This window comes from Lemur catta, chromosome 12 (genome assembly GCF_020740605.2).
Source record: "Lemur catta isolate mLemCat1 chromosome 12, mLemCat1.pri, whole genome shotgun sequence".
NCBI classification, from domain to species: Eukaryota; Metazoa; Chordata; class Mammalia; order Primates; family Lemuridae; genus Lemur; species Lemur catta.
This window is the reverse complement of record NC_059139.1, coordinates 62,655,509-62,799,687: the sequence shown is the minus strand read 5'-3', so window position 1 is coordinate 62,799,687 and position 144,179 is coordinate 62,655,509. Positions and strand designations below refer to the sequence as shown.

Below are 144,179 nucleotides of genomic sequence, written 5' to 3'. Positions count from 1 at the left end.
TTTCTTCATTGGGATAGAAATCTCATTTTGAACTGAAACTCTTCCTTTATGTGAAATAAGATAAAGCCATTTAAGAGTGTTTAAATAAAGAAAACATTAAATAGTAGAGTTTCAATACTTGAATATTTCAATTATAATCTACATTTAGGATATGTGAGAAATCAAAGTTTAAAGCTCTTGCCTGAGCAGTCACTGTTTGACATTTGGAAAAATCAGTTAATATTTTCATAAAGCACTCTGTAGTTAGTTTGTAAATGAACATTTGGGCCCCTAATTTCAGTTTCACTCTTTTCTTCTGAGTTTTACTTTGTCACTAATAGTCTCACCATTATCATCATTTTAAATGATGCTATGGAGTTGGAAGGCAAGATGGCTGACCAGAGACACCAGCTCCCAGAGTGTCTCAGTAAGGAGTTGTTTTAGATGAAAAAGAAAAAATGAACAAACGGACAAACATAGATTGGATGTAGGTCTAAAGGAAGGGTGCCATAACCTTCAGGAGACTCCACAGAAGAAGTTACAGAGCAAAGAAAGAGCAATGTATTGGCAAAGATCAACACCCAAGAGGCTTGGAGTCCAGCAAGAAGAGCAGGTGGAGTGGCTTGTTTCTCCCTCCCTTGCATCTCTGACAGTCGGTGGGTTCCTGAGCTGCTGGAGAGACTTTCTGCCCAAATGAACCCAAGGGCTGCTACCACCAGTGAGCTGGGAGCTTCTTGTGGACAGGACACCAGGGAGTGCTTCCTGTCCCACAGACCCAAACAGGGATGGCAGGCACCATATTGCTTTTCTACCCACCATCACCTTTGTCCTCCCCAGGGGGCTTCAGCTCCTCAGGCTTTGTCTTGCTCATTCCCACACAGGCATTTCCCAAACTCTGGCCCAGGATGCAGAAGCCACAGGGGTCAAGTGGGTCCTGGGTGATCTGTGTGACTTCAGAGTCTGGACGTTCCAGGTGGACTGCCTCCTGGAGAAAAGAGTTGGAGACAACCAGAGAGCTAGCTTCCCTACATCCAGACTTTTTCCCCTCCTTACCCTCCCCCACCCATGGCTGCTGAGCTAGACAATTGAGCCACGGTGCTGAGGCTTCCACAGAAAGTAGGACTCAGGCCTTTCCTCTCGGGGTCCTGTAGCAGACTGAGGGGTGCTCAGTCTGTGACCTCCCTGCTTGCCAACCCTCTCTGGTGCTACTTGCCTGGTGGCTCTATCAGAGTGGGGCATGCCCCAAGGCGGAGGGACATGGATCCTGCTTGGACACCCTGTGGGCAACTCGGGACCAGCGCGCTTCTCCTGGCATGCTCAGGGATTGGATCTTCTTGGTCTCATGAGGCAAGGGAGCCCACATGGGCAGATCTGGCAGGGAGAGTGCAATGTGGGTCCTATCTGCACAAGCTCGCAGGGGACCCTTTCCCCCATGGGAGGACCAAACTCTCAGCTCAGTCTCGGGTGGATCCTGGGCAGAGAACCTCCAGACCCACAGCACAGTCATGGGGGAACTCGGCTTGCTTGAGCTCCTGCCTGCCTGCAGATGCCGGGCATACAGTGTGGAGTAGAGGAGGGAGAAGAGGAGCAAGGCCCACTCCAGACTGCCAGTTGTGAATCTCAGACAGCCCTGGCTCCACAAGCAGACTTACTGGTTGGGTGGAGCCGCCTTCACCCCTCCCTGGTGGCTTTGCCCAGTAGCTGGGAGCAGACCTGCCAAAACAGCTACCTTGCCAGCTTTTATAAAGCCTGAGGGCAAACTCATCCAACCTAGCCCTGCCCAGCTGCACTCACCCACCCACCTCTTCTGTGACTCCCAGAAGTTCCACCTGGGGCATTCAAGTGCTTCTCCTGAGGGACAAGAGCCGGTGTCACAAGACCCAAAAATAGCATTGCAGCTTGTTCCTTCCAGGAAGTGCATCCTGCTGACAGGGAGGTCAGTTTGCAGGCCCTTTGCAGCATTGACTGACTCAATTTTACAGGATGTGTGGGCGACCAAGGAGTGGCCATTTGGGGGAGTGTCTACACGTCCCCACAGAAAACCTGTGCTACTGAATAAGGGTGGAAAGATCTCAGCCCAGGGCCTTAGCATGTAAGTATTTAGGACCCTCCCCTGAAAACAGCCCTCCCAGTTTGGAGAGCTTGTCCTGACCCTCCTACCAGCAGCTCCCTGCAGTGGCCAGTAAAACAACTTCTGAGTGCTGCCAAGGCTTTCCAACGCCTTTCAGACTTCCGCAATCCAGCCACAAACTGCCTTGCTTGCTCCTTCCCTACTTCAGTGGTCATGGAGATCAAGAAACCACCCAGTAGCTACAGGGTCCCTCCTAAAGTTTGGGGCATTCAAGCACTCTAACTGGGGGGACCAGCATCTACCACAGGCACAAAAGAACATCTCAGCAGCTGTCTCATTCATACAAACATCATCCAGTGACAAGGAGAATAGCTATATAGCTCATCATGGCATCTTCCAACTCAAATAAACAGGGTTGGCTGATTCATACACACAAGTACCACCCACCATATCAGAGATTAAGCTGGGGGACCCAACACAATTCACACTGATGGGAAGAGGTGAAGACAGCAGGACAGAGGCAAACCAAGAGGATCATCAAGCCTGCAACTTGACACCAGCACTCTTCTCCCTGGCACAGTCAGGGATTGATCTTTAGGGTCCCGGGAACAGGTTCCCAAGCCAGATTCAGTACCCCCAGGACTAGATTGAGAGGCCAGATGAGAAGGAATCAGCAAAAGAACTCTGAAAATATGAAAAATCAGAGAAAAAGGACTCCCACAAAAGGAAACAGCAACTCTTTACCAATGGATACCAACCAAAACAAAAAAAAGAATGAAATGACAGATAAAGAATTTCAAGTAAGAATTATTAAGGAATTTCAAAGAAATACAAGAGAAAATTGAAACCCAACACAAAGAAACCACAAAAACAATACAGGAAATAAATGAAAAATGTACTAAAGAAATCAAATTATTTAAAAAACCAAACAGAACTTCTGAATGAAAAATTCATTCAAAGAAATACAAAACACAGTGGAAAACTTTAAGAATAGGCTAGAACAGGCAGAAGAAAGAATCTCAGAGCTTGAAGACATCACCTTTGAATTAAACAAGTCAGTCAAAGATGAAGAACAGAGGAATAAGAGGAGTGAACAAAGCCTACAAGAAATATGTAATTATGTAAAGAGGCCTAACATAAGAATCATAGGCATCCCTGAAAGTGAAGAAGAAAATGCCCAAGGGTTGGAAAACCTATTTGAGGGACTAATTGAAGAAAACTTCCCTGGTGTTACTAGAAATTTAGATGTCCAGGTACAGGAAGCTCACCGGACACCTTGGAGATTCATCTCAAAGAGGAAATCACCATGACACACAGTCATGAGACTGGTCAAAGTTAACATGAAGGAGGAACTCCTACAAACTGAGGCCAAAACATCAGGTAACTTATAAAGGAAAACCCATCAGACTAACTGCAGACTTCTCAGCTGAGACTTTACAAGCCAGAATGGATTGGGCCCCATTCTCAGCCTTCTCAAACAGAATAATGGTCAGCCTAGAATTTTATATCCTGCAAAACTAAGTTCTGTATATGAGGGAGAACTAAAAACTTTCTCAGACAAGCAAACACTGAGGAAATTTGTCAAGACCAGACCTGCACTGCAGGAAGTACTCAGATCTGCATTATGCATTGATCAGCACAATAGACACACCCCAGTGTAAAATCACACAAAAGCTAAAGCTCAGAGCCCATATACCATAATGGCTCAAGAGATAAAAGAGAAGAATAAGGTTCTACCCAATAGGATGAACAGAAATCCACTCCACTTATCAGTTCTTTCAATACATGTGAACGGCTCGAATACCCCACTCAAGAGACATAGGCTGGCTGAATGGATAAAATAAATATAAGCCAAATATCTGCTGTCTCCAGGAAACACATCTAACCCACAAGGACTCATTGACACTCTAGGTGAAGGAATGGAAAACAATATTCCATGGAAATGGAAACCAAAAGAAAGCTGGTATAGCCATTCTCATATCAGATAACAAAGACTTCAAATCAACAATAGTAAAGAAAGACAAAGATGGCCATTATATAATATAATGGTAAAGGGAACAGTTCAACAAGAAAACATAACAATGCTAAATATTTATGTACCTAACACAGGTGCACCCAGATTCATAAAGCAGACCCTACTATATCTAAACAAAATGATAAAAAGCAGCATTGTAATAGCCAGGGTGTTCAACACCCCACTGTCAGAACTGGACAGATCCTCCAAGCAGAAAATAAACAAAGAAACACTGAACTTAAATGGGACTCTAGAACAAATGGGCTGAACAGATATTTACAGACCATTGTACTTAAAAAGTACTGAATATATGTTCTTCTCATCAGCACATGGAACATTCTTTAAGACTGATCGCATCTTAGGCCACAAAACATGTCTCAACAAATTCAAAAAAATAGAAATTGTACCATATATCTTCTCAGACTACAGTGGAATAAAATTAGAAATCAATTACAACAGAAACACTCAACTCTACACAGAGTCATGGGAATTAAACAACGTACTGCTGAATGATTATTGGGTCAAGGAGCAAATTAAGGTGGAAATCAAAAGATTCCTCGAACTAAATGACAAAGGGGACACAAGTTATCAAAATCTGTGAGATTCAGCAAAAGCAGTCCTAAGAGAAAAATTCATAGCCTTAAATTCCTGCATCAAAAAGAAAGATCACAAATCAGTAATCTAATGAATAATCTCAAGGAATTAGAAAAAGAAGAGCAAATCAATCCCAAACCCAGCAGAAGAAAATAAATAACGAAGGTCAGATCAGAACTAAATGAAATAGATAACAAAAGAATTATACAGGAGATTAATGAAACAAAAAGTTTATTTTTGAAAAGATAAACAAAATCAATAGACCTCTTGCTAGATTAACCAGAAACAGAAAAGAAAGGACCCTAATAAACTCAATCAGAAATGAAAAAGGAAATATTACAACTGATACCACAAAATGTCATCTCTGAATACTAATAAAAATCTCTATGCACATAAATGTGAAAACACTGAAGAAATGGACACATTCTTGGAAATGCACAAACTCCCTAGGTTCAATCAGGAAGAAATAGGACTCCTTAACAGACCAATATCGAGCAGTGAAATTGAAGCAGCAATAAAAAAACCTTCCAGCAAAAAGAAGTCCTACACCAGATGGTTTCACAGCCAAATTTTACCAGATCTACGAAGAAGAATTGGTACCCATATGGCAGAAAGTATTTCATAACATCAATGAGGAAGAAATCCTCCCCAACTCATTCTACAAAGCCATTATCACCTTGATATGAAAGCCAGGAAAGGGCAACAAAAAAGAAAACTGCAGACCAATATCTCTTATGAATATAGATGCAAAAATTCTCAATAAAATTCTAGCAAACCATATCCAGCTGCACATCCACCATGACCAAGTGGGCTTTCATCCCAGGGACACAAGGATGGTTCGACATACATAAATCCATAAATGGGATTCACCACATCAACAGAAGCAAAACAAAGAACATATTATCATCTCAATAGATGCAGAAAAAGCACTAGACAAATGCTTTTATGATAAGAACTCTCAAAAAAATAGGCATAGATGGAATATACCTCAAAATTATAAAAGCCATATATGACAAACCTACAGTGAACATCATACTGAATGGGGAAAAATTGAAAGTATTCCTACTTAGAACTAGAACTAGACAAGGTTGCCCATTGTCACCACTTTTATTCAACATAGTACTGAAAATCCTTGCCAGAGTAGTCAGGCAAGAGAAGGAAATCAAGGGTATCCAGATGGGGAAAGAAGAGGTCAAACTATCGCTCTTTGGTGATAATATGATCTTATATCTAGAAAACCCCAAAGACTGCCAAAAGAGTACTTCAAGTGATAAATAAATTCAACAAAGTCTCAGGTTATAAAATCAATGTACAGTAGCATTTCTATATACCAACAGCAGTCAAGCTGGGAATCAAATCAAAGACTCAACACCTTTCACAATAGCAACAAAGAAAATAAAATACTTAGGAATATATTTAACCAAGGAGGTGAAAGACCTCTAAAGGGAGAATTATGAAACACTAAGGAAGGAAATCACAAAAGATGTAAACAAATGGAAAAACATATCATGCGCATGGATCGGCAGAATCAGCATTGTTAAAATGTCCATACTACCCAAAGTGATTTACAGATACATTGCAGTCTCCATAAAAATACCAATGTCATTTTTTGCAGATCTAGAAAAAAATAATTCTATGCTTCATTTGAAACAAGAAAAGAACCAAATAGCCAAAGCAATCTTAAGCGAAAGGTATAAATCTAGAGGCATTACTCTACCAGACTTTAAGCTATAGTGCAATGCTATAGTAACCAAAACAGCATGATACTGGCACAAAAATAGAGACATAGACCAATAGAACAGAACAGAGAACCCAGATATAAAACTATCCACATATTGCCATCTGATCTTTGACAAAGCAGACAAGAATATACACTGTTGAAAGGAATCCCTATTCAATAAATGGTGCTGGGAAAATTGCATAGCCACATGGAGAAGATTGAAACAGGATCCTTATCTCTCACTATTCACTAAAATTAATTCAAGATAGATTACAGACTTAAACTGAAGATATGAAACCATAAGAATTCTAGAAAAAAATGTTGGAAAAACTTTTATAGATATCAGCCTAGGCAAAGAATTTATGAGGAAGACCCCAATGGCAATCACAAAAGCAACAAAAATAAATAAATGGGACTTGATTAAATTTAAAGGTTCTGCACAGCCAAGGAAACAATCAACAGAGTGAATAGATAACCTACAGAATGGGAGAAAATATTTGCATGCTATACATCTAATAAAGGGCTAATAACCAGAATCTACAAAGAACTCAAGCAAATCAGCAAGGAAAAATCAAAAAAAACCCATTAAAAAGCGGGCAAAAAATATGAACAGAAGCTTTTCAAAAGAAGATAGACAAATGGCTTATAAACATATGAAAAAATGCTCAACATCACTAATCAGGGAAATGCAAATCAAAACCACAATGAGATATCACCTAACCCCAATGAGAATGGCTTTTATCAAAAAGTCCCATAACAATAGATGTGTGGATGAGGAGAGAAAGGAACACCTATACACTGTTGGTGGGACTGCAAACTAGTACAATCTCTATGGAAAATAGTATTGAGATTCCTCAAAGAACTAAAAGTATTCCTATCATTTGATCCAGCAATCCCACTACTGCGGGGAAAAGTCATTTTATCAAAAAGGCACTTATACTCGAATGTTTATTGCAGCATAATTCACAATCACTAAGATGTGGAATCAACCCAAGTGCCCATCAGTTTATGAGTGGATTAATAAAATGTGGTACATGTATACCATGGAGTACTACTGAGCCATAAAAAAATGAATTAATACCTTTTGTAATAATCTGGATAGAGCAGGAGACCATTCTCCTAAGTGACGTATCACAAGAATGGAAAAAAAAAAAAAAAACACCACATGTACTCACTGTTAAATTGGAACTAGCTGAACAACAATCCTTCACAATAGCAAGTAAAACTCAATGGAAATCAAACAGATGGGAGGTGGGTGGAGGCAGATGGGTGAAATCATACCTAATGGATACAATGTATACTATCTGGGATATGGGCACTTATAACTTTGTTTCAAGCAATACAAAAGCAATCCACGTAACCAAAACTTTTGTACCCCCATAATATTCTGAAATAAAATTTTAAAAATAAATTGATGCTACTAAATACAAAAGAATGTGCTAAATTTTGGGATGCAAGGCCTGTGCCTGGCCTCAGTAAACTTATACAATGTAGCCAAAAGTGGCAGAAAAATATATATTTAAAAGAAAAGTACCAATAAAAAATAACACTGTAACAATTTTTTAAAATGTGGCTCAGGTAACTAGTTAGAGGTTACACACTGTGTTATTTTATTGGCATGCTAGAACCTGAACTGAGTTTTATCAGAGAAGTAACAGGTAATTTTGTGGAGAGGAGAAGGCATTCTAGGCAAAGAGTAGTAGGATCCAAGGCAGGCAGAACATGGTAAATTCAGTGGCATTTGGCTGGAGTTTGTTTAAGGAAATTGTGAGAGAAAAAATTAAAGAGAAATTTACAAACAGCATCTAGAGGGTCTAAAGAGTTTGAATTTTAGTATATAGGCCACAGAGAGTTGCTGGAGGGTTTTGAACAGGGAAATATGATGAAAGCAACTTTTTAGGGGGATTGTCTATCCAGGGCATGTGTAGGATGGGTTGGTTGAGAAGACCAGTTAGAATATAGTAGGAGTCTGGGGCTAGCATTTCCCAAACTATTCTTGGAATAGTAATTGTCTGAGAGCTAGAGATAGTAATAAAAGCTCCTCTTTGGGGGATTTTTTTCTTGATAAAAAAGGAAACATTGCATATTAAATCTTCCTGTTGGAGTTACAGTGCACGTTAACACATTAAAGACCTATACCAAAGAAGCCCATAATTTCACAACTCATTTGCAAATAAAAGGCTTTGTTCATTGCATACTTATTCACACACCACTGTTTCACTGAAATCTCTAGAAATTTTGGTCTTTTCAATTACCTACTTCTTTATAAGACCATATAAGAAATAATAATGTTTGAGGAAAAGATAAAATTCTAATTTTTTTAGAAAGGAACTGAGACATCATTTAGTCTCAAATATCACCTTTGACTTTGGTACCTTTGTAGTCAAATAACTAGTGTCTTTAATGATATTTATTTGCCAGTAATGTTCCCCTCACAAGACCATAAAATACCCAAGAATAAGAGTAACCCGTATCTTACCACCTTTGTAATATCTAACTCTGGCTTATAGTAAGTGGTGGAAAATATCTGTTGAGTTGAAAGCGACGTGAAAACTAAAGAATTTTTGACTTGACTATGGTCACACAGGCGGTAGCAGGATACATTGAAAATAAGTGAATTCCAAGAATTATGTATAAAGTTTTAACTATGGGAGTGGTAATGAAACTTGGAGACATGCTACTTGGTATATTTTAGACATAACTATAAAACTAAACTAACTAGTCATATGATTGTGAGCAAGTCACTTAACCTCTCTGGAACTCTTTTTCTTCATCAAAGTTCCAGCTCCAAAATATTGGGAGATCAAAAATTAACTGGATGTTGTGATTTCTTTTACATAGGAAATGTATTCTTATAAGGGGCCACCTTTAAATATTAAATATTAAATTCTTTGATGTGTACAAATTTCTTCATATTTGTACTTATATAATATAATATTCCTGAACTTCACAACTTTTTCTGTTTTATTTTCTCGTCTTTCCAGGCCTGTTAAAGATAATGGAATCTTTAAAAGTATACCAATGTGTATGCTTATGTAATATTAGGACTGAAAATTTAAAATCTCAAAATGTGAAAGCTCCAGTTGTCAGAAGATCATAAAGTCTTTACTTTTAAGGACTGTTAAAAATCACCTTCTGTGAGATCTCAGCTTTGGGATTTTTTTGTGACATTTCAAGACTTAAATTTGAAAGTGTAGAGTCTCTATAAATACAACATTACCACAAGCCCAAAAAAGTCAAGAAATGCAAAAGGTTAGATTCTTACTAACTCCTCTCCCACATTATGCTCTAAATTGAGTTATGTATCTTAGAGTTAAATACGTAATCAGGAATACTTGATATGAAATACAGTTTAAATTATGACATATTAGGTTTTTCTCTTTGAATTTTGGGGAATAAAATTGTATATGTAAAGCATGCAATATCACATTTTTTGCATGTGCCCTTAAGGCTTTTTTATGTTTTCTTCACATAGTCCCCTCATTTACAACTTTATCTTGCTGTGGACTAACCATATGGGAAATCCACTATTTTAAACTTAAGCTATTTTTGTGGTGTTACTGCATAAGAAAATGCCTTTAGAGTAGAAAAATCATATATTTTTTAACCAGATTATATAAACAAAAATTAATTTTTTTCTAGTGGTCATTTCTTGGTTCAATTTAAAAGTACATAATTTTTAATTCCTAAATATTTCTAGAAAGTCTCCATTGCCATGGCCAAATGAAAATGGAAGATAATAAAGGAGAAGTGCCATGAGACCTGGCCATTTTCAATGTGTTGAAGATTTAAAATTATGTGTAATTTACATGAGACATATAAATGAAAGGATAGACTTCACTAGGATTTTTTTTTTTTTTTGCTTTAAAAATAGGGTATTTCTCTCCTGCAGCAGCATCTCACATCTCATACATATGTGCATATTTAGTTTTCTATGTAGCATTCAGTCTCAAGAACACTAATTATAATTTTAAATTATCAATAAGATATAGGCTTAAAGTACAGTAGATGTTTAATTTCATATCTCTTGTAAGATTCCCTATCTAAAGAAAGCGACCACTTTATGCCTTTATTTTCATTTTTTAACAATTCTTATGAACTTTATAGTCACTTATGTTTCACCTTTTAAGTTAAATCCATTCTTTGAATTTGTACTGTGCAAATAGGTATATTGTTTTTATGTCTAAGGAAAACATTGCTGATGGTAATTCATCTGTGTATCAGGGAACAAGTGAAAAACCAACACATGGCTCTCAGTTCATTTTGGACCACCTCACAGTGCTTCTCTGAAGCCCCTGCTGTTGGTACTTACAGATGGTTTGCCACTGACTTGTTGATGTGCCTGGTACTATTGTTTACTAAAAAACCTTGGTTACACTGCATTTAGGTTTTTGTTTATTTGTTTGTTGTCTTTGAAATAGTTCTTCTGCCCACCTGGATTATGGTTGGCCCAGCAAAAGTTTACCAAGCAGTAGTTCCTTAGGAGTCCTGCTATTGTCCTCAGAAATCTGATTTTCATATTTCTCTTCTAATGAAAGGCTAACTAAATTCTATGATTTTGTTGTCTTTTGTATTTGATACAACACAGACAACCATGTTGAAACTTCTCAGAAACTAAAATGTGATTTCTATAGCAGGTCCAGCTTTGGGAACCTTATAAAAAAAGCTATCACTTCTCCATAGAATAATAGAACTGTCTGGGGTTTGGTGCCATATTAGAGCCGTCCTGTATCAGCCAGCTTCCCAAGGAATATGCTGCTCTTTTTGCACAATGGGATTATTTCTAGGAATGGCTTGCTTGGCCCAAGATGTGCTATCCTCTTAAAACACATTTGGGTTCTTTAAGCATTTTCAGTGTGTTCTGCAGACATGCTCACTCATTATCCACTAAGTTGTTCCATTGTTACTCTCTGATATACACAGACATTCGGCTACACAGTGGGTAAGAGGTAGAAGTAGGACTGAGAACCCCAGGATAGGGACCAAGGCCCAGTTTGGTCTCTCCTTGGCTAAATTCCATTTTGGATAGCTCACTGTTTTTCTTTGATGTGTAGGGTTTAATTGCTTATCTCTAAACATAAGGCTCAATTGGTGGGAGCCTATGCAGGGAGAGCCATTTGCCCTTTCCTGAATTAAAAAACTGAACATCATTAACAGTTTATTTTCCACGGAGAACCACACTGTAAGTGGGATACAAAAATGTTGTTTTTGACTGCCTGGTTTTGCCCAGGCTAGTCCCTGATTTATCTCATGACCTCACAATAGCCTCTCATGCCTGCCTGGCCACAGAGCTTGATTATTTTGTAATTTGATCTTAGTGGGGATTCCAGCCGTGCTTCCCTGCTCGTGGGCAGCAGAATGTGGCAGCATGCCTGCTCACTTGCCTGACCTGCTATGATCAGATTACGCCTTCTCAGCATTTTTTATATTGGCTGCCTACGAAGTTCAGAGAAGCTTGAAGTCAGGCCACTTGAGTTTTACAGCCCTTAACAGAGGGAGACAGAGTAGGAGCTATTAGAGAACTCAGGAATCTTGGTCTCACGTGTGTCTTCTGTTAAGGGAGTCAGAAAGTCATTCGACGCTGAATATCTTTATCTTTAAAATTTTTTTTAAGTGAACTTTTTTGCATCATGCAGTTTCCAAAAACCACTTTTCCAATTTTAATGTTATTTTTAGAGCTATCAGTTGTGTTTTAACTTTTAGCTTTTAGACATTTCCATAATATGTTAAGGATCTTCTTAAAAGATGGAGAAATTCTACTTTTTAATTTTGTTGTAACAGCAGATAATTATAGGTCATCATAATTAGCAAAGCACCTTTCTCTTCATACTATTCTTTCAGCCCAATATTTACAGAATGATGATATTTGTCAACATCTTTATGAGATAATATGACTGCATCCTGTTGAGGTTACAGAAGGGAAACACAGTGTCAACCTGGCACTGTGACATGACATGGAAAATTGCAAACACACACTGCTTTCATTTCCTTCATCCAACAAATAATCATTGAGCACCAAGAATGTGCAGGCCCTCTGTGAGGCACTGGTGATCCAGTGGTGAGCTCCATAACACAGTCCAGCTCTCCTGGAGCTTAAAATTTAGTCTTGGAAATCAAAGTTCTTACATAGTAAATTTATTTAAAATCTTTTTAAAATTATATTAGAATTATTCCAAATTTTATAAAATGTGAACAAGAGAAATTGAGAGTTGGAAAGAACTTAGGAGTTCATTCTGCAGAGCCTCCTTCCTCATACAATGAGGAATCCCCTCCATGGTATTTGTTCATATGAGTGAACAAAATATGCAATTCATGTTTCATTGTTCAAAATGCAGAAATCATGATTATAGGTTAAGATATAATTTAAAATTCAGCCAAAGCTCGATTAAAACATATTTGTTTTCTGACATTATCATTCATACGTTCAGTGGACCAGCAAGAAAGCTTGGAAAATGAAGCATAAACAATGTGGTGCCAGTTTGCTTTAAAATCCCTAATATATGTTTTGTAAACAAAGCTTATAAAACTTAGGACTCTACTAATTAAATAACAAGAAAGATTTTATGAATACATGAAAAGCCAGAATTTAAAATGCCTTTAGGGGAACAGGTGCTGTAATGACATCACTGTGTGTCACACAGCTTTTTTTTTTTTTTTCTTGATACTTGTATTTGGTCAAAATGGAAAGAAATTGATTCCAAATGTGTTTTCTTGACCCTCTTCTCCATTCATGTTAGTGCCTAACCTTAAATGATGTTTCTACAATCTTGGTTGTATTTACAGTAATTATATGCATAATGTAGCATATTATTGTCCGGACTTCCTGTTTAATCAGTACAGAGCTTCTTACAAGTGCAGCTGAAAAGGGCAAACAAAATTAAAGCTTTATATACCAAAACAAGTTTGATTTGCTAAGCTCCCAGCATTCCAAAGTACACAAATTTGTTCCACTAAGTTTTCCGATGGCTTGCAGATGGGCAATGATTAATCAGAGAGCTAACTGTGAAGTAGTTTGCAATTAAACTGGAAAGCTCTGAAGCATGCTAATTGAATCAGAAAATTAGAGACACTGAACAGTAATTGGCTATTTCTCATGCAGCAGGTGCCAGGCCACTCATCTGTGGAACAAGGTATTTAAGGCACATTAGCACTAGTAAAAATACTTCTTGATATGGAACAGTTAGATTTTCTGCTCATTTTCACCATGGATGTCAAAACATACAGCTGTGCTATCTGGTACTTGCAATTCATGTTTGAAGAATTTGAGTTAGGTAAACATATGGGAGAAAAGTGGTGGGCAACGTCTAGGCGCTCAGGAAACATTTTAGAAGTGAAACCAAAAATGAGGGGCTGAGGTTTTGTTTTTTCAACTCAATCACTTTTGCTTTCTTATCGTACATATTTAGAAGTTGAATTTTCTGTTTAGTGTTAGTTTAAAGTAACAACAGTATAAATCTAGGACTGCTGTGAGCTTAGGAGATACATAAAGCCAATTCATATCATGTCTCAGCATGAGTTTATATCTTCTAATTAGTACCACCATTTTATAGAGTGAGCACATGCTATGAAAGTTTGTTTGCCATGCCAACAGGGACCAGGACATGTAGTTTTTCTTTAGTGGAACGATCTGCCGTAGGATCGTGAACAACTGTAACCTAGCCAGTGGGTAATCAGGCAAGTATGGGATTTAATAAGTTCAATTGTGGAGGTTTTTTTTAATAATAATCATTTTCATATTATCAAGGGTGGGACATATGACTTTTGGTTCCCATTGCTTTAATTAGAGCTCAGTATTGTTATTAGAAAGTGAAAAGTACAAATGAAAATAAAAATATACTAAGCTATACTGTATTGGGAAGCAGAATATTACAGTATTCACATGCTAATCATATTACTTAGCAGATGACTACAGAAAATAGTGAGCTTGAACCAAGAGACATAAATTATAAATTATAAATTGTAAACAGTGCATAGGGGATATGTTATAACTGTGTCTCATTTAAATTAAGACAGGGAGTTTTCTCTGCACAAATAATGTTCCTTCATTAAGTTTTAAAGTCTCCTTTATAATGTTTTATTAAGAAGATTCAGCAACACGTCACCAAAAAAGGTTTTAAGTTGCACACAGTTTTTTAAATGTATAACACACTACAAACATAATACTTTATGTCTTCAAGATATACCTTTTTTTAAAGTTAAAGCAAAAGCTCCTCTTTGGCAGGCCTCCTTCCCTACCCCCAATAAATCCAAGTGCATTTTGCATTCTTTAGTTTGAAAGCAGTTCTGAAACATTTACATGATCAATGTCTTTTGCTTGAGGGATAAAGTTTGCTCCTCCATGGACAAGTGAGAACATATTGATCATTTTATTCTATTTGCTATTTCTAAATTCAATATACCTCTTGAGTCGATAAGCAAGATCGAGAGCATATTCTTTTTTGTGTGTGCCTGGTTGTAGCTTGTTCTCAAGATCCAAGATACATTTTTGATTAATCACGAATGCTCTGAGGTCATGGAGAGCAAATGTGTTTGTGGAGTGTCAGCTGATGCTGTCAGATAAATGTCTTAAGCTTAGCCAGGGTTCATGCCCCAGCTTTAGGCTGTGCCAAATGTCTCCCCTTGTTGAGGAAGATAACAGCTACACTGGAGGCGACTGAGCTGTTTGTTCACTGAAAGGGCTGACCTTGCCATATGGGGCTACAATCAGGTGAAAGAAAGAGTGTAGATGTTTTAATTGAAACTTTGCAAATTAAAACTTTTCATTTGATTCAGATGATCTTGGTATCCACTAACTTACATTTTAGGCCTTATGTCTAGTCTGATTATAACTGTCTCTTAAGTGTTTCCAATTAGACTCCTTAGGATAAATAATTTCTCCGATATTGTTCTTGGTGCATTCTGAGAGTATATGGGCACCATTGGTGTATTATTAAAATACTGCAAAGACATGAAAATCTTTATTAGAATAGAAAGGATACATGTCTCTTTGGGTATGTGCAGTAGAGATTATTCTTGCTTTCCAGTTTTTTCAAATCCACTAAATAAAAATATGGTCTGGGCAAAGAAAGGTCATTTGTGTTAATGACCCTTGTCCAATGTACCCTCTTATCTTCAGAGGACTCATTTAATCACATTTACCCCCACTTACAGTAATTTGTCTTCTTTTACTGGACAGAGTCTATAAATAGGAAATAATGACAAACCTAAACTAACACCTGGAGAATGCTTTGTATCAAGGCTTTCTCTGTTTGAGACTAGGCAATTGGATTGATCATATGGTGATGCATAAATAAGTGAACTTGCTATGGACTGTTTGTGGGCATTTGCTGCAAAATACATTTTTTTTAAGTGCCTTTCTTCCATCTTATCACAGTTTGTTCTTTTCTCCAAAGAAGCTGGTCTACTTTTTTTTCTTCTCAAGAAGTTCATACTGCCATGGGTAAATCATCAGTGCTAATTAGACACAATAATGCTGTTAAAAAAAAAAAAAAGAAAGAAAGAAAGAAATAACACATCTGTCATGAACTCCCACCAGATCTCTTGAAAATGAGACATTTTAAATATTTTATGCTGAACACAAAATATCTTGAGGAAATGGTTTTATATTCTCTATCCCAAAACAAAACCATCAGTGTCAGTGAGCAGTGCTGCTTAAAAACATTCCATTAAAAATTATTTCATTTAAAATTCCCTCACACTTAAAATGTAGATTCCACTGGCTATGTATAAAATCCACATTGTAAAGTAGAAAAACTTGATGGAACTAGAAGAAAGTGAAAAGTATTTTATCAATTTTGGAAACCTTTCCTTTATCAAGTGATACTAGAAAACATTTTATATTTCATTATCTAGAGACAGCTATGTTTCGTGTGTATTGGTATTAGTGAACACAATGACTTTTGGTTTGGTTTGGATAGAGAGATCTGGAGATAATTCTCAATATAGCTGAGACCCACCTGTGGAAGGAAGTAGTAAAATAAACTGATCTTAAGCGAGACTCACTCAACTGTTCCTCAAAGTTACTATCTCTTTACCCAGTATTTACTGCTGTACCTACATACTTACCAGTTCTTTCCATTGAAATGAATGAGCTTTAGTATATCCGTAACATTTCTATTTTTTTTCGTACCATGATCTACCTTTATCCTTTTCCAAGCTACTTCTTTTTTCCTTCCCATTTAAAGTTTACATCTAAATGATCATTTATATCAGTGACCAACCAGTCTAAAAATTAAAAAAGAGTCAGTACATTAAAGTGGTATTTTTCCTAAGCTTTGAGCCTCTTTTTCAGTATAAGAGCCTGTTAGAAAATTTGAGAAGTCATCTCAAAAATTCTGGAAAGAAATAAGTACTGCATATCCAAAATTTTTTTATAAATCCAATTTTGCTTCATTTTTAATGACATAAAATCTGATGGTATTTTCAGTTTCTGATTAGAGTTGTAAATCCTACTTTTTATTAATCCAATGTTGGGGATGATTTCGATTATACATAAAGGGTTTTTAAGGACATGAATCCTCAGTTCTTATTATTTGACATTTAGAACAAGTTCTCAAGTACATTGTAATTCTATGTTAGTTCAGTTTATCATCCAAAATGACTTTTTTACATTTGGATTTTTATCTTTATTCTTTACTTCACATATGAAAAAAAAATTTAATGCTGGGTTTTTTACAGTGCTTCTTTCTGTTCTATACTTTTTAGTTGATTACAAAATGGATAGTAAAATCATTATTGACAATTATTACCCAGTAACAGTGATGTAACAGTAATGATGACAGTCTATATTTATTTTCTTAGACTAATTTGGCTTCTTCAAGATTCTGGAGAGTCTGAAATTACCAGTGCCCTGTCGGATAAAATCTATGCAAAATATCTTGTTTTAAGGGTTTATAATGCTTTCCATACTAATGAGGAAAACAATTCATCATTTTCAAGTGTATAATCAGTGTCAGCGTTTTGTATATCACAATGAAAGTCCTGAAATAGTGGCATTCCGGATGCTCCTGTGAGGAGCCAAACTAATCTGTTATAAGAAAATCACTTTCCTCTTTTACAAAAACCCAAGTAAGAAAAAAAAAAATTAGAGAATTATTTTAAATAGTACAATTGTAAATGAAAGTAATTTGGAACTTCTCAGCATTGTAAAGTGTACAATCACCATCGCATTTTTATACATAAACAGCAGACTGACTATAGCCTTTGAGAAAGTCTGTCCCTTTCTAGACTCATAATTTTTCCATATTCAGAAATGTACAAGAAATACTGTTTGTAGTCTCCCATTACTCATTAGGCATAACTGAACACAATATACAAAGAACAAAATTGTGCTTTTAATTGTTCCTGTGTGAATATTCATTTTGTGGAAATTTAATCTGCTGGGTTTTCCCTAGACTTAATGACAACCAGGGCCTTTCTAAGTGAAACTGACAAACATGGGAGGTGGCCCTGAATTATGCTGAGTATGTTGCCTTCGCCCTCAGAAAAGGCTACTGCGTTTACTTCAGACTTGATGATCCATTGATTCACTCTAGACAGACCAAAGAGGAAGTGAGCTGCTCCTGTTGAAGGAACAGGAGGCAGTCAAGTGTGCCTGAAGCATGTAGAGCAAGGAGAGATAGGCAAGGGCCACATTGTTCAGGGCCTTGGAGACTTGGAGGCCAAGTCTTGATTTTGTTCAAAGTACAGTGGGACGCCACTGGAAGGTCGGGGGTTGGATAGTGATAGTGTATCTATTTTATAGAGTGAAAATGGATTGGTCGGGGAGCAAGAATGTAATCAGCCAACCACTTGAGAAGCTGTCACGGTAGCCTAGGCAGGCAAGTACAGTGGCTTGGATTATGGTGGTGGGAGTGGAGATGGAAAGAAGTGTCCAGCATAATCATTTAGATATGGGGAGTGAGGGAATAGGAAGGATGAAGGATGACTCCTAGATTTTTTGGCTTGAACATCTGAGTGGTGTCATTTACTAAGATAAGGAAGTGTAGGAGAGGAATAGGTTTGGGAGGGAAAATTGCAAGTAAAATTTTGGCATTTAACCATGCTCTCTTTTTATGTTTAAACTTTTATTTAAGGAAATAAGTGTAGAGATCAGAGAGAGGTTTCAGGGTAAGAAACAAAAACTAGAAAATGCATGACTTTAAAATTTCTCTTTTACCAACATGTGAAACTTCTAACATGACCTAGAAGTGACTTGACTACAACGTAAGGATCTAACATTAGCGTGTATCATCAGGTGTAAAACTCACTGTTAATTAACATGGGTTGTATACACCCTCAAACGTAGCCACTTCACCACTGCAGATTTCATTCGAAGTATGTAGATGAGCTGTTCGGCAGTTTGCCACTGCAGTGAGAAAAGGTTTTCCATGGCCCCAACGTGGCAATGAGCACGTGCCTTACAAGGATCACATACCTTGAAAAGCAAGCTCTCTTTCCCTTATTCTCCATGAAAGAATTGTGATAACATTTTATAAAGTATCCACAACTTAATGTTGCCTTTCAAATTTAAACTCTCTTTTATACTTTTTTTTTTATGGCTGACTAACCCTTTGCAAATGGGTTTTCTCTAGTCAGCCCCATTCAAACTTGAAAACAGTGCCTTTCATACCTTGCCTTGTCAGTCAGATATGAAGAAGACATGTTCCCACATGTTAAGTAGTTCTTCCTATTTCCGTGATAGTAGTTTTACCATTTTAGTGGTATGATACAATTGTCTGAAAACCATACCTTTAATTGTTGCATTGTAACTTTTTGGTATAACTGCTTGGTTATTTTGCTCATTTGTTCAGAACTGTAAGGAGCAAGTTTGTCTGCTTTGGCAAACTGGTTTTTATTTTTATTTTGTATATGGTGGGAATTACAGCAGTAGTGAGAAAAAAAATAGAATTGGGAAGGAACAAATTTGGTATTTTACTTCAAAAATGCAAATTAGGATGACTTTTAAAGTTATAATCCCATGAACTTAATTTAGACACTTTAGAAAGTTCCAAAATCATTATTCAAACATTTGAGGATCACAGATTTCTGTGTAATTATCCGCTTGCTCCTGTGAACATCAAATTATAGGCCCATCCAGCTTCACCCATGGCAGATCGGCAGACCTGGTAGATTGAGTAGCTGCGATGTCTGCATTATATATTGACTCTGGTAGAGCTATCCATTGTCTCTTTCATGGTCTGATGATCAATAAGGAGGGAACTGGATGAATGATAAGACAAGGACAGAAGGCTTTGATAAGAAACTATTCTTATCAAAGTGTAGTGGTAGAGAAGATCAAAATATATAGTGAAATGAAGTTGGGGGATATCTCTAGGTTTATATACTCATGCTGTCCCCTGTTCCTAAAATGCAAAAAAATAATAATAACAATAATAATTAAATGCCATCTTAAATGCATTGAATTAAATGGACTCAAATTTGCATTTTCTTCTCTGTCTGCCTGTTTGGTATTGGAAGCAGGCAAACAGGAAAGTAACTGGAAGGGTTGAAAAAAAAAAACCTCATAGTATAAAGGTAGAGAGAAATAATTAAGGAATATCAGAAACCTGTTTACCGCCAGAACTTTTGATATATGTACCTCATCACCAATAACTAATAAGACTTAAATCCTATAACTCTTATTATTTTTGGCATTTTCTCAGAGTATAGATATGATGTAGAGTTTACAGATTCATTTCTTGACTCCAAGAGAATAAGAATTCAAAATTTCCTTTTATGAACCACAAATTATACCATATTTCTTATATTTACAACTCATGAATAAAATTTATTTTTACTATTTTTGGGCTATAATTATGTGTTGAGAGTCCACGTACATGGTTAGCAGCATTTACTGATGGTCTTCTGTATCTAAGTACCACACCAAAACTAGGTCTTTAAAGGAAAGGTTCTAGAACAGTGAGTTTTGAACCAACCTTGAAGGAAGTCAGGACTATACATTATTGAGTAGGCAGGTAGGCATTCCAGGGGGCAGATGGAATGTGGCCTGCAAAAAGCTGTGGAAATAGTAATAAGGGAATAAAATTAATTCTATTGATTTGGCTAGTACCTGTCATTGTTTAGAAGGTTGCAGGATTATCTTTGGAATGCCCTGTTAACACAAATTTAATAATAAATCTCCTTTTCTCTGTTAAATGAGCCAGGACAAGTATCATTCATTTCATGTTCATATAAAAAAAGGCTATAGCAATATTTTGATATTTGATGAATTTATAAAAATTGACCTAAGTACCAAGGGAGGCTGGGTTGAATAAAAGTACAGTACATACATTTTTTTTTCCTTTACAAATTCCATGGTATAAAATGTATACCCAATTTTTCATGCACAAGCCTTTTTTTAAAAAATCATTCTAACTGATTTATTTCTCATTTTCAAAGTAGGCAATATACCTTCCATATGTCATTCATGTGAAATAACGGTGTGTACTCCGAATAAGATATAAATGAAAGGATCCATGAGTCTACGTTTATTAAAATGAAGGTTGAAGTCTTTAAAGATACCTACCCAGGTATCTTGTGTAATCTTCTATCAGGATTGTATCTCCGTTTCAGTTTGTATGACACTACCTGTTTTGAATAGGATAAAGACTCATTGTTACTGTCAGGCCTGTTTTCAAACTAAATATTCATCTAGTCCTTTGTGGCTGCCATTTTTATCAGGCATTCAGAACAGCTTCCCTTTGCTGATCTGCCATTTTCCTGCAAATCACTGTTTCACTTGTATGATTTCTAGTGAGACAAGCTTAGATCTGGCTGCCTTTCTCTCAGTAACAGAGAAAAGAAACGTCTCTGGTGCCTATGCTGCAGAGAAAGTTGATTCATGTGTAAATTATCATTTGGCCTTTATTTGCTTGGCCTGTGGAGAGTACACATGCAGATAAAAGACTCGGTAGGTCAGGGCTCAGTACGTGCAGGTTTCTCCAGTGGCCACAATGACAGCGTTAGCATTGTTGTCACAGATTATCAGACACACTATGATGTCTTATCATTATTTATTTGCAGTTTTCTGTATAAAATAAACTCTAACACGGAAAATGCATCTATAGCAATAGAACGCCATGTACCTGACCCCTGTTTGTTTTATCATCTCACATTTTAAATAATAAAAATTGGTTTGGGTTTTCTTGATGTTAGAGCTGACATCTTTATGTTTCTGCTATCAGTGTTTCTGTCTCTAGCCTGTCTCCGTCTCTGTCTTCTATGGTATGTTTTAGTTTCTTCAAACTTGATTATTGTCCAAGTTTGTTGTGAGCCCTGAGTACTATCTTAGTGACATATCCTATTAATCAAAGTGCATGTAAACTGTTGTTTGGGATATGTGAAGCAGCTTCTAGGCACTATGTGGACATTAGATACTTACATAAGCTGCAGGATCTGTTATCTGTGACTCAGTTGGTTTTCTTGAAAGTAAAATCATTTAGCATAGACTCATTAACTTCACTCTTAAAGGAAGTAAATGGTGATTTAGGGGTTTTTTTTAGTACATCAATTCTCTAGGTGTAATAGTTAAATCTGAATTTATAAGGTAAATTCCTATATATAACGTGACACCAAGAAATGCATTAATAAATCTCAAAATGATATGATACCTTCAGTCTGCTTTTATTTTTAAGATTTTATAATGTCTTTCATAAGGACAGAGGGAATATATTTGTGCAACTTTTATTTATTTGTATAATTCATATTATATATATTTATTGTCACATTATGATCGATGCTATTTTTTTAAGTATGTTAGAAACTAAGGGGGTATATTTTATAACACCTGCCTTCCTAAATTGATGTTTATCAGAACACTGTTGATACATGACCCCTTTGGAAAGCTTTCTTCTTATTATAAGAAAATTAAATGTGTTTTAAATAATAAAGTTGTTATCATAAAATACTACCTTCATTTCTTTCAAAAATCTGTTTCTCATTGTTGGAAAATTTATGTCTGGAAACAAATTCCTTTTACTTGGCCAAAAAGGCATAATTTTTCATTATAACTTTTGATATTCCATTAGGAAAACAGCCCATTATTTATTTAGAGTACACTTGTAATTGTAATTAACCATATAGAAATAACTTTTAGCTAATTATCACCAGGTCCTTAACAGTAGATTGATCTCTCCCTTCTTTCTCCTTTCACTCTCTGCTCTACCTCCCACTACAGAAGCCCAGCTGAGACCTAAAAGGGGGATGATCCCACTCTATTGTTATAAATGCTCTTAGACAAGTCTTTCCCTGTGCAGTCTATTCCATAGCCTTCTTTTATATTCCACGTAGAACAAGGGAGAGATTGGTATATATTCAACCTACTCATCCCTCTCCCTGACCAGTTAAAATAGCTTCTTTCCTCATTTTCATCTCATTTTTTTACTCAACACCTCCTAGGCTGAAACATGAAGTTTAGTGCAAGCGCAAAGAGAAATACCAGAAGGAAACTTCTAGCTTTCCTTCAGGGGAAGAGAAACACTAGCTCAGTTACCTTACCCTTTAGTCCCAAATAAGTATTTGTATAGAAAATTTCATATTTTAGCCTGTTTTTACAGTTTGGCACAGATAACCTAATTGTTTGACCACTTGATTGCAGTTTGTACAGTTTAGTTTCAACCAGAAGAGGGACTGGAGGAAAATAGAGATAGGCTGGCAGAATAAGAGTGAGTGCTATGATTTGAATGTGTCCCTTCCAGTATTCAGGTGATACCAGTGTGATGGTATTGAGAGGTGAGGCTTTGGAGAGGTGATTTCTATGGTGAGGGTGGGGCCCTAGTGAATGCAATTAGGTGCCATTATAAAAGGGCTTGACAGGGAAGAGTTTGTTTCTCTTGCCCTTCCACCAAGTGAGGACACAGCATTCTCCCCCCTCTAGAAGATGCAGCTCTCAGCAGACAGCTGAACCTGCTGGCACCTTGGTCTTGGACTTCCCAGCCTCCAGAACTATGACAAATAAATGTCTTTTTTAAATAAATTACCCAACCTCAGGTATTTTGTTGTAGCAGCACAAAGCAAACTAAGACAGTGGGGAGTGAAACTCAAAAAGATGAAGTTATCAAAGAGCAAACTTGCTTAACCCCCTCTACCGTCTACGTGGGGATCAGCACTAAGGAGTTAGGGGGGTGACAATAATTATAATGGGGATTATCATCTCAGAGCTCCTGGCACGCATGAGGAGTTGTGAGGAAGTCACAGTGTACAATTCTCTTTGTACATTGGTGTAATTGATGTCTTACTAAAGACAGGTGTGTGGGTGTGTATAAATATATTTTGTGTATATGTGTATGGTATATAGCATAGGAATATATTATTTAAGTTGTAAGTATCAACAGTTGTGGCAATTTTCCTAAGAATATATCTTATGCATCTGTGTTGAAATAGGCATACTATAATTATGACAATTAAAGACATTTAAAAGTAGCAAACAGATTTGTTTTTATGTATAATAATTTATTTACCCTGGTAGCTGAACTCAATACAGTATCTCCTTTTTAGTTTACTTTTATCCAATGTGAGATGACCTGTTCTAATTGAACCCTTTTGTCTACAAGGAACAGAGACCCACTCAGCTGACTTAACCCCTAATACTAGGAATGAAATTTATAGTTTGTCTCCTAAAGAAGATTCTTATAGAAAATATATAAGAACTAGATTTTATACTGTATTTTTAATTTAAGCCAGTTAGACTTTATAATGTTGCTCTAACATGAAATGAATTTGGAGTGGGTTAATGTGAGGGTACTCCTCGTCTTGTGATTAGAAAGTCATTGAAAATTGATATTGCTCTACAAAACAGCTACTCTTGCCACCTAGATCACTTGAGACCCATGGTATTTCTCTTGAGAGATCTGTTTCTCTCTTTGATTCTTCTGGCCATTACCTACTGACCAGCTTCTGCTTACTTACTCTTTTTGTCCACTCAGAGCTTTGGCAAATGCATGGCCTTCAGGTCTCTCCAATTCTGACTTAACTTCCTGACTTTTCAACTGCAATCCGCCACCAATCTCTTGGTTTCTTCCATTCTAATTCTTAAGAAAAATTTTTTTTCTCATCTTTTTGCTCTAGACCATAGATGATTGCCTTATGAATTGACTGTACTTAGTTCACAATCCTTCCCTGCTTCAATCAGCTATGGATAGGAAGTGTAGGGTCATGTGATGTCCCCTTATTGCTCTCCCTGAAACAGGTCTATAAGCAATGTAGTTTCACTAGAAGGGGTGATTGCTGAAAGGTTGTACCAGATTGATACCTCTAGTATGTAACCTGCCATAAACAAACTACTATCCCTGCTTTGGGGCACCAAACTATTAACATGATCCATTGCTTAAATGTCATTCCCTCAAGGAAGTCCCAGACTACATTCTATATACTCTCCTAGCATATGCCCCCATAATACTCTATATTTCCACTATCATAAAATTCATCAGTGTTACCATTATTACTTATATAATGCCTCACTTTTCTCTAAGGTCTATGAAAACAGGGACCATATCTTTACTGCTCACCATTCTGTCACTAGTACCTGGCCTAGTGCCTGGCTCATCATCAGTGTTCAAATGTTTGTTAAGTCATTTAGTTAATAAATGCCTTAAACCCATAGGAATCGAGTGTTTTTAATTATATGCTTAATAATCTTCTAAAAACCAACTCTCCTTCTAGATCATTCCCATTTCTGACAGTAACATTATCAGTATCTGTCACACAGGATAGACTCTGACTAATCTCTCTCTCCAACATCAGGGTAGTCATTGTGTTGTGTTGGATCTTTCTCTTTTACCTGTAATTTCTTCTTCATTCCCACTGCCACCACCTCAATGCTATCTTCTTCATCTCCACTTCACTGGTCTCCCTGTCTGTAATCTCTTGCCTGCTATTAAATTCTATATTTCTTACTAGAAAGCACACCTCTTTCTCTATTAAAAACTTCATTTGTTCCCCTTCTGCCTAAAGAATGAAATCCAAACTTTTATATCCTTCACACTCTTGTTCCTGATAAATCTCTAATTAGGTTTTCTACTACTGTCCTGCATGAACTCCCATCCTATTCAAACAAGTCTAACTCTGTTCTCTGAAGAATTATGAGCATTTCTATCCACTCCTTTGTTAACTTATGCTCTTGCTTCCTCAGTACTTAACTATCCCTACTCTTCTTTCAAAACTCACCTCAAGCTCCACTTTATTCATAAAACTGTTCCCACTACCCAGTCCTCAGTAATCATTTCTTCTCCTAAAGTTAGAGGACTTATTACCTCTGTCATTCCGCTGGGCTTTAATATATGCTCCTTTACAATATTGTTTATGTTTTTTATATGCACAGTATGATGCTGAAGAGTATAAACTGCAGTCAGACTGCTAGGTTCAAATCCTGCCTCCACAAGTTACCATCTGGGTAACAAAACAAGTTACTTAACTCCTGTAAACTTTATATCATCTCTAAAAAGCAGCAATAATAGCACTTACATATTGTGAGAATTGAATGTAGTAATGCATCTAAAGCATTGTGATTACTCAGTAAATGTTTTCTATAAAATTTTTATACATTATTGATTAATCAACTATTTTTGAATACCTGTTATATACTAGACACTGTACTAGATAGAAACAGTATAAACAGGTTAAGATTAAAAACCTCTGCTAGCAAAGAAGTCACCTCTGTCCTATCTCCCAATTAGATTGTAAGATCCTTACAGTCCATTCATTCAATCCATACATATCATCAAATATCTGCCATCTTCTAAACCCTGTGTCAGGCACAAGAAATTACAGGGAGGCAACTTAGAACTTGAGATGGGGTTGAAAAAAGAGTAGGTGTAGGTAAGTACTGAGGAAGCAAGAAGATAAGTGAACAAATGAGCGGATAGACATGCTTAGAAGGTATTTGGAGAAAGAGTTCAACTTTGTTGTATAGAATAAGAGTCCTCGACCTTTAAGACTAACGTAACTAAGGCCTCTGTTGTTGTGCTTTGCACATGGTAAGAACTGAATAAGAGTTCATTGAAATCAATGAGCATGATGATGACGATGAAGACTTTAGAGCACCACAATTCCCAGCCTCTCTTTGAAGCTGTTAACTTTACTTAGCTTCTCTGTTTCTTCATTTTCCACTGAATGAATGCCAGAAAGTCTTTTTTGAAACTTTTTCCTGTCTGATCAAGACTTAGATAATGTCTGCTTCTTTTGGTAGCTAAACATCCCCTAAACTCAGTTTCATGCTTCAGTGAGAAGATACTGTATTATGGTATTGCCAATGGAAACCACTTCACATTTGGGCAACATCATGATATCTAAGTGGCTCAGATTCAAGTTTCAGTATAGATTCTGGTTCCTGCACATTTGCTGTCAAAAACCACTTTATAGGAGCCAAACTGTGGAATTCTTCCAAGTGTTAGGCACTATTAGAAGTACCATTAAAGTACGACAGAGTTTCAAAAGATTATGAAATTCTGATTTTTTTAACATAATATGTCTTATGGTACTTCCATCCAATTTTAATCAGACCTTTTTTTTTGTCATGGGGCTAAAGGTAATTGAAATCCTGTTTTCATATAGCATCACAGGTTTTCAAAAGAACTCCAAGTTGGAACTTGTATGAAAATTGTATACCGTTTTATACAAGAGTGAATATATAGAACAATTCTGGTTTTCAAATGTAACTTTGAAATAAAACTTCAAGAAGACCTAATTATTGTTGTTTTTTATACTGTATTTGTTAGTTCCCTCCCCAGCCCTCCCAGTGCCCTGTCCCTCTTTGCTTCCCTTGGTCAGCCTGCAGGAAATAAGACATAATGTAATATATTGTATTTAAAATAAAAATTTTTGTAAGATCAGATATGATTAGAGATAAAAATAATTGGTCATCAGCCTATGATATGACAATTATATTAATTTAGCATAAAATTTATCTTCAAGCTTCTTTATAGTCAAGGCAAATAAGAAAATAATGGCTGACAATATCTTCCTCACTTGAAAAACAAAAACATATAAGCTCATCTGAAAAGATATTTTTCTTACAATAACTACCAAAGAAATCATCACGTATTGTTTACTTATAAACAATTATTTGTGAAATGATTTATTTAGTGTCTATTTCCCTCATTAGAAGATTAACTCCTTGAAGGCAGTGACCATGTTTGTTTTGTTAACCAACATAATCCCCAGATCCTAGAAAAGAAATTTTTTTTTTAATTTCTGGTAGAGATAGGGTCTTGCTATATTACCCAGGCTGGTCTCTAATTTCTGGCCTGAAGTGATCTTCCTGCCTCAGCCTCCCAAAGTGCTGGGATTACAGGCATGAGCCAGCACACCCAGCCTAAAAAATGTTGCTGACATGAAAATGAAGGGAAATCACATATGGGCTAAAATAATTGGCCATGCTATATCGTCCACCAAAGTATTATTAAATTGCAGTTATCATTCTTTGTATTATTAATTTTTTTATATTGATGATCAATAAGAGCCTATAACATAACATTAAATATGACTCAGTGATAAGACTCATAGGGGAGACCACATTAATTTTTATTATAACTTACTATAACTTTACTGTGACCAAAGGTGGAAAATCTAGCAAATGGATAATTTAAATGTGCCTTAATCTTCTCTCTTAAATATCATTGTCTTAACCACATTTTTGGCAGAGTTGAATGTTAGAGAATTCAAGGCTAAGACCTATGATGAGAGTCTTAGGTGACCATATCTTATGTTTAGACTAACAGAGATATCAGACAAGCTGATAGTACAGTTGGTATTCCATTAGAAATATTAAGAAGCCTAACTTAAAAATGAATGGAAGGCCATTCAACCTTCACAGAAGAAAAAGTTGTAAGTATCCTTGTACTTGTCTACTATAAATAATAGCCATTCATTAACCAAAGATATATCAAAATATAGGAAGCATTGTTTAAAAAAAAAAAACAGTGCATATTAGATAGCAAATGGTGATTAGTATTGTTTTTAGCAGAAGGATTTCTCTATTAGTTTACTAATAGAGAGGGTACTGTATGGTAGAAATGCAGTTTGGATGTTAAATCAGAAAGTTTGTAATGCAATATCATTTTCATTATACAGAATTTATGTATATAAATATAGCTTCTCATATTACTTATTCAAAGTTCATTTTAATGCCATTTGCCATAAAGTAAAATTTGGAATAAGGCAGGTTTGTCTTGGGGTCCTTCCAAGGGGCATTAGTGCTATAATCTTCTCAAGGATGAAACCTATGTCTTTTTTTTCTTTACATGCCCACGGCCTAACAGTGTCTAGCATATGCAAAGCACTCAAGAAATGTTTGGACTAAAATGAATTCACCTCTTTTAAGGTTATCACACAACCTGTATTCTTTAGGACAGTTTCATACTTAGACTACAAGGTACTGATTTTTTTTTATTAAACATCTCTATATTGGGATGTAATCATCTTATCCATTTTTATATTTTTTCTGTTTATTGCTGACAAAGTATAGGACGTGTCATGAAAGATCAAATATGACAGATTTAGAGGAAAGACGAGAAGGTCTAATAGAATTTACTATCCAGCTTCTTTCTACTGCTACTGATCTTGCCAACAGTAACTGTATCCCAGTTTTCTCACTTCTTATTCAGTCTTTCAGAGAACAGTAGCAGATGCCTAACAAATTCAAAAGGATGCAAATTGGTTGGGAGTTTGCTACTATTAGCTTTGGTCTGAGAGAGGCCACAGTCTCTATGGTATTGATATGCCATTCATCTCATCTCAGATCTACAGATATTGGAGAGTGTTAAGTTACTCCTATGTACAATTCTCGGTCTTCTCTCTGACATATGGAAGTCGCACTTTTTACCAGAGGCTCCTCTTCCATATCCGCAGTTCACACTGATGCATGCTAGGCAACTAACTTCTGGAGGGGAGGGAGGGAAGCATGAAAAAATGTAAGAGACATGGATGGTCCCTGACCTTTAGAAGTTCTAGATAAGCATAGGCCTCAGTAATTCCTAACTGAATTAAGAATTTTTTTAACCATATAAATGATTGTGCAAGGGCCTAAACCTGCATCCTGAACAAATTTCAAAACTTCCATACAGTGTTATAGGTAGTGTTGGTCTTTGTTTAGGGAAACAAAAGAAAGATGTGTAGAGTGTTGTATTTGTTTCTTTTAAAGATCTATTTAAATGTGAAGATATGTTAAAAATCAAAATAATGAGTAGTATCTTATTTCTTCCTTTTACTGTACTTTTCCAAAATAAATGTGAGTAGTGCATGAATCCTTAAAATTATTTCCATGGAATATAAATAGCTCTTTTTAGTGAGAATCCTATTAATACAAAAGCCAGAAAGCAGCATTGAATTGAATTTTTAACCAAATACGGAGTTAAAATTATGTTACCTGTATTTCTAGAAGCTTTTAACAATCATGTTTTTTATGATCATTTTACTCAAATGATCGGGTTACTGAGAATAAGAGACTTATCAGCAGGTTAGAAGCAAAACATGCATTATCTTGTCATTTTTAGTATTTAGAACTTAGCACCTACATTTTTTGGAAAGCATTTAAAGAATTTTGAAAATTTTTTATTTTTTCATAATAGTATATTCTTTTCTCTGAAAAATACAACATTTGAAGTTTAGTACGTATGTCAGAAAATGTCTGTAATTCATTTTTAACTCAGTTCAACTGAGCTCCCACTATTTCGGAATACTTTACCAGGCGGTCGGTCAACCAGTGTCTGTTGCATGCCCACTCCGTGCAAGGCACTGTCCCAGGCACTGGGAGGGTACAACAGCAGGCATAGCAACCTTCCTGCCCCGAAGGAGCTTACGTTTTAGTCAGAGGAGGCAAGATACAAGCTATTAAATTAATACTCAAACAAATAAATGATTTCATATATTATTAACAGTAAGTGTTGTGACAAACATTTAATAGGATAATGGGATAAAGTGTAACTGAGGCAGGAAGTGAGGGAGTGGAATGGTGTTCTCCTTTAGCAAAGGGCATCATATGTGGCCCTTCCATTTTTTTCACACTTTGAAGCTGTCTGGTCCTGCTACTGCTACTGTGCTTCATTTAACTCGCTTGAAAACAATGTGCTCCCTTTGTACTGAAGAGCGGTATCACTGACTAAGTTGTTTTTGCAGGAGAATTGATGGAAATACACTAGTCCAACCAAATTTCTTGCCACTTCCCTTGTGCATTACTAACTGGTTTTAAAAAGTGAAACACACTCCCCCTCCCTCATTTGTCACCACCGCTTACACACTACTATTCTCTAAGCCATGGAAGGGAAATGAGATGCTTGGCAGTGAAAAAGAAAATCACAGGTGCCTAATATAAGCCCAAAATAGAGAAATTTTTTTTAAGATGGAGTCTCACTATGTTGCCCAGGTGAAAAGATCCTCCCACCTCAGCCTCCTTAAGTAGCTGGAATAGAGAAAATCTGAAAGTGGCACAAGGATTAAGGACTCAAATATTTAATAATAGAGTCACTGAACATCGTGAGAAAGTGAGGAAAATGGCTGGATACTAGGCCAAGCATAAAGTTTCCCATTACTGGCATATTATAACTGTAAAACTGTCCTGTAAATTGGTTCAAGCTAGTTTCTGGTTTATATATAAATATATATATAAATATATTTACACACGTAGTCATTTATGTACAAATAATAATATTAACTAAAGATACAAGCTCTTAGAGATAAGATATCTAGAGAATTAAGAACACAAGAGTCCCATATATCTGAAACTGACAATATTTCTATTTGGATTGTGCTTTAGAATGTATAAAATACACACATATATATATAATCCCAGAGAGCTCAAGAACAATGATGTGAAATGGTACTATTACCTCAATTTTATATATGAACAAACAGAGGCTTAGCAAAGTGATTTGTACAGAATCATAAAGCTAGAAAGTATTAGAACTAGATGTCTCACCCAGGGGTTGTGTTTACAAGTCCAGTGTGCTTCTACTACATTACAACTACAAATAGATACCTTCAAGGGGAACCAGACACAAAAAGTAGTAGCCAGTGTGGTAACAGGATTGTGAATTTGAAGCTGTGGCTAACATGTCAGTGAGAAAGTGATTGGCAATGTCTTTTGGCAACAAAAGACTGCAGGGATAAGAAGGGGAAAATGGTTCTCAGATTCAATCAGAAAACTAATCGATTTTTTAAAAGAAAGTTTCTAAACAGCAAAGTGGTGATGATAGAAGTTTCACAGGTGCTGAGGAGGAAAGGAAAAATGGAGGGGTCTTATGCCAAGAGTGTATTCAAATGATTTTATGAACAAACACACATTAGCAATTAAATAGGTAGTCAAGGTAAGTAATAAGGTTGGAAAAACATGAGCAGGCTAAAAAGAATGAGGACAATATCATGAAAATATAATGATATCAAAGAGAAAAAAAGACTTTCTTACGTGATGTTCCCACAACTAGGCATTCTAAAGTAGAAAGAACATTTCTGTGATCTGTTAAAGCATGGACACAAATAAGGGTAGATATTTCAGGCTGAAGAAAGAAAGTTTTTAGAAAACTAATTAATATTTCCATTTCTCCATTTCTGTGTGGCATAACATTAGCTACTATAAAACAAAGATAGAAAGGACCACAGGCTTCATCATAATGGAAGTTCTTCAAATTTTAACTCTTACATAAAGCCCTTGTTTACAGTTACCACAAATACTCTTCTGGGGGCCACTGGAGAACTAGATGCCATTAAGCATTTCCAGAAGGTGATTGTCATAGAAAACAACTCAGAATCACCAGTTTTCTTGTTTCCTTTCTGCTTCCTGATTTACTGAATACCACTAGATTTTAAGCTTTTTAAGGACAGACCATTCTCATTCATTTTTGCATCTTCACAGGTAGCACAGTAACCAGCATACAAGAGCAACTCAACAAATGTTTATTGAACTGAACCAAATTATTTTAAAATGCAAATACTAACCCTAGAGCCAAAAACATGGGTACGAGTCCAGTCACTGACACTTGGCAATTTTATGACCTTTGGCAGATCATTTAGGTGCTCTGGGCCTCAGTTTTTATGTTTATAATTTAAAGATAATAGTTTCTGCCATACCAACCTAATGGGTTTGTTATAAGGGTAGACTCTGATAATATATGTGAAGATAACCAGAAACTATCAAGTGCCATACAAATAACTGCATTTTTCTATGGAAGCAATAGTGCCATGATGCCCTAATAATAAATAGGCTTCTTGGCCAAATGCTGGGTTCGATAAGGTAAGCGGGCTTCTTATGAGCAGCTCTTCTCAGAATCTTTCACTTGGAAATTAATATTGTGAAAGTACAAGAATGAGTTAGAGTAAGAATGAATGCCTTCTTTTTATAGATGACCAAAAGAAAACATCTGGTTCATATAATTTGTATCAAAATATTCAAATAATAATTATCACTCTCATTTTTCAAGCAGAATCATGTACCAGGCACTATACTTGCACTTTACATACATCAACTTTAACTCACTACAAACCCTGCAATATCAGTATTGTTACTAATTAGTCCCATTTTTACAGATTAAAAAAGAGATTAGAAATTTGTACAAGATTAAAAGCCAGTAAGGGACATTTTACATTTAAGGAGGCTAGCACTGAGAAATGTGACCTAAACAATATTTGTTCATTCTCACTTTTGTCCTTTCCTTTTTTTCACCCTGCTACAACTCTAGTGCATGTCTGCATTACCACTAGACCAAAATTTGCCAAAGTGTGTTTTTTGTAAAATCAAAGTCCACAAACCTGTCCCAAGAGAAATTGATTAGTCAAATATGTTTGAGAGATAGTACCCGGTAAGGAGCTTTCCTAAACTGTGATGCAGAACCTTCAATCAACAGCTGTTAACATGCCGCAAAGCCAGAGTTCCATGCAATAAACCTCAGGAAATGTTGACTATTGGATAAGTCAAGCAGTAAATGCGATAATTGTTATGCCACCTCACTGCCAACAGATATACAGCACCATCTTCACCATAAACTATATGTAAAATTGTTGGAAATGTATAATTCATCTGATAATTTTGCTAAATGTATTCAACCAATTTCCTAAAGATTCTCCAAGGTAATTTCTTCCCAACTCTGACAGCAACTAATATAGTAAAAGATGGCAGAAATCCAGATCATTTTTTCATCTCAGAAATAGTACTTTAATAGATGGTTCAATTTCTTTTTTTTTTAGACAGGGTTTCACTTTGTCACCCAAGCTGGAGTGCAGTGACATGATCCTTGTTCACTGTAGCCTTGAACTCCTGGGCTTAAGCCATTCTCCTGCCTCAGCCTCCCAAGTAGCTGGGACTACAGGTGCGCACCATGATGCCCAGCTAATTTTTTATTTTTAGTAGAGACAGGGTCTCACTATGTTGCCCAGGCTGGTCTCGAACTCCTCACCTCAAGCAATCCTTTCACCTTGGCTTCCCAAAGTACTGAGATTATAGGCGTGAGCCACCTTGCCTAGCTGGATGGTTGAATTTATTTTACTTTATTTAAAATTATTATTATGATTATTAAAACTTATTTAATAGTTTAAATCAGTGATTTTAAACCAATATGAGCATTGGAGGGGAGGCCAATGATGATAAGAACTACTTCTTCCCATTAACTTTTGTAAAATCAGGAGAAAATTGAAGATTAATTTATTCAGCCCTACCACACCAGGATCCCCCAATTACTCAAGAGTTATTTAAAACTTGAGTGAGGTCAGTTTAGTACCAAACTATATTTGAACTTAAAGTACTTTTTGCATCAACTCAAATAAAAAATATTATATTGTCTTCTTTTATTCTTGGAAAACATTAGGTATTTTGCCTGTTTTTGTTACTTCATTGTCTTGTTAAAATGTCATAGAGCTTAAATTATTATTATGTGCCCATTAGTTCTGCTGCCATGAGATGTAATGATTCATATTAGTAGTCTATATAATAAAAAAGGTTGATGAATTTTTATTGGACTGTCCTTTTGGGACTATAATTTTCAACATTTTCTGGAAGCTTTGCCAATCCTTTAGTGATACAGTGCTTGTAAGCCATCTTTATCATTGACAAGTTCACAATATCCCAACTGTCTGTGTTACCTGTAAATGTTGAACCTAACACTATATTGATCTGACAAGTTCTTTACTTGAAGAGTCACCAAGAATACCTAATTAGAATCTCACCATCTTGTAAGCAAATACGGTGATTTTTGTAATCTTGTTAGCATTGATTTTAGATTGGTCTCTGCAAATTAGTAGATGAGTCCATCTTTTTAAAGTAGAGTATCAAATACCATCCAATTATTGTAGACATTCTTTTGCTAAATTTTAAATCATTGAGGACTAGAGAAGAAAAAATAAATTGGTATAGGCTGATTAGCTCAATTTCTAGTACTTGCAGGAGGTTTAATCCTGGGTAGGCCAACAATTTTGCATGAAGATAAAAAACTATGTCCTAGAGCAGTAAGTTTCATTCAAAAATATAAATCAAATATTATATTAATATTTGTATATGAAGCATAGGACACTTATCATTATATTTGTATATAAAGTATAATACCTTTTTAATTTTTATTTTGATTTATTTTTGATATAAATTTTATATAGAATGAAATGATCAGATCTTCAGTACACATTGTTGAGATTTGAAAATCCATATATCCATTGTATCTGCTATCCTCATATAGATTTAGAACATTTCCACCACTCCAAAAATTTTCTTCTTACTTCCTTCCAGTCAGTTCCATTTCCACTCCCCACCCCACTCTGCAGCCTCTGTTCTAATTTCTATCTCCACAGATTTTTTTTGCTTGTTCTTAAATTTCACATAAATTGTATGTATAGCATATACTCTTATCCAAGCTGTTACATATTTTACTACTTCATTCTTTTTATTACTAAGCAGAGTTTATTTTGTGAATATGTCATAATTTGTTTATGCATTATTCTGTTGATGGACAGACATTTGGACTATATACAGTTTTTGGCTTTCATGAATAAAGCTTCTATGAGCATTTTCCTACACCCCTTTTTGTAGACATTTGTTTTCTATTGGAACAATAGCTATAATGGGAATGCTGAGTCATGGGGTAGATAGATATGTGTCATTTTATTAAAAACTGCCAAATAGTTTTCCAAAGTGATTATACCATTTTACACTCCTATGAATAATATATGAAAGTTATGACTGAGTTGCTCTATGTCCGTACCAACATTTGGTGTTGTAGGCTTTTTAATTTTAGTTTTAATTGGGATGACTAGTCCATTTAAATTTCCTGTAATTATTGTTATGGTTAGGTTTATATCTACCATTATGCTATTTGTTTTCTATTTTTTCAGGGTTTTTGGTTCTCCTCTTTCTCCTTTTCTGCCTTCTTTTGAGTTAAATTTTTTTTGTATTTTATTTTAATTGCTCTGAGGTCATTTTAGCTATGCTTTTTTGTATTTTTTAATGATTGCTCTAGGGATTTAGGATTGGTCTATGTATCCTTATCTTATAGTCTAACTTAGAGATAATATTATACAATTTCATCTAAAATATAAGAGCCTTACAACAGTTTAATTACATTGATCTTGCTGTCCTTTATGTTGTTATCATATATTTCACATCCATATACATTAAAACCACATGATACATTGTCATAACTTTTGCACTGAAGATTCAGTTATATTTTTAAACAAACTAACACAAGAAAAAAGTAGTCTTTATTTTTGCACTTACGTTTACCATTTCCAGTGCTGGGCATTCCTTCTTGTAGATTCAAGTTTTATCTGGTGTCATTTTCCTTCAGCCTAAAGAACTTCCTCTGTCATATCTCTTAGTGTCAGTCTGTTTGCAACAAATTATCTCAGTTTTTATTTATCTGAAAACGTCTTTATTTTATCTGAATTTTGAAAAGCACTTTCCTGGTTTAAAATAGTATTATTGAGTTGATGAATTTTTTGAGGTCCCCCACACCCCTTCCCCGCAGTTTAAGTTGTCATTTCATTGCCTTCTGTCCTTCATTGTTTCTAATGAGAAGTCAGCTGTCATTGCTACATTGTTATGCTATATGTCATGTGTCCTTTTTTAGATAGCTACTTTCAAGGTTTTTTCTTTTTTAATCATTGGTTGTTCATAGTTTTACTATGATATACCTAGTTGTGGTTTTTCTTTGTATTTATCCCATTCAGTATTTGCTGGGCTTCTTTGATTCAATTAATGATTTTTACTAAACTTGGGATTCAGGAATATAATTTCTTCAATTTTTTTTCTGTCCTGTTCTCTGTTTCCTCTACTTCTGGGACTGGAGTCCTAGAAACAGAGAAAGGTTTATATTGTCTCACAGGTCACTTATGCTTTGTTTATTTTTTCCCCCAATCTTTTTTTCTCTGTTCATTAGCTTGGATGATTCACATTGTTTAGTTTTCAGGTTCACTGAGGCCTTCTTCTGCCTTTTCCAGTCTACTATTAAGTCTATTCAGTGAATTTTCTTTTCAGATACCATACTTTATAGTTGTAGACTTTGTTTTTTTTTTTAAGGCTTCAACTTGTGTGTTAAAATACTCTATCTTTTGCTGATTATGGCCATCTCTTTAATTCCTTGAATATAATGTATATAATAGTTGCTTTAAAGCCTTTGTTTTCTAATTTCAATATCTGGGTCATCTTTGAGTCTGTTCCTGTTGTTTTCTTTCTTTTCTCCTCTTGACTGTGGATCACATTTTCCTTTTTCTTTGCATACTTAGTAAGTTTTTATTATAGGTTGGCCATTGTGAATGAGAGTTGTTGAGTCTCTGGATTCTGTCATCTTCTGCTGACGAGAGTTGGGTTTTGTTTTAGTGGGCATTTCCATTACTGGCTGATGACTTGGACTTTGTTCAGGCTTGATTTTATAACTTGTTATGGTGAGTTTTGCCCTTAGTTTTAGGGTAAACACTTAGACTTGGGATATCATCTTTATTCCTAAGGAATGGTCCTTATAGGTTTCAGTGGAAATCCCAAAGTGTTTATCAGACCTGTCAAATTTGGCAAGATTCCAAGTCTAAACTGTCTCTTCCTGTGGTGGGCAGCAGCCTAAATACATCTCTATTCACATTCTTCAGCTTTCCATCTGTAGCCTTCTACCAGCTCCTTGGAGTCCCCCTCATGCAAACACAGTTCAAAAAAACTGAGAAGAATTTATACACAGATTCAGAATTATTCTCCTCTGTGGTTGACTCCTTTTTGTGTGGAATTTCCCTTCCTACTCTCCAGCTGTTCTGGCATCCCGAAACTTTGACGCCTTAAGCCAATAAAACTTCAGCCTTGTGCTTGGGTTTTAGCCACCCCACCACATGCAGAAAGGCATGTTCTCTCAGGTGAAGGGCCACTTAGTGCAGACCCCTTCTTTGAAGGGTTTAATCTTCAGTTTCTGTCTGCTTTTGGTTCCTCTCCAGTGCCATCAAATGGCTATATTTTATATTTTGTCCAGAGTTTTTCGTTGTCACCAAACAACCCTCAGTATGTGTCTTTTTAAAAATGCATTTGTATTGAAATATGGCTAATTTTCATTATTAAAATGTATTTTTATAAGCAAAAATAATAATAAAGTTTATGTTTATTTGTAGGAAAAAGAGTCTGAAAGCATATATTCCAGATTGTTATTTCTTAGTGGTAGGATTATTGGTGATTTCAGTTTTTTTCTTTTTACTTATCTGTGTTTTCTACTTTTTTCTATAACAAGTGTAGGTAGAGTAGTAAAGTCCCTTCTTTGTTCTCCTGGGCAAATAATTTGTTTGTGATGACTCTTTATAATAAGATATGCTTGTACTTCTTTGCTATATTTCATATTACAATTTCAGTAGGTTAACTATCTAAAATCCTAACAGTCTACCTGTTAGGATTTACAGTCTACCTGTTAGGAATAGAGAAAATGGAACAAATCAAAGTTAAATGGCTTATTCTGAATTTCAAGCATATTGATAGAGTAGCCAGAAATCGATCTTAAATTTTAAGTCCCTCAGTTCAGCTTTGTACACTATTTCTCAGCCCTCAACATCAGTGTATGCAGTCAATTCTATGTTTGGTAATGGGTATGGAAGAAAATTATCATATTAATAGTTAAATATAATCCTCAAATATTTGGGAAACTTCAGTCACTGATTTTAATTGCCTCTCCATCAAATCTTTTACTAGAACTCCTCACAAGTGAAAAATTTGACGGATTTTAATTTTATTACAGTTAACCATCCAAGAGCTAACAGAAAAATGGCAGGAAGGCATGCATTGAGATAGCAGAGAATTTCCCTCTTTCCTGGCTTGTAAGCTTCTTTATAAAATAAAGTCAAAGGATGAGTATTTACTATAGTCATTCAGTGGCAGATATGTAAACTTATCCAGGCATATTTTAATCATATTCTTATGTTTTTACTAAGATAGTTTACTAAAAATGTCATAAAAATTAGTGATAGAATTAGTGTTGTCATTCTGAAGTTTCAGACTAAAATAAAACTATCTTATAAAAGATACCAAATAAAACTATCTTTCAAAGCCCATAGAAATAGGTGAAAATAAAAGGAAATAATTATTAAATCTTAATAGTTTTCAATATGTGATCCTGGACTGGATTCTGTACTAGAGAATAAAAAGTGGAATAAGGACAACTGTCAAAATTGACATACAAATGATAGAGTAAAAAGAATCCTATCAATGTAAAATCTTCTGAATTTGATTACTGTGGCTAGATAAGACAATTTCCTTCTTTTTAGGAAATATATACCAAAGGGCATGATATTTGTAACCTACTCTCAAATAATTCAGAAAAAAAATGTGTGTATATACATACATGTGTGTACACAAAGTGAAATAGTGAATGATAAAACAAGTGTGACAAATGTCTTTAAACAACCCAAGTGCCCATCAATACATGAGTGGATTAACAAAATGTGGTCTAATGTATACCATGGAGTACTACTCAGCCATATAAAAAAAATGGTGAGCTACCTCTTGTATTATCCTGGATGGAGCTGGCTGGAGCCTGTTCTTCTAAGTGAAATATCACAAGAATGTAAAAAACACACCACATGTACTCACCATTAAATTGGTACTTACTAATAGATCAACATTTTTGTGCACACATAGAAGTAACACTCGTCGGGTATCCGTAGGTGGGGGGCAAGGAGGGGATGGATAATTTACACCTAGGGGGAGCAATGCATGCTGTCCAGGGGATGGGCATGCTTGTAGCTCTGACTTGCCGGTGCAAAGACAAATTATATAACCAAAGCATTTATACCCCCGTGATATTCTGAAATTAAAAAAAAAATAGTTAATCTGGATAAAAGATAATTTGGGGTTAACTGTAATATTCTTGCAACGTTTTATAAGTTTGAAATTATTTTAAAAATAAACTTTATTTTTAAATTTAATACTTGTGGGTTCATTTTCTTAGAATATTATTATATATATTTAAATCACATTTTTTCCATATCTCAATCTGAAACATCAGAATCCCATCACTGTACACAATGTTTCACTAAATTTTATGATATTTTTTAAAAGAGAACCTTTAGGACTTGAGAGTCTAATCCAAAGAAAATCTTTGTGTTTGAATATATTTGCAAAAATTAGACAATTTATTGTAATGAACTTAGGTAAGGAGAAATATGGAAAAATATTGGCTGAACAGAGCAATTTTATTAAGACTGACACAGTTACAAATTAATTTTAATTCTAAAGTTGTTTAAAATGAGAATTGCTTATAAAAATATCTACTTACATTGTGTGTGTTTGGCACCATATGTAACACTGTAATTAAGCATCTGTCTACATTTCTAGGAGTTTTTAATTTGTAGAATCTTGCTCTGGGGCCTAAAACTTCAATACTTAAAAGGTTTCACCAGAGACCTCATAAAAAAACAGAATTTTTTTTCTTTTTGGCACGAGAGGTTATTAAATAATACAAGAGTGACTATGGCTGTACGGATTAAAGGATATAAAGATTCTTACTTTTTTCTCCCTTGTGAAAAATGTAAAAGTTTTAATTTGAAATTTTTAATTTGCCTTGTGAGATTATTCCAGTCATTTTTAAAGGTAATTTTTTAAACCAAAGAGCTACTAATACTATATAATGATATATCTTATTTGTCTTACTATATAAATTGATAAGATTGAAGTATATAATACTCTTATAAAATATGTAATTATGCATTATTTTGGTATTCCATAAGACTGCTGTAAACTATGTGATACAGGAAAAACTTTAAGACCATAGTAATGAATTCTAAAACTGAATTTTCACAAAATCCTTTTTTCTAGAACTGCTTTCTTATAATTTCCGTTTGGAAGAGATTCACCTTTGAGAATAAGTTAGATATTTACTCCGTGGTCATAAATCTAGAACTGTTATAATTGGGTCAAATGCAATTCTGAAATAAAATGTGAATTATTAGTGATTATAGAGTAAATGCAAAGTTTTATCTTGCATGTATGAAATACAAGTTTAAAATTTAAGTGAAAATTGTTCCCCCAAATTAAAAAAATCCTCTAATAATTTTTTTAGACAGCCACAGAGCTGTGATATAATAATTACTTTAGATACTATATATTTCATTATCTTGAGGTTGCATCATCCCAGATTTTTAATATTTTCTCTATTTCATCTTTAAAGATAAGAAACAAGATTTTTACAGCATATTTCACTGAGGCCCATGTGCTACCCTCATCCTTTTGATTGTTCTTTCATGTCAGGAAGAGATGTGAGTTATATAAAAGTGAAAATGTTGCCTTCTGTGTTAAAGTCTACAACAAGCTTATTGTGATATGTGGGAGAAAATTTTTCTTTTTAAAAATACTGAGCTGCAATGATTACACAGAAACCTCATGTTTAGGAAATGGCCTGTTGATTGACTATCTAAAGTTAGAAGCATTGACCTTGAGACTCTTTTCTCCAATAGGTTTGCATTTCTAACTTATCAAAGATTGCTCTCTATAGTCAGCTAAGAGCAAATGCTCATCATATCACACTTGACATATTCAAGGGACTGTTTTAGCAAAAAAGATAATGATATAGATATAAGAAAGAAAGAATGCAGATTTCTTACTTTCTCTATTGCATTAACTGCTTCATATCATATCACTGAGGCATGGTTCTTTTTATTTGGTGACATGGCTACTGTTCTAACTTCTGTGTTTGTGCCCATCTTTAAAAACATACAACCAGAAAAAGTGGATCTTACAGCAGGTTTTCACCTGTCGCTAAAAGATGAAATTAATGAGGAAATAAAATGAGGAAAGGAAAGTCTACAGAAATGTAATAGAAGAATGTATTAAATGTTTATATTATCTTTTGTCTGTGGTATACTAGCAGCCTATCAGTAAGAAAATGTTTTCCAGCTGGGGTTGTTCTTTTTTGGACCAACCATATGTTCAAATCTTATTCCCCATTGATCAACTGGGGATAATTGTGAACTTTCCTGAACACTTTAAAGGATTCAGTCTACAGTTATGAGAGATACATATAAAATATTGATATATATTGCTATAGAGAGAATATTTATGCTTCTTAAAAATTTTTTGACTATACCAAAATGGCTTCTAAAAGTCTACATTGTATATCATTTTCCCATTTTCTGTACCAACATAAGAAGTAGATGTAGTAGGTCTCATTTCTTTACAAAAGAAATAAACAATCAAACTGCCTTAAACTGAAACTATTAATTGACATATGTTCTAGCAACTCTGTCATGGGATTTGAACTCAGCTACTTCAACATGTATTTATTGGAATCCTCTTACATGTCAGGCATTGTCCTAGGCAATAGGAATAAAGGATCAACAAAACAAACTTCCTGCCTTCATGGTGCTTATGTTCCTATTTACTAAGCACTGTGACGTTTAGAAAGTTCTGTTAACCTTTCCAGATCTCAGTTTCTTCATCAGCAAAATGGGGATAATACTGTGCACTCAGAAAAATTATTCTTAGGGTACATGAATTAGTATATGAATGTGCTTAGTGCCATGCCTGGAAAATAGTAAATAATATTCAATTAATTTTAACTTTCTCACTTTTATTTCTTTTTCTTTTTCTTTTCTTTTTTTTTTTTTTTTTTTGAGACAGGGTCTCTCTATTGCCCAAGCTAGAGTGCAGTAGCTCACTACAACCTCAAACTCTTGGCCTCAAGCGATCCTCCCGCCTCAGCCTCCTGAGTAGTTGGGAGTACAGGCACTTGCCACCACACCCACCTAATTTTTCTGTTTTTTGTAGAGATGGGGTCTCACTATGTTGCTCAGGCTTATATTGAACTCCTAAGCATAAGCGATCCTCCAGCCTTGACCTCCCAAAGTGATAGGATTACAGGCGTTAACCATTGCGCCCAGCCTCACTTTCATTTCTTAATAATGATAATTATAATTACTATAAGTACATAGTAAAGCCATATTACAACTTAAAATCTATTTCAAAGTGAATTTTTAAAATTTTCCATATTCTATGGACTATTTATTGATAATGTTTTATGGCTAGAGTAATACCTAGGATGAAAGTTTTACAGACATGCTGTCAAACTTGGGACTTCATAATCTATTCATATATAAGAATGAACCCCAAACTATTTTTTTGAGAAAATCTTGGCCCTTCCTCCCCCAAGGGACTCCCTTACCACCACCACCCTCCTTTTGAAGGTAGAGGGGCCATCTATTAATATTTAGGCACATATCCTAGCTAGGCTACCTAATTTCTGAAGTGGCTATTAAAGCATATTGATGTACTCAAAAATAGCAAAAATAATCCATCATCCAGGTTCTTGCCAGAGAATGTGACTTCAGTCTTTCTATTGTACAATTCTTATTGGGCAAAAATTAAAACAATATTGATATTTGATCGCTTAAAGGATTATCATCCATTCATTCCCTTATGTATGCTTGATTTTACCCTTGAGCAAGTCAGACCAGCACATACTATCAGTTCACCTGAAACACATTATCTTGATGTTCCTCAGAGTTACTTCCCCTAAGTTGCTCTTTGGTGCATCATAAGTCTACACTGAAAACACAACCATAAAAAAACAACTATTTTCCACAACTGGTTTGCTTTTATCACCTAGATTCAGTGAATCATAATCAATTGTGTTGCCCTCTTTGTGTTTGTCAGTAGGAAGCTCAGAGTCAAATTTTTGGCTGTCATCTGGCAGCTGTACAAGTCCTTACCTGATCTCCACCGTTATCTTACTTCTCTACTTTCTTTATTCTTCACCCCTTTTTCATTTATTCTACTGTTAACATAATGTACACATAAGTCATCCCAAATGCTTTTTTCAATATAAATAACTGTTAAATAAACAAGGGTAACTTTGCTACTATATTCTTACTTAATATGATATTATTGAAATGTTTACTATTAAGTCACTGCAGAGGTTTATCATTTATCTCCCTTTATTATAATTTTTAAATATATTGTTTTTTCTAGTAAGGGTTATAGCATTCTTTATTGTTGGGATTTCTAAAATACTTTTGTCTCAATATGATAGATTTTCTTTCATTTACAACTTCTCTTAGGAAAGCTTTTCACAATCCTGTATTTCTACTGATGGATATAAATTATTGGCCTAAAAGCATTGAAATCTGATGAACTCAAGACATATTTTCAGTAGCCAACATCTTCCTTTTTTCACATGCAGATTAATCCTCCACCTTAGTTAATCTCTTAAGTAGATTCACAGGTGTTTCCCAACAGTATGACTTCATAAATTTCCTCTGTATAATAGAAATAAAATACTAGATGTCATCCACCTATAGTGATGCCCAAAGGAGATATTCGAGATTCTTTGGGCAATAATTCCTGTCCTTTGCCGTTTTAACAAGATCCAAGTAATAATAATTCTCACCTTGATTTTAAAACACTTGGAAGAAAAGGACCTTCATAGCCTTATAATTAAATTTAAAATGTTGCTTAGAGCCAGATACAAAGCAAAGAAATGGGAATAATATGTTCTCATCAAATTGTGTAACACATGTAAAATGTACTTTACATCAGTTATAATATCTCAGACCTCAAGACTGTAAGCATTTACAATCCCAGAAGTAAATTTAATTCCAGAAAAAGAAAATTTAATTCCTTGAGCAATAATGAAAGATTTCAGCCGATAGGTCATCTGGACAGTTGCAAAAAAGCCTATATGAAAAGTCCAATTAAAGTTTTGAAATGTCTTTTTAGTATTAAGTTCAGTATAGATGTAGTAAAGATTATGATTGAAAACAATTTTCATAACCCTTCCTAGTAATTGTTTAGCCATATCTGGTTCTGTTCAATTTTTATAAGTCAGTTCTTAGTGGAACTTCGTGTCAGTGTAATTGTTCATGAATTCTTCCTATCCTGATATTCTGTTATATTATATGATACTGAGTAATCAGTCCTATCTAATATGTTCTTGTGCCATTTTCTAAACTAGTCAGCAGTAGGAATTTACTATGTTTACATGATACATTTGTGAATATATTATTTAATTAAAATCAATGCATTTTATATTAATGGAAGATGTTCTATATGTATTAATGGTGTTATATAAATAACTTCAGTATACTTTAAGAATTCTTGCCATGTAGAAGGCATGCATTTTGGAATTTAAAAAAAAAAAAAAGACATGCAGAGAAGAAATACTTTTAGAGAGAGAATGAGAAATAAAATTACAGTAGTACCAAACAAAGTGAGGATAACTCTAGACGTGGAGGCTCAATGTAACAAAAACAGTCTATTTCTACATTATCTTAACTGGGATGAAAAGAAATCAAAGTGTTAAAGGCATAAGCGGTACCCTAGAAGCTATCAGAATCTGTGCTAAAGTGACAGAGAGCTTTCATGACCACTAGTCAGCAAGTGAATGACATCACCTGACCAAACTAGGTCTTTTTAAAGTGCATCATTAAAAAATCAATCAAAATAGAAAATGCAGTAACTTGATGCCAATTTTATGTTGCTTGTAATCATTTGCTTTATGTGATATTTTATTCATCTCATTAATTAATGGTATGAATGTATTTGAGGCTATTTTGTTCATAGTTTAGAATTAAATTTATAATTAGAAGAAATAAAAGAGGAAATAAATAAAAGAAATATTAAAGGTATAAGAATTTCAAAGGAAAAAACACCTGAAATTATTCACATATTATATGATTGTTTATGTAGAAAAATCAAAATCTACAGATAAATTTTTAGGATGAAAAGGATAACAGCAGGGTCTCTACATACAAAGTCAATATATAAAAATCAAAATCCAATGCATTGCTATATGTCAACAACAAGTAGTCAAAAGTAAAATGTTTAAAAATCCATTTATAGTAGCATCAACAAATACACAGTACTAAAAAAAGCTAAGATACATATGTTCATAGATCCAAGCACTCAACATAATAAAGATGTTAGTTCTCCCAAATTGATATATAAGTTTAGCATAATTCCTGCCCAAATGCCAGCAAGTTTTTTTTTTAAGAGAGGTAAAGTTCTAAAGTCCCACATCTACCCTCACTTCTGACACTAACTGCAAGTTTAAGTACCTCTAAGACCACCTTCAGGTTTGATAATTTGCTAGAAAGACTGAACTCACTGAAAAACTGTTATATTCACTGAAAGTTGTTATATTCAGAGTTAGTTTATTACAGTGAAAGGATACCCATTAAAATCAGCTAAGGTGGCGGCAGCACATAGGGAAAGGTGCAGGAAAATTTCAAGCATGAGCTTCCGGTTGTCCTCTCCCAGTTGAGTCATGGATAGCACTGTCTTCTGTCAGGAACACTGTTTGAGAGTACACATGGAATATTGCAAACCAGGGATGTTCACTGGAGGCTTGATTTGAAGAGTTTTTACTAGGACTTAGTTACTTTGACATGGTTGACCACCCACTTGGCTAACTTTAGTCTCCAGACCTTCCAGAGGTTGAGCTGATACCCTATGATCCAAAACCCCTACCATAAATCATGTTGGCATAAACTATCCAGTGTGGCCCAAATCTTCAGGTAAAGGAAGAAAGACATCCTTATCAGCAGGACAGTCCAAGGGTTTACAGATTACTTCCAAAGAACCAAGGGCAAAGGCCAGACCTCTCTTTGAGCAAGATTAATCCTTTATGGTAGAGTAGATATAGACAAAATTATTATAAGTTTATGTGGAAAGGCAAAGGATCTAGAATACCTAAAACAATTTTGAAAAAGAAGGATGAATAGGAGGAATCAATCTACCCAATTTCAATACTTATTACCGGCAAAGATGCAGAGAACCTGGAGCACTCATATATTACTGGAGGGAATATAGAATGGTACAGTGGCTCTGGAAACAGTGTGCCAGTTGCTTGAAAAACTAAGCATGCAACTAAATACAACCCAGCAATTGCATTCTTGGGCATTTTTTTTCTTTTCTTTTTTTTATTTCAGAATATTACAGGGGTACAAACACTGTTTACATATACTGCCTTTGTACCACCCAAGTCAGAGCCACAAGTGTGCCCATCCCCCAGAAAGTGTGCACCACACCCATTAGTTGTGAATTTACCCATCCCCTCCTCCCCCCTCCCACCTGCCCGACCCCAATGAATGTTACTTCCATATGTGCATGTAAGTGTTGATCAGTTAGTACCAATTTAATGGTGAGTACATGTGGTGCTTGTTTTTCCATTCTTGTGATACATCACTTCAAAGAATGGGCTCCAGCTCCATCCAGGACAATACAAGAGATATTAATTCACCATTTTTTATGGCTGAGTAGTACTCCATGGTGTACACATATAGCACATTTTATTAATCCACTCATGTATTGATGGGCACTTCGGTTGTTTCCAATTCTTGAGCATTTATTGGGAAGAAGAAATGAAGACTTACGTTCACACAAAAACCTGTACATGAATGTTTATAGCAGCTTTATTCATTACATCCAAAAAGCTAGAAACAACCCAGATGTCCTTCAGTGGGGAATGATTAAGGTTAAACAAACTGTGGTACATCCATACCATGGAATACTACCCAGGACTAAAGAGGAACAAACTATTGAGACACGGAACAACCCATATAAATCTCCAGAGAATTAACCTGAATGAAAAAAAAAAACAAAACACACAATTCTAAAAGGTTACATACTGTATGATTCCATTTATATAACATTCTGGAATGACAAAATTATAGAAATGGAGAACAGATGAGTGGTTGCCAAGGGTTACAGAGGGGTAGGAAGGAGAAGGGGAAGTAGGTGTGGCTGTAAAACAGCAACATAATGGATCTTTGTAATGATGGAAATGTTCTGTATCCTGAAAAACATTGTCAATATCCCAATTGTCATATTGCACTGTGGTTTTACAAGATGTTACTGTTAGAGAAAATGATAAAAGGAACACAAGATATTTCCATTATTTCTTACAACTGCATATGAATCTACAGTTATCTCAAAAAGTATAATTCTAAACAGATTAATTAATAAATGAATGAATCTAATAAATGAAGTGCAAATCCTCCATGGGAAAAAAATGATAAAACTTTATTGAGTCATTAAAGAAGGTCTAAATAAATGGCAAGATATGTCATGTTGGTTGATTGGAAAGTTCAGTGCTTTTGTCCTTTCGGGCTGCTATAATGATACGATAGACTAGATGGCTTATAAACAACAGAAACTGATTTCTCACAGTTTTGGAGGCTGGGAAGTCTGAGACCAAGATGCTGGCTGATTCGATGTCTGATGAGGACTTGCTTGCTGGTTCATAGAAAGCAGTCTTTTCTTTTCGCTGGGTCTGCACAGGCCTCTTTTATAAGGACATTCATTCCCACTCATGAGGTTTCCATCCTCATGACCTAATCACCTCCAAAAGCCCTTTCTCCAAATACAACCACGTTGGAAATTAGGTTTCAACATATGAATTTCATGGGACGCAAACATTCGGTCTATATCACTCAGTATTTTAAATATATCAGTTATCTCCAAATTAGTCTGTGGGCTTTAGTATAATTTCAAGTCATTAAGTGACTGCGGTAATATATGACGGTTAATTTACCACCTACGTCTTCCTTCTAGTAGCTGTAAAGCAAGGTCTGTGCTTTTGAAGGTCTGACAAAACAACAAAAAATTATGCTGTGGATATAAAAGTTCATATAATGATTCATGCATGTATTCAGAATACCAGGATCACTACACTGCACTTTGTAAATTCACAAGTTTTTACTGCCATGTTCTTCTATAGCCCTCCATTTCCTTAATTTCAAAATGGGAATACTCATCAAATAGTGCAAAAACAAATAGGAAATTTCTATGTTTTATGTTTTTAATAACACTTATTAAGCATCAATTTTATGATGAATTCTATTTAGGACAGTTGTTTATACAGCAAGCATTTATAAAGCCTCAACTACAATTTCTGGAATAAATAGTTTTGAGGTCTTATCCCAGAAGGATTTGGAAATAAAACAAAATACTTCTGATACATGAAATCACTAGTAAAGTAAAGCAAGTACATGAGAATATAATACAAACTATATATAAAATGTTGAAACATAAAGAAAGGGAACAGTTGGTGTGGGCTAAGATTAATCAAAGAAAGCTTATTAGAGGAAGTAAATAATAAACTGGATCTTAAGGCAATTAGACATTCATTTTCAGAAGATTTTTACTATCCCAGTGCTCAATTTGTAAATATTGACTATATCAAGGCAAAATGTCTGTGTAACTTTGGCCTATCACAACTTCTATGGACTTTAGATTTCTCACCTGTGAGATAACACTTCATTATTATTGAAATGAAATTTTATCTAGGGTCATCCCACATCTTTACTGTTTTATTTTTGATATACTTCTATCTACACTTAAACTTGGGCCAACCAACTACATCTTGGTAATACAAGCTCATGAACAGTTAAAGTTTGACTCTCTGGGAGTTCTCAGTTCTGACATTCCTAAACCTCTTTTGATGCTAATAAATTGTATTTGCTAGATAAGCACAACATTTTAGCTAAAAAGATCTGGAAGATACTTTGAGTATCTGTCAGTGCTTATCAACTAGTTTTGTTTTTTTTTTTAATGGAGAACTTTTTTTTTTTTTTGAGACAGAGTCTCACTCTGTTGTCCGGGCTAGAGTGAGTGCCGTGGTGTCAGCCTTGCTCACAGCAACCTCTAACTCCTGGGCTCAAGCAATTCTCTGTGTCAGCCTCCCGAGTAGCTGGGACCACAGGCATGCGCCACCATGCCCAGCTAATTTTTTCTGTATATTTTTAGTTGTCCATATAATCTCTTTCTATTTTTAGTAGAGACGGAGTCTCGCTCTTGTTCAGGCTGGTCTTGAACTCCTGAGCTCAAACGATCCTCCCCCCTTGGCCTCCCAGAGTGCTAGGATTACAGGTGTGAGCCACCATGCCCGGCCTCAACTAGTTGCTAATGAATGGTGGATCACCTGAGTCTACCTCATCAGTTTGTTGGAGAGGGCAAGAAAAACACTCTGCTTCCTTCAGCTTTAATTATAGAGTTATAGACTGTCATTATATTCCAATTTTAGAGGAATTTATTTCTTAACTCTAAAAGTAGTATATACTTCAATATAAGGTAGGTTTATCAATCTGTGTTGAAGATGAGTAAAGTATGAAACCTGCCTTCAAAAACTTTGCAACAGTAATCTCATCTCTGGCCGGACTTCAGAATCACTAGAATCACAGATGTCCAGTCCCTGAGATTTGGCTTTAGAAGGTGTGGGCCTGGGCATTGCTTTATAATTTTAAAGACATAAGAGATAAGTACAGAAATATAAGACAGAATATGTCAAGCAACTAAAGATATTAATATTTAATAAAGGGAGAGGTCTTAAGAATTTGAAAAGGTTTAAGGAATGTCAATTGAGCTAGGCCTGGCCGGATAGGGGATACTTATGGAAGAGTTGAGATTATGATAAACCCAGAAAAAAAAAGGCTGGAGCCAGAGAATGGAGGGTGTTAAACCAAATTAAGGAATTTATATTTGATTTAATATATTATGGGGTGCCATTGGCTATTTTGAGCTGAGGAGGTATATGAGAGGTTTTCAACTAACAGGTACAAGATAAAAGGGGAGAGACCAAAGGCAGTGAAATGGGTTAGGAGGAAATTTCTGGAGTCTAAATGATAGGTCATTAAATCCAAATCACTCTAGATAGCAAGAGGAATGGAAAGGAAGAAAGATTAGAAAAATATTTCTGAGGTATAATTATCAGAATTCGTTAACCTATTGGATCAGTAGGCAGCAAACAAGAGAGAGAAAAATCAAAGATAACTCAGAGGGTCTGAGGTAGAGTAGTAGCTGAGAGAATGTTGTGTCCTTTTGTAGAAATGAAGAGCTCAGTGGAAAAGCCTGCCTAGAGAGTAAACCCACCAGTTACCTCTGACCTGCTTGTAGAAATGGAATGCTATGACTGTGTTCCCAACACCTTAGGCCACCCACAGCAATCCTTCTAAGGGCTGAGAAACCGGAGGTATCGGCATATAGAATAGGAGCAGAATTGTTAGGAAAATTTGTTTCTAGGTCAGTTCCATTTTTTATTAACTACTCATTTTACTAGGCTCTCTTTCAATTCTTATTGCATATTACTATTACTGTATAAGTGAGTTTATTTATTATATGGGAAGAAGCAGTAAGTGAACTTTTGTACTCCGAAGTGTGTAGAAGAGTGAGCTCTAGAGAATGCTATAGAGGTGGGAGGAACTAGTAAATGCAGTCGGGAAGATTTAAATTCTTCCGTCTCACTCTGTGTAACCCATTCTCTACGTACCAGCCAGTGTACTCTTAAAATGCAAGTCAGATTATATTTGTCCCTGCTTAAAACCCTGCAAACAGACCACCCAATGCACTTGGAATAAAATTCCAACCCTTCACCATGGCCTGCAAGCTCTCACGTGGCCTGGGGGCTGCCCACCTCTCGGAATCATCTTCTGCCACTTCTCCCTCACCCCCCATGTTCTAGTCACTCCAGTCTTTGTGTTTCCCAACTGTGACAACTTCTTTCCTCCTTGGAGCGCCTGCACTTGTTCTCCCAGAACTCTGCCTGCAGCACTCTGCCCCCAGACTTCCTTCTGGCTCCTTCCTTCCATTTAGGTCTCAGGCCAAAAGTCTTTACCCGGTTGAAACTCACGGCCACTTTTCCCCTTCCCGCTCCACCCTCTCCTTCGTTCTCTTCACATTCCCTGTTGTATTTTCTTCACAGGACTCCTAATTCTCCAAAATTATCATGTTCATCGGTTTACTTTTTTATTCTGTCATTTCCCACTAGCAAGTATGCTACAAGAGCAGAGCCCTTATGTCTCTTGCTCAGCACTGCATTCCCTCCACCAAGAAACAGTGCCTGGCATACAGTGAATACATGTATTAATATGAATGTATGGATTCATCAATCACAGGAACTCTGGGAAAACTCTCTGCCCACAAAATATATCCTTTAGTGTGGAATCCACAAGTGAGAGAGGAAGACCACAAACACCACAGAAGATTCAGATATTTGATCTAGTAAATGGTTTTTTGATTTGTTTTTAAATAAGGAAAGTACTTTGCAATTCATTTTCTGTCTTACCCTTCCCTTCCCCCCTCCACCACATACATATACATGCCCCCCCCACACACACACACGCACACACACGCACAGTCAAACTGGCAGCCCAGGTACCTAGCTAAACAGAGGGGAGCTAGGGTAAAGCGAAGCCTGACAAATTAGAGTGTTATTTTACAATGAAGGAACTCGGGGCTCAGCAAAGCTCTTTACTGAATGTAATGGGAATCTTAGAATCAGAAACCTGTACTTAGGGAAATAACTATTTTATGCTTCTTTGCATTCCCTTGTTTATCGCTATGTTTACTTATGATCCTTTGGTAAAGTTACTTTTGAAAATGACAAAGGGAAACTGGAAATGGGGGCTTTTGCCCACACATACACCCAAGTTTTAAAAGGAAACAATATACCCCCGGAGGCCAGGCCTTGTGGCAACAGTGGGAGTAGTATGCAATGCAAGACAAGAATTAAAACCCAAAAAAGCGCTTCTACACCAGCTGTCTTGAGTTCAATAGGCAGTTGAAGTAGTTAAAATGCATCCCTTTTTTTAATCAGTTTAGGAAAAGGTTGATTAGAGAAGTCTGCAAGGTTCAAAGCCAGAGACACACAGCTACTGCAAGCTGTCTGCTATACCTCAAGAATAAATTTACTTCCCAGAGTTGTTTTCCTGGGTCTTAAACTGCCCTGTCCTGGCTTCCTCCACTCCCAGCTCTACCTCCACCCCCCACAGTGCACATTAGATGAAAGATATTTGGCTATTTGGCAAAAAAAGGAGCTAGAGGAAAGGACAGGCTACCCTAGAAGCTACAAATGACCAAAAAGTTTCCACTGCTAGTTGCATGTCTTTGTTTCAGCCTGTCTCTTATAGCTGTGGTCAAACTTGACTTCTTGCCTTAGGGTCTTAACACAATCTCAGCTTTAACAGTGTCAGCAATGGAAAGAAACTTGCTTGTATCTTACACACATAACTTAACAAGGCATTGTAACATGTTTACTAAGGTGCACTTGGCATTTCCCGTACACAATCTCAGTAAACACCCCACCCAGCTCCATCACTCTCCTTGAGTATGGCAGTATAATGCTCGTCCCTTCTAACTTAGAGGGTTTCCATTAGGAGCCTTTTTCTGTTCAAATACTGGTCAATTTGTATTTTATTTTTTAAAAAAATGATATTCTCCTTAGAAGCTCTAGAATTCATTTTTAAGTGAATTTTAGTTATATTTAGTTACATTTTATTTCTTTTTAGAAGACATTATTTTTCAGTGCTCTGATATTTCTGATTCTTTATAACTTTCTAAAAATAATGCTGGTGAGCTCCTAAATTCATTAGTTAATCCCAGTGGAACTCAATAATGCATATTACAAACCTCCTGATTTTTATGTATTAGGTGTTCTTAAGAATTCCCTTACCTGTTATTATCAACATAGCTATATTGACAGGCTCTTCATTACTTGCTAATTGCTCATACTTCTTTTTCTTGTTAAGATCAATTTTTAAAATCGAATCTTCTCAGTTTGGAAATATCATAGACATATTATCATGTTAATACTAATGTGTTTTATATCTTTCTAGCTTTTTCCCTCTTTATCATAGGAACTTACAAAGTTTATTTAATACCTTTTGCTTTTAAAATGCATTCTTTTTGGGGGGCAGAGAAGAAGCAGAGTGAGAAGTTAGGGGCATATGCTTGATTTTTATCCCTCTGAAACAAAGATATAAAAAATAGTCTTCCGTATATTTTTTTAAGGTTAACGATCATTTAATGTATTGACATTGTCACTTATAAATGTACAATTTGCATATACAGGAGGGGAAAATAGGTTCTGTAGACACGACATGATACTAGTAATAGGGAGGCAATTACAAACAAGATCAACTCTGGAAAGACAAGTGGAATTGCATTCCATGCCTTATGTCTACACAAACAAGGGAAGGAAAAAGAAAGATTACACAAGACCAACACTTGATGTGGAAAATACTCTTGGGACACTTTGTCTTAACTGCAGGACCTTCTTCTCATGATCCAGATGGTGATCCTTGTTCTGGATGGCCTAAAACAAGGTCTAGCCTTGTTTCTGAATGACAATCTGAGACATTAACCATAGGTCTCCCTCTTCTCTTTAGTCCCCAAAACGCTGAAGTCAACTCAAGGAATTAAAGGATCACATCAGCTATGAGTACAATGTCAATGGCCAACTTCTCCCAAGTACAGATCATTATTTAAAAATACACATGGAAGTAAATGCTTACTCAAACATGAACAAGAAACTTCTTCCAACTCACGCACCTAACAAAGGACGTCTCTGAGAAACAGAGGCAACAAAAGGTTGGCATCTATGGGAGCGTGGCAAGGAAATGATTTGATCACAGTGGGGCCTGGAAGTTCCCTGTCAGTAGAGACTTGGGCCTGGTGTGACATGCACACGGGGAGGGGTGAAGGTGGGCTCAAATCATTTCCTTGCCACAGCTCCCGTAGTCTTCCATATTTAAAGGTGACTTTGTGAACTGTGATAGTCCCTATTCTAAACCGGACCCTAAGATGTAAATTATGCATACATTGTTGAAATTACAGTCATACCTTGTTTTATTGCACTTCAGTTTATTTCATTTCACAGATACTGTACTTTTTACAAATTGAAGATTTGTGGCAACCCTACATCAAACAATTCTATCACTGCCATTTTTCAAAAAACTGCATGTGCTCACTTTGTGTCTCTGTGTCACATTTTGGTAATTCTCACTGTATTTCCAACTTTTTCATTATTTCGTCTGTTACAGTGATCTGTGATCTTTGATGTTACTATTATAATTGTTTTGGGCCACCATGACCACGCCCACAGAAGATGGTGAAGTAAATGTTGTGTCTTCTGACTGCTCTGCCAACCTGCTGATCCCTATCTCTCTACCTCTCTTCTGGCCTCCCTAGTCCCTGAGACACACTATTGAAATTAGGCCAGTTAATAACCCTACAGTGGCCTCTAAGTTAAGCTGGAAGTGATGCTATGTGTGAGCGACTGTATAAACAATGAGACTGGCTGCTAGCATAAAGATGCAGTGGTAACAAACCACTTAAACCATGCAGGTTTGTTTACATGTAGAGAAGAAACTAGTTCCCAAATTATTAATTTAATTATTTAATTATGAATTATCCTTATGGGGAGTCTTGGGAGCCTATTTATAAGTATGGAATACCGTAAGTCAGGTCATCCATAACCCAGGGACTGCCTGAATTTTTGTTTTAATTTTTTATTGATACATAATAATTGTACATATTCATGGAGTACATGTTATATTTTGATACAAGCATATAACATATAATGATCAAATCAGGGACTGCCTGAATTTTAAGCCCACTGTTGAGACCTACTGCTCAGAAAAAAAGATTCCTTTCAAAATATTACTACTCACTGAAAATGTACCTGGTCACCCAAGAGCTTTGATGGAAATGTACAAGGAGATTAATGTTGTTTTCAGGCCTGCTAATACAACATCCATTCTGCAGCTGATGGATCAGGAGTAATTTCAACTTTCACATCTTATTATTTAAGAAATACATTTTATAAGGCTATAGCTGCCCTAGATAGTGACTCCTCTGATGGATCTAGGCAAAGTAAATTGAAATCCTTTTGGAAAGAAGTCACCATTCTATTAATAGATGCTATTAAGGACAATTGTGATTCACAGGAGAAGGTCAAAATATCAACACTAACAGGATTTTGGAAGAAGTTGATTCCAGACCTCATGGATAACTTTGAGGGGTTCAAGACTTCAGTGGAAGTAACTGCAGATGTCGTGTAAGTAAGAAGGAACTAGAATCAGAAGTGGAGCCTGAAGATGTGACTAAATTTTTGCAATCTCATGATAAAACTTGAATGGAAGAGGAGTTGCTTCTTAGGGATGAGCAAAGAAAGGTGTTTTTTGAGATAGAATTCCACTCCTGATGAAGATGCCATGAACATTGCATCATGGTTGTACACAACAAAGGATTTAGAATATTCCATAAACTTAGGTGATAAAGCAATGGCAGGGTTTGAGAGGACTGGCTTCAGTTTTAAAAGAAAGGACTGGCTTCAGTTTTAAAAGAAGTTCCGCTGTGGGTAAAATGCTATCAAACGGCATTGCATGCTACAGAGAAATCTTTTGTGAAAGGATGAGTCAAATGATGCAGCAAACTTTATGGCTGTCTTACTTTAAGAAATTGCCACAGCCACCTCAATCTTGGGCAGCCACCGCCCGGACAGTCAGCAGCACATCAAGGCAGGACCCTCACCAGCAAAAAGGTTACAATTTACTGAAGGTTCAGATGATCGTTAGCATTTCTAACAATAAAGTACTTTTAATTAAAGTATGCACATTGTATTTTTAGACATAATGCTATTGCACACTTAATGGACTACAGTATAGTGTAAACATAATTTTTCCGGGAAACCAAAAAAATTGTGTGACTCACCTTATTGTGATATTAGCTTTATTGGGGTAGTCTGGAACCAAACCTACAATACCTCTGAGGTATACCTGTGTTTCATGACCTTTGTGTGGGGTCTAGGATCAACTAAAATAAAGTGACTCATTGTAACAGTGAATAGCAGACCAAGAAATTTTTCTAAATTATCTTTTTGGTGCTAAGCTACTCCACACTTACACTGTTCATCAGTCTGTCTACTACTTACCAGTTAACCTTATCTCTGACAAATCTGGTTTGTGTGTGTGTGTATCATTTGAAGAATGATTATTTGCTTTCTCAGATAATTCTTCACTTTATTAAGTGATTCATTGAAGAGGTACATAACCTACTTCTTTATTTTAAAAATATTCTATTTGCAGAAACTATATTTACATACAACTTTTTAAGCCATCTACTGCATAAAATGAGGTGTAGCTTCAGAATGGTATAAATCTGCCAAAGTAAACATCAGGATTTTGGCTGCTAACTCAGTAGCATATTTTGGCATAATTTTTGGCCCCCTCCAAAAAAAAATTCTAAGCACTAAGATCAAGTAAAGAGGAGTGTGGACAAGGCTGGCTTATAAGAAACATTTGAATTGGGGTCATCACTGGAAGAAGAAAAGGAAGTAGATAAGAATATATATTAATATTTTCATCTCTCTTATCCTATCCTTTGAGCATTCTACTCAGCATAATTTTCAACCATTTTTTGTTTAATTTCTAAATGCTATTGCATGAATATAGCTTTCTTCTTTGTCAGTTCTATTACAAGATACTTTTTCTTAAATATATAGTCTTTTGGGGAAACAAATGACACATTTTAGCAATTTGATCTTTCTCATATGATTTATAATCTCATCCTTCATACTTAAAGTTTCTAATCCTTTTGACCATTTGTGCTATCTTCACTGCTTTGAAATTTGCTAATTTTTTAAAACAACTGATAGGTCAAGGGTAAATATTCAGTGCAGTATTTTAATTTGAAGATCCCCTGCCTTTTGGTTATTTTACAATGAACAACAGCATTGGCAAGCAGTATTTGTGGAAGAAACATAAGATAAATGAAAAATATGCATTTTCTGCTCTGTATAAGGATAAAAGAGATAGCTAGAGTAGGGCTGAGATTATTGGGAGAATTAGTCTCTAATGTAATAAAAGCAATTATTCATTTTTATTTCAGCTGACCCTTAATTACCTCCTATTATAACAAATATTACAGATTGCTTTTACTATCTTGAAATAAATTCTAGAGATAATAGTCTACCTATTTACAAGATTGTTCAATAGTCGTAATGCTCTAGTTTAACATATAGAAAGAATAAAAAGCAATTCATAATAAAAAAATAATATGTATTTCAATATTTAAAGTGCTCAGGCAAATCTCCCTGAGAAGGCATAACAAAGTAGTTGGATACTTGGTCCTATGCATATAGAATGAGTTTGACAGCTATAAATGCAGGCTGATACAGGTGTGCTTATTGGCAATTCAAGTACCATCGGGAGTGGTGCCATCAGTGATGAGATTTTTTCATAGGGTAAACCACTCTTGTTAATATTCTGAAAAACAGAAAGTACGCAGTTCCTTCAATTTACATCGTAGTTGCATTCATGCAAAATTCAGTGTATATTAAAATCATGCAAAAAGTACTTTGAGATTATTTGTAAAACAGATTTAAATTCTAAGCCCATATAATTATAAACAGGTTTTTTCAACTATATGAATAGCTGTGGAACATTTAAGAATCGTGTGGGATGCAAAACAATTCTTCATCATGCTGTACTGCCCTGCAAATTACAGGATGTCCACCATCCCTGACCTTCTCCCACTAAATGCCAATAGCACCTTCCAATCATCTTAGCCACCAAAAATATCTCTACAAATATCCAAAATGCCTCTAGAGGCCACTACCATCCCCATTAATAACCACTGATTGAGACTGAGCAAAGGTACTTTTTGTAATGATGCACTGTCATCCTTAACATTCTAGTTTTATACTGAATTGATTTTATAGGTTGGGAAACAGAATTCACCCCAAAGGTGAATTATCCAGTTAGAACAAGCCTGCCAATCCAAAAGGATATAGAAGTCATTCCTAGAGAACTTGGCAGATATTAAATGTGGAAAAACCATTTACTCCTTACATTGTGTGAACCTCTCTGGATTAGGAAAATGGGGTTTGAAAAGTGAGAAGTTCACAGTCCCTAAAATGGGGGACTTTGGATAAGGGTAAAGCTATGGTAGTGAAAAGTCGAGGCCCTGACTGTAAAACCATGTTTATCTCCTTCAAATAACATGGTTAGTGCTAAATGGACTAGTTTCCCTGTTACCAGTACATATTGCAGTTTATTAATAAATAGCTGCTTTTTTGATTAACCTAAATTTCCACCTTTTATATTCTTTTATGAATAAATAATTTAATGGCCTAGTGTTTCTGCACTGATGGAATGAAAAGCAACCCTCTTAAGTTCCCTAAAGTGATATATATATTAAGTACCAGAAAGCTGCTCTCAGAAATTTCCTTTCACTGAGCATTGTCATGGGTAGATTTTCATATTAATTTATAAATATTTTCATTGAACTTTAGCCCTAAATTTTTGACTATGGTTTCCAAACATGTTCTTGAAATGTGTATGTGCAGTCCCAGATAGACATGCAATTATCCAACTTCCAAAAGCTACTTTTTAATGATTAAAAATCCACTTCCAAAAATTTAGAAAAGACATTTTTGTATGATGTATGTTACCATTCCTTAGTTTAGGGAGAATTCTCTCTTCTCCACCCCATTCTCTGTAATTCAGTTGCTAACCTACCTTATTACCTTTACTCCTAGCAATTTTCCCTCCTCTGACAGAAGCACACATTCTCATTATTTATACTCTTAAATTGCAAGAGTAAATGTTGAGTGCCAGTTCAGGTACTCAGTTATCTCAGGGACTTTGGTCTTTTCAACCCAGGACTAATCAAGTAGAGAGTCATCGTAAGCTAAAACTAAAAAGCTTTTGCAGTGGTTTTATCACCAGTGAAATTTGTTCATCCTTCAGAAAGATTGTCACTCAGGAAAGAAGAAATAAAGGAGTTAAAATTGCTTCAGACCATTGACTCCTTAGGTCCCTCTAGATTCATAGATTGAATTGGTTTTCAAGGGGTGGGAGGAATTATGAGAGGAATTCCCTGAGAAAGCTTACAAATTGATCATAGCCTTGGTAACACTAGTAGGTGTAAGTGTGATCGCTATGGAGGAAATGCCAAATGTGACTGGAAGCTTGGGGAATGGGAAGGAAAAGAGACAATTAACACCTTTTTTTTTTTTTTGGCTTATTGTGTTTGAGGGTGGGTGTGCCATGTAGTATGCATCTGCCGATGGTCTTTCAAAAAGAAGAGATACAATTGATTTTAAAATATTTTATTATTTAAGTACAATTTAGTAGTTATTATTGAACTGAAACTAAGCAAGCACTGTAGAAATAGAGACAGACATTTCATAAACCTATCTGGAAAGTGGTCCCCATTTTAGATATACCCACAAAATACCATTTAAAGTAGGCATATCTGAGCATACATAGAACTGCTCGCTTAGGTTTGGAGAATGTAAAATCCTCCAGATTCAAAAGAATACTTTGTCATTTGAATAAGTCAAAATTATAATAATAAAAATATCTAGTTATATATATTTTAAAGAACTTGAGATTTTACACACCTATTGATGCAGGCAGGCATATATATAATTTTTTCCCCAAGAATTCTATTAAGAATTGTCAAAATCCAGTTAGGCACTTTAGGATTTACCAGGATAAACCTACACTCGCTCCTTCCCATTGAATAACAATGAATTTTGCCCAAAATGAGTAAGCAAATAGAGAAATGACCTCATTTTTTAGGCTGAATGCAGTAGTGTGGAGGGATATTTCTCAAGGATACGACTTCAATGCTGGCTCTTACTTTCAAATGCAAGTTCAGAAGGCCAATCTGCAGAGGAGAGGAGGATAGAGAGCATCCTTGTGAGGGCCCCTATAAAGAGAGGGGTTCTCTACTAGGGCCAGCTCCCACAGCTAAGTCACATGCACAGACTGTAGCTTTCTGCTCTCTGGCGGACTGCAGCCATAGCATCCTTATTGTTGTAACTCCCAGATTGTGATACTGTCACAAAACTGTTGCTAGGCAACAAATGTGGTTACCAGGTCTCAGCGAATAGCTGAAGGGGAAAGCAAAGTGTTGCACCATTGTAGAGTAACCATAGCAATGACCTACTATTACAGACTAAAGAATTATCATTAACAATGTTAAAGTATCAGACAGAGGCCCTGAATCCGGAGACTTCCAAGCAGTATCTCTCTGCATAATTGAGTGATCTAAGAGGAGATTTCAACTGTTTCAAAGCTATTCTCACTCATTATTTCTATGGAAGAGTCTTTGTAATTTTTATTTTTTAATTTAAAAAATTGTTCAGTTATGAAGCTACTGGTATAAGCCATCACAAGGAGTCAAAATAGATTAATCTATTTCCTCATCTATTCTTATGCCTACATCAGTATTACTTGCTGCTTGTGTTAAACTATAGGTAGATTTGCTTTGAAAAATACTATACATTTGTATTAAGTCGCAGCCACATGAAGCTGTAGTAAAATAACCCCTTAAATCGACAGCTAACTTGTATCTTTTAAGTTGAATTCCTCCTGACAAAATAAGAGGCCTAGATGCTCTTTTAGTAGTCACTGCTTTGAAACATTTTTTTATAGCTTTTCTAAATTCTCCTTAAAAACCTGTAAAAATGTCGCCCTACGATACTTCAAGGCATAATCTCCTTTGAATCTGGTCCTTCATTAAGCATCCCATAGGATTCGGTCGCCGTGACCTCGCTGAGGTAATCCTGTCTAACAGCACAGCTTCCGGGAGAGACAAGAAAAATCCGTTTTTTTTTTCCCCCTTGGGAAGCAAGGAAACTCGGGTGCCGCGGGGTGGGCGCAGAAGCGGGTCCCGCGCGCAGGGGAAACCAATCCCCGCGCGCGCCGGGGCCGGGGCGGCGGGCGGTTTCCAGGCGGGAGAGGGCGTGGCCCTGCGCCGCGCGCGCCCATTGGCCCACAGGGGCGGGGGCCCCGGGCGACCCGCGCGACGAGACCCGGCCGCGTCTCCGCGCCCGGAGCGTGACGAGGACTCAGGCCGGAGGCGACCCGAGGCCCCCGAATGGCGGCCGCCCCGGGGCCGTGGCGGGCGTCCGCGCCCCCCTGAGCCTTGAGGGCACAGCGAACCCTCGGGGAGAGGCGTGCCCGGGAGAGGCCGCGCGCGGGCGGGCCTCCGCGTCCCGGCGCGGCGAGCCCGGAGCCGCGAGCCCGCGAGGGGGCGGGGGCCTGCGCGGGGGCCTCGGGCGCGACGCGGGGAGGACGGCCCTGCGCCTCGGCTCGGCCTGGCCGCCGCCGCCCCCGCCCGCGCCCGGCCCGGAGCGAGGCCACCTGGTAACGGAATCTGTGGGTCTTTTGCAGGCACCGACCGTCATGAGCTAACTTCCTGGAAGAGCTTCCCGTCTATTTTCAAATTCTTTACCGAAGCCTCTGAGGCCAAGACCAGTTCCCTGAAGCCGGCTCTGACGCGACGCTCCCACCGAATTAAGCACGAAGAGCTGTAAGAGGAGAGCGAGCGAGACGGGGGCGGGGAAGCCCGGGAAGCCCCCTCGAGCGCGCATCCGCGTCTGCCAACTGCCCGCGGTCGGCGCGCAGACTCCCGGCCCCTCATTAGATTGTTTTCTTCCCAGAGCACAGGGTCGTGATATATACATCTAAATAGCGTTTTGCATTATTTCTAGATGAGTGCAACTGTCAAAGCAATATGGGTTCACTGGTCGTGCTTCCTGCGGGCTGAGCCCGGGCTTCTCGCTGCCCGTCAGCGCGCAGATTAAGGCTGACAGCGCCCTGCCCGGCGCGGCCGCCGCGGCTCTAATTGCCCTGACGGAGCCCGCGCCGGCGCTGCGGGGTGCGCGGTGTCCGCGCGGTCCTACCGCCCGCCGCAGCGCAGCCGCGGCTGCTCCCCCCTCCTTAATCATGTCCGTTTGCCACCCCCCACCCCAGCCCTCTCTGAACAGGAGCTAACTTATTCTAGACTTCAAACTTCCATTTTAACTAGGTTTCTCCCCGAGGGCGTCTTATGCCTCTTTTTTTTTTTTAAGGAAATTACCCCCCCCAACACACACACACACACACACACAGAAAAGTCAAATTTAAATTCAGAACATGAGTGCCACGATGTACTACGGAGTTTGGGGAGTGTAAATTGTTCTCTCCTTAACGATCCATTTTCATTTCGAGACCAAAAGAACTTTGCGTAAAAATCTATAAAGTACCAAATCCGCATTACTGCTGAAAATCCTCTCCAGTTGATTGTGAAATTTTACACGAGTCTCTAATTTCAGAAGAGACTGTTTAAAACATAATGATGAGCAGATCTTTTAAGTGTAGGTGTGAAAGGTCCCATTTTCAGTGGAATTTCCAACTGTATCATTAGAATTGACTTTACTTTTTAAACATATGATGTGTATTGAGTGTCATTGTAATTTAGATAACACACTTAAGTTTTGCTGTTTAAATCTTAATGTGGAGAAAGTTTGTTGTTAATCCTTAGTAGAAAGAGCTATTCTGAGCTTTCCTGGAGTTAGGCCTTTTTAGGGATAGAATATTTTATTGTCATCAGGAAAATAAACCTATGTACTCTGGAGCCTTTTTCTTCTGAAAAACTAAGTTGGGCTAAAATGATTCTTTTAGTTTTCTGCTCTAATAGGAAGAGAGAGACTTGGTGTGAAAGATTTTTCACCTTTCCATCCAATGGTATAATTTTTAGTACTCCACTTCCTCTGTAGCGTTTTTCCCTACATTTTCAACAATTAAATATTTTAATCCAGCTAAGATCTGGCCAACACTGTGAAATACAAGAGATAAGTTAAGGTTTTGCTGACTTTTAAATTAAAATATTAAATATTAGCATTATCAATTTTTAATTACTTGAAGAATTTAATTACCTAGTGAAGATTATTTCTAATAGATGAGAATCTGAATTTAATATTTTTCATCCTTTTTTAAAGTGTATGCAACAATTAACATGCCTGCCTTATTTGAGGACATGATAAAATGTACCCAAAATGACTTAGAACTGTCTAACGCCTCAGAAAAAGAACTTAAAATCAAACCATCTCATGGATAAATGTTTTTATATTATGAACTGATTTCAGCAAGTTTTAAAACTGATAATATCTCATTGCTGTGTTTGGCATACAAGTACATTCATTAGTTCTATAGTTTTAATGATGACAAATTAAAGTGATCTTTTTTCAGTGAGTCATGTCTGCATATCTTTTGATGTTATTTAAGCAGAAACAACATAAAAAATCAAAATGGCATTTTATTCAGCTACTGGATGGTGTAAAATGTGTAAGCCCCAACAATGTCAAGCACATTGGTCTGTGATGTTGACCCTTTTTATCCAGTCTTTCCTATTGTAGAAGTAATGGTGAACTGTGTAAAATAATGGTATCTTCCAGTGAGGGATTTGAGAATTGATGTGGATTGAATATATTTTTCAAAATGTTATAAATTGTGTGGTGTTTTCAGTATATGAAAATGTTCACAGGAAACTAATTTTATAGCTTTTTTTAAAAAAACAGCACTTGTGCAACGCTACATTTTTGAAGCTTCTGCAGCTGAATTTAGAGTAAAATAAATATGCTCAGTTTATAAATCAAATCACTCCTATTCCTTTTCTGCAATTTTTTCACCTCTCTTTTTAAAAACCTTTACTTGTAACTAGAGTAAATCACTGTTTAATTGCCTTTAATACTTTAATACTTTAAAACTACTGGATTGTTAGGCCTTGTTTAACTATCTGTAGAGAGCTATTTGCAAACTTAAGTTGTGTAAATGTAATTTCTGCTTGTGAATCTGAGCTGTGGCAACCCAGAGAGAGCTAGGCAAACCATTCCAGACCACCAACTGATTACTGATCAGATTCTTTGTTAATGTAGAATTTTTTAACCTGTTGATTATGGGTCTGTTGGTATAAATGTAATAATATTGTTCACCTCAATTTTCTTGGAGTAACAACAAGCAGTTGGTAGTAGCCCGCCTGGTTTGGGGGCTGCCAGTGTTTACAATATTTTTGCCCTGATCTTCCTCCTTCCCTATTTTGGTTTTCTTAGGTTTTTAGGAGAGTAGGGTTTTAAAGTTAGGATGCAGGCATTTTATTTTAATTATATACTTCCTAGAGCAAATGGAATGGGAAAAGAGTTGTTGATAAATCTAAGATTCAAAATACTCAAAACTTAAAAGCCAGATAATTGCTTTGGAGCTTTCTACAGGTACCTAACCATGCAGTCGTTAAAAGTTTTCATGGACATTTGAAAAGAAGACCATCTACTTGTAATAATTGTTCTTTTCTCAAGTTTCAGGCTTGTGCTTCAACCTGGATTGCATTATTGTTTATACATAAAAAAAAAGCACACGCATTTCCCATATATATTCTGTTTACATTTTAAAATAAAAATAATATTCCCAACAAGCAGTGTCATATTATTCTTGCTCAGAAGTTCCTTTATTCACCACCTCTATAGTGTTTAAAAGCAGAAATGTAAAAGAATGATGGGACAGCATTCATCAATATTTTAAACCTTATGGCTACTTATTATTACTATTATTATTGCTGCAGGGCAATATCCTAACTTCAGTTGAGTCACCTTTTGGCTTGCACCTTTCGAAAAGGTAACATTTTTTAAGACATTTGTTTTTCATATCTAAAATATCTCCTTAGCAAGGAAATTTGAACAACCCGTCATAAAACTATCGCTTTATAAAATAAACTTTAATATACCATAAATAAATGTGTTTTCCAAAAGGAGTCTGGTGAGATTGAATTGCTCGGAAATTCCTGTATATAGTCCTTGCTGTGCTATGTTCAATCTGAAAATAACTTTTTGACATTTATTTTACAGCTACTCCTTTCTTAAAGGAATAATCTTATTTCTTAAGGGAATAGCCTATAACTCCTTTGAGACATGTGTTAACTATATTCTCAGTGCAAATAAGTTAGATTTTTTTCAGGTTTCTATGGATTAGCTACAGTTCCAATTCAAACACATGTGTCTCTTGTTATAATCAAAGTTTTTACTGTAAACTGGCAAGTTCCTGTTGGTGTCTGTAATCCTAATTTATTTAAGAAAGACTACTATTACAAAAAGTATAAAAATTTCTCAAAAACTTTCCCATTGCTTCTGTGGAGAAAAATGTCTTTAAATGAATGTGAGACATTCTCATCTTTGAAATATGGGTGGCAAAAAGGGGGATAATGGTGGTGGTTATTTTATGATTACTTATTAGTGGCTGTAATAATATAAAATAAAAGACACCAGGAGGTACTCCCTTTCAAAAATTGAATACTTTCCTTCCTTCCTTCCTTGTATAGAATGACTGAGTGGGAGTCTCTTGAATTGTTCGTCTTCCTTTTATCTAATATTCTATTAATCTCCAAAAAGATCAGTTTGAGTCTGGGAAAGGGTTTTTAATCAACACTTCACAGAGCTTAAAGCTACCCTACCTAAAGCGTCAGCTTTGTTAGGAGGTTTTAGATTTAAAGCATTGCAACTGTCATGCACTGTACTAAAAGTAAAGAATGTATACCAAGTGGAAGATGTTGAAAAGAGGGAAACAGCACAAAGTCGATTAACGGAGGTTCGAGAATAGAAGTAGCCATCAAAGCATTCCAGCGTTTACCTCGAAATCTATGTAAGGTTAAAAAAAAAGCAACAATGATAGTTTTAAGCCACACACTTAGGAGGGATGAATGTTGATTTAATTGATTCATTTGGATCAATGTTTTTAAAGTTTCACACCACTGATCTTTCATGTAGTGATGTCTTTAGCAGTCAGTGGTCTGACATGAGCCTTCTCAGATTTCATCAGTGCTGACTCTCCATGACATCTAAAATTATGCAATAGCCCTGTGCAATGGTAACTTGAGAACTGGGAGACCTCGATGCCAAAGAGCATGATTAAACTGAAGAACTCTTAATTCTTAGCACAAAGGTTTTAGAAAAGTAATAACTGTAAATGAACCACAGAGGTTGAAGTCTCCAAATATTATAGAGTTGGCTTTTATTGCTAAGTGGGAGAGAAACATCCTGAAAGTTTGACTATTAAGTGGACATCACACAGTGACCAGTATTTTTCCCCTTGAATGTAAAAAGCTTGAAAATGGAAATCTGACTTAATCCATGAGGCCTTCCAAGCAACTTTCCCAGTCCTTTGCCTTGAGATTTGTGAAAAACCTTTCACTATATTCTTTGTATTGTTGGAGTTGAGTTCTGTTGAAACAGACATAGACATGTTTCTAGAAAGAAATCTGGAGAGGTTCTGCATCTTTCTTTTCCTTGGCTATTTCATCGGGTAATATGGAGAACTGTCATAGGTAAAATCATGTTGAACTGTACTTTGTGGCCAGCCTGCAGTACCAATACAAAGAATCTGAAATGAAAAGACAACCAACACCCCCAAGAATGATATGTCTCTTTTTAAAGTTTACAATTTGAATAATGAATTTGGATAGAAACTTGGCAGGAAAACAAACCATGGCACCATCACATCACCAACCATTTTCACTTTTCTGTCCAATTTCAGAGTGCATGTGTTTGTGCGTATTTCACTAGATCAGTGACAGCTCTTTATTTGCATAATTATATGCTCTGGTCTGAAGAGAAAACTAACCCCCAAATTTCATGGGTCACCAAACTGCAACAATCAATGTTTTATCACGTATGCTAAGCAAAATCTAAGAAGCTATATGAAGTTTCTTGGGGAGTTTTTACTCCTCAGAAAATTAAAGAGTTTTCCTCTCCTGAATAGATTCAAAATCTTTCCAAGTTCTTTGTAACTGAATTCTGTTTGAAGGCAAAACTAGAGATTAACATGTAGATCTGGATTGTGGACTCACTAGCATTACTTCAAAGTGGCTTAAGAAGAGCAGCATTTTTGGTGCACTAAACTTTTAAATTGTAAGTACTGTCCTTCATGCTATGAGGAAAAATTATTGGTCAAATTATGATTAGCCAAACTGAGGTCCAAATTAACTAATAAAGTTCATTTCCTTCTTTGAGATAACTCAGGGTTTTTTTTAAAGACCTACCTAATAGAAAAAAATATATGTATATGAACTTATACGTATATGGCTCATGCACACATACATGGGGTACATATGCCCATTCCTGTCCATCCTACCTGAAATATACAGACAACATATACAGTATGTGCATGTCTTTTTGATGCCTCTAGCAGGTGCTCCATATATGTTGGTCACCATGAATGTCTGTAAACTTATTTTCTGTTAAATAAAATTTTCATGTTCAAATTCTACAAGGCATTGTAATAAACATTGTTAAATGCCTTTTAATAAATATTGCTAAGTTCACTTGCATTTGTAAATTCTCTGTATGTAAGGTGCATTTGTGTGTATGTTTGGCTTTATTTCATTAAAGAAAAATTGATTTAAACTGTTGGTGTCTTTAGTTCATAGGAAATCTGCCAAATTTGAAATACAATAAAGCATATTAAAATACAATAAAACTCCATAAAAAGTCACTCTATGCATGTGACTTTTTATGGAGTTATGAAAATCCTGGAAAATATGCCTTTACCTGGATTCTTAAGGAGTATACTAAGGTGCATGATTTAATTCTACAAAAGGAATTAGATATTAATTTCATTTAAGAACATATACAATGCCTTTTATTTGAAATGACCTATAAGTTTCTTCATCAGGCAATTTACTGTCATCAAGAAAAACATCAGGAAAAAAGAGACATTTGAGGACAAAAATTTCAAGAATTGCTTAGTTTTGAAGTATTTTATTCTCTCTCTGAAAAAGGATGAGAGGTCTTAGATCGGGCATCAGAAATTTCCCAAAATGTTCCTATTCTTTCAAGTGAAAAAGAAACCAATTCCTCCCAAGTTTTTGACTAAGGTTGAGTTACAAATGAAAGTTATTTTCTTGCTCTTGTACCTAAAAGTTTAAACCTCTGCTTGTCACAAACACTACCCATGATCACTTCATCTCACTTTTGTTACTGTTCTTATAGAAATGGTCACCTAGTTACACCCCCTCTGCCAACCCTCCCCCCATCATCTACCTCCCCACCGAAATTGCTGTTGGACTGAAGGTCTTGGATTCCTCTAGGTGAAAACTCCTCAAAATTGAATCTGTAAAAATAAATAAATAAATCCAAGTTTAGCATTTTTATCAAACAAAAGGAGTTGGTAAGAAAATGAGTCAAAATATAACTACAGGTTTAGGAACTGTGTGTCTCTGGATTGGATTCATCGCATTTTTTAAAGGTATAAACTCTTCTAAGAAAAACAATAGACAATATTTATACTTATTTACTTCTCCCTCCCCCCATTTGACCTTGGTGGGAACATTGCTTAAGAATATCAGGTAGGACTCAGTTTTCTACTCTGCCAGAAATGCAGAAAAATTTATTTCCCACTGAATTCCACACCTGAGGGGATTGACCTAATAGCTAAAAGGCCTAAGTTCTGTCTTTTTATCATTTTTATTTCTTTTTGCTCAAGTACCAACCACCTAATCCCAGTGTGTCTGAAGAAGGGATCTCTGATCTAGTTCATCTTCATGTACCTTCAAATAATTTTTCAAAGGCTTCCTTTCTTTCTTTTTTAACCATAACTAAATAAATGGCTTTTTTCCAATAAATGTTCACACCTTCTCTGGGTACTTGGATAATCAGAATTTATCAACTGAAGAAATATTGATAGTTTGTTGTGGTGGTTTTTTTGGAGGTTTTTTTTTTTTTTCTTTTGCTTTAGCTTTGCTTCAGTAAATTACTTAATATCATCCCCTGGAATAACCACCTCTAAAAATAACCCTAGCACAGAGTGTCACAATTTGGCTTTCATACAGTTTTGAAAGAAAACCATTAAAATTGCATTGATCTCACAAATATTGATCTAGTGCTTGATATCAAATATCAAATGAGATGCTGTCAGTTGCTGCTGATCATTGTGTCAGCTGTTTGTTTTCATGTCCTTTTCCTTCATTGTCACATGAATTCGAGTTGCAGAGTGTAAGATTTTCATGATTAAAACAATTAAGATCAATTATTTTCCTGATTTTCACATTTCTGATTGGACCAAACATAGTTAAATGTCTACCTGAAATTTTGTCACATGATTGTGTGTCTGTGCATATGTGTGTATGTTACAACAGTATGATTCACTTACTAGATGGGTTATGTTTCTATTTAGATCTTTTCCCTAATTTTGAAATAATTTCTGTCTGTATCCTGCTTTCTTTCTGATCACCTGGACTTTTAAAAAATCAAATTTGGTTTTTTAAAAAAAATGCAGTTGTTAGAGTACCATTTTAGAACTTAGAATGAAATCTTAACCATTTCTAATTTACACACACACACATTACAAGAGGTAAACTGCTCCTTTTATTGTTGCTGACAAAAATATAACTATAGCATTTAGCAGGTGTGTAGTTTAGAGAATCATTTAAGTGAAATTGCACCTATATATATTTAATACTTTCTCAATGAACATGTTTTCTAGCAGTTTAAGTTATGCTGTGCTTTTATTTCTTATCAAATCTGGAAACAGTTAATTGCTTGGATATGTTTAAAGTCTCAAGTCATCCTTTTCTTTCCTCCTTACTCTTTACTTTGTACATCAGGAATTGCTGATTACGCTACTTCAAAATATGGGACACTTTAAGGAGGAAACTACCAGTTAACCCTGCTGTCCAAGCAGTAATGACTGAGAAATAAAGAGTAGAACCCTCCTAGAGTACTATTTAAATTATACAGCCACGTTCGCATTTTCCACGTTCGCGGGGAGAAAAAACAATTCTAGCAGCACTAGTTGTTGGTGTCCCTTTCCCCTTTTTATGCTTGAGCTCGGTTTGGGGACAGCGAAGAGAAGCGAAATGAAGCCGCGCTCTCCCCAGCACCATGGACAGCGCCCAGCGCGCCCCCTTCCCCTTCCCTTGGCCAGAACCCCAAAGTTCCGGCCCTCGCCGGATTCCTCTCTCCGACCACTCCCCCACCATAGGAAACTGGCTCCTGAATTCTTAGGATCTGAGCCCAAAGCGACAGTGAGTGTGGAGTATGCGGTTTGTGGGTAGAGAGTCTTGCTTGTTCCATGCCCGGTGTTAATCTGAGCGCCCAGAGTTGACACACCATTTGCCTGCGTGTCTCCCCGAATTTGCATCTAGTCTTCTCCGAAAGCAGCGCCCGTCTTGTCATTTCTATGGTAGGGGTCTTCCCTCCTCGCCAGCCCCCGCCCCTCTTTTCTTTGGCCAACTTTTCACCGCCACCCCTTAGCTGGCCAGATCTGTGCCGACTCCGGTTTAAGAGGTCTGGACTGGGAGCACATTCTTCCCGGGCTCGGGATCTCAGTCGCGAGAGACCTGCGTTCCAGATGTACGTCCGGACCCACCCAGCCCTTGGGCCCAGGCGCTGCCGGTGGCTGGAGCTGGCGGACGGGCTCGGTGCGCCCAGGCGCTGGTTAATTACCGCCCCGAGAGAGGCGGCTCCGCAGCGGGCGCCAGGCCGGCCGCGCGCTAAACGGCCTGGCAGCAACTTATTTGACAGCACCAAAAAGGGGGCGCGTCTGCCTCCAGTACCCACCACCTCTTCTCCGGCTTGCAGACCTCAACTCCAAGCTGTGCTTTTAGGCACACCTCCCTGTTTGGCTTTCTTTTTTACTGTCGCGTTAAGCAAAGTACAATTGAAGATCACTTCGGTGTGGTATCTTTTTCATTGCGTGGTCTCCCTAGCAACACTTAGGTTGCCACTCCTAAGACACGACTAGTTTTTAAAGAGTTCAAATTGCATCTTACTGTATTGAAACTCGCCTCCCTTGCAGGGCTTTCAGTGAAATCTCTTCCCTCCCATCAGGACCCTATCCTAGCCATCCGCTCTCTAGAACCGTCGTTGGGGACTAAAACATTACGTTTAGAGCAGGTGAAACGGTCAAAACCAAATGTCTGTTAAAGACCAATTGTGCAAAAATAGTTTCTAACCAACTTAATCCAAACTTCTCTAGAAAGAGTCAGGAATAAGTGAAAAAGGGAGAGAACTCTGATATCTTAAGTCAAGGGGTTTCTTTCCTATAAAATACCCTCAATAAAGCGATTTCAAAAATTGGTTCCGTATAGCAGCATGGATTACAATACATTTCAAGATAAAATTATTCTCTATTTGGCAAAAGATCGTAATGTAAAAAATGTCAGTGAGTTCCTCAGGTTAGTAGCAATTTACCTTCAAAACACTGTATTTTTCCCTCCCTTAAGACATACAAATATTTTATTAAATCTTTCACTGGTTAATAATTTAGTTTGTTTTCTCAGAACAGCCATAAACACCCCACTTTCTCATAGCGCTGCTTACATGAACTTTTCTGTCCTTTCCTAGTCTATAAAGTCACTGCTAAGTTCTTTCCAAAGATAATTGTTTCCCCGTACTTTGGTCACTCTTTCGGCCCCAAGAGTTGTTTTGCTCAAATACTGACAAATCCGTGCTACTAGAGAAACTCGGCCATGCCGGAAACTATTTAAACTAGCGGCACGACCCTCCTACGAAAACTGGGAAAAACTCATATTAGCTAATGCAGTTTGGCAACTGAAGTGTGCAAGGTAGCAAAGGGGACCTGTTGAATAATAGTGACTTGGAGACTCACCTATTCTAGACGAGGATCCATCTCCCACTATCTAAACCCATAACTGAAATACCTCCATAATGTTTGCATGTCTTTGGCTGGTATATTTTTGGGCAGCTAATTCCATGAACTGAACTTCCAGTTTTGGATAAATGAAATGGATAAATTCATTCTAGCCTTCCAGAGTTCTGAAGCCAGAAAAAGGAATCAGGTGTTGGGAAAGATGTGGGGTTTTCCTTTGTCGGGGTGGAGGGGTGAATTTTGGCATTTTGGGGCAGAATGGACAGCACTTACTGAATTCCTGGGTGGCTAACGTCTGCTCTCTCGATGGGGATTTTTCGGAATTTCTTTCTTTCATTCGGGGATTTACCTTATGACTTGGGGGTGGGGGAAGGGGTAGTTGAGATCTGCATTTAATTAATCAGGAATTTCTGATCTTAAGAAATGTGTACTCCTGATCCAGTTTCAGAATGACTTTTCTGAGTTATTTTAAGTAAGTCACAAACTTCCAGACCTGAGTGGATATTCAGAACAACTTTTGCCAGAGAAAAATATGGAGAAAAGAAGTATGAGAAGCTCATTTTCTTTATCATAAATCAAAACATTGAGGATACTGATCAGATCCCCCTGAGAGGACCTTTCTCAGCGATGTTTGCTCACCACCTGTATGTGTTCAACGAAACTTTAAACCATTTTACAACATAGATGGCCATTTTTTCCTCATTATCCAAGCTTGTCTTTAAATTCTAACTCTACTCTTCTATAGAATTGCTGCTGTCCTATCCACTTTTTTCCTTCAAAGTCTTTTAAAATAAGTTTCCTTGTCTCTTGCCCATCTGTCAATGTCAAACATACACTGCCTATTTAGTTAAAGAAAAGTGTGTATTTCATATATTATAAAAGAACAGGCTTCTTTATTTGGTTTCTTGGAAATCAATAATCTCTTAAACGTTTTCCAAGACCCCTTGGGGAAGGGAGAGGTGTAAACAATAACTACCAAACTTCAACATGACAATATTGGTTAAAATCTGCAGGATATTCATTCGAATGCGGGGAGATAACGGGAGTGATTTCAGAGTCCCGCGATTACATAGGAAGGAACCCAAGGTATGTAATACCTGGCTCCCTCCTCTGCAACTTGCCCAGGGAGCTACCTTGGAAAGTGGGGAATTACTTCTAAATTTCTTTACCATACATCTTAGTAACCAGACTGGTCTTCAAATAATTTAGCTGGGAGGTGGCTGGAAGACCGCAAGGAGGTTGCAAAAGACAGTTATCCCCATTAAAAGAAACACCATGATTTCAGTCTTTCCTGATATAATTAAAGGCTTTGATAACACTCCTTTATTTTGTCTCATGCTGTGAAAAAAAATCACCTACTTTTCTAGCAAATGAAACTTTAAAGAAACTTTAAAATAAATTCTGCAGCTTAATTTCTGCTTATTAAAGTGAGTAGGTATGAGGAAACAGAGAAAGCATTAGAACAACTGAGTTACACTTTACCTATTTAGCAGTTTAATGTTAGAGGGAAGGATACATCTAATTTTCAACTTAGCCAACTTTTAAATCTACATGTGTTCCTGGAAAATAATACCTGACTAGAATCAATTTGCAGGAGATTCTAAACTAGGATCTCAAGAAGATAATAAAATATATGAAATCTCTTGAGTAAATGGTTGAGGAGGATTTGTAAGTATTTGAGGATCTAGTGATCCATTGGAAGTACAATGCAATCAAATTTGAATTTTCATGATCAACTTTCAACCCTGAAAAAAGGAGAGCCATTTGCTTAACTTAATCTGAAACATATGTTTGCACCAGTAGCAGGTTTTTGGTGTGTGGCTGGGGCTGATCAAGTTGTAAATTTTCCGCTTTAGGTTTTCAGCGCCTGCTAGTTTCAGCCTAACACCTACAGAGAGACTTTGCGGGGTTCTTCACCAAAGCAGCCAAGGTTTGACAAAAGGTTTCCAAGCCACTCATCTCTGAGTATTATTTATTTTCCACACTTCTATAGAATTTAGTTCCCTAAGTCCTAAAAGCAAGTAACAAGTTAAACTCTCCTTATTTAGTCAGTAAGATGTCTGTAAAGAGATATTTTTCTTCAATTTGCAACCATTACCTTCCTCACCTGCAAACCTTTCTTTAAAGCCCACATAATGGTATGAGAGCAGTGGGTGCTGTGAAAGTAACATCTTCCTTCGAAAAAACAATGTACAGGTCCTTTTGGCTCATCTTAATTTTTTTCCATCAGAAACTTAGATCTACTCATTTTCTCTCTTTGTGCTTCAACACAAAGGAGTCCCCCCAAAAAGCGTTTTGAATATCTGAGAAGGATCATTTAGTGATGGAAACAAATATACATCAGAATCTACAAATCATCCTTCTTGTGAAACAAGCTTTGTGGTGACTTATATTACCCATATTAAAAGATATCTCTTTGTAGATATGAAATTTTAGTATTTGGGCTGTAAATAAATCATAATACTTTAAAATCAATTAATGATAGCCCATAGTGGCAAGTGAAAGCAATAAGTTCCCTAAGATCAGCTTAATTTATCCTGGAATGGGAATGGGATGGGAATGGGATGCGAGCGGGCAGTGGACTCTAGTGGTAAACCTCAAGGATTATAAATAACCATCTGGACCTGCTGAGTCGTCTTCTTGAAAACCTCAATCAGATTACTGGAGGAAAAGTTACTAAGGTGCTTTTTGAAATGCATCAGAACAGGTAATTGAGCCGTAAATGTGCCCTAAATTCAGGTGCAGAGTTTCCCTAAATTTTATTATTATATAGATTAAGATGGGCAGCTCCCACATGGACAATACCTTAATCAAAAAGAGAACCAGGGTGACAAAAACAAGGGCAATAATAACATTACCAGCACTGTGCTAATCAAATGCTCACAAACAGTTCAGAACAACGGTGCTAAAAAGCCGCTTTAATTCTGAAACAGAAGGTCCTGAGACACCGAGCGCCATCTAGCAAGCAAAGTTAGAATCAAAGTGTGCCTGAGTCAAGCACAGAACACTGAGGGACCAGGAGATGGGAGGCGAGGGAGGACTTAGAGATGCACTTGCTGCGATTTAACAATCGGCCCAGTCTTACCTGAGCCTATCGCTACCTGCAAGTTTCTGCTGTTCGCCCCACCGGCCAGCCTGCGCTTAACGACTGAGGAGAGAAGGACTGTTTCGGCCTCCAGCTAAGGCTAAAGGACAGCTCCTCACAGGATTGCTTATTGTCTTTAATTAGAACAGGCCGCCTCTCCGTCTCCTCCTACCCCCTCCCCAAAACCGGCCCCGCGTCTTAACTAGTTCCGTACCTTCCTATCCAGATGGGGACAAAGAGCAGTGCCTGAAAGGCTCACCTTGGGCTGAAATGACTCCCAGGGCATCAGCGCAGAGGAGAGCGCATCACTGGGAAAATCTAGCAGGATTTGAGAAGTCATTCAGAGTTTACGAGGCTGCCCAGACGCCTCCTGACAGGCAATCTGAGCTACCTCGAGTAGCATAAGACACAGATTTACTTAACAAGCCATGAATGGTCGTGGAAACTGAATGCTGCCTCCTAAATATAAATAGTATAACTTTATTCTTCTCCAGGTAACTGGGTCTTAGATATTTCCTTTGGCTGAAGAAAAGTCAAAGGTAGCTAAGATGCTGCCAAACACCCCTGTTAGTGTGTAGCTTGAGGGAAAAAAACCCAACACTTTCCCCCCTATTTTTTAAACTTTGAATCATGTTATCTAATTATATTCTCTGAACCTGGGCTAACAATCTAATATAGCTTCTGGGATTTTGACGTGAAGAAAGTAAAGAATAAACTGCTGGTTTCTATAAGGGCAAGAACCCCACATATATATTTTTAAACCTGTCGATCTGAATTCAAAAGACTAAGAGTTCATCTCAATAATATGTCTGCTTTCTAAAGAACTGTTGAGTCTTCCTGGAGTTTCATTTTAAGACTGGGAAAAAAAATCCAGTGTACATACATGCTAGCCTTAAACTACTTCTAATTTCCTGCAATTGAATATTGCCTCTGTAATAGCTCATTGATTCACATTGTTCTTAGAATACAGAGCCAGAGCTTGGGTGTTCTATTGTTCTGGCCCCAGCCCCTACTCCCCCCACACAATTTTTCCCAGTGAAGTGGAATTTTGTAAAAAACAAAAACAAAAGACTTAGAATGAAATATTGAAATATACCAGTTGAGTTTCAAATGCTACTCCAATTTCAGGATTGCTTCTCAGTGAAAATAGGCATAATAGATATGAAATAACAGTTCTCTTCATTTTTCTACTGTTATTTACTGTGTGAAACAACCACATCAAGAATAAAGAAAGCATTAGATAAGAATGTGCTCAACATGCTCATTAAAATATCTCCACAGGTTATAGTATTTACAGGAAAAAAAACCTCACGAAAATCACACCCCAACCAACAAACCTAAGCCAATAAAGAGAGGACTTCAGAGCTCAATCAACAATTTAGAACAAATCTAAAACACTTCTACAAAACCTCCTTGTCTCCTTATGCCTGAAAACATGTGTAAAGATCTGAGGATAGACAGCATATACAATTCATGCTCCTTCTTCTTCCCCTTTCCCTCTCTGAAGTTCAGAGGAAAAGTTCCCAGGCCAGTCTTGCCTCCGGATCGCAATAAAAATTTAACTTTGTGTGTATGTGTGTGTGTGTCTTGTTAAATAGCACATTTCTCCCATCAAGGTCTTCTTAAACACGGAACCTTCTCCTAGACAGGGTACCCAGCTGTTTAATTTAACATTGATTTATTGCTTTTAAAAGTAAATTTACACACATGCCAGCAGCGCTCCGTTTTGTTTCCCCAGACTCTGAGATTTATTTTCTACTTAGCGCTTGTCTGACAAAACAATGTCCTTTAACTTTATTACACATCGATGAGGAAATCTGTCTTATTTTTGTTCAGATTTATTGCTGTGTTACTTGTGGGGACTTTTGTGATCCAGAAAGGCTGAGGTCCGAAAATAAATAGAAAATTAAACAGAGTTGATCACAAAATAACAGTCAGAACCTTAGAATATGGCCCGGCATATACCAACCTGCTGGGGGGCGGGAGGGGTGGGACAGAGGATGAGACTCCCCTAGTGAGCACAGTTACTCAGGAAGAAAAAAAATTACTTTAATGAGCAGGTAGCATGTGAAGGTGGAGTAGCCGCCGATTCTGGGTTCTGTAATATCTCCAAGTTCTTGGGTACAATGTATTTGGAATTATAGGGCAGGGAGGCGCATCTGCGTGACTCCCCACCCCGCGGCTGCCTTACCTCCGTGCAGAACTCCCAATTATCACATGTTCTTGATGACTGAGCCCAAGGGAATTAAGATGGACTTTGAAGCAGCTTTTACGGTACACTTCATCTACATTTGGGTTTTCTTTAGTTCTCATTAAAAGGGCCACTTTCTTCTTTTCATTGATATACTGTCTTTGTGTCCTTCATTTCACACTCTTAAAAAAAGTTCTCTCATCAGATCAAGTGCAGAAAGGAGGAGACGACATAATAACCGTCATAATCACGATAACAACAACAACAAACAACTGGTACTGTGGGTTTAAATCTTTTTTAAAAGAAGGTTTTCTCTTCTATAAGGCATGGTCCTTCAATTAAAAAAAAAAGCTGAGGTTGAGAATGTAGATAATAAAAGTGTTTCCAAGATTAAATGATATGAAGGCAGAGTTTAAAAAAAAATGTGTGTGTGTATGTGATGAGCTCTCCTCTCCCATCCTGATTTCTCACAGAGTGATTTAATAATCACTTTAGAGCTGTTCAAAATGAGGAAATGAGGACACTATCTCTTTTCTGGTAAGAAGTAAAGATGTGACAGGTTCTGTTCCCGGGACGAGGGAGAACTTTGTAAGATATTTCCTTTCTTTCCTCTGCAAACACACCACCGTTAGAGCCCCCTGTGTGAAGCCTGACTCCTCTGCTGCCTCACTCACTCTGGCCAGGGGGCCGACAACATGTTAACATGTTTCAATAATTTTTACCAACCCAAGAAGATTTTTTGATGTCAATGGATCACTCTTTCTCCTGAAAACACATAAAAACAGTTTGCAACACGCAATTCCAATCTTAAAAAAAAAAAGAAAAAAGAAAGGAAGGAAGGAAGGAAAGAAAAGGAAAGAAAATAAGAAAAATAAAAAAGGGGAAAAAGGGGGGGGAATCTCCATCTTTGAAGGGGGGAGGGGAAGAACTGCGAAACATTGGAAATTGTTCTATTCATATTAGGAGCCTTTTTTTTTTTTCTGTTTGCCCTTTGAAAAGGGGTCCTGTCACTCAGAAAGGAGCTGTTTCTTCCACCTCCTCCCCATCCACCCACAAGCCGGCCCCCCTCAGCCTCGCAGCCTGGCCCCGGCCCACCCCGCGGCCCTCCCCGCGCGCACACACAGTTTCTTCCAAGTGCTTTTTCAAGTAAGAGCTGGAGAGATGAGAGGTGCGGCTTCGCCAGCGCCGAGCCAGACAAGTACTTCTCGGCGGAGCACGGCCCAGCGCGGCCCGCCCGAGGCCCGGCGCTTCTTTTCATGTCGAGAAGCCCCACGGCCCCCTGGGCGGGCTGCCCCTCCCCACGGCGGGACCGCGACGCGGCGCTGGGGCCCGTCACGTGGCTGCTCCCCGCGCCCCCGCGGAGCCCTTTGTTAAGCCCCTCGGTCCCCACGCGCGGCCGCAGCGGCTGGGGCGGTGCCGCGGGGTGGATGCGCCGGGATGACGCCCCGGCTGCCCGGGCTCTGCCTCGGCTCGCCCGGTAGCCCCGAGACACCTTAGGCGGAGGCCCCAAGCACTTGGCAGGTCAAGATTCCCAGTTCTTGGGGGGGAACCAGACCCGGGCCACCTCCAATGTTTCAAACCAAAGGCACAAAGCGGGGGGGAGGGGGTCCAGCGGAGGGCGCGCCTCCGCACAGGGGTGTAACCACTGGGCAGACTTCCCTCCTCCTTTCCATTCCGCCTCACCAGTTCCTGTCTTTTTGCTCTTCTCTTATCCTCTGCCACGCTCGGAGGCTCAGTGGGTGGGAGTGTGTGTGTAAATGTGTGTGGGGGGTGTGCGTGTGCATGTGCAGTTAGGTGGAAATTTCATAAGATTATGTCCTACACTTATAAACTTGCTAGGGTGGGGGAGGATGCTCTCGAGCAAATGGACTGGTGGGAGAGTTTAAGCGACTTATTTGGGAGGAAATAGGGGGTCAGATTTGGTCTAAGTGGAACATCTGCAAAACATTCAAGCAGCTTATTCAACAAAGAATCTAGCCATTTATTGTAGAAATAATAAAAAGCCACTAATGATTATGGTTCCCACCCCTTCCCCCAAAAGGCCAAATCCTAATGAAATAATTCAAAGGTAGGCCTCATTTCCTAATAGTGGAATTAAACAACAACAAAAAAGAGCCCAACTAAACTTTCCAGCTCTGCCTTCTTAAGGGCCTGGGAACCTTGCTGAGAAATTAGGTAAATAAAAGGCGAGTTGGAATTTCTGTTGAGCTGAGGCTGCAGTGCCCCGACTTGCACATAGTTCTGCCTTGATATGCAATTAAATTACAGTAAATTCCTCTTTAAATAATAAAATTTGGAAGACTCTTCAGGATTCGAAGATGTCTAGGGTTAAGTAGCTTTTAAAATGTCAGTTTTTAAATGGCTTGTGCAATGAATAGCTACCTTTAAATCCTAAAACCATTATAAATATGCTATACATCTGGGTGCCAGTTTATCTCTCCATATTTCTTTTCAAAATGAGGAAAGCATTCATAAAAAGCTACTTGGCACACTTTATTTTAGGAAAGCAGATGTTAATTTTTTCACGTATCATTTTATGACCAAGTACATGTGTAACGTTGGAAAGCATCCAGAACGCCTCTATTATTTGCTAAATGACTGTTAGTTGAGGCATATTATTCTCAGCCTAACCACGGTATAGGTTATATCAATAAAGTAAACATCTGTGATTTTTTTTTTAACCAAGGGAGGGTGGTATAAAGAGTTACTCTGTAAGCGAGGGGAAAAAGGAGTTTGGGTAGGAAGAGCACACCTGCGTTGTAGCAAATAGGATATTTATATTGTTTGGTGCGAAACAAAGTCCCTCAGTCGGGCACTCGGGGATATTTACATGGCGGGAGATAAAGTTGAAAGCCTTTCCCGGCGTGCCAAATGGGATTCTCCCTGTGGCCTTCTGCGTAGCAAGATAACAGGTACCGAGGCTCCTGGAGGCGTCAGGCCTTCTCCCGCCGCCCCCCTTCCCCTGCACGCCAGCCCCAGGCCCAGCCGGGCTTGAGCCAGGCGCTCAGGCTCCAGGAATTCCCAGGCACCGCGGAAATTTCAGCGGGGTTCCCAGCCTAGAAATATGCTCAGGAAGCGTCCTCATTTGCCCTGCGTCGCTCGAGGACGCCGGCGCCCAGGATAAGCCAGTGGCGTGATAATTAATGGAATACAATATTTATGGTCCGATGTATTGACTCTGAGGCAAGCGCGCCGTGTAGACAGTCCGTGGGGGTCTGACAAACAGGGGGTGAGTGAACAAACATAATGACCGGAGTACTTATGTCTATCCGGTTTACTCACTTAAACCCGAGGTATGTAACATCATGATAAATATTAATATCCACCTAGACAGCCCCACAGCACCGCTGTCCTCCTAAGCTCTCCCTTCCTGAGCGCTGCCCTTTGCAAAAAGGCCAGAGAGGAGGTTTTTAACATAAAATGCTGCAAATATGAAAAATAGGTCACCAATAAAATTGGTCTCAGCATGGAGCGTAATTGCAACAAAGTGCCGCCGAGTAAAATCGAGGAGTGAGCTGGCTGAGGCGGCACAGTCGCGAACCATCTGGTGTGTATTAAAAGTGGTGCTGTAAATATTGCTGAGAGCTAATGCATTATCGGCTTCTATAAGTGCACAGGGCCTGTAAGCTTTCCATATGTTAGAATATGTAGATCGGGTGAGAGTAAGGGAAGGTGTCCTATCAATCACGGGCTTCTGAAGCATTGTTTTGCCCACTCTGTGTGGCTTTTTGGCCAAAAAAGTGTAGGATATTCATTGTCATTCTCTCCCCCCAACACACACCCTTTCCCCTCTTCTCTCAGCTCCTCTTTCTCTTTTTCTGTAGCTCTTTCTCCCAGCTCCCTCCTTACATCCCCTCCTCCTCTCTCCCTTCTCTCCAAGGGGATAGGGCAAGCATTGCTGACGTCACTTCACATCAGTAAAAGAGAGTAACTGTTTCAGAGAGAGGGAGAAAAAAAATCATCTGTTTTTCATCATTGCTAAAGTTTTGCCTTTTTAATAGAAATGAGCTGCCCAGCCTGAGCACTCCTTCTGTTTTGAAGCTTGTAACCACCACCACCCCTTTGTGGGGGGTGGTCCAAGAGGTTAGGAGGTGTTCTTCATCCTGTGAGCTGAATCATCCTATATGTGGTTCTAATGCCAGATTCAGCTCAAATAGATGAAACTAATTAAAATAAGGTGCAAAGAGGATGTCTTCTACAGAAGATTTCACATCCACACCTCCTAGGTAACTTTTGCCAAGAGTGTGGAGGGCTCCTGGTTCTATGACACTTCTGCTTTGAGTCCTGGAACTTCTTCCCTTCTCTGCAGCCTTCTTCCATAATTCCACCCCCCACATACCAAACCGCCACACACAGCACAGCTAATAAATTTCCTGCTGTCACATTACTTTTCTGGGGAAAACAGAGTCTTGCTTTTCCTGATAATACGTCACATTTAAGAGATTACTATAATTACCCCCATCCCCTCTGAATGCCCCCCTCCCCCCAGTATTCCTCAGCTACAAGTTTTTAGTCAAATTCAGTGCTAGGAAATTTCACCAATTGTCCCACAGAGATCATTTTCTCTCTTCCAAAGTTGGCCTGGTCTCTTTCATTCTTCCTACTCTATGTCATCCTCTCTTTCCCCTTCCTTTTCTCCCCACCTCTCCCTTCTGTGCACATACAGTACAAACCTCCAGCACTTCCAGTGTGGATAAACCTGCTGGTCTTGACAACCCAAGTTCAATCAGCAAATAAATAAAACTCTTACTTTTTTTTGGCTGCCGGCTGCATTCCCCCTCTGGCCGTTGCCTCCTTTAATTATAGGAGCTATATTTCTTCCCTGGGAGACATTCGAGGGGACTTTTAGTAGGAAACTCGTTTCTGCTGAGTTATTTTGGAGCCAGGACCAGTGAGTGAGTGGCCCCGTACCCAGAGGCTTTGAGTGAAGTGCAGATTGAGACATATCGAGTTCCCTCTAAAAGGATCATTTCATGTGGGAGGTTGGACACAAAGTTTGCACTCGTGACTGGCATTCCAGTGAGAGACATGCATATTTTAAAACAACAAAGCAAGCTGGAAAGAAAGCTTAGGGGAGGAGAAAAAACTTGGAAAGAAGTTACTAAGTGACAAACATCTGTCAACATGGGATAATTTGTACACTCCAATGTAAAACTATCTGCCTAGTTTGATGGAGTTCAAGGAACAGGATGTAAGAGAGCAAAGTGGATACGTATTTATCCCTGTGAGATATGGTTAAAAGACGCTTCCCTCCCAAATAGTGTAAGGTCATTAAAACTGCATGATTGAGCATAATTTTAAAATGTTTCTTATGATAATGGAGGCCTCTAAAATTACACTTTTTCTAATAGTTAATACAACATTAGATCCTATGTAATTTTGAAGGATGTACTTTACTTTAAAAAGGAGAATGGTAAAGTAATAAGCAGGGTGTTTGTTACAGAAAATAAGATGAATTTTATCTCATAACAAAAAACAGCCAAGTGAAAGAAAGAAGAGAAACAAAAAGCTCGAACAACCCCTGGTTGCTATGTTCTAGAAATCTTTAACTAAAAGTACTAGCTTTACATGTGTATGTGAGCCAAACATATAAACAGCCACCTCTCTTCATGTCAACAAGGAGAAATGGCAAAATATTTTCAGAGGATTTTTCTCTCTCATTTAAGTTTGGAGTTTCAACAAACATATTACACTTTGAGGGAGAAAAGCAAAAAAGTTCCCTCTTTAGGAGGAAAGTTTTTAAAAGCAGAGTGAAAGATCAGGCGAGATCCTGGTATGTCTTTTTTTATACACTGACTCTCTAACAACCACATGGAGATTCAGGCTCCAGCTTCCACCGAGAAATCTTTTTCTCCTCCAGATCTGAAGACAAAAGGAGAGGAGGCCTGGTGGTGAGCGGGATATCTCTGTTAGTTGTCAGCGCAGGTCCATGGGTTAGGAATGCTAATGAGCCTCTTGGCCAGCTGAAGACTTGGTTCCCCCTCGCACACCCTGACGCTCACGCTCACACACACTCGGGCTCCTGCATGCCGACTGACAGGCACACAGACAGAGCCTCGTGCACGACCCTGTCTCTCTCCTTTTTCCTCTGAGCCCAGAGATCGATCGCTGACCCCACGGTTGGGCCAACGCTTTATTTATCTGGCTGCGCAATGATATTATCAGCCTTAAACGTTATATACAGCAAATGTCTTCCTAAATCAACACAATAGGATAGCTTGCAGAGACCAGCCTGGTCTTTCTTAAAGAAATCCCTCGCTATCTCTTTCTTTCTTTTTCTCCTTCTCTCCTCCAGACACCCCTTCTCCTTTCCTTCTTTATAACTGGGAGTATTTTACATGCTGGACTTGAGGATTTGATCCATTGCTTCCAGGTTGGTTAGAGGAGGCCTTAGCAGACTAGGAGATGGATAGACATCATTATCCAGCCATCACTGAGATCCCCATCAGGGGTTCCCTTGTCAGCCGGATCCAACTGCCTAGACCCACTCTATTCACATGATCCGGATTTCTCAAAATTGGGGCAGAAGGGAAGGCGAGGGGTGGGGGATCGAGTGTGCAACCTTGCACCGTGTTAATTGTTTTCTTTCCTCTCAATTACATTCATAAACCTATTTTATGCATTGCATGTTATTTCTTTGTGCTTCAAAATTGAAACCACGTGCAGCTTTCTCCCCTCAGCACACACAATAAATGCGCTGCCCCCTCCCCCAACCCATCACGCAACTATTTACATCTTGGTTACTCACTCTGTGCTCCGGCCCCCGGAGAAGAAATTGGCCCCATGGGACTAGGTGAGGCTTTGTGAAAGCATGTTTCAAATCCGTATCTTGGGCCCCCATCTCGGAGGAAGGCTCCTGGATTCTGCTCCCGGGCCTCCCCCACCCCCACCTCCTCGCACAGGTGGTTGAGGCTTACAGAGGGAGAGCTAGCAGAGAGGACATCCAGGGAGAAAGGCAGCTCCACAGTGTCCGGCCAGGCCCACCCGCCACCCACCCTGCTCCCTGGCTCGCCTGCTAGCCGGGGTCAGCTGTGACCGCGGGCGCGCCTCTGCTGCTGCCTGGTCCACGCGCCCTGGGCGCAGCAGACCCCTGCGCAGGGATCGGCTGCTCCCTGGGGAGTATTCCAACCCCAGGTCCTCTCAGGCAAAGAAGTTCCACTATAAATAAATAAATAAACTCCAAAGGGGGGAGGGGGAGCGGGAAAATGGATTCGCTGACAAGGAGAGATAATAAATGAGAGGCGCTTTCAGATAGATATCTCAGACGTGAAATTGCGCCCAGCTGGTTGTGTAAGCAAACAAATAGTTTCATGTTAGGAACTCTCAACTTGTGGCTTGATGAATAGAACACGACAGAGGTAAATGGGTCTTTAACTCATTTAGGAATACAACTCTTTGGCTTCCCAAGTAAAAGGCCCAGTGACGCCACGGATCTTGAGCAGGCCCTTTAACAAGAGTTTTATTAGTTCCCACTTGTGTCCCCCTCCACTCCTCCCCATGCTCCTCCCGGTCTGCTATTTGCAGAGACATTCAGGTGATTTGTTCTGCGGAATCGCGGAGCTCACAGGAGTCGATTCTGCCACTGTAGGAGATAATAAGGAGTGCCTATGAGTGAGTGAAGGAAGAGGAGAAACAAGATTTTTTAAAAATAAACTTATTTTGCACTCTCCAAGCAGACAAGCTCAGGTGAGCTTGTATGGAGAGGACTCCAGATGCCGGTACCCCTGGGCGCAAAGCTGGGCCGTGGGGCCTGAGGGAGCCGACCCCCCTTTGCGGCTGCCAAAGGCTGAGAGCCTGGACCAACCTGAGGGGCAGAGTTCCCGAAGCTCGAGGTTGTCCGGGTGCAGGAGGCACCTACGTCCCCACCCATGGGCTTCGACCGGGCCTGGTCCCAGGTTGGGGTGTGAGTGTGGGGGCAGAGGTCATAATTTTCTTCCCTAGAGCCAGGCCTTGTACCCTGGCGGCAGATAAGGCTCAACCTCGTTCCCTAGCGATTCCCAGAAAAGAACACGTCCCCAGATGGCCTTTCTGATGTATTCCGCAAAGCTTGTGGCTAAGGTAGTTTAAACAGACTTCAAAGTCTCTAAAGTCCTCAGTTGTCCAGCAAGTGTTTGGGTTAGAGAAGCGAACGTTTGACTTTCCTAGGTCACAGGTGATTTGGAGAGGGAAGTCTCTGTGTGGGGGCCGCTCTCCAGCTGTTAAGTTGTACGTCCTCTGGCCCCGGGGAACCAGTCGGTTCTACCCTAGCAGGTTAGCCCAGCCCTATTCTCCTGCCTCTTTAGGGCTGCGACAGCCCTGGCAGGCCGCGCGCCTCAAGGGGACGGTCTGGCGGTCTACACTTGCTTGCGGCCTCACACCCGGGTTCCACGGCTCCCCCTGGCGCCCGGCATGAAGGTGGGCTCGCTGCTCTGGGACCTCCTGGAGGCCACCCAGGCAGAGAAGGCTCCCACCTGCTACACCTCGCCTCCTGTCCAGGTCCTGTCCACATCAGCAACCAGGGAGGGACTGGGGAGGCAAAGGACGCTGAGCCCAGGTACTCTGGCCAGTACTGGGTCCTGCCCCTCTCCGCGCTATGAGGAGATCCCGGGCCGCTCGCCCCCTGTCCCCCATCCCCGGGACGCTGACATGGGTCAGCCCAGCCGGCGGGAGGCAACAGATCGCCAGACCAAGAGGGAACTTCCAGCTGTCACAAGGCTCAACCAGTGGCTTAGATACTGCGGTCTCGACTCCTAAACTTTCCCTTGGTGCGAGAAGATTCTTGAGTTCCGTCTGCGCTCTCTCAGAGAATGGAAAGCCGGTTATTGCAGCCTGTCCGCCCGGCAGGGGCACCCACCTGACCCCTGAGTTCCTGGGAGGCTCTATCTCTCTTTGGATGAGACACACAGAGATCTCGGGGCTCAGAAAGACAACTGTCTTTCTGTGCGCAGTGCAGGCGGGGGCCACCCCAGCCATCGAAGAGAAACCCGCTGTTCGGGGGCACCCAGACGGGCCCGCGGAGCAGGAGAGCACCCCTGCGCCTCTCTTCCTTTCAGCCCCAGAGCCTCCTGCTCCTAGACCGAACCTACGAGGGAGTCTGGGAGCCCACGGGAAGGCCTGCTCTTGTCCCCTTGCTATGCAGGTTGGCCCTAGGCTTGGGCCTAGGCTTAGAAAGGTCGCTTGGATTCCCCAGGCCATGGACAACGCTCTGGGCCCCCGTCCAGCTAGAGCCAAGTTACCACTGTCACCTCTGGACATTGGAGCAAGCGTTCTGTACATTTCGGGCCTCAACAGCTCTTGGACTAGTCTCCCCACTGGGCGCCTTGTGCTTGGGCCTCCATATTGAAATTAATTGAAAAATACGTTTCCAACCTACGAAAATGTTTATCTGTTTTCATCAGAGGGATCACACTGTAATGAATATATTTACATCTCATTTCAAGAAAGACAGGAAAGATCGCTGAGCTCTGGGAAGCAGCTCAGCTCCCCTCCCCCTCGGAGCCCTGGCTGCAGCCCGCCCCACCCCAATCTCCATGAGGCAGCCTGGAGGGCTCCCGGATACATCCTGGGAGGCAGTCGGGGGTTAAATGCGAGCTCTCCGCACCACCTCCTGCCTTAGGTGTCCAACCTGCAAAGGAACTCAACCCAGGCCCAAAGATGTCCGTGGGCGTGGTGCAGAGGATGCTATCCGGAGCGGGGTGGGACCAGGGACTCGAGTGGCTCCACACCCTACAGCCTAGCCTCTCTAGCTCAGGCCCATCTCCAGGCGGGCCGGGATGCAGATCGTGGACCTGCAGTGGCTTCTCCACAGAGAGCATGGCACTGCCCATGCTACGCTGCACCCAGAATATTGAAAAACTCAAGCGGGTTGTAGTGTAGGAGCTTGTTAATGCATTTGGGGAGGAGTGGGGACTGGAGACTTCTGGATAGCACATTGAAAGCAAAACATTGCCAGTGACTTTTGAAAGTGAAGCTCTTGTCTCATCCGGGCCTGTTGGGGGCTGAAGGAAGGGGGAGGGGTGAGAGGTGTTATTTTAAAAGATCTGGCTTTATTAATACGTTAAGAAAGAGCTCCCTTGGCAGTATGTGTTCTCGCAGCGCCAGCTCAGATCCTATAAAACATTCATGCTCCGAAAGCTGTTACAGAGAGCTGCCCCCCAAGCACACCCAATGATAGGCCTCAGGGGGAGGCTTCTGTCCTCAAAGGGCCACTAGGGTCCAAATGCTGCTTCCGGGAAGAACCTGCTCCAGCCCAGCTCCCTGACTCCCAGGTTCCAGGTCCACGCCCCTAAATGCCACAAGAGGGGCCTTCGGTCTACCCACTAGAGCTCTAGGACTCTCGTGGGAACCCCTGTTCTAGGGTCTGGAGGGGAGGGCAAACCATAGCCAGCTCTACGGTAGACCATATGGGGGAGGAAAGCCAGTACTCGCAGCGCTGCAGACCCAACTGTCTCCCAGAGCTGGAGAGAGGCGGGACCCTCCAGCAGCCGGCATCTCCCCGTGCAGGGCTGAGAGGTGTCTGAGCCATCCTCTCCCACTACCCCGGCATCCGGCCCTCCATGTCTATCCCTACCCTCTCCGGCGCAGCAAATTTCCCCCTAGCTTCAGAGCCCGGGTGCTCCTCTAGTCACTGAAACAGGCTGAGTCCCCGGGTGCTCGGTGCTGCGTGGAGACTTGGCCCCCTGCACACGATCCTGCCTGCCCCCGTCCCAGCCCAGCTGTGCATGGGGCCACCCGCACTCCCCAAAGTCTCAACGGCTAAAGTCACGCACAAAATGCCCAGCCCTCCCCGCAGAGCCCGGCCCACGCAGAGCATGGCCCTCCGCATTTACAAAACCAAGGTTGCAGCTTGGTTTTAGAAAATAAATCTAGCCAACTTAGTAATGGACCTCATAAGTCCCCCCCCCAAAAAAAACTCCAATTCTAGTAATAGTTGAGGTGGAAATTAATCAGGGGTTCTCTCACACTGATGACATCTATCAAGGAACCAGACACATGGATTTTGCTAAATTCTTTTATTTTTGTTTAAATTTTCACTTCAATTTTAATTCTTGAAGAACAGCCTCGACAACATATATCGCACTCATTATAAGAAGCAAAGGGTTATATCAAAAATTATTAGTATAGAATGACAGGAAATCTGGTTTGGAACCAGAAAAAAATACAAAACAGATATAGATACATAGACACAGGACAATTTTTATAATTATCTGGAAAATGTTATTTTCCCCTAATTCTTGTTTCCTTTTTCTTTATGCGCATACGATGTTTAAATTTTACAAAAAATGAAAATAAAGACTAGTATTTTACAAAATGAATAACAATGTTTGGTGTGTGTGTTTCTACATAGGATTCAGTCCACTTCCATATGTGTTGTTTTCTGTACAGAATATATCCACGTCCGTCCACAATAAATCCTGGAAGGTCCATTAGTTTCCTTCTGTTTTATTAAAATTCTCATGGTCCTCTCTTCCAAAAAAATTTTTTTTCTTTTTCTCACCAGACACAAGGTCCTTTTTTTTTCCTCCCCCCTCCACTTTCCAGAGTGCTCACAGATCTGATCCTAAGATTCTCTTTTTCCCATGCTTTGCAGCTCCGGTTTGCATTTCTGCAGGGTGGGCTGCTCCTGTACCAGCCCTCCTACCCCCCTCCTGGCCTGCCTGGCCCGCCGCACCTCCCGGAGTCCCCGCGGCTTTGGAGTCCTTGGCCCAGGCCGGTCCTCTGAGTCTCTAGGGGGACAGGGGTAGGTGGAAAGCGCCCAAGGTCTAGGAGCACTGGATGGACATGTAAGGCCAGTTGAAGCTGCTCCCAGACAGTAACATATCGCGGATGAGAGTTTCGATGGGGGTTTTACCTACCAAACGGACGAAGAAGAGCTGCTCGATGACTGACGAGGACACGGTGCGCAGCGAGGGCAGTCGCAGCAGCAGTTTGCCGAAGCGGCTGGGCTGGTTGGGATACTGGCTCCTCACGTACTCCTCCAGGGCGCACTGCGACTTTTCCTGCAGGCTCTCGATGTGGGCGGCATCCGACAGGCCACAGGCGTCTGCCGAACAGCCACAGGAGGAAGAGACAGGGAAAGGGGCACATGGTTAGGCCAGCGACCAGCAAAGGCCCAAACAAGCCATATCTATGTCTTTTTGTTTTTTGTTTTTTTAAGGAGAAAAGGAAAAAGAAGAAACAAATAGAAGAAAAAAGAAAAGAAATCCTCTCTTCCATATACTCCCATTCCCTCCTCCCAGCCCCCAATACAAATAAAAATAAATCAAACCCCCACCAGGCCTAGAGGAACTGGAGAGAGAAGCATACACATATACATGTAGCAACCTCTCTACTTCTTTTGTTTTTCCTCTTTCACCTTTGGATTAAATAATGTACAATGCTGGAACCATGTTTGCTGTGTGTAACAACCTGTCCTCTGCCTGCAGGGGAACATCTTTCGGGCTGTGCTCATTAAAGGGGCGACTTTTGCCCCTTTTGCCCCTCATTTGGGGGTGTTCAGGACCCCTGAAGAAATATGCAGCCTGGAGGCAGTTCTTAAAGGATTCTTGGAGTCCCCTCTTAAACCCAAACGACCCTGACCAGAAACCTCAAGGAGAACCAAATTGTGTCGTGAACAAACATATGGGAGGGGGTAAGGAATCATGGACTGGCAATGCCTGGAATCAGATCAAGCCCATGCTTTAGCAATGCAGGATTTGAGATTCACTATCTATGCAAGCAAGGACTCGGCAGCAAATCCTCGGTGAGGGTGTACACTTCTATCTGTGCCTTAGATCAAGTAATTGAAAATTGGTCACATCTCTATAAGCTGTATAATAATCAGGAGGAATATGACTCAGTTACTCCAGGCTTCGAAAAGGAGACATCTTCAGTGATCAGACACAAAGCTGGGCTACAGGCAGCAGCTGCTGCTGCTGCTTCAGAACTGGGGAGACAAGGAGTTGAGGGGGGAGCTGGGGAAGATAGGCTTTCTGTGGCAGGACCAAGGGAGAAAAAGGCACCTCCACACAATGACAGCATCTCAAAATCTGTGTGCTTATCTCACATCAACCAAGGTGCTTCTTGGTACTCTAAAAATATTTCAGGACAGCAGATTATACTATATCAACTAACTAGAGGCAAGCAAATGGAGGAGAAGGTGGAATCAGAGGAATGGAGTAAAGGCTTCGTCTCCTAGTTCAAATACCCATGTTATTTCTTATATTAATAATAAATATTAAAAAAAACCAGGAAGATCACAGAGAAGCCCTTAGCCAGTCAGGAGGTTGACTAAAGATCAAAGGCAGAGTTTGCTAATATATAGATCTGGGAAGAAATTCATGCATGGCAATGCCCCCAAAAGGACACCGTATAATTATGAATGGGCAAGTGTGACCCTAAGAAGACACAACAAATGATTCAAAGCAAAACCTGTGTCTGCTGAGTTTCTGAGCTGTATGTCCTTATATTTCAAGAACTGAGATTTACAAAGCATCCTAACACCTTCATCTACAAGGCTATGGCCTCGAGCAAAAATACAAATAAAACTAGCGATAATTCAGGAACTTCTGAGGCAAGTCCCCTTTGACCTCAGATACAGATTAGATTTCTCTCAGATGTCTAATTACTCCAGCCAGCCAGTTGGGTACATCCACACTGGCCTGGCTTGGGAAGCCAGTGAGATTTTATGGCTAGCAGGGCCAGGGCAGGAACTCTTCAGGGCTTTGCTTCTTAGAGAGGAGACCCTGAAGTCTGCCCTTGGCCCTGCTTGCTAACCTGGCTGAATGACCATGATGGGGACCCATATTTACATATAGCTTGCTTTACATGCATTATCAGTCCATTGTGCTATGAATCACTCTCAGCCCCAGACAATGCAATAGGAAAAGCACCCACTGTTACCCCAGCAGATTTTTTTAAATATCCACATGGCATTCTCTTAGGACAGTAGAAATATTTATCTGATATTTACAATTAAGGTCCCCAGAGTGCAAGGTCACTTCCTGACTTCCAAATGGGCCACTCTAAGAGAGAGCAGCCCAGGAAAGGCCTACTTGGGCCCTGTGCTGGCCGCTTCCATTTCTGTCCCTTTTGGAGGCAGGATGCCTGTAGCTGGGCCCGCATGCCGGGTACCAGCCGGCCAGCTCTGTGGCCTCTCTCCGGCAGGAGACCTAGTTCTGGCCTGGCTTCTCACTCTGAGTATTCCCTCACCCTCTTGCAACAGGCTCCCCCCCCAAATGTGGACAGAAGGTATAAGCTCTCAGATCAACTGGGGGGCTGTGGTGACAAAGCTAGGTGACCAGGGGGCATAAGGCAGTATGTAATTATGCTCCTTGAGTTATACCCCAGATAAGAAAATGAGGCAGAATGTACAAAAGCTATGTCTCACTTTTTATACTATAGTGTCAATGTGGGTACTGTCAATATTTCTTCTACAGTATATGGAAAAGAAATTATGTAAATAAATAACCATTACTGCTCAGGCCCTCCTGGCTTAGCCTTTGTAGTACACAGAATGTATTTCATGTTGTGCATTCAGAAGAGTTTAGTGTTCAGGAAATATAGATGTAATCAGCTGCCATAACTAGAAATCAAAGTTATTATTGTGCTGAAAATGGATTTATTATATTTATGTTAACTAGATGGCTCCTTTCAGAGAAGGTCTCATTTATTTGAAGGAATATTTAGGTATATGAATTAATGAATTTTTTTTAAAGTAAGTTCAGGTCATGACCTAGTCCTTGGATGCTGTCCAGAATATTAAGGATTAAACATACCATCCGGAGGCCAAATGTGAAAACCACCACGGGGGACCCCTGTGCCAGCTTCAAATACTTAGCCAGAGCAAACCACATTGGACAATATGTCTAAAACTGTCTTTTCCATCATTCAAAGTTTGCTTAAAAGTTGGATGACTTTGAGAAGGCTTCCCATGAATTCCCTTCTGGCTAGCAATCAAAACAAGTTTAGTCAAAAGTGGAAATGTGTTGTATGGAGGAGGGGGGGCTGAATTACTACTGACAGCTCTATTTCCATTTTCAGATTTTCTGCTTGCAATTTTCCAACAAAATAATGTTATTGTTCGCTTCTAGGCACCCCTTGCACGTTGAAGACTTGGTTCAAGAAACTTCTTTGGAAAACTTTTTAAAGGAACACTTTTCATAGGAATGTTTTAGGATGAGAAGTTAAAAGAAAAGCATGAATAATTCCACAATGTTTCTGCAGCCTGCCACACTCCTCACCTCTCTCTGGGAAAGGGCACAAGATTAGCAAAGTCAAGGGGGTTCAAAGAACCTTAGGGGGAACAAGGAAAAGGGAGGGGAGACCTTCCTTGGGAAGACCTCTGTCCAGCTCTAAGTCACATTTCTGCTTCAAGACACCTCACTGGATGAGATTTTAAAAACCCAGCTTCCCTGACACTGGCTTGCTTCCTGATGAATTTGGCTAAAGAGCTGGGTAGTAGAGAGCCAGCCAGGCCCCAGGCCTGCCAGAGCTAAAGCAGCCTGGTTGCTGCTTCCCAGGCTCTTTGTCACTTTTGAAAAACACGTTTCCATCAAGAAGACTTATTAAGATAAAATGCATTCAAACACCAAGGAGGCTATTCAATAAATCTTCCATTTGTTTTAAGGTTTGCACTTTATCCTCTTGCAAAGAATAACTCCCTCTCTCACTGGCAGACCTGCATTTGCACTGAAAGTAAAAGGGGGGCAGTCCAAGTCCATGGCTCTGGCCACCCTGCATACAAATGAGATGCTCTTGTCTAAATAAATTATCTGCTGTTCTGATCGATATTAATACTACATTTGCTACATTACAATATTGTGCAAATTTAAGAGTCATTTTAATACAATGTAAATACAATTCTTCACGCATGAAAGCCAAGAAATATTGATAGATTATACCATTGCTTACTGTTCAACAAGGCCTTGGGAAAGGAATTTTGCCATCTCTGCTCAAGAATGGTTTTAATTTGGCCTTTGGAGGGCCTGGCTCTAGGACAGATTTATTAGGATGGTTTATTTGTTCTCCAAATGGAGGAATTAAAAACAATAGTGCCAATAACAGTAGTAAAACTGCAGCTAACCCTACTCACAGTGGGCAGGGCCCAAGACCGGGTCTAAGCAGCTCTGTTCCTCACTAGCGTCCTTTCTGGCTTTGTTTATATTTTCCCCCATTACCTGCTGTCCCGGGTGTTTATATGTTTCCCTCTTGCAGGTTACAATAATAAAAGGCGGGTAGTGTTCTCAGAGGCTCAGACCAGAGCCCTTCAAAGGCAACGTTAATGCACTTTCCTGGAAGTTAATTTGAACCATCTATCATAAGAGAAATTGTTAACATGCATGTTACCACTGCCTACACTTAATATGATATATTTTAAGGCACTCTGTTAAATTTTCAATGTTCGTATGTTTTGCATAGCTATGAAATTTATCTCCAGGCCGGGAATCCTCCCATACTTGTGGGTTCTACAGTATTGCTTTTGTTTTTTATCTTTCTTGTTTAGATCGAATCCGTTTTTTACGACCCTCAATAACCTCAGCAACTGCAAACATGAATGGTTTCCGATAAGGGAAAATCAGGCAGCAATAAAGCGGGATTATTTATGATTTATTTGTGCGTATTCTTCTCTTTGCACCTCTCTCTGTGTCTCTCTGTGTCGGGAAACTCACCCAGGGTAAGAAGCCACATTCCCACGTTCTTTTCCTTCCCTCTCCTCCCCCAGAACCGCTGAGCTCTGGCTCCCGCATACACACACCGCATACACACACACCTCACACGCGCGCAGCCAGACGGATCCACGGCACCGCCTCCCCCCTCTCCTCAGACACACGCCCTCCGCCGCCGCGGCCCCGCGCGGGGGTCCAGGCGACTAGGCCCGGCCGCCCGCCGGCCGCACCCGCGCCGCCTCGGCTCCCGCACCGCCGCGCTCCCAAGATGGCAGCGGCGCGGCCGGCCAAGCCCCCGCGCGGGGGCCGCAGAACCGGGTCAGGCCCGGTGCCCGGCGAGGACCCGGCCCCGTTCCGCGCTGGGCGGCGCAGGAAACGCTGGAGGCCAGGCCTGGGTGGCCCGGGGCCTGCGCTCGCTCCGGCGCGGCCTGCCCTCCCCGCGACCGCAGCCTCACCTGACGTGAACAGCACGATGGCTTTGAGGCAGCTGTACTCGGCTGAGTCGACGTGCAGCGCCTTGAGCTTCTCCACCTGCTCCTGGAAGATGCGGATGTGGTCCATGAAGGCCACGACGCGGTCGGCGGACATGGGCGAGGCGTGCAGGCCGGCGGCGGCCAGCAGCGGCGCCACGTGCAGCGGCATAGAGCACTGGGCCGCATTGAGCACGAACAGCTCGCTCCAGGTGAGGCGTAGCAGGGACACCTGGTCGGTGATCTGCAGATCCGGGAAGAAGGGGATGTTGCGGGCCCACTCGACGGCGCTGAAGAGCAGGCGCGCGGCCAGCTCGCAGATGTTCTCGATGCCCATGATGTTGTTGGGCTGCATGCACTGGCTGCCGTAGCGCGACGTGGGGTAGGGCTCGGCGCGCAGCAGCAGCGAGATGTAGCCGGACAGGTAGCAGTGGCCGTTGAGGGGGTCCCCGTTGGTGAGTGCGTACTGGCCTGGATTGGGCTGGGTTGGAGGCATTCTTCCTCGCTGAACCGCTGACAAAAAGAAAGAGAGAAAAGAGGCAATGTGCATCCAGGGTGCTTGCGAACATCGCTGCGCCGTAGCGCACCCAACACAATGCAGAAACTCTTCCCTCAGCCACACGCGCCCCGCGCATCTTCCCTGGCTCGCTCTCACTCACAGCCCACACCCAGAGGAGATCTGGGGTGAGGCCCTCCAGCTCCGCAGCTCGATGTGCCCAGTCATCGCCTGAGCCCCTGGCCACCTCACCCTCGCCAGAACTAGGCCTGACTTCAGGGCCCCCAGCCCGGTAAGGCTACAGAAGTGCCACCCAAACCCTCGGCCACCAAGAAGGAAAACACAGATAAATGAAACCCCACTCACCCTTCCAGAATGAACAAATCAGGGTTAAAAAAAAAAAAAGGGCGAAACCGGAGAAAGGTTGTGGTTCTAGGCAAATGCCTAGCGGCCTTTTCATTTGCAAACAAGCAGCGTTTTGCTCATAAAATGTTTCCATATTCTCTTAAAATGCTATAGAATTATCCTTAAAATAGATACAAGTAACATAACCTACTAACCACTTACAACTTTTGAGTAGAGAACAAGTATCCTGCACCCCTCCCTTCTTCCCTCCTCCCCGTCGCCCCACACAAAGTTCTCACTATTAGAAACAACAGAAAATTGAAAATTTTCAAGAAAAAAAGTTGAACTTACAGTAGCCAAACATTATTGAAAAAAGTGGGAAATATAATTAATGTCTGTCCTGCGCGGTGCCACTGCAACCTGCAGCCAGCTTTTGCCCAGTGAATGCACGAGCTTTCAACTGCAAAAACACTGGATTCATTAACCATCTGAATGCAAAACGTAAGCATGCTTTGAGTTCTTAAAGCTGACCAAAGTTTTTTTTTTTAAATGTGTATGTTTTACTTCAACAGTGCCAGCGTTTTAAATTGCCATGTAAACAAAGACAACTTTAGGAAAAGTTAGGGCTACTGAACTCTCCCCCCAACAAATTAATATAGATATGTCCATGTACATGTAGCTGCCTTATGTCAGGTTGTACACTATTTTCTTAAGTTTGCTTTGATTCTAATTTTAATGCAAGTTCCAGTGCAATTTAAGCTCTTGAAACATAATGGCTAGAATACTTTTTTCTAATTATAGTTTTGAACTTGGCAGTTATTTTTCAATTAAGTGAGAGCACAATTCAAAGTTTTTTTTTTTTTCAGATGCCTACAAAATCTCCCTGGAGCTAGAAATGAAGTCGTCATATTTGCCTGCTCCTTGAGATCTGAAGGAATTCAATTTCTTTTCTTGTGGCATATAAAATATAATTTTAAAGTCAATTACAAGAAGGAGTAATCTGCAATCTGCAAAATTGACTGGTTTGATAATTTGACTATAAGACATCTTTAATGATTGTCAGGAGATAAACTTTAACTATAAACGGCTAAATATATTTATAAGAAAAGTACTGTATCTCTTGCCACATGAACATGAAGCTTATCCAAATACAACATCAAAAGTTGTGTTTTAAAAAAAACAAACCCATACAACACAGGGATTAAATGATGTGGAAGCTCATGCCAGCTGCAGTCTATGCATTATGGCCAAATCAGAAGGATTGGTAAATGCCGTTGTAAATTGTAATTTGTATGCAGTATTTAAGCAGAGGGTGGAGTTTGATGAAGAAATAAAACGAGTATCATGCTTTAAAAAAAATGACACAACTATGAAAGCACAGTTCAGTCACAAACTTTCCTTTCAAAGTAGAGGGGTGAAAACAAGGCCACAGCTCTGGAGGAGGCGGCCCCAGCTCCGTGAAGAGGAGAGGGAACCAGTGAACGGGCCAGAAGCCCCCCTTCCCCCCTAATTAGACCTACAAGTGCAATAAATCTCACTCCTCTTTTTCCAAGCTAAGCTTCCAAAAGGATGATGGCAGCAATGAATCTACGGTTCAGGGTACTCCAGCCCCCAGCCCTCCCCCATTCTAAATAAAGGGTATGAAGAGGTGGAGGGAAAAGTGGAATGAAAAAACACAGAAACAGAGTTTTCTGGAGAAATAATCACCCCTCCCCAAGTTCATGCCAGCACAGCCCCAAGCATCCTCACGCACACGCGGGAAAGAGACAACACACACCAAGCACATCCAAGACAGAGGAAAGGAGGGGATTTTAAGCCACAGCTCACGATCCCAGGGACACAATCCTGAGCAGGCAGCGGGCGGGGTGGGGGAGCCAGGGAGAGGAGCGCAGGCCGGGAGGGGGAGGCAGCAGCAGCGAGCTGGAGGAGGGGGGACGCTGGGGGAGGAAGGCAGCAGGGATAAGGGAAGCTGGGACAGCCTGGGACCACAGGAGCCCCAGCCCAACACAGCAGCCACCCCAGCGAGAGAGAAAGAAAGAGCCAGGGAGGCGGGCAAAGCGCGGGGAGAGAAGCAGAGAAGAAATATTCACCTTCCCGCCTCATGCCCACTTTGAGGCACTTCTTGAGGCGGCAGTATTGGCACTGGTTGCGGTGGTGCTGGTCGATGGGACAGTTCCTGTTGGCACGGCATGTGTAAGTTAAGTTCCTGCGGACGCTCCTCTTGAAGAAACTTTTGCAGCCCTCGCAGGTGAATTGGCCGTAGTGCTTGCCGCTCGACTTGTCCCCGCACACCACGCACTCGATGTGCTGCTGGCTCTGGCCCGAACCGGGCGGGCCCTGGCCCTTGTCCCCCGCCGTGCCGGGGGTGGCGGGCGCTCCGGGCTGGCCCGGGGTCTGCGGCGTGTGCGGCGCGCCCGAGCCCGCCTGCTGCTGCTGCTCGCCGGCGCCACCGCCGCCGCGGGCCGCCTGCGCTGCGGGGTTGGGGCCGCCGGGGTTGCCCCCGGCCACGTCGTCCTGCGGATCTCGCCAGCTGCTAACTACCATTGCCATATCTTTGGGCCCGGGGAGCGCTGGGGGGAGCCGAGCTGCTCGCCGAGGGCCGCGGGGCGCGCGGGCGCGCTGGGAGGGGAAGGGGAAGGGGAAGGGGGGAGGGGGGAGGGGGCGGGGGGCCCGCCGGGCGCCCCGGGGTCGCAGGAGCCGAGCCCGACCCGGGCACCGGCCGCTGCCTCCGCCGCCGCCGCCGCTGCCGCCGCTACTGCCTTGGCCGCCCCGCTGCTGCTGCGCGCCCGCCCGCCCTGCTGGCGTTTTGTTGTGGTTCCTGCTGTTTTCTTTCTCTCTTTTTGCAGCCCCCCCAGGCTCTCAGGCTCCCCCCCAACACCCCTGCTCCCCTCGCCCGCTCCCCCCGCTCTCCGTTCCTGGGGGGGCCGCGCTCTCCTTCCCCCCCTCCCCACCCCCCGGCGAGCAAGCTCCCTTCTCTCGCTTTTTTCTTCTTCCCCAAGTTGCAAAATCAGAAATGGCACAGGCGGCAGCCGGGAGCGGCGCGGGGCGCAGCGCCGGGGGCGGCGGGCATGGGCCACGGCGCGCGCACACACTCGCCCTCCGCCTCGCCCGCACCCCCGCGCACACACACACTCGCACACACACTCGCTCACCCGCGCCGGGCGCCCGCCCGCCCGCCGGCCGCTCGGGCTACGCGCAGCGCGCGGGCTGAGCCGACATAGAGGAAGCCGGCGAGGGTGGAGGCGGCGGCGGCGGCGGTGGAGGAGGAGGTCGCGGCTGCAGGCGCCGCTGGAGCTGCCGCCTCAGCTGCTGCGGCGAGCGCCGCTGGAGGAGCCCGGGCCCGGGCCGGAGTCCGAACAGGAGTCGGGGCCGCAGCCGGAGCGCAAGCGGAGGCCGGGGCCGCCCGCGCCGCCGCCGCTGTCCCGGCGGGAGCCCTCGCCGGGCTCGGGAGTGCGGGGGAGCGCGGTGAGCGGAGCAGGGCGCTGGGCGAGGCTGCCGGCGGCGATCAGGGCGCGCGGGTGTCGGGGGGCCAGGTCCAGGGCCGGACGCAGCCAGCCATTCAGGAAGACAGCGCTGGAGAGCGGGAGGCAGCCGGCGAGGAAGATCACACACTTTGCTCTTTTTGTTGTGCGGGTGGCGCCGGGCTCTCGCTGCCTTCTTCTTTCGGGAGGTGACGGAAGGGGGAGAAAAATACGGGATAATTCACGCCGGCGACGAATTCACAGCGAAATAGAAAAAATTAAAATCAGAAGGAAATAATTGCCAAAAAAAAAAAGGGAAAAAGAAAAAGCGAGAGAGACATCCAAAGTAGGTCGAATAAATAATCCTCTTCTTTTCCTCTTTCTTGCTCCTTCTTCTGCTTCTTCTGCTATAACACACAGAGCTAGTTAAAAAAACCCTGGAGATCGCCCAAAAATGTTCTTTTTTTAGTATTTTAAATAAGTGCTCTTCAGCCGGGAACCAACACCCTCCCTCCAAAAAAAAATCATATATGTATAAAATAACGATAAGAAGAATACGAAGGGGGTGCCTCCTCCTCCTCCTCCTCCTCCTTTTTTTTCTTTAAGTTTAGCCCTCTCTCTTCTGCAGGAATGGAGTAAAAGAGACAAGGAGGAGGGAGAAAAAGGAGAGAAAGAGGGAGAAGGGGAAAACAACTAGTAGAATATGTAAGAAAAGAGAAAGAGTAGACAGAAGAGAGGGAGAGAGAAGAGAGAGAGAGAAGAGAGAGACAGAAGAGAGGAGGGAGAGGGGGGAGAAGAGAGGAGAGAGAGAGGAGAGAGAGAGAGAGAGAGAGAGAGAGAGAGAGAGAGAGGAGAGAGAGAGAGAGACCCAAAAATTGAATGCGTTTAAACGGGAGGACTCGCAGAGCAATGTTTCCGAAAGGGGGATCTGCGCGAATGTCTGTATATAGTGAACTTTGACACTACTATTGAAACTGACACGTTTCTATGGAGATCGCTGCCTTATATGGAGCTCGTGTCAAGGAGCCAAGAGAAGGGCTGCTGGCAACTGATAATCAAAGGCGACTGACTGGTCAGAGCCCTGAATCGGGGGGAGAGAAAATGGGAGGCTAAGGTTAGCCAAGCCTCTTGCACGCCATTGGTTGGAGAGCCCCTCCCCCCTCCTCTTTTTCTTTCTTTCTTTTTTTTTCCCCCCTCCCTCTCAGCTACCTACAGACTGGGATGGCTTGGGGAGGAGGAGAGAAAGTGAGGGAGGGGGTGTGCTTCTGACAAGCGCAATTTACATTGAGATCGCCCTGCGCTGCTATTTACTCTGAGACCTGATTAGTATGGGTCGTCTATGGTCACACACACACACACACACACACACACACACACACAGACACACACACACACACACACCAGAGGGGGAAGGGATGACGAGAGGGAGAATGCCTTTCGATGGGCGAAAAGAGAATTAGAAGGAAATTATTTTGATTTCTTCTGAAAAGTTTTCAAAATTAGATTTTATGAGCGCGAAGAGTGCAATTGAAAATGTTTGGAAAAGATTTTAATGGGAATAAAACCCTCACCATTTTAACGATTCGTGAAATATACTGGGTTTGGACTGTTTTCTTCGTTCACATATAAGCATAATCCAAGTCTGGATTCGGCTCATTTTATATTCTTTTTAGAAACAAGGTAGGGTCTCCCTGTTTTTTTTGATCCAAAGTATATCTTGGTTTTAAAGGTTTAATTACAACAAAGCACACTCCTGGAATTTGCAGCTATTCCATCCGAATCAATGATTCCTATTCATCCCAGAGATTTTAAAAATAAACTTTCCAATCAATCCGATTTTCCCTTCTTCATTTTTTTGTCAGCCCCAGGCTGTTCTAAACTCCAAACAATGCTTCAATAATTATTAATAAAACAGTAGTAAGTCCTCATATTGTTGCGGGGGGGGGGGAGGTAATTAGTGTGGCCAAGTCTGTCCCAGGAAAAGAGCAAACGACCGAGAAGATGGAGAAGGGGAGAGGTGGGGGTGAGAGAGAGAAGAGGGTGGGGGAGGGGTGGGGAGGAGGAGGATGGAGAGAGGGAGAGAGAGGAAGGGAGGAGGAGAGGGAGAGGGGGAGGAGGGAGGAGGAGATGGGGAGATGGGGAGAGGGAGAGAGGGAGAGAGGGAGAGAGGGAGAGAGGGAGAGAGGGAGAGAGGGAGAGAGAGAGAGAGAGAGAGAGAGAGAGAGAGAGAGAGAGAGAGAGAGAGAGAGAGACCCTGATTCCCGAAGGTGATTGGTCGCGGGAGGAGGGGCGAGCCGGAGGAGCGGGTCCCGCCGCGGGGCCTGCAGGAATCGCTGGCTCCGGCTGCCACCTAGCGGACGGGAGCCGCTCCCGGGCGGCACACTGCCGCGTCCCTCCTCCCCTCCCCGCAGGCAGCCTGTGCCTTTTCTCCAAACGAAGACAGCACTTTGAAAATTCTTTCAATGGATTTTTTTTTCCTTGAAAGATCGTACTGGGGGAAAATGATACTTCTATTAGTTACATATTCTCCAATCGCATCCTCGCACCCCCCTCGTTTTAAGATCGCTCCCCTAGGCAGGCTCAGGCTGGCGCTGAGCGGCGCGGAGTGACAAAGCCTCCGCCGCCGCCGCCGGGGGTGGGAGCCGCGCTCTCCCGCCCGCTGCTCGACTCCGGAGGGCGTAAAAGTTTGTCTCAGCTCGAGCACTCCTAGCTCCAACAGGCCCTCAGGTAAAGGTGGAAGTAAATGGCCACGCTGTATTGACAGAGGTAGGGTTTGTTTTTCTAATACTCGTTCTCACTTTAAGTCTCACCAGGGAGGGGTTTGGGAAGCACTGAATGTTTGGGGTACGTTTCGCGCTTCCCGGTCTCTCCAGCCTACATGTCGGGAGTCGGCGACCGCTTAGTGACGAGCGAGAATTTTAAAGAGCAGAATAAAGGGTTTCCCGTGCCTGCCCCACGGCCCCTCCAGCTTGAATAATGGAGAGACTGTCAATGCACTTCGCGAGCGGTGGCCCATTGTACGCAGCTGGTGGAGAGGAGGCGAGTGGGGTGGCAGGGGCTCCTTACCCTCGCCCCTCTGCCCAAATAATCGCACAGATGCGCTCACATCTTCTGGTCAGTTAAAAGGTGAAACGAACACAATTAAAATAGACCGAAAGAAAGAAAGAAAAGAAAATCTTTCTATATACAGATTCTAAATTTTATTTCCCATACAGTCAGAGGCAGGGAGTTGAGGGGTAGAGGAAGCAGGCAGAGAGAGGGAAACAGGGAGAGAGAAGGAGAACTCGGAGAGAGATGGAGGGAGTGGAGAGGAGGCGAGAGCGAACGCCAGGGAACCGGAGGGCCGCTGGACGCCAGGTCCGCCGGCTCAGTCGCCCTCGGACCCTGGACAGTGCGTCGTGGGCACCAGAAACGGGACTCGGCCAAATCCTGCCCCATCAGGCAAGTAACGCAATGATTATCGTTTCTTTTGAACTTGGGGTTGGTAACGTGGGCAGGCCGGGAGTATTGGCTTGCAAGGCCTCCGCAGGCCGGGGCTGGAGTAGAGGCAGCTAAGGCGGGACGAGAACTTTCCGCGGGGCTGCTCAGGAGGTGCTCCCCCCGGCCTCGGTCCTGCCTCGGCGCCCAGGCAAGGAGCGCGGCCGCCGCGCCTCCCTGGAGGTGAGGATCCCGCCAGCAGAGCAGCAGTCCAAATTCAAAAGAGGTTCCCCCCGCCGCCCTCCGCTTTCCCTAAATCCTCCCAGCTGGAAATGGCTGCGGGGGCGAGGGACTGGCAACCGCGGACCCGCACTTTCCGCACCCGCGGGGCCATTCCTACTGGTGCCGAGCCCGAGCCGCGGTGGAGCCGGCTGCAGAGTCTGGCCCGGCTGGCCCTGGTGCCCGCGCCTTGCCTGGCTTGGGCCAGGACCTGTCGAGCTCAGCTCTGCGCCCACCTGCGGGTGCAGTTTGTAACGCGATCCCCTAACGTAACGCGATCGATGGCTGCCTGTCTGATGTGGGCGATACTGTCAGCGGATTAAAAGGCACATCAAGCCGCTCTCCTGAGCCGAGAACCTGCGGCGGCGGCGGCCAGAGAGCAAGGGGACCCGCAGCCTGGCAGACCAGCCCGAGTCCTCGCTCCGCTGCAAGCGGGCTGGGGGCGGGGAGGGGGTCGCCTCCCAGGGGTGGGGACAGAGGGTGTGTGTGTGAAAGGAAGAGGCTCAATTAAAACCAACAAGAGCGCTTTCCTCGGCGCTGGGCAGAGGCGCGCGTTTGCGTCAGAGGGCGCGCGGGGCGGGCGCGGGGGGCGGGGGGAGCCGACGCTGGGGACCGCGCCCGGGGGCTGGGTGGGCTCGGGAAAGAGGCAGCCATGCCCAGCTGGGCTGGCCCGGGGTCAGGCTCTGCGGGCGAGGGGCAAGGCAAGGCGGGAAGACTTACGGAGTCTGCCCGGGAGCGGCAGCGCCCACCCATCCTCACCGTGGGCTCTTCGCGCCCCCGCCGAGCTTTCAAACTTGAAAGAGGCTCCGGGGATCCGGGGTGACCCGGGGGCGGGGGCGGGGAGTCGGGCCCTAGAGGCCTCAGGCGACGCTGCGGGCTCCTCCGGAAGGAAGAGGGAGGGTGCAGTCCCGGCCCTGGTCCCAGGGGTGGGGGTGGGAAGCTGGTGGTGGTGGTGCCCGGAGCAGCACAAGCCCTGGGCTTTTCAGTGGAGAGGAGCGGCTCGCGCTCCTGTGGGGCACATGTGCCAACTTTCTGTCTCGAGAGGGGGCGGGTAAAAAAAAGGAGGCTTTTCAAGGAGGGCGCTGTCCCCTTCTGGGACTCGTCCGGCCCAAGCGGTACTTAGAGCTCAGTTTCTCTTCCGGACCCTGTGCTCCTTGACCGCTTCCACACTCACAGGGCACCCCGCTTGTGCTCACAGCCCTGCCTCCAGCAAAATGGCTTCCGTGGAGGCACTGAGGGTTCAGCTCAGTTCCTGGGGAGCCCTTTCTTTCTCTCTTCAACGCTGTTGTTTGATACCGGTCCTACTTGGTACCCTTGTTCAGAGCCTAATGCGACCCACACTCAACCAGGAAATAACGGTATCTGTTGTTGTTGGGCAGGGTACCCAACAGAAAAGTGATCATATTTTTCGAAAGCACCTAGGTCTCCAAACTATGAAATCCTACACACAGGGCCATGGCACGTTCAGCTGCAAGAGCAGAAAACGCAGTTACAACTTCCACCCTTCTTTCAACCATCCTCTTCTTCAGATCTCTCTCCCTCCCTTCTCTCTCAGGCTCCTCTTCACCCCGGAAATTTAAACCGAAGCTGGACGTGTTTCTTGGACCCAGACAGATCCGCTGTGGCCCTTGCCTCAGCATCCTAACCGAGGCTGCCAGCCAGACCTGCCGGGCTCACCCGGGCTTGGCCATCTCCAGAGTCACTCTCCTGGTTAGGAAGGGCCTGCCCGGTGGCGTCTTCTCTGCCTGCCTGGTCCCCACAGACTTACTTGTTCAATGCACACCAGATCTCCACTGTGGTTCCCCCACAAGGCGAAGAGAAGGTACCCCTCCGCTTGGGGAAAAGAATTAGGTTGTTCGCTTACAATACCCCTTTTGGGCTACTAGCATCAAGGCTCAGCGTTAATTACCTTTTAAAAGATCTACCACACAACACTTGATCTCTCCCAGCCGGACACCAGTAAATAGTTGTGATCTGGTGGGAAAAGGAGAGCAGCAGAAATTTGTGGTGCACATACAACGTTGTCTTGTGTTCAGAGTCCGGATCTAAGCGGACTTTCTAGCCTATTAACATCCTCCCTCCCGCCCCGCGCCGCCCCAATATCATTCTCACTACGAAGGCTGAAACATTCTTCACTAATTCTATGGCCTTTTTTATATTGGTACTTTTGTTTTCCTGAAAGTCATTCATTTTGGCTTTTTGGTAAGTCACACTGAACAAAGGTGGCCATGTAAAAACATTTTTTAAATCTAGTTCCAGAGCCATGGGACCTTACAAATGACCAGATATGTGTAAAAATTCTCTTTTATACCTATTCCCTACCCCAAAATCGTTAAAAACGGTATTACTCTGCTTAGAGAGACTGCAAAACAGAAATAGCCCTGTTTTATCAAGCCTATCTGGAGAGATGAACATGCCTGCAATCATTGGTAGAAAGGTCAGTGCCTCTGATCTTGCTGCAGACCTTTCCCAAAGAGATTATTTTAAAGGTGCCGAATCAATTAGTCTCCCTTGGCATGCGATTAAGGCCATAGTTGAAGTAGAACGTAGTTGAAGATGTGTTTAAAATTGTCTTGTACAGATCTTTTGGAGGCAATGGTGTAGAGAAGCACAAGAATGCCCACCTAATGTTTTGTGATTATTAAAAACCAAAACCAAAATAAACAAAAACTCCAGCTTATCTCAGAAATATCTTTTCTACCCCCAACATTGAACTCAGTCTGTATTGTGGCTGCACAGTTGTGAAAAGCTCTACCTTTGTCAACATAAGAACAAGGTGGACAGGCCAAGTTAAGAGTCAGGCTTCTGCTGGACTGCCTACTCTTAGCTTGGCCATGTAGTTGAACCATGGACCCAGCAGGCTCCAGGGCTCACTATCACTCACTCTAGCCCAGGCATTTCTTCTTTGTCACCTTTGGGTTGAAATGCTCAGAGATAAATCCTTTACCTTAGTAATCCGTTTAGTTTTCTATCTCAAACCCGCCATTTAAAGCACTTGTTTTGGAAAAAAGAGATAAGGGAAGAACTTCTCTTTCTGCCTGGGCCCAGGAGTAGCAGCTGTGGGAGGATGGCAGGAGAGCAGGCACTGACCTTTGGATGCAAATCAAGCCTTTTTAGAGGAGGAAAAGTGACAGTCATTCCTAGCACACCAGTGAAACCCGAGCCAAATATTTACTTTTTGTAAAAATAAAGTCTTAGCTACCTAGATACATTTACGCTATGCAAAAAGAAAGAACTGGACTTTTTTATTATAAAAAATTTATTTTAAATGCCCAACTTGAGTAAAGAATAACTGCATAGCTATTCTTCCTGAGGAAAATGGGATTGGTTTGGAAGAAATTTGAAGTTTTGAACTGAGTTTGAAGGTTGTTAGAGTACCCTGACAATACAATCAACTGCACTATATAATCATTTCCCTTAATAGTTACCTGTCAGAGTACCTATTTCTTTTAGTATCGGATTAACCCATCAGAAGGAGATCTGAGTTGGACATTTCACTGACTAAAGACTACTCAAATATGTTTGTCTTTAATGTCACTTTCTTCACTGCCTATGAGACAAACTAGTGGAAAAGTATTGGCTCGAAAAGCCAGCAGATCTGTTGGTGTTACCATATTTACCTATCAGAAGGTTGATCTGAATAATAAACCTAATATTCCCTTCTAAACTGTCAGTGGAAAGATATGTTTATTACAGTGTCCTCCAACACTGAGCAGAGAGGGGATTTAGGTAAAGTTTAAATGTAAAAGAATGAGCATAGTACACCACTGATAAAAGCCACATGGAGCAGTAAATAATTATACTTTTTGTTATGATATGTATATTTTATTTACCCATTTCAGAGATGGAAAATAAACCTAGCCCATATTCTGGAGGAGTTAATAAAGTATTCCAAATGCATGGCCTAACAAAACTCAGGGATAGTTCTATGTTTTATTGTTAACCCCTTGCATGAAATCTTCTGAAGCTGAAAAGAGAAAGGAAAAAGCTTTTGTGTTAGTTGATCCTTGGCTATTCTAGGGCTCAGGTTGGTGTGAAAGGGACGAGGAGGTCACTTGAAATCGCCTTTTATCTACTCTTATTTTCTCTCTGGATCAGCAACTTTGAATAGACATCATCTAATCGCTCTTAATGGAAAGAAACTATGGGAGCAACAAAAATGCCTTTACTCCAGAAGTGAATACATGCATGCAGACAGCTAGCTGAGCTTGCATAGCACTGAATCTCTGCACACATGTGCTTAGGGATTTTTCAGGGTGCGTGAATGTATATGTAAATATTTCCCATACATTATGTGTGGGGTTAATTGGGTGGGCTATTTTTCCTATACACTTAAGAATGCACACATATCTACATTAGAATTCTCTAGCAAGTCCAGGTGATACTTTCAGCTGACTCTTCAGCTTTTTTATGCTGTCATTCTCTGGGCATATTTAAGTTCTGGCAGTAAAAAAAAAAGCAAATAATTGAGAACACAATAGGCAGCCTTTTAGAGAACTCATCTTATTTCCTTTCTGTTTTCAACTGGAAGTCATACTGATAGGAGAATTTCTCTTCAGGGGGGTAGAGAGTGTGTGACAGGTGGGAGGTAATGGGGTAAGACAAGACCTTTACTTTCAATATCTTCCCAACATTTTTTTTTCTTTTCGGTGTTGCTTGGAATTAAATTGGTTGAAACACAATAAATAAGTGGAAAACAAGAGCCTGACCTTAGTCTATATAAAAGTTTTTCTAGCTATAGGTACATGTTCCCAAATCATCAAAGCTGAGCAATTAATTATAATTTGTTTTGAAATTAGAATTATTTTAGTAAGTCTCATATACTGGTTAAAATATCCAAGTTGTCTTCCTTAGGCATTGTTATAGTATTTACTTCAAAAAGGGAAACACCCATAAGGGCATTAAATATGAATGGTTATCCAAAAAAGGACATTTGATTTCTAGGACTCAAAGCTCTGGGCTTTACCTCCTAAGAAGTGGATGCCTCCTCCCCATCCCATGTTCTTCCAAGTAAAATTCACATTGCTCCCAGAGCTTGGGACATTTTAATGTAAATTCCTTTAAGGGAATACTCGGTTACCAGGGCTACAAGTTCCCATCTCAACCTGCCAGCCTCCCTGCCCCTGGCTCCAGATCGCAGAGACCCTTGGCTGTCAGGGGCTGGGACCTTGAGCTCCCCCCGCCCCAGTTCCCCCAGGCTACCAGAGACCTCAGTTCCTAAGTTCGAGGTTGGGTGGGGGAGGATTAATCCCTCTTTAACTCCTCTCCTTCCCGCCCTCAATTCTGAACCCCAACGGATACGTTTCCCCGGGTTGCCTGGTGAATAGGAGCGCAGGAGCCGCCCTGTCCAATAAAGATTAAATTAAGTAGAAGAATCCCAGCCGCTGGATATTTGGAAGCTCCGGTGGGGCGTCAAACCGACGTTTAACACATTTTTTCCACTCACTGTGCACAAATCCTGGACCTGTTGGGTTTAACTTTAGAAAGGAAGGAAAAAAGGAAAAGATAAGAAAAGAAGGAAAGGAAAAAGCAAAAAAAAAAAAAAAAAAAGCAAAGAAAGTCAGCGACAGAAACCCCAGTTTCAAGGGGGAAGTTGGCTTTACGGTCAGAGTGGCTGAGGCAAAAGTAAGGCTTTCTGACCTTTCCAGTCCTTTCTTTCCTCGAACCACTCCGAGAACTGGAGGCTTCCTCTGTCCCCGCCCGCCCCAGGGCTGAGAACTTTTCTGTTTTGGCGGTTTGATTCTACGTTTTATCCTTGAGGGACAGTGTGGTAGTGTGGTGGCCTAGGGTCATGACTGGGTGTGCAGGGAAAAGGCGTGTTCAGAACCCAGTCGCCTCCTCTGTGGTGACTTTTTTTTTTTTTTAAATAAAGGTTTTGGTAGCACGACCTGAGCAGTTTTCTTCGGTTACTGCCCAGCAGGAGAAACAATGGTTTTCTCTGTTGGCGTTCAGCGCATTGGACACTGACCTTGAAGCTGAGGCCCCATCCGGCTCCAGCTCTCCCGGGAGCCATCCCGGCCCTAAAATATCCGCTGCTCACTCCCACCTGCTCCTCTAGTCCCCGAACAAAGGCCGAGGGGCAAAAGGCAAGTCCCTTCGTGGCAAAGGCTTGCCCATGCAAACACAACACTGAATAAATTAACCTCAAACCAGCTAGTTGGGGTGTAGTAGTTTAGCAGGACTAATTGCAGACAATGGAGCTGAAATGACTTTTCCAATTAGCTGCTGGTTGGAGTTTAGTTGGAGGAACTGTCAGCTCCAACGATGGGTAATTGCTTTATTGCTCACAAAACTATCATCTATTTAGAACATATGTGCTAATTACTCTGGATGGGCGTCGAAAAAAGAGACCATAAATCTAATAGCACTTAAAAAAGTCTATGGTGCTTGTAAGCAACCTCAGTCTCTCGCACATTCTCTCCTGCCCAGGTTGGCATGATAGATGGTTGTCTTTCAGGAAAGCGAAGGGTTTGAACTGGAGGCACGGACAGAATGCTCTGGTCATATCGCGTGCTGGAGAGCGAGGGTACCGTGCGTGCTGTGCTGATGCGATAAATCACTGTCATCAAAACCAGTCCCCTCTTTAGCCGGGCACTTTTCATTTTCGCAAAAGATTACTTTAGAAATCTTTTAATTGGATTATGTTAGGAAATTAATCTCCTTTAGCCTTGGCTAAATTTATTGTGGCCATTGATGAGAGGAAAGCCCTGTAACTGTAGTCAGGGCCATATCCCCTTGTTTCCTCTTTTCCTCAGCCCTCCAAGGTCTCCCAGCTGCGTGCGACAGTCTTGCTCCAGGTCCTCGGGAGTGACTGGAGTGAGAAAGGGTGGAAAGATACATCTGGGCGAGGCCGCAGAGGCCCCCAGTGAATCCCCTTTGTCCTAAACGCTACATTTCGGCCCCAGATTCCCTAGCTTCACATCCAGCATCCCCACAGCACCGCGCCTTTATCCACAAGAAGTTCTGGGGGCCTGTTACCAGGGAAGGAGGCTGGAATGGCTGGAAGAGGAAGTGGGGTGTGTCGGGGGAGGGCTGCCAGACAAACTCACTAGTTTGACCTCTCCCTCCGCAGCCCGTTACGGGTCTTCGGCTGGGAGCTGGAGTCTTGCGAACACTCTCCACTCTACTTCTCTGCGCAAAAACGCACAGCTCACTCCTGGCTTGCTTTCTAGCACAACTCTGGGGACACTTCCCCTTGACGTGCGCAGAGCTTGAGGTCGGGGGTCTAGGGCCCTCGGTACTCCTCCTGACTCCTCTAATACCAGCGCATTGTGGGAGGCGGCGACCTCCCTTCCATCCTCGCTTCCAGCTCGGTCAGCCTAGTCCAGCGCTACTCGAGCAGTTGTGGGAAGCTGAGGATCTGGCCCCGGTGGCTGCACCTCTCAGCGGGAGATAACAACATCTGCCTGAAACGGGTACCTACTTTTGCAGCTCAATTTAGCTCTTAATAGCAGCCCTCTGAGGTGTGGTTAATTGATGGGGATAAAGGCGTAATGACTTGACGGGGAGACACCAATGATCCTTTAATATACTCTTAAAAGAACAAATACCACCCCAAACACCGGCGAGTCATTGCTCAGTAGGGGGTAAAGGCAGAGATGTGGCGGCTGGAAAAGCCGCACCGGTGCTGTTTGTACCTGGAGGCGTAGGTGTGGCGTGATCCCTGGCAGAACCTGGGCACCCGAGAGCCGCCAAGGCGCACAGCTCAGACTGGCAGGGGGTTGTGGCTGCGGGGAGTGGGGAGGGACCAGGAGCGGAGCAAGCTCGGGGTGACAGGTGACCGGGCCGACAGGCGGGGAGGAACCGGGACCCCGGGGGGATGCCCTTCCCTGGGCTCTGCCACTTTATCAGCCCTTCCCCTTCGCAGGGTTGGATGCCACAAGCCGGGCGCCTCCTCTTACCACCCTTCTCTGCTACAGTAACCCCTTAACCAGCGTTAGAAAAATGGTCAAGTAGCCGTGCTGGGCGTTGGTAACTCGGGAGTTCAGCTGTTCGAACAATCTTAGGCCCTAGCGCCAGGACAGAGAGGCATGCGCCTGTGTGTGTGTGTGTGTGTGTGCGCGCGCTCGCGCGCGCGCGCTCGCGTAAACCGCTCTGAAATGCAGAGCTGGAGCACAGCAGCCCTAAGCACGTGGCCATATTTAGGCCAGGTCTGCCCAGAATCCTGGGGCAGTCTTACTGGCATTTACTTGCGCTGGAGCTGGGTCCAACCGCCGGGTCAGAGCAGCCCCTGTGCACCATCCACCCAGATCTCCTTTCACTGTTTTCTCCTTGGCACCTTCCTGTTTCTTTACCTGATTTCCCTTTGCTCAATTCTGGCTGAGAGAGTCAAAGGAATGTTTTACTCGGCGCAAACACAGAACTTAGTTTCACAAAGCGCTAAAATGAAAAAAAAAATCATATCGCCTTTTCTGTTTGCAAAGGGGAACCCCCTCCAGGTGTGGGCAGTGTTCCTAGCAGGCTTTGCAAGTCTCCTGTTTTACAGTTTGGAGAAGGGTAACCTTGATGCTTCAGGTTTGAGCTCCCTCTGGAAGCGGAAGGAGAAATGACTCCAATCACCGTCCGTATTTTATTGCATTGGGAGATCGCAGGTGTTTAGGCTGCAGCTATTGTCTGCCTTCCTCCCCGAGCCCACATAAGAGGGATGAAAGAGCCCAAGAAACTTAGTTTCCCCAACCCTCTTGCGAATGAGGGCGGCGAAGTTTCGGAATCAAGGATTTGAAGAAATGCAATTGAGTCCCAACTCACAGAGTCTGTGCCAGTCTCGGTGTGGTTCCGTCCTTCCACTGACACTGTCTAACCTCCTCTAGTGTGGTTCTGCCCTCTGTGGCTCTCTAGGAAATCAAGATTCACTGTGGCTTAGCCGTCCAGGTCCCGACTCCTCCGCAGCACTAGCCAGGGGGGACCACGCGCTGGGCTCCAAGGTCGTGGCCTGGTCCTCGGGCGCCTCATAGCCAGGAACAAGGCCCCGGGTCCAGATCTATTTCCAGGCCAGCGATTCCCGCTCAGAAGCCTCCCACACGTGACGCAGTCCGTGACTGGCGGCAGGTACCCGCTGATGAAGGTACCCGAGGCTTTTCTGAAGGCCGGATGTCTTTAGGCCGCCTGGGTCCCGAGGTGCCTGTGGCGGCCCCAGGCGTTGCAGGCCCCCAGGGCGGCCCAGGCGCATCTGCCACTCTAGTCCGGGCCGTCCCCACAGCAGTCAAGTGCCCTTTCTCTCGTGTGTCTCCCCACATCCCTCACCCCACAAGGGCCCTCCCTTGAGTACGAATTCTTCCCTCCGCGAACCTGGATCCCACGTAGGGTACCCCCTCCGCTCCTCCCCCGCCCCGGGCTAGGGTACCCGGACCCTGCGCGTAGCCACACCGGCGACAGCGCCCGGAAGCGAGGCCCACATCCGGGCACGGAGGCTCGCGCGCGGGGTTGGCTGCGGGCGCTCGACGCAAGTGCGGCGCCCAGCGCGGCGGAGGGGCCCGGGCCTCGGAGTCCGCGCGCCGGGCCGTCGTCCGAAGGCCAGAGGCAGGGCCCTCCCAGGCGCTGAAGGCCCTCACTCTGCCAGCGGGCCCGAGTGACAAAGCCCCGGGCCTGCGCGCGGGATTCGAGAAGGAAGCCAGGCCCGACCGGGGGGTGGCGCACGCTTTCCGAACCCCGGGCCCGCGCTCTGGGCCCGCGCCGGTTGTTGGCGCCCCCTCGGGTCGGCGCTGCGAACCTCTTAGGGATGGGCCTCAAGGGAGGGTGAACCAGCTCCCCGCCAACCTTTTAAGGTTCAGGGATCCGTCGTCAAACGAAGCCGCTTTTACAAGTCTTCCGCGTCGCACCTCTTTCCCCTCTGGCTAGGGCGCTGAGCCTTGCCGCCCGCCGGGCGCCTTGCCCGGCCTTGGGCAGCCAGTCCTCTTCAGCTGTTGGGCTGGTAGGGGTGGGAAGCAAGGCCCGGGGTACGGTTGGGGAGCCTCAGACACGATTTTCTCTTTTAAAGAGCTTGGTTTAAGAAGCTGGAAAGTTAGTGGGAGTTTACTTTGTGGCCTTTGGCGTTTAAAAAACCCCATCCATCTCTAAGTCTGGAACAGCACAGAGAAACTGTTGTGTAGTTCCTTAAAGAGATCTTGGGAGACCCTCTCTCAAGAGTTTTGCCAGAGATTGCTTTATAATCTCTTAATTTGGAGAGTTGGTTTGTACCGTGCCGTTAGTCTACCGAGTAGTATAGGCCTTCAGACAGGGATGGAGAAACGGAAATACCATCACCCTCCAGCCAAACTGTTGTGGGGACTGATTGCAGGGGAACTGGTGCTCCAGATGTTGCACTAGAGGCGCTGCAAGTGTGAGCAGGTAATATGGAGAAGAGTGACATTGTTAACAGAAAGCTTCTAATTAACAATGACTTCATTTGATTGGAAGGATGAAAAAGGCTTTTTAAATCAATCCAGATTCACTGGCCTAAACTCAGCCAATTTATGAATATGGAGCCGGACTGGGGTCTGCTTTCTTTCAAAGATGTCATCTTAGAGGTAATAGCATAGGTGAAGTCATTTGGTTACACTGTGGAAACTTTTATGGTGCCTTCCTTAGGAATTTAATTCAGTGCCTCTTCATTTTATTAGGAACAGACTGACTCCATCAACTGTGCTCTCCCTGTTTAGAGGCAGGACTGCTTGAAGCAATTAGGTTCACCAATTAGCATAGTTTTACTGACCTCCGCAGCAGCAGCACCACCACTCCTTAGATTATCCATTTCTTCAAAGTCAGGGAAAAGCTGGAGCACAACATGCTTCCCAGGTGTCCAGTTTGGGGAAATAAGCCCACAAGCAGGGTAGCACAGAGGTACAAAAAAGCTTTCTAATAGTCCCCAAGTGTCTGTTTCAGCAACTTGGTAGATTTTCTGATTCTGGATCCTATAATATCTCCTTACTTTGGCATAGCCTTTAAAGCGTTGCATTTTGGCAGAATTGCTTTTAAGAAAGTGTATTTTCTCACTTCTCTTCTGTCCTCCTGTATGCCAACGATGCTGTGGAAAATTTTAGGGTCCAGAGAGGGGAAGTCGCTGATGCACTCCTTGAAACCCTGTTAGGTGGCAAGGTAAGGGCTCAGGTGTGTGTTCGAGCCTCAAAACTTATGAGAGGCCAGGGTGGATATGGGGAGATAAGTCATTGCTTTTCCTAACTTTGAAGGTGTACCTGCAAGCCTGTCTTATAATCTCTTCACTGTAAGCTCCATCAGCTGGTGGCCAACATCTTTGGTAAGAACTTGTCACTGTCAGGGGTAGTGAAGGGATTAAATTTACATGTCTGTTGTTCTTCTCTCTCTTTCTCCCCTAAAATATATATTTCTCTGAAAGATTTCACTAGATTAAATTGCTGACAGTTCATCAGTAGCAGCAACAATGTAATTCCCCTAACCTTATTAAATCAGTAAATACTAGATCCATACATTGTATTAAAAATGCATCAGCATAGGCAGGAATTGTGATCATATGGCCATGGACCTCAGAATTGAAGATGCCCCTCAAAAATTGACTAGTTAGTATTTATTTAATCTGTGATTAGATATTCTAGAGTTTTAACATTTCAGGGACCATTGTGACAAGTTTTTTTTGTTCTTGAAAAATCCTTTTATTTTATTAAGTCCTCACATTTAACCATGAAAGTGATGCATGCATTTAACAGTAATACACTGTGACTTTTATAGTATTTTTGTCATTAATTTTTATCTAGGGAATATACTTCCACTTAGAATATATTACTCTAGTAAGACATACTCAGGTGCATAAATTTCTATATAAGCATAAATAAATTTTGATGCATAGGATTTTGTATAAGTATAAATAAATATACTTTGTGTAAAGGTACTACTGTACATTGATTATAACAGTTTATTTTTAAAAAGGAAACCACATTTAATTTATCTTTCAGCACTGTCAACTATAAGTCAAAGAACTATTTATCATTTTAAAATAGGTTATTCCTTTATAATCTGATTTGCTTGTTGGAACTTACACCACAAGAGGTAAAATGAAAATTTTCCAGTCTTTAAAGTTAACACAGCAGTGAGAAAGTTACATATATCTTAAATTTTAGGTGTGAAGAAATGCCTCAAATGTGGTTTACCAGGAACTGGTCAGTAGGTAAATTTACAGTCAGTCCCTACTGAAAACAGGGAATGTGTATAACACCTGGAAGTTGGATGGAAAAAGTAATATTTACTCTAGTGAGATATTTGACCATACTCATTAACGATGCTAATTATTTAAAAACATTCATCCCCTATTGATGTTAGCCAGCATGCATGATACTGAATTCTGAAGATATAGTCATTGGCCCTTGGGTTCACCACACTGTGGAAGAAAAATCTTTATTTGATGAAATAGGCAATCAACTGAAATCTATCCTCTTTAAATAAACTGATTCCTCAGTATTTTCCCAGTGTTGGTGTAAGTTGTTGTCTGTGATGTCCCCCAGGGCTCTTTCCTCTGCTCTCTGATTTGGTATATAAAAGCAACTCTGAATGATGGATTACTGTGTCATTGCAGCCTGCGAAGGATTAATTTGTTTCATTGATTTCTCTTTAGGCAGATTGCCAGAATTTGCTGCTTCCCACCTTTCCTCAAGACTTCTAGAAGTAATAGACAGTAATAGCCTAAGACAAATCAGCTCCTTCTTGTAAAAATAGAATCAGGAAACTGAGTCCTAGGACAACTGTGGCAAACTTTTTTATTGGTGTACTGGGGGAGCAATTAATAGGCTACTTTATTTGCTTTAGGAATATTTTTAATTGAAAAATTTCCTTGAGTTGGTGACATACCACACATCATATTAATAGATCTTAAGTAATCATTTATAATGTTTGTTCCATATAAATTTCTCCTAATTCATAGGGATCCTATTTAACTCAGGGAAAAAAATGTGTTGTCTATGTGATTGACAAATCCTTTTCTTTTCATGCCATATTTTGGGATCAAATAAAATGTCAATATAACTTTAAGTCAATTTACCTATATTTTTTATAGGATTATTTGACCTAAAGAATTTTTAGAAACTTTGGACAGGGACTGAGAGCATAGAAATAGAATTGCTTAAAGAAAAAAATAACTTTTTCTGATTAAAAAAGAATCTGCTCATAAGAGAGAATTTGCAAAAATTGAAATAATATTTTCTATATATTCTCTAAATCTTTTTCCTCTAAGCATTTATTGTAACAGGATTAAGATAATTATTAAAGTCATTTCTATTGACTGTATAGTGCTTTAACATAAATACTTTAACCATTGCTCTACTTTTGGAGAAAGTAAACTTTTAATTTCCCTTAGCATAAATAAAGTTGTGATGAATGACATTTGAATAAATCTTTAGTCATCCCTATGGTTTTTTAAATATTATTATTATAAAATAAATTACTTGGACTGAAGGTTTGGACTGTTTTTTAAGGTTCTTAATATTGATTGCCAAATTATTTTCCAGAAAGGCTGTCCCAATTTATACTGGTACTCCAAAAAAAAAAAAAATTCCTCTGTAGAGGCAGCATTCTAATTCATGTTACATGAGCAAAGAAATCAGAGCAATGCTCTTTTTCTTGTGTTCTGAAAGCTTTGGTAACATTTTACATATACTTAATCTCTCAGAAGTATTTTCCCAACTGCAGATGTGAAATAGGCTGGTTATACAAATCTATTTGTTTCCCTTCTGTAGTGCTGAAAATTATATTGATTTAATGATCTCAAGTTATACTTTTTATGCAATTAGTTGTGTAGTAAAAACTAATATTGTCATGTGCTAATGTCTTTTTTCCCTCTATTGTGCTATGGTAGTAGTCCATGCAATATCAGCAGGTTTATGCTTTTCCTGTGCTTTGCTGAAAGGAAAAAGGAACATCTGTTTCCATTATATATCTGCATCATAATGATAACAATTAAATAGCTATTATGGTAGTATACAGTAAATATATTTTGCTGAATGACCTATACTTTCTTGTTGGAAAATTTCAGAGATTTTGGAGGCACTTAGTTTTTACAGGTAGTTTCTATATGGATGTTTAGATAGGCCTTTGCTTTACATAAATTATTACAGTTCTTATTTGCCTCAGTAAAAACAACCAACCAACATGATGATTAAACATTAGGCTTTCAAATGTGACTCTTGAATTTATTTTTCTTAGGCATATGTTTAGAGTAAAAATTACTAAGTATCTCTCTCAGTATTCTTAACTGGGTTTATCATGCTAATAATACAGTTTATTTTGTGTTTTGTGCCATTTGTGTGCTTTTATATTTTACTAAGTTGGAAGATTAGAAATATTTATATATATATATATTTACAACGTATTTCACCTTTTTCCCCTTATATTAGGGGGACATGGTGATATTTACCTTTTAAGCTCAGCAGGAGATTGTTTGAAACCACACACAACTATTTCCACTGACCTTTAAAGTTCCAGAGAAATGTTTTCATTTATTTTAGCTTTTGGTTAAAGATGTTTTGGTGGTTACATAAAAAAAAATGATTAGAAAATATTTCAGACAAAAAATGGTATATAGAGAAATAAACACATCCAAGTACCCCAAACCCAGTTGGAGAAATAAAATGTAACCAGTACAATTGAAGCCCTCCAGAATATACTCTATGGCTTCTTGAAGAGATAATTATCATCCTAAATTTGATGATTATCATCCTTTTGCCACTTAGGTACTTTTTTTACGTGGTCTAAAAATTTGACATAACTGACTTGTCTTTTTGAATTAATTTTAAAATGTTGGAGCAGTGACTGCTGTTAAAACTCTTTTAGCCTAATCACCTATCACTGGACATGTTCTCTGCTTTACTGTCCTCATCTGTGAAGTTGGGGATAGGTCTACGTGATTTCTGATGTCTTACTGGCCATGATTAAAAAATTAGTCTTGATTACCTCTTGTTTTCCATATGAAACAAAACAAAAGACAGAACAGAGAGGCTAAGTAACTTGCCCATGGCCATACAGTAATTCACAGAGCAGGGAATAAAACTCAGTTCTCCCGACTTCCACTCAGGCACTCTTTTCTTTGTTCCACATTGCCTGCCATTTTTTGTGATTATTCTTAAGAAGAGAGAGAGGTAGGGAGAGAGAGAAGGGGAAGAGGAGGGAGAGGGGAGAGAGAAGAGAAAAAGATTTTTTTCCTCAGATATCTTTTTTCTGTAGGGAAAAACACTGAAGTCTTATCAGCCTGGAAGCTACTTATAGAATTAGAAGACTGTGTGTCCTGCAGAGCTTGTGAATCCTTTCTATATTTTCTGGATTTTCCTGGAAAGGAAGTTTGGATATAATGTGGCTTTCACTAGGCTCCTTACCCTACAGTTAATTTTCTGATCTCTTCAAGGTAACTGGACCAGGAAAAAAGGGATGGGCACAAACACAAGTGTCTCTGTGGATGTACATGTACCTAAATTTCAATATATTTTAGCAGTCAGGACTTTGATAAATTACTCTTTCTTTTTTATGTAGTTTATGCTATGTTCAAATCACAAATTACTTTCTATTTGAAAATGAGTTTGTTTCTTGTTTCTATTTAGCGGCCAACATACCGGAGTACTAAAGTGAAAATAGCACAAATAGAATAATGTGGAAACACGTTTTTAAAATCTCTTTGGAGAAAAACCCCATTCTAAAAATGGCAACTTAGAATTACATGCATGTACTTTCTCTTTCAGGTTTTTACTCTAACAAATTTAATTCATTCTTAGTTTAGATGACTAAGCTTGAGTCATAATATTCACATAGTGCCATGCCTCTCCTGTGAAAAAATAGCAATATCACTGGAGGTTGAAGTTATATATCTCATTGTAAAACCATATTTTCTCAGATATCTTGCTTCAAGATCAAAAAGTTACTTTAATAAATTATTGCTTCCTTCTATCAATACATACTTGGAAACTTATAATAGTAGTACCCATTCTCTTTAGGGTGGATGAAGCTGCTAATAGCTCTGTCAGTACTATAAATATTCTCAAGGTAGTTATGTTTTAAAAAGCAAACAAGACGACACGTTTGTCTCTGAGAATTTTAGGTCAAATTATCTTACATGTTCAGCAACTTTTAGTAGGAAATTACCCCTAGAATATTAAATTGGGGAGGAGGGATCTAATGTAATCAGATACTAGTATTCAGTACACCGTTTATTTAGGCACTGCTTTATTTGCTCACATTTACTACATATGGGTTTTCCCTGAGAAAGTCTTTTTTTGAGGATGTGTATGAGAATATTTGAAAAGGCAATTTTTTGTCTGATTGAAATTTCTAGTGAACATCTGTAATATATGAAATTTTCTACATGGGTTAGATTTCCCCATGTTGCTCCAGAAGATAGATGTAACTCAAGAAAAGGTGTGGATAAATGAAACTAGCCAGTGATAAACCTGTTTTCTCCCTGGCCATAATATGAACCTGGACGATGGTGGTAAGAATATTGAATCTTAAAACCAGCAATGCTAAACCAGAGAGACCCTGGTGACACACAAGAATATGTAGTCATTGTATAGTCCACAAATGTTACTTTAGTCTCTCTCTTAGGTACAATGGCTCTCTGTAGAAAGATGTTATGGTGTTTACAGAAACAATAACAGAATGTGGAAATTTTCTTTTTTGGCCATACCTACTACCAGAATTATAGGGTCTTAATATATGTTCTGTTTCTACTCAGTTCTTAATGACTTCACTTTAGATCAAGTTGAGATTATTTTAAAACTAGCATTGGTTGTATATTTTCCATTGACACAGCTAATACACAATTTGTAGTTAGTCTGTGGATAAAACGGGTAGATTTTTTTTTACCAATGTTAGATTCGCATGTTGTAAAAATTTGTTCATGTCCTGTTTTGAATTCTCAGCTCTTTAGGATTTTTCCATTGTTTGACTCATAGGGAATTATGTTACTGTTGTGCTTATTGTTCCTGAAGTATAGATATTCAACATACATTTATTGAGTTTTTGTCATGCTTAAGGCACATGGAGTAGATACAGGTATATAGTTCCTGCCCTCGGGATAATAATTGATATGGTCTTTTACCAGTAATTTAACAGATTATATTTTCTTAATATAATATATTAATGTGATTTTATTAATGTTACTATATTGGGACTTTAGAATAAAAAATATATTTAGTTTTCCTTTGCTGTTCACCTTTTTTTTTTCTTTTTTTAAAGAGACAGAGTCTTGCTCTGTTGTTCAGGCTGGAGTACAGTGGTGCAGTCATAGCTCACTGTATCCTCGAACTCCTGGCCTCAAGCAATCCTCCTGTTTCAGCCTTCTGAGTAGCCGGGACTACAGGTATACACCATCTTGCCTGGCTAATTTATTATTATTATTTTTTTAGAGATGGGGTCTTGCCATGTTGCCCAGGCTGGTCTGGAACTCCTGGTCTCAAGCAATCCTCCTGGCTTGGTTTCTTAAGTTGCTGGGATTACAGGTGAGAGCCACTGCACTTGGCTCTCTATTCACTTTTTGAAAAAATGCTTGGAATTGTAATTTGAGGACAGCCAAAATTATATTATTTAGTATATATCTTGAATAAGTAGAATGACATTTGCTAAATTTAAATCAGTTTTTAAAAAATATGATCTTAGAATATTTCTTAATACTCTAAAATATTTTAAGTTAAATATGCAAACTTATTTATCTTTCTGAAAATAAAAAAATTATTGCCGTAACAGTGTTTTCTGAAAAGTGACCATTATGTTGCTTAATTTAGCAAGAAATGGGTTCATTTTTCTAAAACTTCACTAAAAAAGTTTGAGTTGAAGTTAGGAAGTACACTGAGAATAAAGGTAAAATGTTTTTAAAAATGCCTGTGTTTTGGTTTTGACCACATATTGGCTTTAATGCTGATATTATTGAACTTTCATTGTAGCATTGAACAAGTTTTTATAGCTCACCAAAATTTATTAAAAGATGCTAAGAATAATTACCATTTATCTCTTACAACAAGTGGGTTATTACATTTTCTGACAGATTTGACCAGTACAGATAGATGTTTTAGATAAAAAGTTTAACAAAATTACCACCATTCTTTCTATAATATTTGCAGTCTTTCTGGACTTCATTGTGTAATTTCTTCTCTTTTTTTACATGTAGATGTAGACATAAATTTCAGTTTATAAATATTGAAATTAGCAGTGGAAATATAATTCGTATCTTGTCTAAAGCATTTGCATGATATAACAAGGTCCTTTTGAATTTGGTGATCTATTGGATTTTACATTATTTACACTTTTCTCCAAATAGGAATGTGAATTCCAAAATAAGTCTTTTTCTAATTAATTTAATTTAATTTTGAGATGTGTATTTTACATAAGATTTATACTTAAAAAGAGTTAAACACATCAGTAATGCCTGGTAGGAGGTTCAGTGGATTATGCCATGAGAGTTAAACTGATGCCATTCTCAGCTGTAAAGGTAGTTTTTTTCGACTGGCTAAAGCTTACTGATTTGAGGGAATAAAGGCATGGTATTGCGGAACTTGGAAAGCTGCATACCAACTGATGTCAGTAACAAAGCCAAAAGTCACTGAGATCCTATTTGTATTTCAGTTCCAACATTAAATTTAAATGTATTTTGAGTTTTGATAAATAGTTTTAAAATTCTGAAAGTCTTACATTTTATAGTAAGGAACTAGTCAAAAGCAATATTTTTATATATAGTATATATGATCAAGACTTTTGTTCTTATATAAGCTTGGCTAATTATTTTTCCTCCTTAAAAGAAATATAAGAAACTTTTAATTTATAAATTTTCCTTTTTATAAAAATAGTAAAGTCATGTTATCATTATTATATGCTAAGCACATTTCACGTATTATTTAATTTAATCCATTTATGTAAAATGGGAAACTCCAATTTTACTGACTGGAGGCTCAAATGTGGTTAAGTAATTTGCTCAAGTCATATACAGGCATGTCATTTTATTGTGCTTCAATTTGTTGTGCTTTGTACATATTGTGTTTTTTACAAATTGAAGGTTTGTGGTAACCTGTATCAAGCATGTCTTTCAGCACCATTTTTACAACAGTATATGCTCACTTTGTGTCTCTGTGTCACAATTTAGTAACTCTTGAGGTATTTCAAACTTTTTATTAGTATTATATCTATTATAATGATCTGTGATTGATGATCTTTGATGTTATGGTTGTAATTGTTTTGGGGCACCACAGACTGAACTGATATAATACAGTGAAGTTAGTTAATAAATGTTGTGTGTTCTGACTGCTCCACTGACTGGCCATTCACCTATCTCTCTTTCTGTACCACCCTATTCGTTGAGATAAAAGAATATTGAAATTAAACCAATGGATAACCCTACAATGGGCTACAATGGGTTCCATGTGTTCAAGTGAAAGGAAGAGTCACATGGCTCTTGCTTTAAATTAAAAGCTAGAAATGATTAAGCTTAGTGAGGAAGGCATGTTAAAAGCTGGGATAGGCTGAAAGCTAGGGCTCTTGTGCCAAATTGTGAATGCAAAGGAAGTTCTTGAAGGAAATGAAAAGTGCTACTCCAGTGAACACATGAATGATAAGAAAGTGAAACAGCTCTATTGCTAATGTAGAGAAAGTTTTAGTGGTCTGGATAGACCACAACATTCCCTTAAACCAAAGCCTAATCCAGAGCAATGCTCTAACTCTCTTCAGTTCTGAAGGCTGAGAGAAGTGAGGACACTGCCAAAGAAATGCTGGAAGCTAGCAGAGGTTGGTTCATGAGGTTTTAGGAAAGAAGCCATCTCCAGAACATAAAAGTGCAAGGGGAAGCAGCAAGTACTGATGGAGAAGCTGCAGCCTGCTATCCAGAGGATCTAGCTAAGATCATTGATGAAGGTAGCTACACTAAACAACATATTTTCAATGTAGATGAAACAGCCTTTTGTTCAAAGAGGATGCCATCTAGGACTTTCATAGCTACAGAGGAGAAGTCAATGCCTAGCTTCAAAGCTTCAAAGGACAGGCTGACACTCTCTCTTGCAGCTAGTGACTATAAGTCGAAGCCAGTGCTTATTTACCATTCCAAAAGTCTTAGGCCCCTTAAGAATTATACTAAATCTACTCTACCTGTGCCCTATAACTAGAACAACAAAGTCTGGATGACAACACATCTGTTTATAGCATGGTTCACTGAATATTTTAAGCCCACTCTTAAGGTGTACTGCTCAGAAAAAAAGATTCCTTTTAAAATGCTACTGCTCATTGACGATGTACCTGTTCACCTAAGAGCTCTGATGGAGATATACAAGGTGATTAATGTTGTTTTCATGCCTGCTATACAGCATCCATTGTGTAACCCATGAATCAAGGAGTAATTTCAACTTTCACATCTTATTATTTAAGAAATACATTTTGTAAGGCTGTAGCTGCCCTAGATAGTGATTCCTGTGATGGGTCTGGGCAAAGTAAATTTAAATCCTTTTGGAAAGGATTCACCATTCTAGACGCCATTAAGAACATCCATGGTTCATGAGAGGAGGTCAAAATATCAAAATGAATAGGAGTTGAGAAGAAGTTGATTCCAACCCTTATGGATTACGTTGAGGGGTTCAAGACTTCATTGGAGGAAGTAACTGCAGATGTGGTATAAATAGCAAGAGAACTAGAATCAGAAGTTGATCCTGAAGATGTTACTGAATTGCTACAATCTCACAATAAAAATTGAGTGGATGAGGAATGCTTCTTAGGGATGAGCAAAGAAAGTGGTTTCTTGAGGTAGAATCTACTCCTGATGAAGATATTCAGAACATTGTTGAAATGATAGCAACAGATTTAGAATATTTAGTTGATATAGTAGCAGTAGGGTTTGAGAGGATTGGGTCCCAATTTTGAAAGAAGTTCTACTGTGGGTAAAATGCTATCAAATAGCATCACATGCTACAGAGAAGTCTTTTGTGAAAGGAAGTGTCCATTGATGCAGCAAACTTCGTTGTTGTCTTATTTGAAGAAATTGCCACAGCCACCCCAACCTTTGGCAACCACCACTGTGGTTAGTCAGTGGCCATCAACATGGAGGGAAGATCAGCAAAAAGATTATAACTCACTGAAGGCTCAGGTGATTGTTAGCATTTTTTAGCAATAAAGTATTTTTAAATTAAAATATGTATATTTTTAAAGACATAATGCTATTGCACACTTAATTAACTACAGTAGAGTGTAAACAAATTTTATATGCACTGGGAAACCATAAAAATTCATGTGACTAGTTTTATTGTGACATTTGCTTTATTGCTGTGATCTGAAACTGAACCTACAACATCTTTGAGGTATGTCTGTAGCTAGTGAGTGACAGAGCAAGGATTTGAACTGAAGTATGTGTCACTTCAGAGCCCATTCCTAGTCTATGCTGATGTCATTGGTCCTTATCAAGTAACTCATTATACTATCTTTTGATTATATTATGGGTCAAATCACATTCTCACAGGTGCATAAAAATGCACAAAGTAGCCAGGCATAGTGACTCATGCCTATAATCCCAGCACTGTGGGAGGCTGAGGCAGGAATATTGCTTGAGCCCAGGAGTTCAAGGCTGCAGTGAGCTATGATTGTGCCACTGCACTCCAGCTTGGGTGACAGAGAATGACCCTGTCTCAAAAGCAACAGCAACAAAAAATACCACAAAGCAACCATCTTTCAAAACAAAGGAAAATTTATATAATTTCATGTTATTCTTATATCCCAATATCTATAGGATGATTATATGCTCTAATGTTTGATTACATGATGCTGTCTGTGTAAATGGTACTATATAGGATGAAGGATGAGTCATATCTATTCTTAGAGTTTTTTGGCACTAGGTTGGCTTAGCTATTAAATGGCACATTTGCTACCAGGGTAAAAAGCCAATAGTAAGAAATTTTTAAATTTCTAATTTCCAGTCTTCAGAATGTTTTTGTTTTTAGTGACTTTCAAGGGAAAAAATGATCTTTTACCTTAGTAGGCGTATTATCTTGCTAGGGTGGCTATGTAACAAAGTACCACAAACTGTGTGGCTTAAACAACAGAAATTTATTGTCTCACAGTTCTGTAGGATAGAAGTCTGAGATCAAGGTGTTGGTTCCTTCTCATGACTATGAGGAAGAATCTTTCCATGCCTCTCTCCTAGCTTCTGGTGGTTTGCTGGCAATCTTTGGCATTCCTTGTCTTGTAGATTCATCACCTTGATCCCTGCCTTCATCTTCACATGGTGTTCTCTGTGTGTGCATGTCTGTCTCTGTGTCCAAAAGTCCTCATAGATAAGGACGCCAGTCATATTGGATTAGGGCCTGCACTAATGACTTCATCTTAACTTGATTATTTGCAAAGACCTTATTTCCAAATAGGGTCCCATTCACAGGAACTGAAGGTTAGAACTTCAACATCCTTTTGGGGGACACAATTTAACATATAACAGTAGGCAATTGTTCTGAGATAGTAGATTTAAAAACTCTTTAGTAGTGGTTATATACATAAGTGCAGTTTATCAAAACATTTGTATAATTTTATGTGCATATGTCAATAAATGAGTCATGCATAAGTATTTGTTTGGAATAAAACAGATTTGCACTAGTCTGTTCTTAATAGTAGGAAGAACAAACTGGAGAACTATTGAGGATAGTTTTCAATAAATTGAATATGATTGGATGTGAAAATATATGGAGCAAGTAATGCATGTATGAGAGCAGCGTCGAGGGTGGTGTGAGGAAGTTGGGATTCAGATTGGCATTCAGGACAAGAAGATGTTGCAGAAAGAACATAGGTTAAGGTCCTGATGTAGGAATAGGTATTTTACCTGTAGTTGGCTGTGGTGGTGAAGGAGGCTTTGGGGCCAATTATGTTGTCAAGGAATCCTGAGTCAGGCCCTTTAATTTTATTATGTAGAATTTTAGAATATATCAGTAACAAGAATAAAAACATGACCTGTAACCCCACTACTCAGCTAGTCATTATTAATATTTTGGCATCTTGAAATAATTCCTGTCAAATTTTCCTGCCATGTTTTTCTCATTGAGATTAATTACATCACATAAACAGTTTTCTAAAATAGAGTCTGTAGTGTTCTCTAATATATATATTTATATATCTAGATGTATAAGTATCTATATTTATACACAATTTTTATATATCTGGATTGGAGACCCATTGAGTAACAGACCTAATGGTCATTGGTGATGCGTTGGGTCACCCTAATTCCAAATACCATTAGGTCAAGCCAACTTCCTCTTATGTCATTTAGCCCTTTGCCTTTAGTCTTGTTCTTCCTCTCATATTTCATACTGCTGCCAAGATCTTTTTAATAATCACTCTCCCAGCTTAACTCCTTTAGTCAGGATAGAGGTCCAGCTTTTTAGCATATAAGGCATTTCTGTTATCTTTCTCATGCCTTTTTCTTCTCATTCTGCTACTTTCCAAAAGCTACTTGAAGTTCTCAGAATACCATGTACCCTTTTGGACCTCCGTAATCTTTTACCTCTTCCCCCCCTTTTTTTTTGCTTATTTTGTATGTTTTTTTTTTATTTCAGCTTATTATAGGGGTACAAAAGTTCAGGTTATATATATTGGCCATGTCCTGCCCATCCCTCCGAGTCAGAGCTTCAAGCGTGTCCATTCCCCAGACAGTGCGCATCGCACTCATCATGTAGGTATACCCCCATCCCCTCCCCCCACCCCCCATCACCTAAGTGCACATTTGGGAATAATACCAATTGGGTTTCGGACTGAGTTAGGGGGTGGGGGGAGGGGATGGGTGTATACCTACATGATGAGTGCGTTGAGCACTGTCTGGGGAATGGACATGCTTGAATGTTCTACCTCTCCCTTTTACCTAAGAATGTACTTTCTCTACTTGTTTCTCTGTCCAGCAGCTGCTCATTGTTTAGCACTCATCTCAAATGACATTTCCTCTCTGAAGCCTTCATTTTAAGCCAGTGTTTCCTTCCTTTTAGTATCTATGGCACTTTCTATAAAACTTGTTATAGAACTTATTATAGTGGCCAGTTTTCATCTTTATCTTTCTTACTTGCCTAAGTTATTTAAGTGTTCTGCTAGGCATTGCAGAAATTGCAAACCAAAATGAAGAGGAACTTTAGGAGTTCGTAGCCAAGTGGAGGATTCTCAATTTTGGTGCATTGGTGGGGGATGGTGGTGAGGACTATAATGAAAAGTTGTTAAGGAGAATATACTTGAATGATCCATTAAAACAGAATTGTGACTGGAAATGTTTGTATAGTGTGTTAAAGTTAATGAAGTTTATTTGTTCACAGGTGGCCTGATCAGAGGTTGTAGCGGATGTTCTCAATATTTCCATTGGAGTTTCCTTATCTCTGCCTACAAGAGGAGTCCCAGAGCCTCATCCCTGTGGTAGCTACTATGCCTTGGTATGTGATGCTGTACTTTTCCACATTATCCTTCCTGTACTAGCAGAAGATCTGGATTAGAATTTAGCTATTTGTTTTTTGTAAAAAGACTATGGAGAACTGAAAGAGGAATATATATATCTATATTGCAATTTCTTTGAGATTACATAATATGCCTTGTTACTTTTATATCCATTCACAGAACCTTCAAATAGTGCCTTGCTCATCATAGGCACTTAGTATTGTGATTTTGTTTGACTTGTGTCTAGTTTTAACTGCTTCTTAATTGATTTTTAAAAGTTGTTAATCGAATTTCTTATTCCCTTAAATAATAAAGATGCATATGACATTAATTTTGCTTATAAACAATGTCTTCTGGTAATAATATTTAATCAGCTTCTCAACTCTTATGAAGGAGATTCAACTAGAAACTGATAGAATTCCATATCAAGAGTCAGTAGAACTATGTTATTATAAAAATCTCTATATTAACAAGAATGAACACTGTAGCTAGTAACTACAGTATTTTTTCTTCTTAAAAAGTAGAAGTATTTTTCAGAATTATGGGAAATGTCAAAGTAATTTTGGCTGTAGTCATACTGCAGTTAATGCTATTGAGAATATTGCTAACATTAACAAAAATATTCTGTAGTTTCTTCAGTTATTGCTACTGGTGATGAGGGATGTAAAATTGGCACACATTCATGTTTTGTACATTATCGTTATACACTTCTGATTTCACACGTCAGAAACAATCTTTGTGTTAGTCAAGATAGCTGAGAACATTTTCAGTTAGGGATAGAAGTCAGGATCTGATAATTTATATATTTATGCAAGTAATATATAGACTACAATAAATATATCAAAGTAAATACATATATAATTTTTAATGTAAGAATTATGCCATATTTATACATTTCTGTGACTTTTTTTTTTTTAGTTCACCACAATATGCTGGTTTGGGACCAAAGATATAGGTTTCATTTCTATATTGATCATTTTATTTTGTTATTTTCTGTGACCACTTATAAGACTCATCTTACAGATATAACCTATTCTTCTTCACTAGGGAGCTTTGCTAAGAGACTTGGTTAGATCAGCAAGCCCATCTACCCTATGGAAAAACAACTTGAGGCTCATCTCTATTGATGGTAAGTCTATCTCATCTTCATATATGGAAGATCATGCTAGTATTATTTTATGTTTGTAGTATTATCAAACAACAATTTGATTTAAACTTTGTTTTTATGAGACATTATTGGGATGTTGAACCATGATGTTTCATTACTTGAGCCTAAAGGATAGCATAGAAATCAACCTAACAGTTAAAAAAATGGAAGTAATAATTTGTTGTTTATGAATATACTTAGAAGTAGTTTGATTAACTCTTCTCTCCCATCTCCATTCTTATATCTGTATAACACATGCTGGCTAACTTATAATTCATGACTCTTATTTGAATGCTTATTGAGAAGAAAAGAATCACATACTGATCACATATGTTATATACTCATTTTTAAAATATATTACTGATATTGGGAAACTTCAGGATAACTGCAGTGTCAGTGAAAAGATTCTGTTTTCTTTTCAAATAGGTTATTTGGTCTATCAACTGGTGACCATTGTTAATGCTTTTCACAGGCTAACTATTCCAGAGATACAGTGGCTGATTTCTACATGTTTAATATTATTACAAGAGTCAATAGTGTATCTACATAGCAATCTGTAATTCAGGTCAATATCATTTAATGAATATTGAATAATCATAACTTGATTTTACTATACTAATTACATGTGTGATTTGACCCAATCTTACCTAACCATGAAGTATGTGTATATACAAATATATGTGGGTGTGTATATATATATATATATATATATATATATATATATACACACACACACACACACACACACACACACACACAAGTATGTGTAAGTAACTCCGTACAGTTACTTATGTTGCTTTGGGCCCTCTTTATTCTAGTTACTTTCACTTTAGTTATCTCCATTGTCAGTTTGTCAAAGTAATTTTCTTTTACAGTATTGCTTTGCTAGTGTCCTGCCTTTTTTTTTTTTTTTGGTAATTGTTATTATCTTTTACTTTTTCGTCTTTTGCAGTATAAACAAATCTCAAGGTCAAATATTGGTAGGACTGATGCTCGCTGAAGTCAAAACTACTTTTGGGTATGAGGGAGAGGATCCTTATAGTACAAGTACATGGCATTATGTGATTATAACCAGCTTAACCATCTATACAAAGTGTTTTTGAAAGAGGCCATGAAGTAAAAAAAAAATAATAACATGGATGAAAGATTTGAAAAGATTTCTATTTGGAGAAAATGTTTCATTGTGCAATTTTATTTCCCTCCAAAAGGGCTTCAGTAATTCTGTACTAAGTGCTTTGTATATCTCTTTATATCTTCACAACAGTCATATGGGGTAGGAATAATTATCCCAGGTTTATAGACAAGGAAACTAAGACTCCAGGAGTTTAATTACATAAGGTCAGTGGCAGGCCCAGGATTCAAACTCTGGAGTACTGACCTCAGAGCTTCTGCTTAAAGCTTCTGCTTGTAAGTGCTGTGTTAAGCTGCATGAAGCTTTTATGTTTGCAACTGCAGACGGGGCTGCTTCACTCTTGAAACATAGTCTGGCTGGTTCAAAATGGTTTTGTACTACAAGACTTTTGACTGAGGTACACCAAAATGTATCTGGACAAAACATTTGCTTTTGTGACTTTATGTGGACATAATTTTTGACAGTTTGTCAGTATGTTAAGTATACTTATTGTTGTGTGTGTATACATATGCATATATCACATGTGTGAATTCTTTAAGTAGAATCTTAGTAGTGCTTCCTTGGAAAACTTGTGTGCTGTATCTTGAGTGTCTGCTCCACTCTTCAGGTAGTACAATTGCTGTTTAATTCATAAGTTTGCTAAAAGGTGAGACCTTGATTCGCTTATCTATATATAAATATAAAACAGGTAGGCTAAAATGGTGGTATTAATTTTCTAACAGATACATAATGAAATGTGAAATGTTAATTTGACCATTGTTAAGGAAAACCAAATGCATAAATTGTTTAGACTGTATGGAAACCTGTGATCCTGTGATTTTTTTTTTATACAGACACTAAACCAGATCCAGGACTGATTTTTATACTTAAAAATTTTCAATGGTTTTATAGTTTATCAAATATAGATATTGTTCTTTTTACTATACATACAAGGTGTTCTGTTATTAGGCCATTGAGAATTGCTTCAGGCTTCCTCTGGCAGCCTTTTCCCTTACCACCCAACATCATATATACTCCTTACATGTTAAACCCCAGTTAAACTGAATAGCTTGTAGTCACCCTACCATGATAAGCGATTTTGCACTTTTGTCTTCATCCATATTTTTCTTCCTATCTTTATAGTCATTCCTATTTGCTCCCCTGATAAGTACCAACTTTTATTCAAGATTCAGCATTGTTAACTCTTTGACTACTGACTTCTGTCACTGAGCCTTCTAAAACCTATATTTTATTACACTAATTTATTTATGTCTCCTTACTAGACTATAGCTTTCTTCAGAGCAAGTACAAAGGCTTTATGTCTAATTCATTTTTGTGTCTCCAGTTTTTTGCACAATACCTGGCACACAGTAGGTGTTTAATGAGCATTTGTTGAATGAATGAATGGTTAGTGGCAATAGGAAAGAAAAGATGATCCTGGCAGCTGGTGTGATAACAGTGATAACATGAATTCCAAAGTGGAATGCTGCTGTGCTTTTCAGGGAACATTCAATGTGGAAAACAGTATCTTTCCTAAGGTCTCACCATAATCATACTAGTTTCTTGGAGTTAATGTATTGTGTATGTCTGGAATTTTGTTATCTTGAAAAACCAAACATTTGTTATGGAAATTTACCCACAAAACATAGATAGCTGATTTTTTTCATAAATATTAGATTTGAATAATGTGTATAATAGATCTTAAGAACTCTATTGCTTTCCTTAAGGAGATCCATATGTGCTCTGGTGTTATAATCAGTCTAAAGTTGGAAAAGGATCCTTCTGCCTGAAAATTATGAAAAGTAAATCAAAGGAGGTATGCGTTTGTTATCATATTTAAAGTTTCATTTATTTTAAAACAGTGTACTTCTTATGTTATGCAGTCCTGATTAAAATGCTTATAATGGCCAGAATTATCAGAATGACAAAATTCTTACATGGTTCAATAGTTTACATTTTGAAAAACACTCATTTATCATATTACCCCTTTACTAATATGCCAGGCTTTAAGTTGATTTTATATTTTATCTATTTATAATTTGATAAGATTATATTAATTAGAAGTTAAATATCCTTTGACTATCAGATTATATCATACTTTTAGCTGAGGAAATACTATGCAGTGAAGATATTAAAAGGAAGCTTAAAGTTTCTGATATTAACTAGATTCTATTAAATGACTTTATGTGTTTTAGAATATATAGAAACTACTTAAGAAAATGTACTGAATTAGAATGAGTTATGCTGAAATAGCGTAGTCACTAAATAATTTAACTAAAATGGGGAGAGTGTTGAGGGGATTAGAAGGAATGAAATTTTCCTTGCTCAAGGTAAAAACACTAAGACCTTTAATTTTGTAGGAAGACATTATATACTCTGGGCATTCAACTTGTATGTCCGTTAGCCTATTTAATAGTTGAAAACTTCTAAGTAAATATGTGTGATTTAATTTGCGTTGCTGAGAAGCAACGATCAAAAATGGCAATAGAAGTCACATAATGAAATAAGAATACTAAAAAAATCCAAAGATTTTACTGTGGCCCATTATTCATTCAATTTCTGGCAGGCTTCATGATTACAAATCACTTGATTGACTAACTAGGCATTTTTAAAGTGAATTATGAATCAGGTTCATTTTTCCTGGTTGATAGTTGACACATGCTGTAACTCTTCCACTTTGTGATATATCAAATTCTTGTAACAGTAATAAGAGATATAATCAGCTCTTTATTTCAGGAAAACTGAATTGCTTTTTCAAAAAATGAAATGCAGTTGCTAACATTTTAACAACACAATGTAATTCCTGCCTTTGGATTTCAGGGTGGAATCCACAGTGATGACGTTATTTTTCAGATTAAAAAAATCTTTAGAATGATTTTCCAACAGGCATAAAACTCCTATTGATATCAGTTCTATAGACTGCTTGGGCAGTTGCCTGAGCCTAGGTTGTAAAAACAATTGTATTTTCTTTTCTTATTTAAAAAATGCATGATGGAGGAATTGTGCATTTTTAAAACATTTTCCCTTGAAGGAAATATAGTTTTCCCTAAATGCCTAATTCGTAATGAGGCCATGATGTTGCAAACTTAAAAATGTGGAGCATTCTAATGGTTATGAATAGGGAGGGTCTCTTTTTGAGTAGGGAAAAGGGTAGGTAGTGACCTGAATCTTGAGTCTTTCTGTTGGCAAAACTGAATCAAGGGCGTGAACTCTGCTTTTAAATGTGTGCTCTTCTCTTTTGACTTAATAAGAATTCTACATGCATAACTATACTGGCAACTGAGTGGCAGAAAATTCCTTTAGGGCAACTGTATTTTATTTAATCCCTTCCACCCAAGCAACTGAACATAAAATGGGTGCTCTTTAATGTGATTGATATATTAAGCAGTTGAGAATACTGCACAAATTCACTTGTTGTCTTAGTAAAAGTGAAATCTCTTCGTTGAGAATTCTCATGCATGGGGATATAGGACCTAAATAACAGTGTCATTATGAGATCCTCTTACCAATAAAAAAATGTATATGGGAAAGTAATACTCTGTTCCTTATGAAGGCAAAATCATCAAAGTTAATGGAAGCTTTGAGGGTGTAAGGACCACAGGATTTTACTGCCTTCCTTCTCCCCTATGTAAGAGCAGAGTGATCATTAATAGTATCTCAGAGTGCTAGTGCATTACCCCTTACTTTCTTTATTTTCCTTTATGAATAAGATTTATGGATATTAGAACTGAAAATTATTTTATTCCTATTTCATCATCTTTAAGAAGATATGGGCCGGGCGCGGTGGCTTACGCCTGTAATCCTAGCACTCTGGGAGGCCGAGGCGGGCGGATTGTTTGAGCTCAGGAGTTCGAGACCAGCCTGAGCAAGAGAGAGACCCCATCTCTACTAAAAATAGAAAAGAAATTATACGGACAGCTAAAAACATATATATATATATAAAATTAGTTGGGCATGGTGGTACATGCCTGTAGTCCCAGCTACTTGGAAGGCTGAGGCAGGAGGATTGCTCGAGCCCAGGAGTTTGAGGTTGCTGTGAGCTATGCTGACGCCACGGCACTCACTCTAGCCCCGGCAACAGAGTGAGACTTTGTCTCAAAAAAAAAAAAAGAAGATATGCTTTATACAATATTCTTCTGAATAATATTTTACTGTATAATTTATATGAACATGAGAGTAGTAATGTATGATTATACATAATTGTATAAACATGATGATACATGTTTCAATTCTTAGTGTTTTGTTCTCTTTAAAATTGTCTACAGTTCTCCAATTTATGCTTTGGCCACCTTGAAATTTAATTTTTAATCCCATAACAACTTTGTGCTTCGTAGTTAAAATTGTGCTTAGTAGTTAAAATTGCTATTAAACATCTTTTATAAGATTAAAATTTTATTCATGATTGGGCAATGAATTATGTATATTCAGTTATTATATTCATTTAAAAATTATGATTAAAATATTAATCCTTCAAAGATGTTTTTAACAATATAAGCTACCCTGGTAGAACTGGAATTAAGGAATTAGAAAGGGAAGGACAAAGTGTCAGTTTATTAGTTTTAGAAAAAAAACTTTAAATCTTTTATAAGTTTGGTAGGTTTTGTGAGAGGACCATAAACTTAACTGGAAGCATAAAGTGCTGCCATTTCCCACTCTGGCTCTGTGCTTTTTACCTCTTGACATAGCTGTACATTTGGAATCTAGAGGTAGTATTATACTTCTTCAGGCATATTGAAGTAAGCAGTATATGGTAAAATGGGCTTTGACCATAAGACTAGGAATAGAATATGACTAGAGGAAAAGAGGAGATAAAAATATTTTTTTAGGCCACAGAGATTGACTGAATTATTTTGGTCATTTATTTATTGATTAGATAGATTGCTGGATTGTCTCTACTTTGTGATGTACAACATGATGCTTAATTGCTTCCATTGAACAATTTAGTATTAGGACAGTTACTGAGAGGAGGATTGAAGAATCTAAAGATTATGGGAAAACTGAAGGAAAATATTCAAGAAGGAATTTCTGGTATTTGCTTTTCTAAGTAAGTGTGTAAAGGAGTAAGGATGTCTGATATAAATAAAATCTGCCAAAGACTTGTATTCCACCATTTATACTTTAATTCTTGACAATTATTCTCCCTCTCTTTTTCTCACTACATGTACAAGAGACTAAAATTTGTGTTTTTGTAACATGGTTCAAGTGTCTCATATTAGTATATAAACATATATTGTATTTCTCAATATTAGCATTACATTGGCGTTCCTATTCTAGTTTTGTATGTTAAAACCAGCATTTTCTATTTTGGTAATATACAGTGGATTTTAAATAGTATCTGGTACAGTAACATTTATGGCCCTTTTGAATATTTTTGGTTAAATCTTTCCTTGGCCTGGATTTTATTATAATAGCTTTTTATTTCTCTTGTTTAGGCATATGTTAAAGTTTGGAACTACAGATTAATAGATATGGAGTATACAATTATGGTATCTTTTTATTACATTGACACCAATATGGCATAAGTGCATTCTTTATGATTTTAGGCCTTTTTGCTGTTGACATCATAGATACATTTAAAATAATTCTTCCAAAACCACCTTTTAATTGAATTCAGTGATATTTGGTTTTGATTCTTTGAAATCTATATATTATTATGCAGAGAGATTCAAGGGACATGGATGTTAATGGTGATAGATGCTGGTTGGAATCAGTAATTTGGAATTGATGTCAAAGAAGTACATAAAGAAGGTATTTTGTTTTAGTTAAAACTAATGGTCTACAGCACCATATAATGGCATTTAGTATGTTCTACTTTTGATGTCTACTTAGTAGTATAAAGCCTCAGATAACATCATTCACCTTGTTGGTATATCAGTGTTTTCCAGAGAAACAGAACCAATAAAATACATATATATGCATATGCATATACATACATACACACACGCACACACATATATGATTTATTTTAAGAAATTGGCTCACACAATTGTGGGGACTGGCAAGTCTGAAATCTGTAGGGCAGGCTGGCAGGCTGGAAACTTAGGCAGCAGGTGATGCTACAGTCTTGAGGCAGAATTTCTTCTTGTCCAGGACCCTCAATTTTGTTCTTAAGGCCTTCAACTCATAGCATAAGGCTCACCCACATTATTGAAGTTAATTTCCTTTACCTAAAGTCAACTGATTGTAGATGTTAACATCTACAAAATACCTTTAGAGCAACATATAGATTAGTATTTGATTAAATAAGTGGGTTCTATAGCATAGCCAAATTGATTCATAAAATTAACCATCATAGTTGGTCATTTTTTTTGCCTCAATATTTATGCTACAGTCACAGAAATGCCAAAGCTCAGACTACCAAATTGTCACCAAAGAACATATTAGGCAACTTCCCTGAAATTGAAACTATCAGTTCCAGAGAGAATAGCTAGTATTCATTTGTTCATGAACAGATATTTATTGAGTACTCTGTATGTGCCAGTACTGGAAAAGAATAGTATGCAAAACCACTTGTTGACTCTGCTCTCCTATAGTTTACCAGTTATTGTCGATGCCTAGGAAAGAGGCAAAATGTGGTTGTTAACCAAAAGACAAACCCATTTGGTGAAAACCCTATTTCCCTCTGACTTGCTTTATGTAACTTTTTATTACATAAATCTTATGATAATCTCAGTGTTTAAAATTGTCAACTTTCTGTTTAAATAATTTATATTTTTTTGATATTGTTCTTCAGAGATTTCTGAGAACAGCTTTGGAAAATTTTATATTTGAGTTCATTGAATTCTTAAAGCACCATGCCCTTTAATCTATAAGTAGAAATTCCTCTCTTTCTGTATCAGTTTACATTGCTCTTATGTTTATTGATCAGTCCATGTGCCATAGTAATAATAAAAGTTCTTTTAAAATTGAGAGCTTATTATATATTAGGTAACTTACAAACCTTTTTTGTAATTCCTTTAATTGTAGTTCCATTTTGGAAATAGGAAACTGAAGTTTGGAGAGGTTAAGTAACTCTTTACGTGATTTATTTTATTTTATTTATTTATTTATTTATTTTTGATACAGGATCTCACTCTGCCACCCAGGCTAGAGTGCAATGGTGTCATCATAGCTCACTGCAACCTGAAACTCCTGGGCTCAAGCAATCCTCCTGCCTCAGCCTCCCAAGTAGCTGGGACTATAAGTGCATGCCACCACACCTGGCTAATTTTTCTACTTTTTGTAGAGATGGGATCTTGCTCTTACCCAGGCTGGTCTCAAACTCCTGGCCTCAAGCAATCCTCCCACCTTGGCCTTCCAGAGTGCTAGGATTATAGGTGTGAGCTACCAAGCCTGGCCTATTTCATTTTTTTAAGAGATGGGGTCTTGTTATGTTACTCAGGCTGGCCTTGAACTCTTGACCTAATGTAATCCTCCCACCTCAGCCTCCTGAGTAGCTGGGACTACAGGCACGCACCACCATGCCCAGCAGGTTTAAGTAACTTGCCCATGGTTACACAACCACTAAACAACTCAATTCTGTCTGAATCTGAAGCCCATGTTTTTTTCTGACCCCACTCAGCTTGTCTTCATATAAAACTTCTTGGCTAGGCTACTGAATCTCTTGTGGCAGCCTCTTGTCTGTGAGGAGACAGAGACTCCTAGACTTATGTGGATAAAATTTCCTGTGCTCTCCTTTGGTGACTGTAAGTCAGCTTACTTGACTGACTTTGTCTCCCAAGTAGTATGAGAATTCTTTTGTAAATTAAGCGGGTAGAATGAAATGTTTAACAACTCAGGTTAAAGCAAAATTAATGAGATTAAAAACAAAAGGAAAAGGAGGTTAAGTAGGTGCTAGGAATAGTAGATCCAGGTTTGGGCCAAAAAATGACTAAACTTTAAAGAAACAAGTAGGGGTAAAAGTGTGAGAGAGGGAGGAGAGATGGAGTAATTTATCTAAGGGACAAAAGTGTGGATTTATCCCCACCCACTGCCTTTTATTCTCTTATAGAACTTTGGCATACATTAAAATGAATTTGGCCTTAGTGATAACAGATGTGTCTATTTTGTGACTATTCCAAAATATTAAGTCATTTTCTGGTACAGAAACACAAATAGCTGGGAATAGTTACAGAGATATTTTCTGCTCATCAAATAACGATGTACTCCTCAACATTTTCTAGCCACTTTGTAGTTGGTGACCAGGGGAGGGAGGAGTCATATCACTAATTTTTGTGAATGGACTGTGACTTCTGGCCAAAGCATTTAAGAGCCAGTGAATGACCCTCTGGTTTCTCTCTTCTGCCTACCGCAGAGACTAAGGAGGCCATCTGTATCATATGGTACAGCCACAAAATAGCAGAACCTCTATCAGCTTTGGTTCTTGAGTGACTATGAAGTAGAGACTCTCACTGATGAATTTTGTGTATGTAGCATAAGTGAGAAATAAGCTTTTGTTATGTTTAGCTGTGGAGATTCTGGAGAGATTTGTTGTTGCATCATTGTACAACCTATCTTAACTCTACAGGGACTTAAATGTTCCTTCCTATCTCCCTCCCAATCTGGTGTTCCTCTTTCCCCCTGGCCCTGCCAAACTAAGACAACACTATTTTCTATCTCTCTATATTTTCCTTTTCTTGGAATTTCATATAAATCAAATCATACAGTATGTGGTGTCTGTTGTTGGATTTTTTTCACTTACCATAATATTTTTGAGGTTCATCTATGTTGGAGCATATATTAATAATTTGTCCCTTTTTATTAATGAATTGTATTCACCATATGAATACTTGAAATTTGTTATTTTCCCAAAGGATCTGACAAACATTTCCTGTATTGCTTGACACATAATCTTTTACATGTATCTCTCTGTAAGAAAACATACCACAATTTCATATACTTATATTTTTATAAAATATTTCTTAGGTCCTGTAAGTACTTAGCTGTTCCTTGCAAAAATCTAATGACCACTCAATTGTGGCCATTATATCAATTATTATACAAATATTTGCTTCACTAATGTCAGACTGTGTGCCTCTCTGTATACACTTTTAACAAACTCTTCTGAAGAACAGTATACATCACAATAAATTCTCAATGCTAAATCTTAGTTTTTGAAGACATTTTAAACAACAATTTACTACGGACAGTGCACATAGTCAGCTGAAGAGAGGACAATATGAATAGCACAAATGCATTGTGACTGTTGCCTGGCCAACAGAAATTATAAGAAACCACCAATTTTGAGATGCTTCATGATTTCAGAGATGTTTAAAAAGTTTTTAAGTACCATTGATAAAATATGAGATTGATTCTTCCCATATTCTTTCTTCTCTCCTTCTGGAACTCAGAGTAAATGTGTATTAGATTTTCTCACCCTTGCCTGCATGCTAGTTTCTAGGCTGCCCTCTGTCTGACTAGTTTCTTCTGATCTACCCCCCATTTCACTAAGTCTTTCTTTTCCCAGGTCTTATCTGCTGCTAAAGCATTATATTGAGTTTTCCATTTCAGTTATTGTGTTTTTTATTTCCAGAAATTTCGTTTGACTTTTTTTCAGACTGCTTTTCCATTTTTTATAGTTTTCTACTCCTGAAGATATTTTCAATCATACCATTTATTTTTTTAAAATATAGTAAACATAGTTTTATAATTTGTATCTGGTAATTTTAACATCCAGAGTCTTAATAGATCTCTTTCAGTTGTCCTGTGTTTATGCAGGTTTTTGTCCATGGTGCTTTGTTTCCTTGTATCCTTGGTTATCTTTCTCATTGCTGTTGCAAAATTATTTAGAGAGTCCTGAAGGCTTAGAATGAAGATGCCTTTTTTTAGGAAGAATTTGTATTTGCTTTTACCAAGTATCCTAGAGTCATTTCAACCAAAATCATAGCTTGAAGGTTCCTGGTCAATCAAGGTGATGAGAACCTGGTCAACAAGTCCCCATGAGGGTCAGCCTGTGGCCAAAGATTTTTAGGACAGAGGCTTCCCTCCCTTCCCCTTTTCATTCCTTCTTTATTCTTATTGTCAAAGTAACCTTCACTGATATCCTAGGGGTGGGGTGGGGAATGACGAAAGGACAGGTTTCGTTCTAGGTATAGCCCTTTGAAATTGAACTTAGTGTGGAGAGATATCCCATCTAACATGGGGCCCTGAGCCTTGACTTCTAAACCCATTGCCTTCTGTGTTTCAGAATTGAAGCTTAAATTGGCAAATGTTCTTAAGGCAAATTGGCCTAGGTGTTTGATGTTCTGCTTACCAGAGAGATAAACACTGTTTTTTGATTTTGTTTTGTTTTTGTTTTTTGAGATGGGGTCTCACTCTGTCACTAGAGCTGGAGTGCAGTGGCCTAGTCAGAGCTCACTGCCTCAAACTCCTGGGCTCAAATGAACCTCCTGCCTCAGCCTCCTGAGTAGCGAGGACTACAGGCACACATCACCACACCTTGCTAGTTTTTAAATATTTTTGTAGAGACAGCATCTTGCTATGTTGCCCAGGCTGGTCTCAGACTCCTGGCCTCAAGCAATCCTCCCACCTGAGACTCTGATGTGCTGGGATTATAGGCATGAACCACTCACTGCACCTGACCAACACTGGGTTTTTCACTTCATGCAACATTTGGCCTGACAGTTTACCATTATTTTATCAGCTTTAGTGCTTAAGTGATTGCATTAAAAACACCTACCTTTTCAGTTTGTAGCTGGAGGGATGGCCTGAACTAGTAGTTCTCAACTGAGAGTGATATTTTTCCCTCTAGGGGACATTTGGCAATGTTTGGAGATATTTTTGGTTGTTAGAACTGGGGTTGGGGAGCTACTGGCATCTAGTGGGTAGAGATCAACAATGCTGTTAAATATCCTATAATGCACAGGCCAGCCCCCCACAACAAAGAATTACCAAGCCTCAAATATCAATAATGCCACGGTCTGAATAACCTAGCCTTTCATTATTGAAAATAGAGATTTAAGAAGATAGCTTATAATTTCTAAATTTGGAGGTCTTCATAAATTGTAATACTTTTACAAATTTTATTTCATGAGTAATTTATTTCAATTTTCATATTCCAACTACAGAAAATTTTCTTTCTTTCCTTTTATTTTTTGACACATGGTCTCCCTCTCTCTTGCCCCGGCTAGAGTGCAGTGGTGTCATCATAATTCACTGCAACCTCCAACTCCTGGGCTCATACAATCCTCCTGCCTCAGCTTCCCTAGTAGCTGGGCCTATAGGTGCATATCAACATACCTGGATGATTTTCCTAGTTTTTTTAGAGACAGGGTCTTACTCTTGCTCAGGCTTTTCTCAAACTCCTGAGCTCAAGCAATACTCCTGCTTTGGCCTCCCAAAGGGCTAGTATTATAGGCATGAGCCACTGTCGCTGGCTAGAAAATTTTCTAAACCAGTTTTTATTTTCTACAAATATTACTATAAAGGTTACATTTTTCATGTAATATGTTTTATACTGGTCTTGTTGGCAGGGTCAGGACTAGCAGGACTAGGGTGAGGTGTGTGAGGCACTCACCTCAAGTGCAAAATCCACAAGGAACAAAATGTCAAAATTTTAAATAAAGACAGAATCACTAGTAGTGCTTTACCATATTGGAATCTAAGGCAAAAAGAAAAATCAGTAATACTAACTATTTAAAATTTTGATATTTTGTTCATCATAGCTCTTTTGAATTAATTTTGGTTGTTTAAAACATTGCATTAAAATATTATTTACTATGATTGCTGAGTCTTTTGGAACCCCCTTAAATTTGCACCAAGGTGAGTGTCTTGCTCTCCTTATTTTAGTCCTGGCCTTGCTTGTTGGTGAGTCATATGGCTAGTTAGCTCACACAGGAAGAAGAGGCTGAGGCTGACACTAGATTTTATTTCTAGGGCAGGACAGATGCTAAGTTGCTGTCCCAGTATAGAGGTAGTGGTAGTGGGAGGTTTGAGGGACAATGGTGTCTACATTCAAATTTTCAATTATCTCTAATTATGCTTTGAGTAAAAACTCTTGTTCAGGGGATCCAAGGTAAAGTTGCAAGGGCCTCATAGGTGTATCAAACATAGCAGCAAGAAACTGAGTTGGTGATTCCAATTAATGAGAGCAGGCATATAGGAAGAAGTCAATTGATGTCTTTAGGGAGGAGGCATGCCCTCCAGGTTTGAGACTATAGCTGTCAGCATTAGGGGTATGGTTTCTACTGAGGGAGACTGAAAGATCATGGCTTAGCATGCCTTTGTTGCCCTGGCTAGAGTGTGTGATGTCATCATAGCTTACTGCAACCTCAACTTCCTCAGCCTCCTGAGTAGCTATGCCTACAGGTGCACACCACTATGCCCAGCTAATTTTTCTATTTTTTGCAGAGGTGGGGTCTCACTCTTGCTCAGGCTGGTCAAGAACTCCTGGCTTCAAGCAATTTTCCCACCTCGGCTTCCCAAAGTGCTAGGATTACAGGCATGAACCACTGTGCCCAGCCAAGAACTCATTCGTAATAACTGGTGTGCATAAGAGGCAAGGGAAACCTCGGAAACTTTATGGTAGCCCTGTTTACCCATGGAAGGGGTGAGGCTCAGGAGACATCATGGAAATAGCATTTAACATTCTCACCCTCTGTGTTCCCTGACCGCAATGTGGTGAATGACTGTGTGTTAACAGATACTAAGTATGTGATGAAGCAGGTTAGGTAATTTTTTTTTTTATTTCAGGATATTACGGGGATTAGGTATGTCTTACCTCAGTCAGAATTAACTCAGTTACCAGGGTAGGAAGGAGTCTGCAGGTAGAGGGTGGGAGTGTTGGTGACTCTTATGGGGGGTTGTGGAATCCTGAGGCAGGAAAAAAAAAAAAGCGAGAGCTAAAGTTGGAGAGTATTTTGAAGTATTTATTTCTAAACTGTTAAAATAGAAAGTCATTTTCTTCTATGAAACCAGCAATATGTATATCATCATAAGTACTCATGTACTTACACAGTAGAATAGAGTGACTATCTTCCTGTATTGGTGTTCTCATGCTTTTTCCTTAGAATCTCACAATTCCAAATGTATCATAATAATTTTATTGTATTTTCCAGTGGGCAAAAGTGTCCACTTCTGTGTGTGTGTGTGCGCATGCATATACTTGCTTCTAATTTTTTTTTTGAAAGGAAAAATTTTTCTTTATCTCTGCATGTACATTTCTAGGATATGTTCCTGTTTTAGATTTTTAGCACAACTCTACTAAAACCATAAAAGGTCACTTTTGAGTTAAGTGTCAAAAATCATGTTAAAACTACCTCTATCTATTTGCATTATAGAGGAAACACTGACGGTTTCAAAGCAATTTTTAATGCTGGAATGTCAGGAAAGTAAATGGATGCTGGCAGTCAGATAGGATTCCATAAGAACAGCCCCTTGAGCCTATTTGGTAAAACATTAGAGCTGCAAAGGATGATGGGCTTTGCAAGCAGTATCTGCAGAGTGAGCTACAGCCCTTGAAACACAAAAGAAGAAAAACAAATAGAATCCAGTAACATTTTTATGGAGAATAGACCTCAACACTACTCTGAAAGAACTTACCTTTTTTTCTTTTTAAATGGGTGACACACTCATCAGGCATATTCCTCCTTGTTCAAAAAGGTTATTCACATTGACGATGCTCCGTTTTCTTTTTCATGGCACATTTACCCTCAGATCCCAAAACAACACTTGTGCATACTTATAAAACCAATGGCAACTATAGCATACAATTTTTGAAATGACACTGGTGATGATTTTAAAACATTCAGAATAAAATGATCACATAGAAATTTATTTAACTTAACTTATTGATATCCCTGGGTACATTTATGGCCGTGAGGCATACTTTAGGAGCCAAGTGATTTGATTTTTTGATTGCACATGGTAGCCTTGCCAAAAAAACTCATCATGGGCTAACCCACATAGGCCTTTTAGGGATCTTGTGACACTGACCTGCCTGTAAATAAGTTGATTTATTTTTTTCCTCTTTGTCTCTTTTTTTTTATTTCGTTAAAATAATTTTAATTGACACATTGTAATTGCACATATTTATGGGGTAAATTTGATGTTTCAATACATATCTATGTTGTGTAATGATCAAATCAGGGTACTTAGGGTACCCATCACCTGCATTTATCATTTCTTTGTGGTGAGAATATTCAAAAGCTTCTCTTCTAGCTGTTTTGTAATATAGAATACTTCGCTGTTAACCATAGCCACCCTACTGTGCAGTAAGACACCAGAACTTATTCTTCTGCTCTAATTATAATTTGTACCCATTGACCAACCTCTTCCCATTCTCCCCTCTCCTGATGCCTCCCCAGTCTCTAATAACCACCGTTCTATTCTCTGCTTCTGATAGTAATTTTTTGTGTTTTTGGATTCCACGTATGAGTGAGATCATATAGTATTTGTCTTTCAGTGTCTGGCTTATTTCACTCCAGGTTTATCCGCATTGTCACAAATGACAGCATTTCATTCTTTTTTATGGCTGACTAGTATTCCATTGTATATATATACCACATTTTCTTTATCCATTCATCCTTTATTGGACACTTAGTTTGATTCCATATCTTGGCTATTGTATATACATAGTCCTGCAATAAACATGGGAGTGCAGATATCTCTTGAACATACTGATTTAATTTCTTTTGGATATACAGTAAGTTCTCACTTACCTTTGTCAATAGGTTCTTGGAAACTGTGACTTTAAGTGAAATGATGTATAATGAAACCAATTTTACCATGGACTAATTGATATAAACAAGAATTAAATTCTTACAGCATATTTCTGGTCACAAAAACATCATCAAAATTCTAAATAAAGACCCTAAACACTTCCTATATTAAACATTGAAATAAATATGAGCTAAATATACATTTAAGAAAGATTAATAAAAACAAGATAATTATTCATCCAATTTTTGGCGAATCAGTAAGTGATGGGAGTTGTAGTAGTGTCAGGTTAAGTCAAGGAATAAATATTTGCAAAGCAAAAATTGCAGAGAGCACCTCCTGCCATTGCACAGTTTAAAAACAAACAATAAAAAATATGACAAATTAAAAAAAACACAAATATGGCCAGCTCACTGAGTGCTTTTATACAGTTTTGTTTATTACCATGCCTTTGTATGATTATCATATACCTTATGAATTTTTATTTTATAATAATTTGTATTCATTCATTTTCCAACCCATTTATGCCAGTTCAGGGTTGTAGGTAGCTAGAACCAGTTCCCGCAGCTCAGGGCACAAGGTGGGAACCAGCCCTGG

At 39.7% G+C, this 144,179-nt stretch overlaps 2 protein-coding genes, 1 long non-coding RNA gene and 1 pseudogene across 4 annotated transcripts in view; 3 read left to right on the top strand and 1 right to left on the bottom strand.

Annotated features, from left to right (window-relative positions):
* The window catches only part of FAM172A (family with sequence similarity 172 member A), a 412,613-nt gene extending 348,632 nt beyond the window's left edge, over positions 1-63,981 (top strand). The window contains exon 11 of the mRNA XM_045566294.1: positions 61,735-63,981. Coding sequence (XP_045422250.1) covers positions 61,735-61,877 — 143 coding nt within the window. The 3' untranslated portion in view covers positions 61,878-63,981. The remainder of the gene's footprint in view (positions 1-61,734) is intronic.
* A 24,247-nt stretch (positions 63,982-88,228) lies between these two features.
* NR2F1 (nuclear receptor subfamily 2 group F member 1) lies at positions 88,229-99,677 on the bottom strand. The gene is made up of 3 exons (XM_045565897.1): positions 97,279-99,677; positions 94,333-94,860; positions 88,229-89,274 (listed from the first exon to the last, which is right to left on the bottom strand). The coding sequence occupies exons 1-3, from the start codon at positions 97,736-97,738 to the stop codon at positions 88,994-88,996; spliced, it is 1,269 nt and encodes a 422-aa protein (XP_045421853.1). The 5' UTR covers positions 97,739-99,677; the 3' UTR covers positions 88,229-88,993.
* A 1,605-nt stretch (positions 99,678-101,282) lies between these two features.
* On the top strand, positions 101,283-136,314 carry LOC123648055. Its single transcript, XR_006738467.1, has 4 exons — positions 101,283-101,415; positions 126,576-126,689; positions 127,738-127,819; positions 136,304-136,314. It is a non-coding gene; the product is annotated as an uncharacterized LOC123648055 (long non-coding RNA).
* LOC123648054 lies at positions 101,411-102,098 on the top strand (annotated as a pseudogene). The gene has a single exon (XR_006738466.1). The product of XR_006738466.1 is annotated as an uncharacterized LOC123648054 (transcript).
* Positions 136,315-144,179: the final 7,865 nt, after the last annotated feature.

Coding starts and splice junctions, on each gene's coding strand:
- NR2F1 (XM_045565897.1), bottom strand. CDS start 97,738: ATGGCAATGGTAGTTAGCAGCTGGCGAGATCCGCAGGACGACGTGGCC. Junction 94,861..97,278: donor AGTGGGCATGAGGCGGGAAG/GTGAATATTTCT, acceptor TCTTTTTGTCAG/CGGTTCAGCGAGGAAGAATG. Junction 89,275..94,332: donor CATCGTGCTGTTCACGTCAG/GTGAGGCTGCGG, acceptor GCTGTTCGGCAG/ACGCCTGTGGCCTGTCGGAT.